At 42.2% G+C, this 144,179-nt stretch overlaps 1 protein-coding gene and 1 long non-coding RNA gene across 2 annotated transcripts in view; both read right to left on the bottom strand.

Annotated features, from left to right (window-relative positions):
- Positions 1-3,642, bottom strand: part of LOC132833776 (uncharacterized) — a 5,338-nt gene extending 1,696 nt beyond the window's left edge. Inside the window, exon 1 of the long non-coding RNA XR_009647107.1 lies at positions 3,610-3,642. This is a non-coding gene — a long non-coding RNA (uncharacterized LOC132833776). The remainder of the gene's footprint in view (positions 1-3,609) is intronic.
- A 59,900-nt stretch (positions 3,643-63,542) lies between these two features.
- Positions 63,543-119,666, bottom strand: gabrd (gamma-aminobutyric acid type A receptor subunit delta). The gene is made up of 9 exons (XM_060851829.1): positions 119,380-119,666; positions 94,533-94,645; positions 91,631-91,698; positions 86,208-86,428; positions 85,248-85,330; positions 76,676-76,813; positions 67,196-67,351; positions 65,129-65,340; positions 63,543-64,059 (listed from the first exon to the last, which is right to left on the bottom strand). The coding sequence occupies exons 1-9, from the start codon at positions 119,445-119,447 to the stop codon at positions 63,760-63,762; spliced, it is 1,359 nt and encodes a 452-aa protein (XP_060707812.1). The 5' UTR covers positions 119,448-119,666; the 3' UTR covers positions 63,543-63,759.
- Between the last annotated feature and the right edge of the window lie 24,513 nt (positions 119,667-144,179).

Raw genomic sequence — 144,179 nt, 5'->3', positions numbered from 1 at the left:
CATCAACGATTTATGAAATTTGATTCAACACAATTAAGGCATTACCCTTAGTGTAAACAACCAAAATGAAAGGGGGTCTTTAGGAATGGGAAAGGGTCATTCAGCAGAACAATTTGGTCTTGCTACAAAAAAATTAACTCCACCAACCTTCCTCCTTCTGTATCTCTCAGTTGGTTCTGTGCAAACACGTTCCTCTAACACACATTGATACTCTCCCCATCAAGTCCACAGGCAAGCTATCCTTACTGGTCAGAAATTCAATGGCCTTTTCTTAAAATTGGGGCAAGTTCTTTTCACAAGAAGCAAATGGGGTGAAGTCAATTGTCTGGTTGTTTTAACCCAAAGGTCAAAAGCCCCTGAACTCCCCATCATTTCTGTGAGCTGCCTCACTGAGTCTCTAGACACTTAATGATCATACAGGCAAAAGAGGGTCAGTAACACCCTAGTCCAGCTATTTTTCTCAATGGAGAAAACACACAAGATAGGTACTTTCAAATTAACCTGTTCAGGGATGCTATTACACACCTCTGGAGCAAATGGGACTTGAACCCATGACTCCTGGCCCAAAGGCAGAGTCATGACACCACTGCCACAAGAACTCTACAAAGACAATTTGTAGAGCCTTTGTTCAGAGAATAGTAGGGGCGTGGAACACAGTGCCTGCAACAGTAGTAGACTCGCCAACTTTAAGGGCATTTAAATAGTCATCGGATAAACATATGGATGAAAATGGAATAGTGTAGGATAGATGGGCTTCAAATTGGCCCCACAGGTGGAGCAATGTCAAGGGCCGAATGGCCTGCACTGCACTGTAATGTTCGATGTTCTATGTTTGATGAGTAAAATAAGACCCCAATCCATCACAGTTGCTCAAACGGTGCCCATTATGTCCCCATTATCCTATAGTCCTAACACCAGCAATCAGCTATATCACCAGAAAAGTAAATACTGCACATGCTGGCAACAGGAGAGACAAGGAGCCAGCAATACTCTGCAGTTCAGGCAACATCAGTGGTTAAAGTCACAGAGTTAACATCACAGGTTCTGATGAAACAACCTGTGATGTTAACTCTGTGACTTTAACCACTGATGAAACACAAATGTCCTGAAACATTAACTGTTTCTCTCTCCACTGATGATGCCAGAACTGCTGAGTTGCTCCAGCTCTTTTTGTTTTTATTTCAGTTTCTCAAATAGCTTTTTGAGAGGCTGTAACCGTCAACAAACACTTTAACAATTTAAGGAGGAGAAAAGAAAAATGGGTATTTCCCCCTGATACCTGACAGCAACAAAAAGACTAAGATAACTATTTCTAATAACTATTTGTAAGGTGATTATTTGGATGAAAATAATGTGGAAGGGGGAAAAGCAGGAGTTTTACTTGCTCATATGAAGTGCTGGTACAGATACAATGGACTGAATGTCCTCCATTACTGACCCTTCTGTGAGCCTCTGACCCTGACTCTCAACCTCACAACTTCCCTGGCCTGCCAACAGTGGGAATAAGTATCTGATTGGCATTGTTACAACATTCAACACTTTCCTTCTCAGTGAATACATTTCTCTCACAATGGGGTATTGTAAGAAACAGGGAATGGTATTATGGACAGTGTCCAAAAGCTTCTGAAAGTCAATGCAAGAGACGTGAAGGTAATACAGACAGTCCCCAGGTTGTGAACAGAGTTCTATTCTGGAGTGCATTCACAATTCAATTTGTATACAATGCAGGACAATATAAAGCAGCTGTTTGTAAGCACAGGAAATGGTTGTATGTCAGATCTTTACAATTACAGACCAGTCTAGGATCACCTTCATAGGTCAGGCATTTGCAAATCCTTTGTTAAAATGGAGAAACAGACTTTGAGGTTGTCTTTGTAGCGTATACTGTTAGCAAAATAGTTATTCATTCCATATGATTCTAAGTGGGATTTATTGTCATTTGTATTCAACAAATAAATACAGTGAAAAGTGTAGTCACCATGCACCGACACCATTTTGAGTTGCAGAAGATATTCAGGTACAGCAGGCTTCCTCCCTTCCTGTGCTCTGCTCAACATCAGGGTCAGGAAGGTGGGGATCTCCACAACAAGCTCCGTGCCCACCAATGCTCCCGTATCACGGACCATTCCAGGTGTCCTGCTCCAGGTTCACCATCCCTGCCATCGCTCCGATGTAAAGAACACCACACCACACCACCATGCCGTCGCTGATTCACCGGCGCTCTTGTTGATCCACCAGAGTACAGATTTGGGCCTACTGCATCGTCACAGCTGAAACCCAATGTCCCAACTCCTACTAGACAGCCTTCTCCGCTGACTGCAGAGGCCATGCTGCCATCACCGCCATCTTGCCGCCACCCCCTCGGGTCCTGTGTCGGGCCCACCAACATTGATGTCACCATGTTCTGGCACCATCTCTCACTCACTGCCCCAAACTCACTGCCACTGTGAACTAACTGTGAATCTGGCATCACACGTAAACCAGACCAGGCAAGGATTTGAAACGTCGATTTTCCTGCTCCTCGGATGTTGCCTGACGTGCTGTGCTTTTCCAGCAACACCCTCTTGACTCTAATATCCAGCATCTGCAGATCTCACATTTGCCTAAGGATTTCATTATGACAAGGAATCACCTGCTTAAAACTGAGATGACAAAGAATCCATGAAACTGTATCTTTGAGTATTTAAGATAGATCCGGTTTGATTCTTGACTCTGGTGGGAGGCTATTGGGGGGATGTAGGAATATGTATTGGAAGTGACAATCAGATCAGCTGTGATCCTACTGAATGTCAGAGCAACCTTGAAGAGCTGGATGGTCTCGTCCTGTTCCTTGTTTGTATATTGATACGAACTGAGCAACTTAAAACACAGCAATATTCAAGCAAAACTTGGCTTTTGATTTCTTTTTTAATTGAACGTATTTTTCTCATCAACCTGCTCAGAGATATTACAACATACCTCTGGAACAGATGGATCATGAAGCTGAGCCTCCTGCACTAGGGGTAGAGATGCTACCACCATGCCATAAGAGGAACCCCCAACTTGTATTTTGAAAAGCTGCACTCTGATTTACGAGCACCACGTCCCTGTTTCCCCCCCCCACTAATCCCAAAAGCTCATTAGGTTAAATTCCCACAGGATTTGAACAGGATGTGGTCTCATTTCTAACAGCCACAGCAGCAGGCCCAATGCATAGGTGTCAATCCGGTGGAACTCATTGCTGGCCTACTCCTTCCTCACCTCTAATATTCTCATTTTAGCTGATCCTTTCTTCTCTCGCCCCACTCTATATTTGACCAGCGTGTTAAGGTGAACAACTTGCTGATTCAGAGGATTTGTCTTGCAGTGACGTGATGAACTTCAAAAAGAAATGTAACTCCTAAATACTGTAGCTTCTTTATTTGCAGGGATGAGATTAACAAACATTTTCACACCTTTAATTTTGCACCCAGACATACACTTGCCATGTGTAAAAATTCATTTTCCATGGTTTAATCTTGTATGTCAAAACAGCGGAAATTGGGAACCATGAAAAGATTGATCCTACGTCAGACTGTTGGATAAAGATTAAAACAATATGATTGAGAAAAGTTATTACCATTAACGCACCTGCTTAAGGGCTTGTTTTGTTGCATCTTTGTTTCTTTCCTGCTTGTCCACTGTCTGAGGTTGATGGACAGTTCTTGTAAAAGCAGAAAACCTCCGCATCTTCAGGAAGGAGCTATCGGCAAACCTCTCCTTATGAAGTGCCTACAGATCCTTAACCTCACTCTGAAATATCACCACACATAAATAAAGATCTGCAGTTGTCAGATGCAGAAGCAATAAAACTGTTTATGGTACCAACAAACTGATCCAGTTGCAAAATCAGCCAATAATTGGGTGACACAATATCTGTTATTTTGTATTTCATGCTTTTTTTCACAGAGTATTGAATTTTTTTCTCTATTCATGGGATGAGGACATTACTGGCTATAGCAGCATTTATTGCCTATCCCTAATTGCCCAGAGGGTTTGAGTCACATGTAGGCCAGACCCAGTAAAGGTGGCAGTTCCTTTCCCTAAAGGGCGTAGGTGAAGGCGATGGGTTTTTCTGACAATTGGCACATGGTCATCATTAGGACACTTAATTCCAGATTTTTAAAAAAATTGAATTCAAATTTTATCACCTGTTATGTTGGGATTTGAACTCAAATCCCCAGAGCATTACCTGGGTCAATAATACCACCATCACCTTCCCCCAGGTTGTGACAACCTACTTCAAGGTAAACCCCACTTGGATCATGCAGCCTGTTCCTGTGCAATGCAATTTGCCACAAGGTGCCAACAAATCAACATTTGCCTTCAGTCTATTAACATCGAAGAAAGAACTTCCATAATCCAGTCTTACGGAAGGGGAACTCTGTTATCATTCTGGTCATTTTCTCAGGGTAAGAATTCAGTCCTCATGATTGGTTGTGAACTGTGCACCTCTGTAAAGAACCCTCCATGATCGTATTAATATCTGAGCAAGGCACAATGGAACGAGTGTAGGCAACACACACAAATGAACTGGCCGGAGGGAGATTGTTGTATCTGCCTCACCAAGGCAGAAAAACGCCCCCCCCTGGTGAAGTTAAAATATATTATCCACATGCAATAATAATGATACATTGTGGAATGGTTCATGAAGTTTAGATTAATTCTCAGCATGGAACTTCCATTAATAATATACATGACAGGACAATTTAGCAAAATGGTACAAGTCTAAACATTGCAATAAGAATTTTTGACTTTCAAAATTCAATGTGATTTTTCATTTTGAAGCCTTTCCCTGTTGTGTGGGTGCACCTGTTGTAATCTCTTGTATCTCAGGCAATGGGCTGAGTGGCCTCCTGCTGGCAGTCAGGTGGTGGCAGCGTAATGTCCTGCAGTGACTTGGGACAACTGCTTTTCAATGAGAGCCCCAGCAGGAACAGAAATGAGGGCGGAGTTATGTTGCACAGCAACCAGCAGCTGGGGCAATTCATAAATGAAATGTGTGGGTGCGGACATTACGGGAAAGTCTGTCCCCACCCCACACCATCCCTCCCCCCAACAGCTACTCCCCTCCTTGTCCCCCTCCTCCATTGCACCCATCCTTTGCCCTGCAAGGAGGGAAGGAAAAGGCACTCTCTTGGTGCTGATGATCATCTCTAAGAAGGACCAAAACAAAGCTCCCACTCAGATGCCAGTCTTTCTCTCAGACACACACACACACACACACACACACACACACACAATGCCCAGTTGCAATTGACTGACTTATAGACATTGATAGCATTCAGGATTAGTCAGTGTCTCCTTTATCTTTTGCTGAGCCACTTTTAGTGGTATCTTCATGTTTGGTTGCACCACATGTTTCATATTGTTACATAGTGGTGTGTTTGTGATGCCTTTGAAATGGCACATCTTTAGCCAGTTCCAGCTGGGTGACATTTGGATGACTCAGTACCAATCCTGCAGGAGCATCGAAACAGCTCCATTGAAAAGGAGGGAACTCAGGTCTGGAAATTCTCAGGATCACTCAAGTTCAACAGTGTGTATGTCCATGTGAGAGTGTGTCTTCATGTGTATGCAATTTATAGAGTGAATGTGTGTGTATGAGTTTGGGGGTGTCTGTGTGTCTGAGAGAGAGCATATGTATAAGAGAGGGTCTGTGTGGATGTGTGAATATGTAAGAGGGAATGTGTATGTATGAGTGTGTGTGTGTGAGAGTATATAGTGAAATGGGGTCACCTGTCATGTAACATGAACCCAATGTCCAATTGAGGCCATTCTCACGGGTGCCAAACTTGGCTATCAGCCTCTGCTCGCCCACTCTGTGTTGTTCTGTGACCTTGGAGGATGGTCACCCAAAGATCTGAGGCCAAATGTCCCAGACCACTGCAGCGTTCCCCAACTGGGAGGGAACATCCCTGTCTGGTGATTGTTCCTGGGTGTCCATTCATCTGTTGTTGTAGCCTCTGCTCGGTCTCACCAATGTACCATGCCTCAGGTCATCCTTGCCTGCAGTATATGAGATAGACAACATTGGCCAATCACATGAGTACCCGCCGCGTACATGTGCAATGGTGGTATTCATGTCAACACTCTGATGAGTCTTGCAGTGGTTGTGTGGTGTTGTAGTCAATGCTGTCCTGAAAGCTGGGCAGTTTGCTGTGACAGTGGTCTATTTAAGGTTTGGTGGTTTTTTAAAGGTAAGACATTTTGTAGAGTCCTACTTTGGAAATAGAATCAGTCTGACTCAAGATTGGAACACAGACAGACTCTAACCTCATATCTTTGATGCATTGTCTGAGCTGAGAAGTCACCTTTGTTTAATAGAACTTTAAGTTTTCACAAGAATGTGACTTGAAAGAAGTTCTGGGATTTACATATTAATGAATCGAAACCTGCAACCCATTCTAAAAGATGAAAGATTTAACAGCAATCTAGATTTGTTCAATATATCGTATCAATTGTATGACACTATGATCTTTTGCTATAAACTCTGTGTCCTTTGATCCTGCCCTACTAGTTACCTGGAAGGAGCAGCACTCCGAAAGCTAGTGCTTCCAAATAAACCTGTTGGACTCTAACCTGGCGTCATGTGATTTTTAATTTTGACTAGAAATGATCTAACTGAATATTTTCCATAATATTAAATACTTTTTTTAAAAAATGAGTGGTTTCTGTGATTGGGTTGACTTTGGAGAAGCAAAGTGAGTGGGAGGAGCTTAATGTACACCAACACAACCTCCGGTATGCACATCGGAATACGTAGTTGCAGTGTCACTAACCACACTCAAAACTGCTGTATATCAACCACAGCCCCATTAACATTCAGTTTCTTCTGCATGGCAGAGCGAATACCAAAATATTCGGAACCTTCTGTATAATTGAACCTCAAGGAATCCCCTGACTCTAAAGTTTACACACACACAGAACATTGGATTGGATCGAACTTCCACACAAATCCCCTCCTGTATAGACTCTCCCAGCCTAACAGTATATCCCTCTGATCAATGCTCTTCCGTTTCTGGCTGTTCTCTTTGGTTCCCTGCGCTGTGTCCCATTCCCTGGGTTCTCTCGATTGGATGTTGAGGAACTGAACTGATTGTGTCTTCTTCCATTTTGGACCAAGTGGGAAACGTTCACTTTGGAACTGGATTTAAAACAGCGTTTGGATTAGAATTTGAAGATCTATTTAGGGTCACATCCTGCTGTGCTATCGTCCTTTGAAAGCTGAAATTATACTGATTCCCAATGAAATACCAAGCACATGAGCTTTCCTTGGTCAGGTTATCTCACAGGGTGCGAGTTTTCTGTCGTTTCTAAGTCACCTGTAAATTCGCACCCAGGGGGGATCTGGTGACAGGTACAGCTCCCACCTGGAGAGAGTTCTAGCAGCCAAGGGTGGGAGATCCATGCAGAGCAGTCCCATGGTGCAGTTGTGGATATCAGGCAGGGATGTTCCAGAATTGGTTTGTGACGCTTTCAAACCGGCGCCGAATGGTCACAGCTTCGGAAATCAACAGCCGGGAGGGTGTGAGGGGCCAAAGTGTTAACAGTGTGAGGGCTGAGAATGGACAAGTGTGAACCCCTGGGGGTTGTCCGGGCATTCTTCCCATGTGACACTCATCATCACTGGCAGCTTTATAGAGTTCAGTAATGTGAAAGACAGCCAGCCATTCAAGATGGGTTTGCGCCTGATAGTTCTCTTGCTTGCATTGCTGAAGCATGTTTCCACTGAGTTCACAGTGCAAGGTGAGAAGCAGCAGAGTCACACCGAGTGGACGTTAGTTCAGCAACGTTTAAAACAGCAGGTAGCTCTGATCAGGAAGTTCTCCGGACTGGTGTGGAATTTGTTCAGTTGCATTTTGTCTGTGTGTGTCTATGTGTATGGGAGGGAAATTGTATTCATTTCTCAGCCTCGCTGTAATGCAAGTGCAGTTTCACTGAGCACTCACAATCTAAAGCACACACTGTTAGCTTTCGGTTACATTCAATGTTCTGGGGGGGTTTTTTAAGAGAGCAAAGAGAAATATATGTTTCTGAAAGGCCTTTACGGGTAAATACTGGGAGGATGATCCCCCTCATGGGAGGGTCTAGGACCAGAGGGGGGTGCCAGTTTAAACTGAGATAGTCACACATCATAGAAACTGACCTTTCGGTCCAACTCGACATCCCAATCTGACCTAGTCCCACTTGCCAGCACTTGGCCCATATCCCTCTAAACACTTCCCATTCATATACCCACCCAGATGCCTTTTAAATGCTCTCATTGTATCAGTCTCTACCACTTCCTCTGGCAGCTCATTCCATAAACACACAACCTTCTGCGTGGGAAAAGTTCCCCCAGCTCCCTTTTACATGTTTCCCTTCTCATCTTAAACCTGTGCCCTCTAGTTTCAGACTCCTCTGCCTGGGAACGAACACCTGGGCTATTCAATCTATCCATGCCCATCATGATTTTATAAACCCCTAAAAAGTCATCCCTCAGTCTCCAATGCTCCATTGAAAAATGCCCCAATCTATTCAGCCTTTCCCTACAGCTCAAACCCTCCAGTCCCAGCAACATCTTTGTAAATATTTTCTGAACCTTTTCAAGTCGAACAACATTTTTCATATAGTAGGGAGACCAGAATTGCACACAGTATTCCAAAAGTGGCCTCACCAATGTTCTGTACAGCTGCAACATGACCTTCCAAATCCCATACTCAGTGCACTGACCCTTCTTTCCCACCCTGTCTACCTGCGACTCCACTTTCAAGGAACTATGAACTCTTTGTTCAGCAGTACTTGTCAGGACCCTACCATTAAGTGTATAAGCCCTACCCCGATTTCCCTTACCAAAATGCAGCACCTTACATTTGTCTAAATCAAACTTCAGCAACTCCTTGGCCCATTGACCCATCTGATCAAGGTCCCATTCTACTCTGAGATATTTTCTCCACTGACCACACACCACCTATTTTGGTGGCATCTAGAAACTTACCTATATTCACCCTCCTATATTCACATCAAAATCATTTAAATAAATGACTAAAAGCAGTGGGCCCAGCACTCTTGGTCACAGGCCTACAGTCTGCAAAGCAACCTCAAACACCACCTTCTGTCTCCTACCTTCAAACCAATTTTGTATTCAATTGGCCAGGTTCCCCTGGATTAAACATTACTAATCAGTGTACCATATAGAACCGTGTAGACACTATTTCCGATGCACAAAGCCATATTGACTTTCCCTAATCCATACTTGCCTTTCCAAATGCATGTAAATTCTGTCACTCAGGATCCCCTCCAACACCTTCCCAACCACTGATGTTACACTCACCGGTCTATAGTTCCCAGGCTTCTCCTTACAGCCTTTCTTAAATAATGTCACCATGTTACCCAACTTCCAGTCTTCTGGCACCTCACCCTGGTTATTAATGACACAGATGTCTCAGCAAGGGGCCCAGCAATATCTTCCCTAGCTTCCCATAAAGTTCTGGGAAATACCTGATCAGGTCCCAGGGATGTATCTACCTTTATATGTTTTAAGACCTCCACAACCTCCTTTTCTGTGATATGAACTCTTTTCGAGACGTGGCTACTTATTTCCTCAAGTTCCCTAACTTCCACGTCCTTCTCCATGTAAATACTGACACAAAACATTCGTTTAGTATCTCACCCCTCTCCTGCAGTTTCATACATAATTGGCCACATTAATCTTTAAGGAGTGCCATTCTCTCTCTAATTACTGTTTTGTCCTTAGTGTTCTTATGAATCTCTTTGGATACTCCTTAACTCTATTTGCCACAGCTATCTCATGTCAACATTTTGCCCACCTGATTTCCCTTGAGTGTATTCCTACTGCCTTTGTACACCTCTAGGGATTCACCCGATCCAAGCTATCTATAGCTGACATATGCCTCCTTTTTCTTGATCAGAGCCTCAACTTCTCTAGTCATCCAGCATTCCTACACCTACCAGCCTTGTACTTTGCAATAACAGGAAGGTAGTGTCTCTGAACTTTCATTATCTCATTTTTAAACACCTCCCACTTCCCATTCATCCCTTTATCGGCCAATAACCTCCCCCCAATCAACTGTTGAAAGTTCCTGTTTAATACTTTTAAAATTGGCCTTATTTCAACTTAGAATTTTAACATTTTTGAGGAAGAATTTCTTCGCTCAACTTTGTGAGTCTTTGGAACACCTTGTCACAGAGAGCAGTGGGGGCAGAGTCCTTGTGTGTATTTAACACTGAGATGGTTATGTTCTTGATCATTCAGGTAGTCAAGGGTTACAGGGAAAGGGCATGAATATGGACATGATGAATATGGGATCAGCCATGTTCCTATTGAATGGTAGAGCAGGCTTGAGCCTATTTCTTATGGTCTTAGAAGAAAGGTTCTGAAAAGATTTACAAGGATGTTGCTAGGGCTGGAGGATTTGTGCTCTAGGGAGAGGCTGAACAGGCTGGGGCTGTTTTCCCTGGAGTATAGGAGGCTGAGGGGTGACCTTATAGAGGTTTATAAAATCATGAGGGGCATGGATAGGATAAATAGACAAAGTTTTTGCCCTGAGGTGGGGGAGTCCAGAATTAAAGGGCATCAGTTTAGGATGAGAGGGGAAAGATATAAAAGGGACCTAAGGGGCAATTTTTCATGCAGAGGGTGGTGCGTACGGAATCAGCTGGTGGAGGAAGCGGTAGAGGCTGGTACAATTGCAACATTTAAAAGGCATCTGCATAGGAATATGAATAAGAAGGGTTTAGAGGGATATGGGGGTCGAGTGTGTGTGGTGCTGGAAAAGCACAGCAGGTCAGGCAGCATCCGCGGAGCAGGAGAATCGACATATTGGGCAAAAGCCCTTCAATAGGAATGAGGGGATTTTGCCTTTAGAGGGATATGGGCCAAGTGCTGCCTAGTGGGACTAGATTAGGTTGGAATATTTGGTTGGCATGGACTAGTTGGTCCAAAGGGTCTGTTTCCATGCTGTACATTTCTATGGCTCTATGACTGTAACTGGTAAAAGAAGAGGGGGAGACTTTTTATATACAGCCAGCTGTTGTGATCTGGAAAGAATTTGGCTTAGAGAAGCAGATTCAACAATAACTAAGAACAAAGAAGAACAAAGAAAATTTACAGCCCAGGAACAGGCCCTTCGGCCCTCCAAGCCTGAGCTGATCCAAATGTACTGAATGAACCTGTTGGTCAATTCCTAAGCATCTGTATCCCTCTGCTCCCCACCTACTCATGCATCTGTCCAGACACATCTTAAATGAATCTACCATGCCTGCCTCTACCACCTCTGCTATCAACGCCTTCCAGAAGCCCTCCACCCTCTGTGTGAAGTACTTGCCACATGTATCCCACTTAAACTTTCCACCTCTCACCTTGAATGCGTGACCTATCTTCATGGAAATCCTTCACCCTGGAAAAAAGCTTGTCTCTATCCACCCTGCCTATACTCTTCATGATTTTGTAAACCTCAATCAGGTTCCCTCCCCCCCCCCATTTCCTTTTTTCTAATGAAAATAAACCTAACCTACTCAACCTCTCTTCATAACTAGCACCTTCCATACCAGGCAGCATCCTCAGAAACCTTCTCTGCACCCTCTCCAAAGTGTCCACATCCTTTTGGTGATGTGGCGACCAGCTCTGCACACAGTATTCCGAATGCGGCTGAACCAACATCCTGTACAATTTTAACATGACCTGCCAGCTCTTATACTCAACATCCCGTCCAATGAAGGCAAGCATATTATATGCCTTTTTGACCGCTCTATCCACCTGTGCAGCAGCCTTCAGGGTACAATGGACCTGCACTCCTAGATCTCTCTGCCCATCAACTTTTACCAAGGCTCTTCCGTTCATTGTATAATTTGCTATAGAATTAGTCTAGCCTAAATGTATCACCTCACATTTGTCTGGATTGAAATCCATCTGCCACTTTTCTGCCCAATTCTCCAGTCTATCTATAAGCTCCTATCTATATTCTTTGACAGTCCCTTATGCTTTCTGTTACTCCACTAACTATTGAAAGAAAATGCAAGAGCTACCTGTGAGGATGGCAGGTGTGAGGATCCATGCTTCCCCTGTCTGCAGAGTCTATAACAACAGGCTCAGAGCAAGGGCTTGGCCTTTTCAAACTGAGACCAGGTTCACTGGTTTCATTAATGTGTGTGGAGATTCACAGTAATTCTCAAACCCACTGGGTTGTGCTCACAGCTACTGAATATCTTCAAGAAAATGTATTGATTAATCTTTGGACATCAAGAGATTCCAGGGATACAGGATAATATGGGAAAGTGGAATTGAGCTAAAAGTGGCTGAGGGGTGACCTTATAAGAGGTTTATAAAATCATGACAGGCATGGAAAGGGTAAATAGACAAACTATTTTCCCTGGGGTGGGGAGTCCAGAACTAGAGGAAATAGGTTTAGGGTGAGAGGGAAAAGATATAAAAGAGACCTAAAGGGCGACTTGTTCATGCAGAGGGTGGTAAGTGTATGGAATGAGCTGGCAGAGGAAGTGGTGGAGACTGGTACAATTGCACCATTTAAAAGGCATCTGGATGGGTATATGAATAGGAAGGTTTTGGAGGGATATGGGCCGGGTGCTGACAGGTGGGACTAGATTGAATTGGGATATCTGGTCATCATGGATGGGTTGGACTGAAGGGTCTGTTTCTGTGCTGTACATCTCTATTACTCTATGAATCTAAAAGATCAGCCACAATCTCACTGAGTGATATAGAAGGTTTATATGACTGAATAGCCATTTCGTGTTCCTGTTTCTTATATTTTTATGAAATGCTTACAGGACTATTGGGAAAGAGTAGGCTGTGGGTCTATTTAAGTTAATCCTTCACTCAAACAGTGAAACAGATGACTCATTTGCTGTAAAATCTTATGATTCTCTGATATGGACAGGAATCCCATCGGCTCCGCCAGAAAGTTTTTTGTTTATAAAACAACTGCAGCAATGTGCATTCTCCAAAACAAAGATAGAAGCAAATATAATAGAAGCTTTTTTATCTGTCATCATCCAACAAGAGTTTTTAAAATGGGGAAGATTGTCTTTACCATGAAATAGTAAAGACCCACCCAATCCATGCCCAGTGACACAGCATTGCCTGGGTGAACATTGTACGTGTTTGCGAGTGATTGCCAGCAATGACAACAACCATGAAATAAACCCTGACCAAAAGTTCTCAATGTGTCAAATGAATAAGTATTTCTCAGTATCTGTGTAGTGAAGTCTTGTCTTTAATAAGTGTAGAAAGTAGCATGTTCTTCAAGTCCAAATCAAACCAGAAGCTGATTGACTGATGCTCATGCAAGCCTGCTTGGCACACTCTCCTCATTCCTGATGAAGGGCTTATGCCCGAAACGTCGAATTTCCTATTCCTTGGATGCTGCCTAACCTGCTGTGCTTTAACCAGCAACACATTTTCAACAATTCCAATGACAATCAACATATCATTGTTTCTTCTTAACTGCTTATTGTATCTACGTCATTGTTTTTAGTGGCTGATGTACAAGGACCCCCAGTACTCTAGAGAACTCCCATTCCTGTGTTCTGCCCCTTGTGTTGCTGCTTAACACATAGATTTACTGCACAAATATCCTTTCTTACTATTGTTTGCCTTTGTCTTTCAATAACAATGTTATCCCACCTCCTTTTCCTTTATTATCTTTCTTTCATAAAGATTGAATACCTTGGAAGCTCAGCTCCCAGTCTTGCTCACTTTGCAGTCATGTCATACCTACTTATATCTATTGTGCCCTTTATTTATCTAACTTATGGTGAATGCTGTATGTACTTATATATAATGCCTTTAGACTTGGCTTTTCTTAACATGTCACACACTTTATGTTCCAATCCAACCTTATTTTCTGCTAGCCCTAGTTTCCTCTGTGTTCCTCTTTTACTTTTTACTTTTATTTCCATTTTTGTTTCACTCACTCTTGTCTCCATACTTGAGTTTCCATTCTCCCGTCCATCCTAGTTTAACCTTCCCCACAATACTCGCTAATGTTCCTGTGAGGAGATTGGTTCTGGTCCTGCTGAGAGAACCCATTCAGGTTGTACACCAATTTTATTTTCCCCAGAATTGGCCCCAATTCCCCAAGAGTCTAAATCCTTCCCTCTGACGCAGCTCTCCAGCTAGGCATTCAACTGATCTCTCCTCCCATTCCTGATTTCACCAGCACATGGTAGTAAAACACAGAAATATAGAAAATAGGAGCAGGAGTCGGCCATTCAGCCCTTTGAGCCTGTTCCACCATTCAATATGATCACGGCTGATCATTCAACTCTGTACCCTATTCCTGCTTTTCTCTCATAATTTTTTTGATCCCTTTAGCCCTAAGAACTATATCTAACTCCTTCTTAAGAACATTCAATGTCTTGACATCCACCACCTTCTATGGCAGAGAATTCCACAGGCTCCCCACTCTCTGAGTGAAAAGAATTCTCCCCACCTCAGATCTAAATGGTTTACAGTCTGATCTGATGTAACACGATAGCTCCATTCCCATGTGACCCCGCGTTAGAAGAAAATCACATAATAGCAGCACCATTTGAACCAAAGGGACTGGAATTGTGTTATCGCCAACACAGTTAAGGAAAGTTCGCATTCTATAAATACAGAGGAACCTCAATTATCTGGCATTTGATTATCCGAATATTGGATTATCCAGTAAGATAGCAAGGTCCCAATGCTTGGCTAAACAATGTTATCCGGCATTTGATTATCTGGAATTTGATTAGCCGAATGAAATACTCCCTGCCTATGTTCCTCAAGGCTTCTCTGTAATGGTTTAAAATTTTCAATAGCGTTATAGCCAATTCCCATTGAAGAAATGCAATTATAGCAGAACCAACTGTACCCGTATCCTCAGATTGTGACCTCTGGTTCTAGAATTCTGAGAATATTACCTTTGACCTCCGGCCTCTTAATTTATTTCCTAAATCCCTATATTCTATTTGCAGAACCTTATCCCTCTTCTTACCATTTTCATTAGTGCCACATACTCTGGCTGTTGTCTTTCTTCATTCAGATGTTCTGAAGCCTCCCAATGATATCTTTGACCCTGGCATCTGGGAGACTGCATACCATCTTGATGTCACACTTGCAACCATAGAGACGTCTGTCTGCTCCCCTTATTGTGCCATCGCCTATTACCATTACACTCCCACTCATAGAGTCAGAGAGATGTACAGCATAGAAACAGACCCTTCAGTCCAACCCATCCATGCCCACCAGACATCCCAACCCAATCTAGTCCCACCTGGCAGCACCCGCCCCATATCCCTCCAAACCCTTCCTATTTATATACCCATCCAGATGCCTTTTAAGTGTTGCAATTGTACCAGCCTTCACCATTTCCTCTGGCTGTTCCTTCTTTTCCCACTGCTTTGAGGCTGAGTCACTATTGGAGCCACAGATATAGCTCTTGCTACATTTCCTAGAGAAACCACTTGTCCAGAAAATCTGTTTGAGAGGCAGCTAACCCCCTGTGGAACTCCTGCCCTATCTGCCTGGTTCATTTACTCTGTCTGGTGGTGACTCATTTCCTTTTGCCTGAGTGTCTTTAGTTGTACTGTGACCATCCCCTTTCCCCAACATGTTATCCACAAAGAGATGCAACTAATACAGATTGGAAACATAGTTTTCTAGAAATTGCAGCTGGAGACAGTTCATGTATACGTCACTCCCAACACTGGACATCCCTGATCTCCCACATTGTACAGGAGGAGTATCCCACTTGAACAACTGCTCTACCATGATTTATGCATCATTTTTTTTCTGTTTACCTTCTCTAGTTTGATGATATGCATCGGGGATCTTACCTTAGTCCTAATATTTTAAATACTTATTGTAACCAAAAGGCCACTGTTTGCTTTAAAGTCTGGACAGTAGGAATGTTCACTAGGTCCTACTTGCCAAGATCATCACTTGTTCCCCTATTGTTTTTCAGTCTGACTTGATGATCTTATGTTTTCTCTACAATATCTGTTTGCCTATTTTAAAGACTTCCCCTGTTGAACAGCTTTTTGTTCCCTGGTCTTGATGCTGAAGATACAGAAAGAAAAGGGAGAAGCGCACCCCTCCCCTCCCTTTCACTAAATTTCCCATTCACCAAACTTGCAAGGTTACCTATTTGCACCTGATTATTCTGTGACAGAATACTTAGCTGCTCTTCATTTATACTACACTCCCGATAGGCTTGTTATCCAGTTTTTTTATTTTTTTAAAAACTGCCAGAAGTGCTTTCACACACAATGAAACATTTTTTTTAACTGGTCACCGAATCACCCATGTTACTTGTTCATCTGTAATCCACCAGCTTTAAATCAGCCATGTTTCAATTAACCAACGTACCTGCAAATAGTTAACCAGCTGTTATTTTCCTTTCCGACCAGAAGTGTTATCACACACAATTGAGCAACCTTCCTTCCCACATAGTTCGTCAGTTTTATTTAACCTATTTTTCTAATCAACCTGTTCAGAGATGTTATTGCAAACCTCTGGAGCAGGTGGGACTTGAACCCAAGCCTCCTGGACCAGGGATAGGGACTTACCACTGTGCAACAGGTGGGCTCCCATAATTAACCAGTTCCTTTTTAATAAAAAATGATGTCCTGATACACCTCTGGGACAGGTGGGACTTGAACCTGGATCTCCTGCACCAGGGGGTAGAGACACTACTACTGCACCACAAGAGGACCCCCACAGTTGACCAGTGAAGCCAGTTACTTAACTGGCTGTAGCAGAGGCCTCAATTTGCATGATTAGTCCTGTCCTGGATACTTTAGATTTGTAATAGTAACTTTAAATGAAATCTAGCAGTCCTGGATTTTATACAAGATTAACTTTTAAAATATAAAACTCTTACCTGCCCTCTCACCAGTTCACACACTGTCCCACACTCTGTCCCACAGTGGCAATGGCTTTTCAGACCCAGATTAACTGAAAGAAGAGACCAGGTTTCTGCACTTAACAAGAATCATTATTTGTTACAAAAAAGTAGATTCTAGCCACAGGTAAACAATCATAAACCATCGAGATATAACTCTCCTACTTAAAACTTTAACCTGTTATAAACTCCTCCTTCCCAAACATAGATAGACAAGTGGTCCAAAAATATTGGTGTTGTGGATGGAAGGAAAACAGTGAAGAAAATGCAATGGGCCTGTGTCACAGGGTTCATTGAAATGATCCTTTTGCTTGTCAGGACTTGCTGATTTTGAATCTCTCTTCCACAGGTACTTTCCATTTCCTTGTAGGAGGCACAGAGTGACTGGTTCACAAATAATTAAGTCTCTGACTTATTAGTTAAAAACCACAGCACTTGGCGAAGGAAAAAATAGTGGCTTTCTGCAGGTTATAGGTTTTCTTTACTGCCTTTCTGGGGGGGTCCATTGGCTTCCCACCATATTGTTCACATCCATAACCTGTTGAGCTACCTGCGAGCCAATCATAGTTTCTGTCAGGCAGAAAGCCTTTCACATTAACAAGCGGTCACCACTCCATAGACCAATAAGCTACTTGTTGCTGGCCAAATCTCCTGTCATACATACTCCCCAGTTCCAGCTCATCTGCTGTAAATCCCCCACTGTTTGAACAAGTAGTTGTGTAAACAGTACTTGCAAATGAGTGTCAAATAACTTGCTTTTTAAAAAAGCAGAAAATACATTCCACAACCCTTAGTTTTTAATATAGTCCTTTTCCAATTTCAGTCCACAATCAAAAATGCAAAAAAAATTTAAAAAGCACAGTCTTCATCACATTGTCCTCAGAAAAAAAGGTAATAACTGGGAGATCCCTAAATCTCCATTGACATGCAATTACAAAATCAAATCATTACTCGCTTGTTTTGCAGATCCATTCCAAAGTGAGTGTAGTTACAGAAAAATCCAATGTCACGAGAGAGCGATTTGTCGTCTGGATTTGGTGACACAGTTATTTTACTGTCAGTGCCTGCCAGGTTACACTGGAGATGGAATTAACAACTGCCAAGGTAAGATCACACCACAGCAGGGTAATGACGTTAGTGGGAAGGATCTAGTGTTTAAAAAGAAATGAGTTGCTGGTGTAGCATTTCAGTGAGTTAACTGATCTGTGCAGAAAGAGGTGAACAATAATTAAACTCTGAACCAAGGCTGCTTCCATGTGCAAATGGAGATAAGTTTACAACAGCTTTTTCAAAATATACAATACATTCACCCAGAAGAATAACATTGCACTTATCAAATTTCATCATCATTCCCATGTCCCTCTCATTGGTTCAATTGTTAGATTTCTGAAAGCTGTGGATTGTACTGGCATCACAGACTGTCTCATTTACTTGTAATTGTATGACAATGTTACAGAATATTACAATAGGTGCTATCTTGAATGCAGTAACAATTTGCAAAGCAAACTACTGAGAGTTAATGGTCAGCAGTTGATTAAGTTTAAATATTATTGGAAAATAAAAATATTAAATTTAAATATTATTGAAATGAAATGAAAAGATGCAAGCCTAAGATACATTGCTGACTTCCAGAAAACATGAGAAGTTTAGCAGAATGGTGGGGAGAAGGAAATGGCAACAGTTCAGATTGCTTAGTTAATGTGGTGACTAAACTCCTTCAACAGCACCTTCCAAATCCACAACCACTTCCATCTAGAAGGACAAGAGTAGCAGATTCATGGGAATATCATCCCCTGCAAGTTCCGTCCAAGTAGAAGTACATTGCTGTTCCTTCCCTGTCACTGGGTCAGAATCCGGGAATTCTGTTCCTAACAGCATGGCAGGACAGCCCACAGCAGATGAACTGCAGCAGTTCAGGAAGGCAGATTCACTCCCACCTTCTCAAAGGTAGCTAGGGATGGGCAATAAATGCATGCCCAGCCAGTGATGCCCATGCCCCTGGTAAACATAATGACCTGAAACTGAAGCTTTCCTGACCCTCTGATAGTGAAGGAGTTATTTATCAGAACCTTGATCCCACAAACCTGGAGCAGATTTGGTTCAATCTAAACACTGCATCGGGGAACATGGCAATGTGTATTTTCAGATCTAATCTCAGGTTGTACACATTCCCTTTGTCTCAGACCTGATGACCTGAACGTTATGCTGGTGTGTCATACATTACAGCTACAGATATAGGGAGGCAGCAGCCTTTCAGTAATGCAATAGGACTAATAATTGCAAGGGCCATGCTAAAACTCTGGAACACAAGTTCAAATCTCACTCTGGCCGCAGGTGGAATTTAATGACAATAATATGAAGTAATTCAGAATGTAAAGCTAGCCTGAGTAATGCTGCCATGAAGCTACAATTGATTGTCAGGGAAGGAAATCTGCCATCCTCATGTGGATATGGAGTCACTTACCTGATCAGGCCTCCATGTGACTCCAAACCCACAGCAATGTGGCTGACTCTTAACTGTCCTTTGGAATGGTCATAGCAGGTCACTTAATTCAAGGGAAATTGGGCAACAACTGCTGGTCTTACCTACAATCTCCATATCCCAGGGAAGAAAAAGGGATCATTCTGCTTCTCCTGACAATCACACATGACTTTCTGGGGGTGAAAATGTATCTTCTAATGTCTCGTTTGATCTTCTCAATCCAAACCCTTCAACACAAAATATGTCAAACCAACATTCACTAGCACAAACTTAGTTATATTTGCAAATTTGGGAGGAGGTTTTACACTAAACATTATCAGGCAGTCTGAAAACATTAGATTAGATTCCCTACAGTGTAGAAACAGGCCCTTCGGCCCAACAAGTCTCCACCAATGAGTAACCTACCCATACCCTTCTGATTAACACTATGGGCAATTTAGCATGGCCAATTCACCTGGCCCACACATTTTTGGACTGTGGGAGGAAACCACACAGACAGTTGCCCAAGGCTGGAATTGAACCTAGTACTGTGAGGCAGCAGTGCTAATCACTGAGCCACTGTGCCACCCCTTATTAGCCAGGGCAACTTCCATTTCTTATATATCAATTTGGTAATATCTACTTAATCTGGACTTCACTTTTCAGTTTGGTGTTCATGAAGGTGGGGCACTATAGAATCACAGAATGCTTCATCAGCATCAGCTCAGGAGCTTGGTCATTGGTTGAAAGAAAGTCTTGCATTTACATAGTGCCTTAGGTGGCCAGTTAGGAGATGAATAACAAATGTCACCTGAGCCAGTGGTACTCAAGTCCATTGAATGAATCTTTTAAAAACTCAATGTGTTTCACAGTTATGAAGGCTTTTTGAAGTGTAGTCACTGAGACAATGCAGAGTGTAGTTCCCCTCATTCTGCTCCAACAGTGCATTTTGAGTCCAACCTCAGCAAAGTCACTGCACAGTAAAACCTTTCCATTTCGTGCCTTGTCTATTTTGCAGCCTCACTTAATTAAGTTATTGAATCCATGTGTATCAGTGTAGAAACAACAGGGATTTTAAATTCATACCATCACCATCCAAACTGAAAATATTTTCTAATCAACCTATTTAGAGATGTGATTACACATTTCTGGAGCAGGTGGGACTTGAATTCAGACCTCCCGGTTCAGAGATAGGGACACTAGTACTGTGCTTCAAGACCCCCTCACTCAAAGCTGAATGAACACTCTGCAAATGCTTCCATCCTGGGATATTGGCTGGCAGTCAGTTTCTGTCAGTCTGAACTGACCTTGAACCTACAGACCACAGGCAAAATGCCAGCAAAATAACATTCATGGTAACCTCACTATAAGAAATTTGTAACTTCAAGATGTCGATGAGTTCACTTCTTATGATTTGATTTATTTTCTTTCTGTATCTAGAACCTGATGAAATAATTACGGTTTCTGATGAGGGGATTTGCAACAGAACTGAACCTCAAACTTGTCTGATAACAAAAACAGTCGGAGGAAATGTTACGTTCAGTATTGCTGTCTCGGGTTCTGATCTTAATCAGATTGCATGGTTTAAATATTATGCTTCTCAAGGACCAGTTTTTCACAGGTATACAGGCTGCGAAGGAGCAGGTGAATAAAACACATTTACACTGAGAGATGAATAACTCGCACTTACCTTCATGTCAGGTATAGTCAGTACATACTGGGTAATGTTAAAAAAAGACCACTTGTGACAATGGGTCTTTAATTCACAAACACTCAGGTGATTTTTATGCATTTCAGGATAATTAAAAATTCTTAATCAGAAATTATTTCTCAGAGTATGAGTGTGTACTCACTATACTCAGTATTGCTTCGACTCATATGTAATGTGTTAAGACCATAAAACAATAAGAAATGGGAGCAGGAGTAGGCCATTTCACCCCTTGAGCCTTTTCTACCATTCCTCATGATAACATTCCTGCATTTTCCCAGTAGCCCTTGATTCCCTAACTAATCAGGAGTCTCTCTATCTCAGCCTTAAATGTCCACAGGGACTCTGCCCCCTATAGCTCTCTGTGACAAGGAGTTTCAAAGACTCACAACCCTCTGAGAGAAGAAATTCCTCCTCATCTCAGTCTTAAATTGGTGTGCCTTTATTCTTAGACTATTCTGTCTGGTCCTAGACCCTGCCACAGGGGTAAACAACCTCTCAACATTTACCCTGTCAAGCCCTATAAGAATTCTATATGTTTCAATGAGATCATCTTTCATTCTTCTAAATTCCAGTGAGTACAGCTCCATCCTGTTCAGCATTTGCTCCAAAGACAATCCCCCCATACTGGAATCATCCCAGTGAACCTTCTCTGAACTGACTCCAATGAAATCATATTTTTCCTTAAATAAGGAAACCAACACTGCTCACAGTGCCCCAGATATGGTCTCACTAGCTCCTTGTACAGTTTCAGGTACTAGGAAAAAGTGAGGACTGCAGATGCTGGAGATCAGAGTCGAAACATGTGGTGCTGGAAAAGCACTGATGGAGGGCTTATACCCGAAACGTCGACTCTCCTGCTCCTTGACCTGCTGTGCTTTTCTAGCACCACACTTTTTGACTTTGTACTGTTGCAGTAAGACTTCCCTAGTCTTACATTCCAACCCCTTGAAATAATGGCCAACATTCCATAAGCCTTCCTGATTACCTGCTGCACCTGTTCCCCCCTGCCCCCCCCCCCCCCCCACCCACCAAGTTCTTTGTGTTGCTGCTTTCTGCAGTTTTCTCGATTTAAATAATATTCTATTCTTTTGTTGATCCTTCCAAAATGAACAACTTTGCATTTTCTCACCTTCTATCCCATTTGCCAAATATTTTAGTCCATTATTTAACTTATCAATATCTCTCTTTAAACAATTTCTATCCCACTTGCAACTTTTCTTTCCACCTATTTTGTGTCATCTGCAAATTTGGCTGCAGTACATTTATTTCCTACCTCCAAGTCATTAATATTTATTGTAAATAATCCCAGCGCTGATCCCTGCTGGGCACAGATTGCCAATCTGAAAAGGATCCCTTTATCCCTACTTACTATTTCCTGCCCATTAAACAATTCTTTCTTCACGCCAATGTGCTACCTACAACATCTTGGGCTCTTACTTTATGACTTAACCTTTGGTGATGTACTTTGTTGATTGCCTTCTGGAATTCCAAATACAACACATCTACTGGTCCCCTCTATTCACTCTGGTTGAGACTTCCACAAAAAAAACTCTAATAAATTAGTTAGACAAGGTTTCCCTTTCATGAAGCCACTCTGACTCCATTTAGATTATCATTTTCCAAATGTTCTCCTATTATTTCCTTCATAATTAATACCTATGCTTTTCCTATAATGGATATCAGCATAATCAGCCTGGAGTTAACCTACGTTATGTCTCCCTCCCTTTTGATTAGGGGTTTCATGTGAGCAGTTTCCCAATCCTTTGTTACTTCAACAGAATCCAACCAGTTTTGGAAAATTATTACAATGCATCCATTATATCTGTAACTACCTGTTTTAGGATCCTTGGATGCAAGCCAGTAGGGGCAGGGGACTTATGTTATTATAGCTCCATTAGTTTGTCAATACTACATCTTTAGTGATAGTGATGGTACCAAATTCCTCCCCTGTATTCTTTAGTATTAAATGGGATGTTTGAAATAATTTCCACTATAAAGAGTGTGACAAAATATCTGTTTAACTCCTCTGACATTGCCTTGTCCCTCAAAAATCACCTCCCTGATTCATTTTCTAAGGGGCCTAAGTTCACTTTGTCTCCCTCTTCCTTTTTATATATTTATAGGAGCTGTTATTGTCAATTTTGACATTCTTCATTAGTTTACCATCAGTAAAGTCTTTTTAAGTCTTTCTTTTCTGGATTATGAATTCATCCCAGTCTTCAGGGCTCTCACTGGCTTTCACCTCCTTCTATGTTTTTTCTTTCAACTTAATACAGTCCTTAACTTCCTCCGTTAGCCATGGTTGGCTTACCCCTCTGTTACAATCTTTCCTCCTTACTGGGATGTATTTTTACTGAGTCATGGATTGCCACCTTAAATATCTGCCACTGCTTGCTTATTGTCATTCATGCTAATCTATCCACCCAGTTCACTTTAACTAACTCTATCATCATTTCATTGTAACTCTCTTTACCTAAGTTGAACACACTTGTTTCTGACTCATGTTTCTCACCCTCAAATTGAATATTAAGTTCTATCATGTTATGGTCACTGTTTCTGATGAGATTTTTTAAAACTCAGTTGCCATTTATTAAACTTGCCTCATTACCCATGACCAGATCTGGGACAGCCTGTATGTTGATTGGCTCCATGACATTTACTCCAGGAACTGTCCCTAATGCATTTTATGAATTTGTAATCATAGGTACCCGTTCCAATTGATTAATCCAATCAACACGATGATTAAAGTCACCATAATTTTTTTCTGTTACTTTTTCATGTTCTTATAATGTTGATCTATAGCCGTTCCTTTGGCTCCTGTTTAAGAATCTTTACACCACTCCTACTAATGTCTTCTTTCCCTTGTTGTTTTTTACTTCTGCTTAAATGAACTCTACATCATCCAAACCAAGATCATCTCTCATAGCTGTCCTCATTCCACCTCTCATTAACAGTGTTGCATCACTATCTTTTCCATCCCACTTGTCTCTTTGAAAAGGCAAATATTCCTGAGTGTTAAGTACCCAGTTTTGATTTCCTTCTAACTATGTTTCTGTAACGGCTATGAAATCATATTCATCCTTGATTTGCACTGTCAGTTCATCTATTTTATTTCAAATGCTTCTCGTATTAAAATGCAAACCCTTTAAATTAGTTCTATTTGCACATTTCCATCCATTTTCAGGGTTCTTTGGTACAGTATGACATTCACACATTCTGGCTCTCTTCCTTTTACCTTCCTTTAACTTTGATTCTATAATTTTCCATGCAACTGAATCCCCCCTTTCTAAATTTAGTTTAAAACCCTATCCATAACTGTCATTATGTGACTCACCAGCAGGATTCAGGTGGAGCCCATCCCATTGGAACAGCTCCCTCCTTCCCAGCACTGGTGCCAGTGTCACATGAATTCAAATCCATTTCTCCCACAACAATCTTTGAGCCACGCAATTACCTCTTTAATCTTGTTGATCTTGTGCCAATTTGTACACGTAGTAGTCAGGAGATTATTACATTTTTGTTTTTGCTTTTTAGTGTAATCCCTAGCTGCTCATATTCCCTCATCTGAACCTTTTATCTCTTTCTACCAATATCATCGGTAGTTACATGGACCACGACAACTGAATCTTTCCTCTCCCTCTCCAAAATCCTGTCCAGCCCAGATGAGATACCTGGAACCTAGGCACCAGGCAGGCAGCACAACCTTCCTTCCGGACTCTCAATCCTTACTACAGGGAACAGTGTCTATTCCCTTACTATGTATTCATGATAGTGGATGCATTGGTTTGAAATTTTCAATACTCCCTAAAGTCTGATAAGGTCCCATTTAGTTTGGAAAAAAGTGAATGTGACTCCTCTATTCAAGAAAGGAGGAAACTAGAGTGTGCTTAGCCTAATTTCTATTGTCGGGGAAATACTGTCATGTATTATTAAAGGGGAGAAAGCAGGGAATTTAGAAAATCCCATTGGTTTTGGACAGAGTCAACATGGCTTGTGAAAGAAAAATCATCTTTAATAATTTATTGGAATTATTTGAGGAAATAACAAACCACTGAGAAAAAGGGGACCTTTTGGATGTGCTGTAGTGAGATTCTCAGAAGGCATTTGGGAAAGTGTCACATTAAAGATTATGAGATAAAATGAGCTCATGGGTGTAGGGGATAACATATTAGCACATTTAGAGAGGATTGATTAGCTCATAGGAAGCAGAAATTGGCATAAATTTCATTTTTGTGATGAGGGGAGTGGAATGTTACAGTGATCACAGACAGGAACCCAGCTATTTATTTGTATTTAATGACTTGGATAAAGGAATTGAATATACGGTAGCTACATTTTCTATTGATACAAAGACAAAGAGGAAAGTGAGTTGTGAAGAAGACATCAAGAGTCTGAAAATGGAAATAAAGAGCTTAAGTGAGTGGGCATAGATTTGGCAGATAGACTATAATGTGGAAAATTTAAATTTGCCCATTTTGACAGGAAGAATAGACAATCAGCAAATTATTTAACCAGAAAGAGATTGCAGAGATATGAGGTAAAGAGGGAGTCCTGGCTGGTCCACGAATCACAAAAAATTGGAAACATTTTAGAAGCAGTTCAGAGAAGGTACACTCAGCAGATACGTGGAATGAGAAGGTTATCTTATGAAGAAAGATTGCACAGGTTAGCTTGCACCCATTGGAGTTTACACGAATAATCTTATTGAAACAAATGATCCTCGGGGGTTGATTGGGTGGATGCTAAAATAATGTAGAGAAGGAAGAGATGCAGTATTAAAACAATCAGAGTAAATTCCATTTAAGACAGAGAACAGGAGGAATATTTCTCTTTGAAGGGACTGTGAATCTTTGGAATCCTCCTCCTCAGAACAGTGGATGGGGGCATCACTGAATAGTTTGAAGGCTGAGGCCGATAGGGTCTTCATTATCATGGGATTAGAGACCAAAATCAGGTCATTTGTGGCCAAATTGAATGGTGCAGCAGGCACGAGCGGCCTCTGGTCTACTCTTGTTCCTAAGTTGTGTGTTTGTAATTCTACATTAAGAGGTATTTGATGCCACTTCCTAATTCGGATTAAATTTCGGTCATTTTATGTAAATTCAGATTAGCACTCTCCATTAAGAGTCATAAAGTCATAGAAGTCTACAGCACGGAAACAGGCCCTTCAGCCCAACTTGTCCATGCCACCCAGTTTTCATAATTTAAACTAGTCCCATTTGCCGGTGTTTGGTCCATATCCCTCCAGACCTATCCCATCCATATACTTGTCTAAATGTTTCTTAAATAATGAAATTGTACTTGCTTCCACCACTACCTCTGGCAGCCTGTTCCCGACACTCACCACCCTCTGTGTGAAAAAGTTGCCACTCTGAACCCTTTCTCACCTCTCACCTTCAACCTATGCCCTCTAGTTTAGACTCCCCTACCATGGGGAAAAGCTATTGGCTATTTACTTTATCTTTACCTCTCATGATTTTATAAACTTCAATAAGGTCATAAATCAGTCTCCTACGCTACAAGGAAAAACATCCCAGCCTATCCAGCCTCCCCTTATAACTTAGACCTTCCAGTCCAGATAACACCCTAGTAAATCTTTTCTGCACTCTTTCTAGTATAATTATATAATTTCTAAAATAGGGCGACCATTACTCTCCCAGCAAATATGTCTCTCTGTCTTGCTGATAACTCTCTTATTCCCCCACCTCACCAAGATCCCTTGACAAATCATCTCCCAGAACAAGTTCCTCCCCCTTGTTCCCTAGTTCTTTCCCTGGTCTCATGATTAATCTGTGTAATGTCAGCATTTTAGGACAGATCACTATGAGCCATTGCGAGTCATCCAGCTGGGGTCTTGCTCGAATGTTCAGGCGCTGTGGGAAGGGTACCATTTCCCCGGTGTGTCCCTGCTCCTAACACCAGATGCCCACAGATTGACATTTTGTCATGGTGTTATTTGGGTAGTGAGCAGGATGACCAAATGAAGCTGCTTTTAACCCTACCTCCCAATGCCAAGGTCGATTGAGGCAGGTTTGGAAATAGAAGAAAATAGAATAGAATAGAATCCTACAGTATGGAAACAGGCCCTTCAGCCCAACAAGTCCACACCGACCCTCCGAAGAGTAACCCACACAGACCCATTCCCAACATCTACCCCAGACTCATACACCTAACCAACACATCCCTGAACACTATGGGCAATTTAGCATGACCAATTTACCTAACCTGCACATCTTTGGATTGTGGGGGTTATGACCAGGGTCATAATCATGAGCGGACTAAATGAGTAGATATAGAGAAGCTCTTCCCATTTGTAAAAGGAATAAGAATGAGACAGCATAGATTTAAACCACTCTGCAAAGCAGGCAAATCTGATGTAAGAAGAATCTTTTTCTCACAGTGAGTAGTTAGGGTCTTGAATGAACTGATGGGGTCAAATACTATGACTGGAGGCAGTGAATAGACACAGAGCAGGAAATGAATCAATGACCTGTTACAATTTAAGTATCAACTCCAGACCAAGCCATCATGAGGTGTGTAATGGAATCATCGCCTTTCAGGTAATTGTTTCTATTTCATTGAATTTCAAAACTATGAGCAATTTTAGTTTTGAACTTCACATTGTAGGGAGCTGATTGACTCTCAAATAGCATTGAACTGAGTGGAAAACTAACACTCTTCATTAATCTGAGCTATTCTGTAACACTGAACAGAAAGTTGAACTTTCATTCTAATACTCTTCTGAGTCTAATTCTCCCAATGTTTTAACATCCTGTCAATGTGTGTCGGATAAGAGGTCAATATTTTGCACGGTGAAATGTTTAATAAGATTTCCTGCAGTGAGGAACATGGGAGTATAAAGGGAATGTTCTCTTCAGCTATGAGTCCTCCTCATTGGTTGCAGCAATAATGCCATTTCTGTGTTGGTGCAAATTGACCTTGTTTCTCGATTGAAGCAAACGGTGACAATGAGGCTGAGAAAACAGGCCTCAGGCTGTAGCTTTTGGTGAGAATGCAGAGCACAGTTAACAACCCCAGAGACACTGCAGCCTGCCCACTGCCAACCAGGTGAGAGCTCTGGGCTCCCCTCAGGCCCAGTATAGAAGTACAGCTCCGGGAGGCACATTATAGGAAGGATGTGAACACATGGGAGAGAGTGCAGAAGTGACTAAAAGGAAAGGTCCAGGGCTGAAGAACTTCAGTGATGAGGATAGATTGAAGAAGTTGGGACTGTTCTCCTGGGAGAGGAGATAGCTGAGAGGAGAGTTGTTGGAGATTTTCAAAATCATGAGCGGGCTAGATGAGTAAATAAAGAGAAGCTTTTCTTGCTTGTAAAAGGAATAGGAATGAGACAGCAGAGATTTGAAATGACCTGCAAAAGAAGCAAATCTGACGTAAGAAAAATCTTTTTCACACAGTGAGTAGTTAGGGTCTTGAATGAATTGCTGGGAAGTGTGGTAGAGGCAGGTTCAATTGAGACATTTAAGAGGGTTTTGGATAATTATTTGGGTAGAAATAAAGTGCAAAAATATGGGAGAAAAGGCTGGAGATTGGCACGAGGTAATGATACCAATTTAAAGAGCTGGTGCAGATCTGATGGGCTGAATGGCCTATGTGTCTATGAAGTAGGCGATCCTATGGTCCTGGCTTCTAAAAAAAGCAGGTACAGAGTCAGCCATAGACTAAGTACTCGGAACTGTATTGTGACATGTAAGGTGGATTGTATCAAAAAGCAGAAAACAAGAGTTTAAGGTCTACACTCACTGGAAATGATCAATGTGCAAGAATCACAATAACTCTGAAGTCCTAAGTGTTTAGTTTAATTTGGCCGAGAAGAATTGTTAATGTAAATGGTTGTCGCAGGAGTGAGGGAAAGGGTTGGATCATTTCTGTTTCTGAGTGGAGTTAACTGAGGGATAAAGAGTAAGTTCTCCTGTGGTTTTTATTTAACACAGTGGTTCATGATTTTCTCCATCCAGCAGAAAGAGCAAACGCATTTTTGGTTGAAAGTCTCATTTAAAACAACCAAGAAATGTAATGAGCAATGTGATTTGGAACAAAGGGGAAGAAACCCTGTAAGAAGTATACCTGAGGCGACTGTGCTGCTACAGTTAGTGGTAGAAGCAGAAGTGATTAACGAAAGGCTTAGTCAAGAGGTTGAACAGAGCAAGTCCTTGTGATCTGGACCCACTGCTTTTGCTGAGAATAAGCACCGACATGGACCTGGTGAGACCAAGCTGCCTGGTGTTTGAGTTTTGATTTTGAGCTTAATCAATGTAATTCATTTCTCCATGCAGCTACAGGAGAAGATTGACACCTTCTGCAAACCTGCTTCCCAGGGTTCTGTTGAAGAACCAGAATCTGGAAATGGAGCTGATCAACATCAGTGAAGATGATTTTTACCCAAACAGGTTCTGGGCTGAGATTGAAATGGATATTGTTAAGCACATGGAGCAGGAGATAGTGCCATATGATGATGCTCCTTTTGAATTGTTAAATCCTTCACGAATACGATATTACTTTGTTCTTGACTCCCCTCCAATTGGTAAGAAGAATTCTTTCTGTTTCCATGTTTAAAGATGAGCAAACCTAGAAAACCAAATAGTTGCTTAGCCAAATCTTCCTGTAAATGAGAGGCCCTCATGGGAAAAGTGAATGCAAACTTTTAGCTGTGACAGGAGTAAATTTACTTCTCATTTAACTAAAAGTAGTTAACCTTCAACAAACTTTAAAACACATTTATAGTTAATCTCACAGCATTTTAAAAATAAATACAACAAAATAAGGCAATTTCATTTGGATTCTGCAGAATTGACTGAAATAAAATCAGGGAGGAACGCAGCTACCAACTACCTCCCTTCCTTTGTTTCTTTATCTTTATGAGTTAAAAAGAAACTGAACAGCTGAAAAATAGTTCTGCAGCAAAACTAACGGAGTAAAAAATTTGCTATAGAACCTGCAGCACGTTGTTTTGAAAGAAAAACAGAAATTGTTGGAAAAACGCAGAAGGTCTGGCAGCATCTGTGCAAAGAAATTAAAGTTAACATTTCAGCTCCAGTGAGCATTCTTCAGAACTGTTTGAAAAGGTTAATTCTGATTTCTCTCCACAGATGCTGCCAGACTTACTAAGTTTTTCCAGCAATTTCTGCTTTGTGGTTCTGATTTCCAGCATCTGCAGATCTTTTAGATTTGCTTTTGAAACAATTTGGGAGAGAAATAAACTGGCAACTCACTGCAATTTACAAAAACTTGTTTAAACACTTTAGGTGATTCAACTATCTTATCCATTTATATGTATTTTTATCTGACTGGGCATTTAAAATTAATTATTTTTATGAAACCAGTCAACAGGTTACAACAGCAAAGAAAATCAGTCCAAAAGTTGTGACAACAGGAAGTAAATGTAAAAACCAAAACAGGAGAAGTTTGTAAAATGCACGGTTTATAACTTATTTGAGAATCACATTTTAACACCACATTATTCCAATACACTCACACTACACTGGATGTTGCAAATTCTGTAATAACTGGGAATGTACTATTCAATACTTAATTCCATTTGCATCCTTTCCCATTATGGTTTTAAGAAATTAATTTTAAATTCTTACAGCTATTTCTGTAAGGTTGTTTGGTCAATATAATATTTTTAATAGCCCCAGAAAGCAGTACAGTCATTGTCAGGGTATGTAAGACGTGGAGGTGCCGGTGTTGGACTGGGGTAGACAAAGTCAGAAGTCACACAACACCAGGTTATAGTCCAACAGGTTTATTTTGAAATCATAAAATTTTGGAGCAGCACTCCTTCATCAGATGATGGGGAGGGGAGTGTACGGGCACAGAATTTAGATAAGTAAGAGATGAGACTTATTACAATGTAACACAACGATTACAGTAGCTGTACAATCACTTATAGTCACAGACATCTCCAGCACAGAAAAAGGCCCTTCAGCCCATCATATCCACACCAGTCAATAACACCCACCTAACTATTCTAATCCAATATTCCATCACTTGGCCCCACAACTATATAATTCATCAAATTGTTACCAGAGACCAGATGGAAACACACCAACGATTCACATTATCAGATTCTGACATTACCATGTTACTGTCGTCTCTGAGTAATGTCATTACTAAATACTCTAATAACTGAATGCAGTCATCATTGAGGACTGTCAACATTGAATATAAAATTACTGAGTATTGTCATCACTGAGTACAGTCTTCAAATATTCTGTCATCATGTTATCAGCAGAGATCAAAAGTACATCATAAAATGATCAAATTGATTTTGCAAAGATCAGAAGCCAAAGCTGACACAAATAGAATGGCTAAGTAATTACTATTGGTTAATAAGAGTGATTTAAAAAGTTCCACTGAAATGTAACAGGTCACATGTTCACCACAAACTTGACAGGACTCTGATCATGTCAGTGCCAGCTGAGGAAACAGTCATCAATGGACTCAGAGTTTGAGGAAATTACATCAATGTGAATGACTCCAGTCATTTCCAACACTCTCTTCCTGGATGTGCGTCTATATTTAGGATTATGGGTAATCTTATGGTCTAAACCTTCTGGCCTCTGGGATGTTGCAAACCAGACATGGAAGGCAAGATGCATCTCTGGCCCCTACAGAGGGCTCAGTGCACTGACTCCACAGGAATTGCCGGGGTAGCTTCAACTTCCAATTGCCAATTCCCCACTGACAAACATCCTCCAAAAAATCTGATTATCTGACTTTTCCCTAAAAACTTATTTATTCATAAAATTTTGAGAAGTACATAACAGAATTTTTCAACTTGAGAATAGCAAAAATCCCAATAAAATTCAACTTGTCTCCATACAGCATGTTGCACATTTAGGTATCCCCATACAAACAAAACACTCTGTATTTGCATCTTACATGCTTGGTCAGGAATACTGCCCAAGGGCAAAATGTTTTAAGATGAAAACTACAGAATGCAAATAGAATTTAGCTTTGCACTACACAGAATGTTCTGTTCTGATGGGCTTCAATGAATCCCAATATTCTTGATACTCACCATATACATCCCTTGTCAGGCACACACTCCAAGAGGCTCCAATTGTTTCTGAAAGGTCTCAGGCTGCAAACTTTCCCCATTGCATTTCTGTAGCTCTGCCCCAGGATGCAGCGCATCCCTCAAGAACTAGTCCTGCAGCTTAGAATGTAATAATCTGCAACACCAGTCAAGAACAACTCTTTGCAATGACAGACCAATAAGTGTCATGAAAATTAACAAGCATATTTCACCAAGATAATTGTTCTCCAAGTGCAGTTGATGTTTATCTACGTTTCTTCCTCGCCACAGCCCCCTCAAGAATAATAAGTCACAGAAATGGATCTTAACCAGAATAACTTATAGAACATAAGAGCTAGGAGCAGGAGTAGGCCGTCCAGCCCTTTGACCCTGCTCCACCCCTCACTAAGATCATGGCTGATCTTTTCATGGTCTCAGCTCCACTTACTCATGTTTTCACCATATCCCTTAATTCCTTTATTTTTCAAAAATGTATCTACCTTTGTTTCAAAAGTGATTACTGAAGTAGTGTCAACTACTTCCCTGGGCAGGGAATTTCATAGATTAACAACCCTCTGGGTGAAGAAGTCCCTTCTCAGTTCAGTCCTAGACCATCTCCCTCTAATCTTGAGGCCATGCCCTCTTGTCCTAGTCTCACCCACCAGTGGAAACATCTTATCTATTTCTTTTTTATCGATTCCCTTCATAATTTTATATGTTTCTATAAGATCCCCTCATTTTCTGAATTCCAATGAGTATAATCTCAGGCAACTAAGTCTATCCTCATAAGCCAACCCCCTCCAACCAAGTGAACCTCCTCTGCACCCCCTCCAGGGCCAGTACATCCTTTCTCTAGTAAGGAGACGAAAACTGCACATAGTACTCCAGGTGTGGCCTCACTACCACCCTATACAGCTGCAACATCACCTCTCTGCTTTTAAACTCCATCCCTTTAGCAATGAAGGACAAAATTCCATTTGCCTTCCTAATTACTTGTTGTACCTGCAGACCAACCCTCTGTGATTCCTGCACAAGGACACCCAGGTCCCTCTGCATAGCAGCATGCTGCAGTGCTTTAACATTCAAGTAATAGTCCTCTTTACTGTTACTCCGAACAAAATGGATGACTTCACATTTATTAACATTGTCTTCCATCTGCCAGACCTTTGCCCACTCACCCAAAATATCTGTGTTCCTCTGCAAAGTTTCACAGTCCTCTGCACACTTTGCTTGCCATTCATCTTAATGTCATCAGCAAATTTTAACACCGTATATGTGGTGCCCAACTTCAAATCATCGATATAAATTGTCAATAATTGTCCCAGCACTGATCCCTGAGGCACTCCACTAGTCAGTGATTGCCAGCCAGAAAAGCACTGATTTATCTCCACTCTTTGCTTCCTATCAACCAGCCTCTATCCACGCTAATATTCTACCCCTAACACCATGCATCCTTATCTTATGCAGCAGACTCATATGCGGCACCTTGTCTAAGGACTTTTGGAAATCTATGTGCACCACATCTACTGGGTCCCCATTGTCCACCTTGCTTGAAAAGTCTTCATAGAATTCCAAAAGATTTGTGAAGCATGACCTGCCCTTCATGAACCCATGCTGCGTCTGTACAATGGGATAATTTCTTTCGAGATGCCCTGCTATTTCTTTCTTGACAATACATTCAAATATCTAGCCCATTACAGAGGTTATGTTCACTGGTCTATAATTCCCCATCTTTTGTCCACTTCCCTTTTTAAACAGTGGTGTCACATTTGTTATTTTCCAATCTGCTGGGACCAATCCCAAAGTCCAATGAATTTTGAAAAATTGCTGCCAGTGCACTTGCTATTTCTCCTGCCATCTCTTTTAATACCCTGGGATGCATTCCATCAGGACCAGGAGACTTGTCTATCCTTAGCTCCATTAGCTTGCCCAACACTAGCTCTTCCGTAATAATAATTGTTTCCAAGTCCTTATCTCTTCATCATTTCCTGACATGTTATTAGTGTCCTCCACTGTGAAGACTGCTGCTAATTATTCATTCAATGTCTCAGTCATTTTATCATATACCATAACTAACTGCCCTTTCTCATCCTCTAAAGGTTACTTTAGCCCCTCTTCTTTGTTTTATATATTTATAGAAACTTTTACTATCTGTTCTTATATTCTGTGGTAGTTTTTTTCTCATACTCTATCTTACTTCTCTTTATACCTCTTCTTGTGGCTTTCTGTTGGCCTTTAAATTCTTCCCAATCTTCTAGATTCCTGCTGTTTTTGGCCATTATTTACACCTTCTCTTTCACTTTGAAAGCCATCCTTACTTCCTTAGACGTGGCAGATTCCCCCTTTTCCTAGAGTCCTTCCTTCTCACCGGAATATACTTTTGCAGAGCACTTTGACATATTTCTTTGGAAGTCCTCCACTGCTGGTCAACTGTCCCACCATAAAGTCTCTGTTCCAGTCTACTTTAGCCAGGTCCTCCCTCATTCTATTGTACTCGCCCTTGTTTAAGCACAGGTCCCTGGGTATTGGATTTTACCTTCACACACTCCATTTGTATTCTAAATTCAACCATACTTTGATCACTCCTTCCAAGAGGATCCCTGACTGTGGAGGTCATTAATTATTCCTGTATCGTTACACAGGACCAGATCAAGGATAGCTTACTCCCTCAGCGGTTCCATTACATACAGTTCAAGAAAACTATCGCAGATACATTCAACAAACTCCTCCTCAAGGCTACCCTGACTGAGCAATCTACATGCACATTAAAATCCTGCATGATAATAGTCGTACCATTTTTACAGACATTAGTTATTTCCTTGTTTATTGCCCACCCCAATGTGATGTTATTATTATTTGGTGGCCTACTGACCACACCTATCAGTGACTTTTTCTCCTTGGAATTCTTAATTTCAATATCGATATATGGAACGTTTAAGTACAACACTTTTGGTTTAAAGAAAGACATACAAGTGAAAGGTTTGCTGAGAATGTAAATGAAGTCTCTGTGTGGATTTCATTACATCCTAAGAGGAATTGTGGAATGTTGCACCTGAAGAGTGTCAAGGGAAATTCTACAGCAACATTTCAAAGGGAGAGATGTCATTTAAAGAGCTGAACTGTGATCAACCATGGGTTTTCTCCCAGACTGCAACATGAGTTGAAAGATGGTTCTGGGTGAAAGATATGGTTGTGTTTTACTCTGTGAGGAACACACAAGGGAAGAGAGTTTAAAAATAACCTGCAGCCCCTAGTCTTACTGTGCTGGAGAGCTAGCACGCTCATAAACCAGCTGGTGCTTGAAGTTCCACTATGCCAAGAGGATGCTGTGAAGTGGCCAAGCTGTGAAAGTTTCATCAAACACTCTCGTGCGGGCAGGTAGAAAGAAATAAAGTCTGTCTCTCTTTCTCTGATCAATGAAAAAGAGTATTTAGCAAAGCTGCTGTTAAAGGAAAGTGGAGAGATTCCTTTCAGCTAACAGCAGAAGCAGGAATCTCCAACATCCATCAAACATCAATGTCACCACGATTCAAATCACCACCTTAACAGCTGCAATGTTTCACAATCTATTCATCACCAATAAACCACTGAACACTCTGTTTTGTACTTTTTGGTCTCATGTCTCACTTATAATCTGTGTGTATATGTGTCACATTGAATCACAGTTCAGTAACTAATAAACCTACTCTTCCTTTAAATGAAGAAAGCCTGGCTAAATGCTTTTAAAATATAAATGTTTGAGCTGGGAAAAAGTATCCTATCAGGGAGAGACTTTCATGAAGAAAGTGAGCCACTCGCCTTGAATGTTAGCATTCGGGAATATCCTGTCAGAACAACCTGGGGAGCTGAACAAGCATGTGGAAGACGGGTGAGAGGATCTGCTGGGATCAGCCTTCCTCACCATCAGCCTAGCTACAACCTTGGTGCTTGTGTGATAGTTCAGGCAAAGAGGCTAAGTTATTTCCCTGGAAGCGATCCAGGATAGAAACCTGAAGTGACTGAATAACTGAATCCCTAAGCATTCACAATGTCTTCCCCCCCCCCCCCCCCCCCCCCCCCCCCCCCACTCCCTCCTCACCCTGCTGAGTTGTCAAGTTGATATCCCATGACCTGAACATCCCTCACAACCTGCGCAGCCTCTGACCCACCTACTCATCTCAGCCACCTCACACACATGCTACACTACCCTCCTGCCTTTTTAGCCTTTGCTCCTGGCATGATGTTTCTTTGCAAGTCTTTGACTCATTTGGTTAATGTTTTGATCAAGACAAAACTGAGCTTGGACACAAAGATGTTGTCACATCATGAGACTGGTTAGAAAGATTTTTCTTTGCAAATGCAAAAAGTCAAATTGTGAAGGGTGCTGTGCAGATTAGGTGGATTTAATTAGATAATGGATGATGTAAATATACAGCAGCCTGGATATGTTGTTTGGTATTAATCAGCTCTTGATTCTTGTTTTTGTTATAGATATTGGAGAATATCTAATAGGAGATGTTATACAAATCCATATAGCACCTTATGTTTCACTCTCAAACACAGCCTACATTAAATGGTTCAAAGAGCCTTTGAATCTGTCACCGTTTGGGGAAAACACAACTATTTTAAGTGAAGGAGCTGAGGGAATTTTAATCAATGGAATAAGGTAATACCAAGAACAAGATCTGAAAAAATTTGTGGATGTGAATGAATCTTTTGCCTGACATTTATTTAATTCTTCAGTGTACAATTCGATATGAACTCTTCCATTGTTCAGCAAGATTATTGACTTAATGGCACTGTATGTTTTCTTACAGTATAGATTACTGGGAATACAATAACAAGTCAAATAAATATCAGTTGTCTATAATATATACTAATGCATAATCTATACTGATCTATAACCTATACCAATTATAGTTAAAAAGAAAAAAGGATGTCTATGCAAGGTTTAGGAAATCGAGATCAAAGAGGGCCCTTGAAGAGGATAAAGGAAGCAGAGAAGAACTTAAACAAGAAATTAGGAAAGCTACAAGTGGCAATGAAATGTCTCTAAAAAATGAGAGTAAGGAGAATCCCAAGGCATTTTATACATATATTCAGAGTAAGTGGGCATTGAGGGAAAGGATAGATCCACTCAAGGACAAAGGACAGGTTAGATTGATATTCTGGGGTACATTAAGAAAGAGACAGTTTTGGGTGTCTTGAAAAATATTAAGGGAGATAAGTTTCCAGGGCCTGATGGGATCTATCCCAGGATACTGAGGGATGGAAGGGAGGAGAGTGATGGGCCTTGACAGAGATCTTTGTATTCATTTTAGCCATAAGTGAGGTCCCCAAAGGTTAGAGAATAGTCAATGTTGTTCATTTGTTTAAGAAGGACAACAGGGATAATCCAGACTATTATGGGATTGTGAGCCTGATATCAGTGGTAGGGAATTTATTTGAGAAGATTCTTAGGGACAGGATTTACTCAAATTTGGAAAAGAATGGACTTATTAGAGATAGTAAGCATGGCTTTGTGTTAGGAAGATCTTGCCTCATAAATTTGATTGGGTTTTTAGAGGAAGTGATGAAGATGATTGAGGGTCTGACAGTGGATATTGCCTACATGGACTTCATTAAAGCATTTGGCAAGGTCCCTCATGATAGGTTGGTCCAGATGATTAAGTCACATGGGATCCATGATAAGTTCTGAAAATGTGTTGCTGGAAAAGTGCAGTAGGCCAGTCAGCATCCAAGGAGCAGGAAATTTGACGTTTCGGGCATAAGCCCTTCATCAGGATAAGTTGTCAAGTTGCATGCAAGATTGGCTTGGTCATAGAAGTTAGAGATTAGTCACGGAGGGTGTTTTTCTGACTGGAGATTTGTGATTAGTGGTGTTCTGCAAGGATCGATGATGGGACTTCTGTTGTTTGTATTATATAAAAATGATTTGGATGAAAATGTAGCTGGTCTGATAGTAAATTTGCAGACAACATGAAAATTGGTGGAGTCATGGATAGTGAGGAAGGTTGTCAAAGGAGACACAGCATATGGATTAATTGGAAAGTTGGGTGGAGAAATGGCAGATTGACTTTAATTTGGACAAATGTCAGGTGATGCATTTTGGGAGTCAAACCCAAGAGGAAAGTATACAGTAAACGGCAGAACCTTTCAGAGCACTGATATACAGAGGGATTATGGGGTGCAAGTCCATCGCTCCCTGAAAGAGGCAAAAAATGGATAAGGCAGTAAAAAAGGCATAAGGCATTGGAAAATGGTTTATAAAAGTTGGCAAGTCATGCTGCAGTTGTATAAAACTTTTGTTAGGCCTTACTTGGAGTATTGTGTGTAGTTCAGGTTACCTCCCTATGGAGGCTTTGGAGGAGGCACACGAGGTTTACCAGGATGTTGCCTTGATTGGAGAGTATAAACTATAAGGAAAGGTTGAGTTGTTTCACTGGAACATCAGAGGCTGACGGGCAACTTGAGAGAAGTATATAAAGTTACGAGAGACATGGATAGTGTGGATAGTTGGAGTCTTTTTCCCTGGCTGGAAATATCACATAGGTTTAAGGTGAAAGTGGAAGAGTTTAAAGGAAATGTATGAGGGCATTTTCTTTTTAAATCTAGAGGGTGGTAGAAGCAGATACGATAGCAATATTTAAGAGATATTTCGACAGACAGGGAAGGAATAGAGGGATATGGACTCTGTTCCAGAGGTGTTAGTGCAGGTGTTAATTTAGAATGGCATCATGGTTGATACAGGCATTGGGGGGTCAAAGGGCCTGTTCTTGTGCTGTACTGCTCTATGTATCTATGTACCAATCACTGATCTATATCAATCCATAATCTATACCAATCTATGCACCAATCATTCACTGCATGACAGCAATTATGTAGCAACATTTCATCACACTCTTATTAGACATTTGATCAATTGAAAGTCAACTTTATCACAAAGGGATGAAAAGTTATTTGAACTTCTATCAGAGAAAGGAAGTTCAAATTGGGGCAACATGAAATGACCAGTTATTTATCCAGAACTAAATAAAATCAAAGATTCCTATAACCATTGATGGTAGGGATCTCGCTGTGTGTGAGTATTGTTCATCCCTGCCTGTGCCAGAATATCTTCATGGGACAAGGCAAGGAAACAGGCCCCAAGAGCTACATCAGCTGCAGAAGGGAAAAACAGTAAAATGTGGAGGTGAAGGAAGATGCCCAAGATCATCCTGTGTACCCTCATATGGAACTTCTATTTAATTTCAAAAAAGTTATTCATTAAAAAAATCTTTAAATATATACATAGTCGCAAACACAATTTGGTTCTGTATAGTAACATATGAGGAAACAAGCAAATATTGGGTTTGACTCTGTGCAACAAACAAACCAAAGGCATCCTTACTTGTACAAGACGACATTTACAAGCAGTGAGGCACTGAGTGACTATGATAACCGAACCCTCAGATCATTACCATCATTTCCACATGTCACTGTTCTTTCTTTCATTTGAAGGAGTTCCTATTGTGGGGGTTCTCTTGTCAGTTCAAGTGCCTGACTTGCTCGGTGTATTTTACATTTCACACAGTTTCCTTGTCTTTATTCTTTTTTATCAATGCTTCCAGGGATGATGAATTTGGCCATATTCGTGCTGTTGTTTATGATTTTTCTAAAGAAATCCCAGGAAGTGCGGCTGTAGCAGAAAGACTATTTCACATCAGGAAAGGTACAGAAAATTAATTCTTTATCAATCACTCATTCATTTCCTATTCCCCTGCATTAGTTTGATTCATGCCCCTGTTCAAATTCAAGATCGATGAATAAATTGTGTACAATCAATCCGACATTACCTTTCATTTTTCGATAATCTCAGGGGAATCAAGTTTATTGAGTTCAGTTTTACTGCTTTGTACACAACATCCAAGTGACTAGAATGATGACTACACTTATCGCAGCTGTTTTCCCCCAGTGGAGGACTGTGTACATGGATGCTGCATACAGCAATCCTGTATAACCGCAGATTGCAGTGGTTCATGGACCCCCAGCCCAATTGGTTATTTTATGGAACTGTGCAGTCCTTGGGCCTTGTGTATATATATGATGTGGAGTTGCTGGTGTTGGACTGGGATAGACAAGGTCAGAAGTCACATGACACCAGGTTACAGTCATTTGAAATCATAAGCTTTCAGAGTGCTGCCCTTTCACCAGGTGAAGGGTTCACCTGCCAAAGGAGCAGGTCTGCAAAAGCTTGTGAGTTCAAATAAACCTGTTGGACAATAACCTGATGTTGTGTGACTTCTGACCACATAGATATATGGGTATGGGTGTTTGCACCCATCTTTTTGTGATTTGTAAAATCTTTTCTTGTATTATTGGTTGCACGTCAGCCCCATGCTCCTGATCTTTGACCACAAGACAGAAGGTGGATAGGTGGCACGGTGGCACAGTGGTTAGCACTGCTGCCTCACAGCACCAGAGACCCGGGTTCAATTCCCACCTCAGGCGACTGACTGTGTGGAGTTTGCACATTCTCCCCGTGTCTGTGTGGGTTTCCTCCCACAGTCACAAAGATGTGCAGCTCAGTTGAATTGGCCGTGCTAAATTGCCCATAGTGTTAGGTGAAGGGGTAAATGTAGGGGTTGTGGGTCAGTGTGGACTTGTTGGGCCAAAGGGCCTGTTTCCACACTGCAAGTAATATAAGGATCTGAATGGTTTTGACAAGGTAGATGTGGAAAACATGATTTCTCTTATAGCTGCATCCAAAATTGTGGGTACTACTTGAAAATAATGGGTTGCTGTTTTAGAACTGAGATGAGAGGGAGTTTTTCTCTCAGCAATTTGTAGTTTTGGAACTCTGTGCCTCAAAGACAGTGGAGATGGGTGTTGAAATATATCTAAGGCCGAGGTGGTTAGATTCTTGTTCAGTGGGAGTTGAGCTTTATCGGGGGTAGATGGGAATGTGGAATTCCATACACAAACAGATCAGCCATATCTTCTGAAAGGCAGACCAGGCTCGAGGGGCTGAACGACCTTCTGTCCCTATTTTAGATGTTTGTATGTCAGGCAGTTCACCAACACCAATGTATGGGGAGGCAATGGTCTAGTGGTATTATCACTGAACTATTAATCCAGAAACCCAGGTTATGTTCTGGGGACGGAGTTTGAATCACACTGTAGCATGGTGGAATTTGATTTCAATAACAATCTGGATTTAAGAATTAATGATGACCATGAAACCATTGCTTATTGTCAGGAAAAGCCCAACTGAGGCATTAATGTTCTTTGGAGAAGGAAATTTGCCATCCTTACCTGATCTGGCCTAAAGATGACTCCAGAGCAACGTGTGTAACTTGTAACTGCCCTCTGGGTGACTGGGGATGGACAATAAATACCGGCCTAGCCAGTAACACCCTCAGTCTATGAATGAATGTTTTAAAACTGGTTCGGAGAGGGGTGGGCAGATCGGAGGAGCTCAGGATAACAAAATAGGGTCATTAATGGGTGCACTGAATTTTCGATGGTGATGGTGAAACAGCGAAAAAAAAACAACAGCTTCCAGGCAGAGGATCATTTGCGAAGAGGACTTGTGCTTTTTTTAAGCACACATAGGGGAGGAAATGGGAAGCCACCTCATCTATTCTTGTCCCTCGACATATTGCACATCTTATCAGTAACTATCAGCACCCTTTCTCCCCCAGCACTCCACCCCCATGCTATTGCATAAATACTGCCCCCTCCACACTTCACATGAGCTCTGATGAAAAGTCAGCTCGACTTGAAATGTTAGATTGCTCTCTCCCCACAGATGCAGTCTTACCCGTTATGGTCTCCAGCATTTTCTGTACAGATTACAGCATCTGCAGTATTTTTTTTCTCCGAGGGAAGTGCAGGGACTGCAGAGAGTGAAGGAATTACCCTGGGGTAAACCACCACCACAACATTTCACATCACCATTTAATAGAAAAGTTTTGTTTTGAAAACATTTTCCGTGCAAAAATAATGTTGATTGACTTTCATTTTGCTTCTTGGAAATGAATGATAGTGTTTATAAAACAGACTGCTGCTGGTGGTATCTGATCTTGTGATGCTTTGCAGATATAACCAAGACCTGCGCTGGGAGCGTGAGGAGCTCTCACAGTTGTAAATGTAACGTTGGATTTGAAGGGAATGGTGTACACTGCATTGGTGAGTGTGCTGAAAGATTTGTTATAGAATAGAATCACCCAATGATGCAGCACAGAAGGTGGCCTTTTAGGTTATTAAGCCTATTCTGGGTCTTCGATTTTCCCTCCAAATATATTTCCAATTCCCTTTGGAAAGTTATTTTTGAATCTGTTGTTCAGGCAACAAATTCCAGGCACTTAAAAAAGGATTTTGTATGACACATCTGGTTCTCAGGAATGATACATTGGCCTTGCTGTTAAATCTGTGCCCCCTGGTCACAAGACATTCTGGAAACAGTTTAAATAGACCTTATCAAAATTATTCATGATCTTGAACATCTCTTTGAAATCACCTCAGTCAGCGATGATCAAAGGAATGCACTTTCCCCCATCCCAGTCAAGGACATGCCAAAATATTGTGGAGTTTATTAAAGTCCTTGGATCAGGTACAAACTTATATTTCCATGATACTAAGATGTAGCTCTGAAGATGTTGCTGTTATTGGTTAGCAGGATATACCAACTGACTGCTGAAGATCATAACATAAGGACGAAGTGCAGGAGGAGGCCATTCAGCCCTTCTAGTCTGCGCTGCTATTTGATATGACCACAGCTGATCTCATCTCAGCCTCAACTCCACTTTCTTGCCTGCTCTCCCTGTCCCTTTAACCCGTTACTAATTAAATGTCTGTCTATCTCCACCTTAAATTTGCTCAATATCTCCTCTAAGGGAGTGAATTCCACAGATTCATGACCATTTGCGAGAAGTAGTTCCTCCTCATCTCTGTTGTAAACCTTAAAGGATAGAGAAGGTTTGATGATAAATCCACTAAATTGGAAAAGCAGATGTCAATGATTTACAGAAACCAATTCAAATAAAACAGAGAAGGAAACCTGCTGGATGAAATGCTACATAAAGGACTTAGATTTCAAGATGGACTAGAAATATTCCCACAGGAAGATAGGTGAGTCAGCAAACCACTGGGATATCTTGGCTTTATCAGGTCTTTATCAGGTCTTGCCACCCTAAGATTTGTCATAAGACTCTCTATGAGTCACAGCTTAATACTTCTACTCATCCAAGATATCCCAGTGGTTTGCCGACTCACCTATCTTCCTTTGGGAATATTTCTAGTCCATCTTGAAATCTAAGTCCTTTATGTAGCATTTCATCCAGCAGTTTTCCTTCTCTGTTTTATTTGAATTGGTTTCTGTAAATCATTGACATCTGCTTTTCCAATTTAGTGGATTTATCATCAAACCTTCTCTATCCTTTAAAATGTTCATACTCAGCTGAATGACTGGATGCCATTCTGCCCCAATAGCCTGTTCTACCATCATGTTCTCTTTCTAGGAAGAAAGATTTCCTGAAATCCCACCTCAGCTCTAACCTTAGAGTTCTGCTCCCTTGTTTCAGAGGAAGACCCTATCAATTCCTTTAATCACTCAAAACACCTTGATTGGCTCATTGCTGGATCATTAATATTAAGGAGAATATTCTTTTCAACCTACCCACATCATTTAATCCCCGTGTTAATCTGGTCAATCTCCTGCATTGACTGTTGCCTTTTCCAAAGCCAAAGTATAATTCCTGATTTACAGGAAGCAAAGAGTGGGGGATAAATGAGTGCTATTCTGACTGGCAATCAGTGACGAGTGGTGTGCCTTAGGGATCGGTGGTGGGACCGCAATTATTTACAATTTATGTAGATAATTTGGGGACTAGGTGTAAAGTGTCAAAATTTGCTGAAGACACTAAGATGAGTGGCAGAGTGAAGTGTGCAGAGGACTGTGAAACTTTGCAGAGGAACATAGATACTTTGGGCAAGTGGGCAAAGGTCTGGCAGATGGAAGACAATGTTAGCAAATGTGAAGTCATCCATTTTGTTCGGAGTAACAATAAAGAGGACTATTACTTGAATGTTAAAGCACTGCAGTATGCTGCTGTGCAGAGGGACCTGGGTGTCCTTGTGCAGGAATCACAGAGGGTTGGTCTGCAGGTACAACAAATAATTAGGAAGGCAAATGGAATTTTGTCCTTCATTGCTAAAGGGATTGAGTTTAAAAGCAGGGAGGTTATGTTTCAGCTGTATAGGGTGGTAGTGAGGCCACACCTGGAGTCGTGCTCGCAGTTTTGGTCTCCTTACTTGAGAAAGGACCATACTGGCACTGGAGGGGGTGCAGAGGAGGTTCACTCAGCTGATTCTGGAGTTGAGAGGGTTGGCATACGAGGAGAGTCTTAGTAGACTGAAATTATATTCATTGGAATTCAGAAGAATGAGGGGGGATCTTATAGAATTATGAAGGGAATCGATAGAATAGAAATAGATAGGATGTTTCCACTGGTGGGTGAGACTAGGACAAGAGGGCATGGCCTCAAGATTAGAGGGAGATGGCTTAGGACTGAACTGAGAAGGGACTTCTTCACCCAGAGGGTTGTTAATCTATGAAATTCCCTGCCCAGGGAAGTAGCTGACACTACTTCAGTAATTGCTTGTAAAACAAAGGTAGATACATTTTTACAAAATAATGGAATTAAGGGATATGGTGCAAACAGTAAGTGGAGCTGAGGCCATGAAAAGATCAGCCATGATCTTAGTGAGGGGTGGGCCAGGGTCAAAGGGCTGGACAGCCTACTCCTGCTCCCAGCTCTTATGCTCTTATGTGCTTACAGTGACCAGAGCAGAATTTGAGTACTCGTAGTAGAGGCTGGTCCATTGGATTATATTCCGAGTAGTTGACTTTGTTTGTCACTGAAGGCAGCTTCTGCTCATGACAGAGGAACTGCTAAAGTTGGAACTGCCGCTCCTGATTTTACTTTACCGCCTGCCCACCTTCAGACAACAATGTGGCACCGGCAATCCGGCAATGGAGCTGGTCCTTTGTGACATTTGACTTGTGGAGATGTTCCCCTGTGAGGACCTCCCTCATGTGCCCGAATAATTTTCCGTTACAGCTCATTGGGCCAAGCTGGGCAGCTTACTTCATAACAATGACCCAACTTATAAAAATGGGACGCTATACAAAAAATAGCCACTAGATGGAGGAAACGTACCAATCATGTTTTCCACAGTCACCTGTAAATGTAATAACGTTCCAGCACAGAAGTGAGCCATTCGGCCCAACTGATCTGTTCTGATATTTATGATTAACATGACCATCCTCCCATTGTAATGCATCTGATGCAACTCCTGCATTTCCTCTCCTCATTTCTCTCTCATGTCGTTGAAAACTCTTGAAGTGTGAGAATGTCAGATTCTTATGTCTCTGGATAGATTGTCAATCAGCTGTGAAAGGTACAACACACATGATGCCAAGACCAGCAACCAATGTTTTCCCAAAGTAATTTGTTATGCTGAAGCACTTTAGAGGTTTTAGACAATGCTGTCACTTGCAAGACAGCATTCTTTGTCCATGAAGTGATTTTGTTTTGAAGATTGCACAGTATTTCTGACCGTGTGCTGTCGATAAATTTGATACATAAACATTTTGCTGAGTCTTGGATTTAGTGGTGGCGTTTCCTGCCTCTGGGTCAAATGGATGGGATTTCAAATCCAATCCGGAGTGACCTTGTGAGTGAAGTTGTGGTTTGGAATTCTGAGCTGCAATCTAGTGGGACTTTTTATCCGAAGGGTATGGGTCCTCCCTTCTCTATTGTGTGACTTGTGGGAGCACATGTGTTGGAATAAATAGGATGTTAGCTGCAGTAATAGGGACAGTCGCACAGAGGAGAGTTATGGAAGCTCTGTGATATTCTCAGGGAGTTAAGCTGCAGTGCAAACTCTCCTGTGTGACCACCCATGTGCTTGGTCAAATCTCAGGTTCTCCCTCTTGTCGTCTCTAACAGGGTGTGGGTGAAAAGCCAGTGTTGCCTTCAGAACCGTGACCTCAAACTTTCTCTTCTGAAGCACATTGGGAAATATGAGCAGAGGGCAGGTGGTGAGTGGCGAGATCCTGAGTAAGGGGCCCCAGGTCTTTGTAATGAATGAGCCTGGGGGATCAGTGCCTGTGAACCAGCTGGTCTTGATTCAGGGTTGGGGCTGAGAAATCACAGAATCCAAGTTCAGTGGCTAACAAGGGAGGCAAATGGAATATTGTCCTTTATTTCAAGGAGAATGAAGTTTATAAGTAGGGAGGATTTACTAAAGCTATAGAACACTGAACAGAGAACGATACAGCACAGAACGGGGCCTTCGATACTTGATGTTGCACCAACCTGTGAAACCAATCTGAAGCCCAACTAACGCTATTCCATTTTCATCCATATGTTTATCCAATGACCATTTAAATGCCCTTAAAGTTGGCGAGTCTACTCCTGTTGCAGGCAGTGCGTTTCACATCCCTGCTACCCTGAGTAAAGAAACTACCTCTGACATCTGTCCTATATCTATCACCCCTCAATTTAAAGCCATGTTCCCTGTGCTAGCCATCACCATCCAAGGAAAAAGGCTCTCACTGTCTACCCTATCTAACCCTCTGATTATCTTATATGTCACCTCTCAACCTTCTTCTCTCTAATGAAAATAGTCTCAAGTCCCTCAGTCTTTCCTCATAAGACCTTCCCTCCATACCAGGCATCATCCTAGTAAATTTCCTCTGCACCCTTTCCAAAGCTTCCACATCCTCCTTATAATGCGGTGACCAGAACTGTACACAATACTCCAGATGTGGCTGCACCAGAGTTTTGTACAGCTGCAGCATGACCTCGTGGCTCCGAAACTCAATCCCTCTATCAATAAAAGCTAACACACCGTATTCCTTCTTAACAACCCTGTCAATCTGGGTGGCAACTTTCAGGGATTAATGTACATGGACACTGAGATCTCTCTGCTTATCTACGCTCCCAAGAATCTTACCATTATCCCAGTGCTCTTTATTCCTGTTGCTCCTTCCAAAGTGAATCACCTCACACTTTTCCACATTAAACTTCATTTGCTACGTCTCAGCCAAGCTCTGGAGATTATCTCCGTCCCTCGGTAACCTACAACATCCGTCAGCACTATCCACAACTCCACCGACCTTGGTGACATCCACAAACTTACCAACCCATCCTTCTACACCCTCATCTTGGTCATTAACAAGGCACTAGTCAGACCACAGCTGGAATACTGTAAATAGTTTGGGCTCCTTATCTCAGATAATAAATATTGACATTGGAGGCTGTCCAAAGAAGGTTTTCTCACCTGATTCCAGATATGCAGGGACGATCTTAAGAGGAGAGGTTAAACAGGTGGGGCCTGTACTCATTGGAATGTAGAAAAATGAGAGGTGACCTTATTGAAACATACAAGGCTGTAAGGGGACTTGGTTGAGTAGATGTGGAGAGGTTGTTTCCTGTTCTTGGAGAGTCTTGGAGCAGCAGGGCATAATTTCAGAATACAGGGTCACCCGTTGAAGACAGAGATAAGGAGGAATTCTTCTCCCAGAGGCTAGTGAATCTGTGAAGTTGCTTATCACAGAGGGCTCTGAAGGCTGGGTTGTTAAGTATATTCAAAGCTGAGGTAGACGGGTTTCTAATCAGTAAAGGAATCAAGGGTTATGGGGAAAGGCAGAAAGGTGGAGTTAAGGATTATCAGATCAGCCACGATCCCACTGAATGGCAGAGCAGACTTGATGGGCTGAATGGCCTACATCTGCTCACATGCCTGTGAGTGTTTTTTGATGCACACCACTGGTATTTACAATTGTAATTATAATCACATGGAAAGGCAAAAAGAGAGAAAGGGCCCTCAGTTCTGGCTGTGCCATTGACAGTAAACACCACTGACATGCGGGACACCTGAGCAAATGCAGGCTTGCTGATTGGCCGTGAGAAGGGAATAGAAGGGACCACTCTGAGTGAAACTGTCGTTTTTCTCTATGTGTCTGACAGTGAACCTGGAGTGCAGGCCTGATGTCACAATTGGATGGTTTCCAGTGACAGACTGAAGGAAACTCTCAGTATCAGGTTCAGAACCTCAGTGGGGTTTCACTGAGTGTGCAACTCATTCCCAGATATTGATTGACCAACCAGTGTACATCCTCTCCCATAAATTGTGACTCATTCAAAACAGGAGACAACAGATGATGGTTTGATTTCTTAACGTTACCTTTCGCATCTACATTTTAGATATTGATGAATGTACACAAGGAATGCCTTATCACTGCCTCCCGAAAGCATCATGTGTTAACACACACGGTTCCTACAAATGTCAATGTGTTGATGGATACGATGGAGATGGCATATATTCCTGTATAGGTAAATCAAATAACAGACAGTATGAAATATTTGATGTGTTGATGACACTGGAGAACAGTGTTTATATGGATCAATGCAAACTTCTCACCCTTTAGACCAGAGCTGAACATTAAAGGAGTGAATCAGGACAAGCCCCAAGGTACCATTCACTGATTGGCAGAGAGTTGGCTGCAGCAGGAACATTGCAGCCAGAAAAGATGAATAACTCTGGCACATATTTTAAAATACCACCATGTAACAGGGGATAAATTCCAATGGGTTAGAAATTATATCACGCAGGAGCCTCTTTTCATGTTATAAAAGCAAATGAGAAGTACGTCCTGCCAGACATGGGTGCATTGCATATTAGCGAAGGACAGAGAAGTGGTCTCCCTAACTGTGTCAGAAACAGCCATTACATTCCAAATCTGATCCACTTGCCTCACCAAGGTGGGTTTGTTGGGAATTAGCTGCAGACTGAGAAGCCAAACCCCTGACCACCCACAACAATGATGGAACAGCAAGGCCCTGCTATTGCTGACTCTGCCCTGCCCACTTCCTCTATTGTCTCTCAATGTTTTGGTCACCCATGTTCCTGACAGTCCCCATTCCTGACCTCCTGATTTCCAATCTTCCTTTCTTCCCAGTCTTTGTGGCCTCTTCAGCCTCCTCCCCTCTCCAGTCCAAGTAACTCAAAGATTCCTGACCCTGGGACCTGTCTAGCCATATGCCACTCCTTCCCCAACCTGCTCACATTGCTTTCCATCTGCACCGACCCTGATATAACGTCCAGACCCACTTACTGAGGGTGCAGTGGCCTGATTTGTCTGTAATACCTTCGCCAGGTCAGTACAGCACCTTTACAATGATCACCAATATCAGGGGCACAGGGTGATGCTGGAGATTAGAGTTAGGATTAGAGTGGTGCGTGAAAAGCACAGTAGGTCAGGCAGCATCCGAGGAGCAGGAAAATCAACATTTCGAGCAGGAGCCCTTCATCAGGAATCTGATGCTGCCTGACCTGCTGTGCTTTTTCAGCATCACTCTAATCTTGACCCCAATATCAGGGGCACCTCAGACTTCATCATGGTGGAATCAATCCCTGATCTCCTCATGTGTTTGAATATCTATGGCATTTTCTTGCTTAAATTGTATCTCCTTCACTTTGTCTGCAGCCTGTTTGTTCAATACGCTTTTTCTCTAGATGTTGATGAATGTGTCCAAAATCGAGACGTCTGTAATGAGGATGCACTCTGCGTGAATACTCTGGGATCATACCTTTGTGTTTGTCAAAGTGGCTATTTTGGTGATGGGAATCAGTGCATAGGTAAGGAATGTGCGATCATTTCATCTTGTTGATTAAATACTGCGTTAATTACTGGATGAAAAACTTTGATATTGAGGCAGGTTAAAGGGACTAGACACTAGATGAATAGCATATCCTTTATTGTCACAGGTATTCTGTTGTAGGAGCACAGTGAAAAGCTTTTACAATGTCTGCCCCTCATGGCCACCTTAGGTACAGGTACCTGGGGACAAATCTTAGATACAAATGAGGAATAAAAAGTAGTTGCATTACTTTACAGAGTTTAAATAATAAGTTAGGAATAATACATCATTAAAAGATTGACCTTACAGCCAGGTAAAAAACAATTGAAATAAGCATTATGTGACAGCAGCTCAGCACAGGGTCTCTGCATGTGTTCGAACCGCCCACGGCAGACACCAGTCCACCAGCCATCCCTGCTCTACACCAAGCCTCCAGACCACTCTGTATTGGCACTCAGCTGCCCCAAGGTAACTTCCAGGATTTGCACCCCAACGTGAGTCTTTATGCAGGACTCACTCCCCCCACACTGCCATGGGACTCACTTTCCCCCCCCCCCCCCCCAATACTGCTCTGGGACTCACTCCCCACCCACACTGCTCTGGGACTCACTCCCCCAACACTGCTCTGGGACTCACTGCCCCCACACTGTCATGGGACTCACTTCCCCCCCCCACAATACTGCCATGGGACTCACTCCCCCCCCCCCAATACTGCTCTGGGACTCACTCCCCACCCACACTGCTCTGGGACTCACTCCCCCAACACTGCTCTGGGACTCACTGCCCCCACACTGCCATGGGACTCACTTCCCCCCCCCCCCAATACTGCTCTGGGACTCACTCCCACCCACACTGCTCTGGGACTCACTCCCCCAACACTGCTCTGGGACTCACTGCCCCCACACTGTCATGGGACTCACTTCCCCCCCCCACAATACTGCTCTGGGACTCACTCCCCCCACACCGCTCTGGGACTCACTCCCCCCACACTGCTCTGGGAGTCACTTCCCTCACACTGCTCTGGGACTCACTCCCCCCACACTGCTCTGGGACTCACTCCCCCCACACTGCTCTGGGACTCACTCCCCCCACACTGCTCTGGGACTCACTCCCCCCACACTGCTCTGGGACTCACTCCCCCCACACTGCTCTGGGACTCACTGCCCCCACACTGCTCTGGGACTCACTCCCCCCACACTGCTCTGGGACTCACTCCCCCCACACTGCTCTGGGAGTCACTTCCCTCACACTGCTCTGGGAGTCACTTCCCTCACATTGCTGTGGGACTCACTCCGCTCCCCCCCCCCCCCCCCCCACCGGTCTCTGGCCAGTACTCACTGCCCCCATGCCAGTCTCTGCCAGGGACATGCTCCCCCCACCCCTGTCACAGCTCCAGGATTCGCTTCCGGGGTTAAGGTGAAAGAAAGAGCAAAAGAAAAAGAGAAAAAAAGAAAAAGAACAGATGAAGCAGAGGAGTTCCAGTGGGAGCATGTTATCCTGCCGCCATCTTGCTCATCGATGTATCAGGTTCAGCCATTGCTCTCTCCTCAGTTGAAACTGGTTGTTTAAGACCACCTTTCCTTGATGATCAGGCAAGAAATGTTGAAACTAACCTTGGCATTCTCTTAGTTGAATTGATGTTTCAAAATCAAACAATTCAACATTAATCACATCCTCTTTGAGAGGCAAACTGGACAGGTGATGGGGTCACCCTTGGCTGATGCTCATTGGAGGTTGTGGGTTCATGTTGGAGCAGACAAAAGCAGAGTTTTTCCATCCTGTACCTGCCACTGGGCCAGGGTGATAATGTTAAACATTTTATCGAAGGAATTTAGGAATGGACATTAAATGCTGACCTTGTCCATGATGCCCACATCCCATAAATGAATAAAATCTCCCGTTTCCAGCACTAACATTTCATAATTTGAAATAGAGAGTTCATCTTTCCCTGGGCTATTGCCACTGTCCAGATCACAATGTGGTTACTGTTGTTTTCAGGCTTAGCTATTTGTCTGAAAACTAGTGCAAAAGAAACTCCGTCCCTTCCTTTAAAACACTTCTCTTCACCATGATCTCATTGGCTAAGATCACAGGCAAAATACTGTCAATCTCTAACATTGCAGCCTAACCAGAGGAGTGATTTGGAGATGCTGGTGTTGGACCGGGGTGTACAAAGTTAAAAATCACACAACACCAGGTTAGAGTTCAACAGGTTTCATTGGAAGCACACACAGACACACAGACAGACAAAGACCCACGTGCACACATATATTGTGTGGGGTGAATTTGTACTTGCAGAGTTACATTGCACTTTGCTGAAAAACTGCATACATTCATGTAGAACTCTGAGCTCAAAAACTGCATGAATTTATGTAAAACTCTGTTATCTCACTTTTTAGATTAGAATCAATCTAAACATCAGGTCATAGACAGAGAACACAGGGGGCTAACACCTTCAACATATTGTCGAGCTATCACCATTGTTAGCAGCTAACCCGAGAATGCAACTTTTAAAAAAAAGGGTTTTGTGATTTTCACATGAAAGAAGTGAAACTATCGCTGTATTCTAACAGATGAAAGGCTTAACAGACAATCAATTTTTCAATGTATAATTTCAGTTACATTACACTGTAAATTTTTGCTATAAATTCTGTGTTACGATTGAGCCCTCCACTATCACCCGATGAAGGAGCGTCGCTCCGAAAGCTAGTGTGCTTCCAATTAAACCTGTTGGACTATAACCTGGTGTTGTGTGATTTTTAACCGGAGGAGGGTATTGTCAAAGAGCGTTGAGATTCATTCGGCCTGTGTCCTCTGGTTCAGCACCTTGGTCAGCAGCAAGGCAGAACCCCGCCAAGTCAGTGCAGGACAGGACGGATTGGCAGCTGTGCCCGACCACCTCACGGTGCTGCTTCTGACCCTGGGTACCATCACGGGGCGTTAACACGTTCAGCTGTTCATCTACTTATACCCTTCCCTGTCTGTAACAACAATACACCCCTGCACTTGTGTAATATCTAGTAAAAACATTCCCAAGTTGCTTTATAGAATCTGACGCTGATTCACAGATATTAGATCAGAAACCTGGATGAAGAGGAGGGTTTGACGGAGCATTTTAAAGGAGAAAAGGAATAGCAGAAATTGAACAAGGGAATTCTAGAACTGGAGAAACAGGAGGTTAGAGGGGGAAAATTGAAATGTAAGCACTTTCATTAAACTCGTTCTCATAATCATACAATAACTAACAAAACTAAATACTGGCAGAAATACCCTACATCAAATATTCATTAATTTCAATCTAACCCACAGGGAATTTAATCTCAGATATTCTTTCTTATTTGTTCATGGAGTGTGGGCATTGGCAGAAGCTCAGCATTTATTGCCCAGAGGGCAGTTAAGAGTCAACCACATTGCTGTGGTTCCGGAGCCACATGTAGGCCAGACCAGGTGAGGATGGCAGATTTCCTTCCCTCAAGAACATTAGTGAACCAGATTTTTTCTGCTACAATTCTGAATGGTTACCAGTAGGCCAACTGTTTAATTAGAGTTGTTTTTAATTGAATTCAAGTCTCACCAAATTCAAACGCATATCCCAGAAACACGACCCCAGGGCCTCTGTGATGTCTGACCAGCTGTGCTTTTCCAACACCACTCTAATCTTGCCTCTGGATCTCTCGTCCAGTGGCATTACCACTGCACCATCACCTCCTGCTAACCAATGGGGTGGCATTTGTTGCTTTGAGTCTTTCAGCTTGCGATATGCTCTGATGGACGATTCCTAATGGAATGAACTAAGGGAGTGGTGCAGCCTCTTTTCCTGTTAATGTATTTCATTCAAATGATTCAGTTACATTTCCCAGGAAGGTGGATTGATGTGTGCAGAGATTTTCTTTCTCCTTGTTGCAGCTGCCAGTATTTGGAGCCCCTGGTCCCCATGGTCAATCTGTTCTGCTACATGTGGGAGTCAGAACCAAATGCGGATTCGGATGTGCACCCACCCTGAGAGTGGAATGCGCTGTGAGGGCCCCTCTGCAGAACTGCAGCCCTGTGAGGAGAGTGAACCTTGCCCAGGTAGGCTAACTGCAAACAAACATGGAAAAGAACCCACATTTTAATCCCGGTCCTGGACACTGGATTAAAGTGATTTGTGAAAGAAGTAAAATTGATGTGAGAGAAAATGGTTTGGGTCTTTACCCTGCCTGGAAGAGTAGGGCAAGGAAGGTTCAGTCAAGGCTATTAGATAATTAGAAACAGCTTATGAGGAAACCAGGTCTTTTCCCTGGGGTGGAGGAGTCCAGAACTAGAGGACATAGATTTAGGCTGAGAGGGGAAAGATTTAAGAGGGTCCTAAGAGGTAACATTTTCACACAGCGGGTGGTGCGCGTATGGAATGAGCTGCCAGAGGAATATTTAAAAGGCATTTGAATGGGTATATGAATAGGAATGGTTTAAAGGGATATGGGCCAAGTTCTGGCAAATGGGACTGGATTAATTTAGGATATCTGGTCAGCATGGACGAGTTAGACTGAAGCATCTGTTTCCGTGCGGTACATCTCTATGCGTCTATGACTCTATGAACGGCACTAAGTCAAGATGCTCACTCAGAGAGTCGGTGCTGACGCTGTGGACTTCTACTTCTACTCCAGTTCTATGATTCTGCAATGAGTTTACAGAAACTATTGCACTGTCACTAAGCTAAAACAACCAATCAAACCTCAATCCCTGGGTTTCCATGGGAGCCTTTATCAATCACGTGTAACTTCAGAAATTCTAAAGGAATCTGAAAATTGTTCTCCCATTTTTCTTCTCTCTTTCTAATTCTAACTTCTTTTGAGCTCCAAAGACATCCTCGTGAAAAGCACATTCCCTTTACATTTGCGTGAACTGTTTGCAGAAGGAAGGAGGCCACATCACAGTCGATGGCCGAATCAAAATAAAAAGTGGGATAGACCAGGGAAGCTTGGACTCTTCTCCTTGGAAAGATAGAGGGTGAGAGGAAATCTGATAGAGGGTTTTCAAAATCATGAGGGGTTGGGCAGAAGAGATAGGGATAATCAGAACAAGAGGTCACAAATGTAAGGGAATTTGCAAAAAAAGTAAATGTTAGCTGAGAAAAATTATTTTTCACTCAATGCATAGTTAGGGAGAGGAATGCACTGCCTGGAAATATGGTAGAGGCAAGTTCAGTAGAGGTGTACAAAAGGCCATTAGATGATTATTTGGATAGAAACAATATACAGAGTTATGGGAAAAAACAAGGGAATGTCACTAAGTGATAACATTCAGAGAGGTGGTACACACACGATGGGCCAAATGGCCTCCTTCTGCACTATAATAATTCTGTGATTCTGAATCTAAGAAAATTAGGTAAAGTTTAGCCTGTAAGATGAAACTACATTTCTCGATATAGTGAATAAAGTGATATTGGAGTTCAATGTGAGGTCAGGGAGGATAATGTGGTCAGATCTTTAAGGTGCTGAGGAATCACCATTAAAACTTTACTGGGTTTGTAACAGTATTAGTCTGAAAGAAGGAAACTATGTTGTGGTGATTCAATGTCAGAAATATTCTGAATTGTGGAACCGAGACCATTGAGAGACAGTTTTCAATTGAACATTTTTCACTTTAAAATAGAGGAATACAATATCTATTTCTGTTGACATTTACCTGAATAAAAGTAGGCTTCTGCCCCACAACGTTATCCACTGAACTTTGAGTGAACTTACCCAGTGTTTTTACTGAACATCATTCAGAATTTGTAGAACCCCAGAACGATCCAGCTTCACTTCAGCTGTGCTCTGAATACAGTAATGCTGTAATATTCTCTTTCTTATCTTGTCTGAGTGTCACTCAATAAAATACTTCCGTCTATCTCAGTCAATGGACAGTGGTCAGAATGGTCTCCCTGGTCGGTCTGTTCTGCTTCCTGTTTTGGGATCAAGACAAGAGTCCGTATATGTGACAAGCCTCCTCCAGCCTATGGTGGATTAGCATGCAGTGGACCTACAGAACAAGGCACAACCTGTGGGAGTGGTGACTGTCCAGGTAAGATGATGACAATATAATGTCTAACCTCAATGGGCCCGTTGACTAGCATGACATGACTGCATTTTCCAAGTGTGAGACCCTGGGGAGGTGATGGTGTAGTGGCAATGTCCCTGAGTTAACAACATAGTAGCCCAGGCTAATATTCCAGGGAATGTGGACTCAAACCTCAGCATGGCAGATTGTTCTTTCTCAATTCAAGAAGGCAGCTCACCACCACCTTCTCAATGGGTAACTAGAGACAGGCAATATACGCTGACACAGCCAGTGATACTCATGTCCCATAAGTGAACTTTCTTTAAACAATCATTCACAGAATGTGGGTGTCCCTGCCTGGCCATCAGTTATTGCCCATCCAAAACTGAGAAGGTGAGTTGCCAAGTTGGTGGAACTTACATGTCAATTGAAGGAAGTCTGTAATATAAAGCTAGTCTCTGTAATGGTGACTATAAAATTAGATTCCATACAGTGTAGAAACAGGCCTGTCTTTCTGCATTGCAAACCAGCTATCTTAGCTAACTGACCCCCACTTGGCATCATGGTTTGTGGGCTTCTAGTTGGAATCACAGCTGGATGAACTGTGTTTGGATACCCTTTCACCCCAGGAGGTTTGTGATCATCTGTGCCTCAGTGAAGATCCATCAAACAGCTACAGCGATGGCCTAGTGATATTACCACTGCGCTGTTAATCTAGAGATCCAGGTAATGTTCTAAGGGCCCAGGTTCAAATCTTGCCAATGCAAATGGTGGAATTTGAATTCAATATAAAAAATCTGGAATTGGGTCTAATGATGACCATGAATCCATTGCCAATTGTCAGGAAAATCCCATCTGGTTCATTAATGCCATATAGGGAAGGAAACTGCCATTGTTACCTGGTCTGGCTGACATGTGACGTCAGACCCATAGCAACATGATTGACACTTAAGTGCCCTCTGGCCAATTAGGAATGGGCAACATTTGCTGCATGGCCAGCAATGCCCTTATCCTGTGAATGAATAAAGAAGACAAGAGACCTCAAGAGGGGCTCTACAATTAATCCTTTCTGTCCTGGCACTAAGGAAGGGATGGGTAAAATCCACTAAGCTTTGTGCTCCAAACTGCTGTAAAATTATGCTAACACATGGATGACGGAGGGATTATGGAATCACAGAATCACACAGTACAGAAAAGGTTCTTCAGCCCATTGAGTTTGGAAACCAAAGTTACACTAGTTCCACTTTCCAGCTTTTTTTGATAGACTTTAACTTTATGATCTAATTATGCAGAAAGAATGGGTCTACTCAGTCTCCGATTTGAGTCATAGAGGTTACCTGATCTATTGTGACACTGTCAAGTGTGTAATAGTGACTCAGTTGTTTTACATCTCTGTTTGTCACATGGTCAAAACTGTTCATCAGGAGGTTCTCAGGAGAAATGGAGGGGAAATGTGGTGAGTTATTTTCCAGATTTTACTCTTTGCTTCTTTTCTCTTTTTGTTTGATTCCAGTCATTGGGATTTGGTCTTCATGGACAGCATGGACACCCTGCCCCATCACGTGTGGCATGGGCCTGGTAAAACGCTCCCGAGTTTGCAAAGAGGTCTTCCCTGGCCATCGTGTGGCTGATTGTGTTGGCAGTAATCAGCAGGAGAGATCCTGTGGCTTTCCGGTGAGAATGTCATTATTTTAATGTTCCACTTGTTCATTCCCAGAGCAAATTCTACCAAATGCGCCCATCATGAGGTTGAGATGGGCATTAGACTGTATTTAGGTGATGCCAATGGTAACAGGCAGAAGAGAATGCAGGCATGCTACTGAGCTGCAAGAATTTAATCTATTCTTGGTAATTCTGGTCAGTTTTAAAACATCTTTTCTCTTTCTAATTTCTACATGATCTTCCTCGGTATGATGCATATTCTAGTTCTGAAGGTGACAATTCATAATGGGAGGCAGTCTTTAGCTGCTTTTCCATCACCTCTTTGACATAAGAACCTATTTCTAATTGCAGTCTGAGAACCATCAGCCAAATGATACAGTTCTTGATTGAGACTTGCACCACCTCCCAGCACAAGTTACCAATCAGAAACTGGAGTTTCAAACTCAATGCCTGTGAATCAAGAGATGAATTACAGTGCCCCATCTTCCTCTCCCTCTCTCCCACCTCCCTCCTCCCTATCCCCATTATAATCTCCGTCCTCTCTTGTCCTTCCTAATCTTCTCTCCCGGTACCCTGCACCTCCAACTCCCCTCCCCTCCACCCTTCCACCAACCCCTCCTCACTACTTTGCTTCTCTACTCTGCACCTCCCCTTTTCCCTCCCTCCTTCAACATGACTTCCCCCTTTCCAGCTACATTCCCTCACGTTCCCTCCCCTCTACCCTTCCACCAACCCCTCCTCACTACCTTCCTTCTCTCCTCACTTTTCCTCTTCCCTCCCTCCTCCATTGCCCTCTCCTCCCTGATACTCCCCCTGCCCTCATTTTCCCTCTTCAATCCCATCCACCCCTTTCCTCTCCCATCTCCTGTCTCTCCCCCCTCACCTACTCCCACCTCCCCCTCAGTGCAGTTTGATGGGTATTTCAGTTCATGTACAGACACTAAAACAAGTATTAACTTCTGATTGGCTGAAACATCAGTTTAGGAATTTTCATTTCAGCCAATTGAAAGACAGGATCTAATTATCACAATTTAACTTTCCACTGAAGTCAATGTTGGAAGGGGCATCAAAAATAGGTCCTAAAACTTTCTCAATGCAACAAAATCATCAATATTTTTAATCAACATTTTACAACACACATCTCAACTCAGACCTCCTGGCCCACAGATAGGGACATTATCACCACAGGATCCTCCAGGCAGCAAGATAATAAGCATCCTGGTTTCCCAGTCCACCATTATGTACAGCATGTTTTATAGGAAAATTATTTTTCAATGGACTTTAATCAAGATGTTATGCCTTTTAACAGATCTTCTTAAATTATTGTTTGACATTATTACTTTCAGATTATTTTAAGATTATTATGATGAACCAGACTTCCTTTACATGAACATTGCAAGCTTTTCATTAATAATTGAGAATGATGAGCCTTCTCTATTGAGAGACACAGGATGAATTCCCTTTTGCTGGGGAGTCATTGCAAGTAAGGCATTAATGTTTCAGAAAGCAATCCTTTCAAGTAAAAACAAAGTAACACTTATAAACAGCAAAATCTGTAAGAATGCTATATTTAGGATTCTGCTATATTAAAATCCACAGAACACAAGAGTTACACAGGCTGCCTGACAACTCTGAGAGTTTTTGCTCAGATTTGTAAACATTGCAGCATCTTCCTTTCCATTACTGAAGCCATTGATGCCAATGAGATAGTATTAGAGGTGGTAAAAGTTCCTGCCATTCCTGTTTCCCTGGATCTGAACACCCACCTGGTGAGGCTAGATGTCACGTGCCATTGTGCAGAGCATGTTACATCAACAAGGAGTCCCAGGTGAGAGAAGAGACCCCGAAAGGTTAAAGGAAAAGCAAATGCCAGTCTCTTTACACGGGGTAGAGAGGGAATTGGATGAGACTTTGAAGGAGCTTGTGATCTGCAATGTGCTGAGGACTTTGCTTCCAGGTGGGCATTTGTACTGGTTGTGGCAATGTTTAAATTAGTTCCCACAAATTAAGTACTGGATATGGGTAACGTAGAATTGAAAGATGCAACAGATATTTGCAGTTCCTGACATGCACAATAATTACAGTCACTGGCACTTCAGTACCTGGGCTAGAATTGAAAAGTTGCAAACAGTAGCAAATTTCTATCAGCAAGTCATGCTTCCTTCTTCGGCCCTAATTAAGTTGGAATTTGTGATCTTTATACTCTCAGGCCACATTCCTCCATATGATGATGGAATCTTAAGCATGTCTGTTAAAGGTACACTGACAGCCTGATCATGATACATAACTCTACATCACAGGGTGCTGATGGACAGGCAGTGTACATTCTGGGTGTAGGTATGGGCACTGTACCATCAATAATTTTGTGTGCCCACCAGCTCCAAATGGTACAGGCACCGATCCACTGCCTTCACCAACTTGGGCAGGTCAGCCCTGGAGAGCATGAGTGACGTGACTCTGATGTGAATGTCCTGGTTACTCTTTGTGGATGGTTAGGGCTCATGGTCTTCCTTTGTCATTATGTGGAGATTAATGTTTGCTCATTTGTTTCTTTTCATGCAGGTTGATTACTGCAAATATCTACCTCAACCTCCAGACTCTATCATGACAGGAAGGTGGATCTAATAGTGTGAGCCACATTGAGGTGTTCTTCCCCCAGTATTTCACATACCTCAAATATGCAACACTGTGCTGGCATCAGTACACACCCACTGGGCTGGCCTTTTTGTATATGCTTGTATTCTTGTTTATATGTTAAATGCTCTCATTTTAAACTGATATTGTACCTTGAAGCATACAGACGTCTGTATACATATTCTGTTTCTCATGATCATTGAATAAAGAAGTGAAGAGTGGAAACAATGTCTTTCTGGTAACTCGGAAATAGGGATCAACCCAAGGGCACACATGAGCAAAATGTAGACTCCTGCCTCCCTGAGGAGACTGGTTTTGCCTCTTACTCTGTAACATTGACATAAAAGCTAATATTACAGAAGTGAAATATCAACCACTGCCATCATCTTTATGATTTATCTCAAACTTTGAAGCCACGTTTTCTTGATAAAATCTGTGCTTGTTCTGTTGATCATCTTTCATTCTGTCTTCCTTACATTTTAGTCTCTCCTACCTATTCCAGCACTTTTTATTTTCTGGTCATTTTAAATGTTGTAATCATTTTGTTTACCTTTCTCTCCCTGCCTCCTGCCCTGCTTGTTTTGAGCCAATTTAAAAGGAGCTTTAGCCATTGACAGAACATCAGCCTTGACTGGGAAGTATTGCCACAGATTTTTCCTGCTATTGAGTGAGAGTGAACTCATTGAAACATACGATTCTTAGAAAATTCAGAAGGGTGGATGAGGAAAGGTGTTTTTCTTGGCTCGCACATCTAGAACATGGGGTCACAGGGTCAGGATAAAGGGTCTTCCATTTGGGAGTGAATTGAAGAAAAATATCATTGTTTAGTTCTAAAGCAGAGTCACTGGATCCAAAACGTTAACTCAGCTTTCTCTCCATAGATGCTGACAGACCTGCTGAGTTTTCTTAGCAATTTCTGTTTTTGTTTCTGATTTCCAACAGTTCTTTGTTTTTTTTCTTTTTGTTTAGAGAGCTGTGCATCTTTGAATTTTCACCAAGGGTTGTGAATGTCCAGTCATTGTGTAAATTCAAGACAGAGATTGATAATTGTTTAGAAATAAAGGACATCGAAGGGATGTGAGAATTGGGTAAAAAGCAGATTTGAGATTTCAAAAATCAGCTATGACACTGAAGACAAAGTGTTCAGATTTTTGAACAGTAAAGGAATGAAGGGTCACAGTGAACAGATGGGTACCGTGGAGCTGAGTCCATGAAGAAGTCAGCCATGATCTTATTGAATGGGGGAGCAGGCTTGAAAGGCCAGTTGGCCTCCTCCTGCTCCGAGCTCTTATACATTAATGGCAGCCTGGAAACAGGTAAAAACATAAATATTGAGGATAATACTGATTCTGAGTATCTCTGGAAATATCATTGAACTTAACATATTCAGGGTTTTGTACAGGAAAAGCTGCAGCTCATTCCGTCTTTGCTACTGGATGGTAATTGCCTGAGGAGCTGTACCATACTGAAATGTAGGATTGGGGGATAGTGTTTCCAATGAAGTCACATTCTCGACAATTAAACCTTTCACGCAATGTTTCAGGCAGCTGGTACTTCTTCCTCATAAGTTTTCACCTCCCTCAGTTGGTGATGAATGTAATTCACATTGTGGTGTATACTCAGAATAACCTTCCAATAAAATCTTTGCCTTACTGAGGACTCCCTGCTTCAATAAGCATTGATTATTGGGTGCTCTCCAGTCCTGTCTTGTACTGTAACCTACTCTGCGCTGTCCTCATCCTTCATAGATGGCATCTTTAGCTTCTTACATCCGAATGTTATGGTGGGGGGTAATGAATCAGCATGATTTACAAATCAAGTAATACATTCTGAGTTTGATATGACTTCTTCAGAACTGGAAGAGATCAGAAAATGATATTTTTAATGCTGTTGACAGAGGGGAAGGAGGAGTGAGTGGAACACATTGTGAGGAATAATTCTGTTTCTCTCTCTCCACAGATATCGTCAGATCTACAGAGTTTCTCAAGCACCGTGTTTATTTCACATTTCCAACAGCTGCAGTATTTTGCTTTTATTCACGGTAGTACTGTCTGCATTCTCTGAACAGGGTCAATAGAAAGGGACTGTTTCACTTAATCAAACGGTCAAGAAAAAGGGGCACATTTTTAAAGTGAAAGGCAAGAGGTTTAGAGGGAATGGAGGACAAATGATTCACTCAAAGGCTGGTGGGGTCTGGAATGCATGGCCTGGGAGAGTTTAGGCAGGTAATATCACAATCTTGAAAATTTACTTAGATAAGCAGTTGAAGTCTCATAACATTCAAGGCTGTGGTCCTGATGTGTGAAAGTGGGACTAGTGAAGACGATAGTGTATTTTCAGACTCGATAGGCTGAAGGACCTGTTCTGTACTGTATGATTCTATGAACTAAATACAATTGACTTACAGTCTCTGCAATTGGTGCAAACAATCTTTGTGCACATCAACACATGGAATACACTTCTTGCTGTAGAATTCAGTCATCAAGAAAAATATTGCATTGTAATCCTTACCTTGCTATCTCAGCTCCCCATTCCTCTTGTTTTATGCTTTTTTTATAATCTAGAAAGTATTCTAATTAGGAAAAGTCCTACAGTATGGAAGCAGGCCATTTGGCCCATCAAGTCCAAATGACCCTCCAAAGAGGATCCCACCCAGACCCTATCACTAAAATCCCACCTTTCCCAAGGCCAATCCACCTAACCTGTATATTCCTGTACACTACAGGGCAATTTAGCATGGTCAATCCACTTAACCTGCATATCTTTGGAGGAGGCTCATGCAGACACAGGGAGAATGTGCAAACTCTACCCAGACAATTACTCGAAGCTGGAAAAGAACCCAGGTCCCTGGCGCTGCGAGGCAGCAGTGCTAACCACTGAGCCACTGTGCCGCCCAATATTCTGTAAAACCGCAACATGTCCCAACTTCTACACTTAAGGGATATAGGGTTAATGTGGGAATGTAATGCTGAGATAAATGATTAGCTATGGTGGAGAATGGTGACGGATCAAGAGTTGAATAGCCTATCACTGCTCCTATTCTGATACATTGTATCAAACTTGGGAGTGCTCACAATTACAACTTTATGAAGAACAAAATTCTTCACTATGACATTTTCAAACATTAACAATAAAGAGATAAAAAATGGATTAAAAAATATTATTTGCCAGTGCCTTGATTCGACATGAAAAATAATGCAGAGATTACACTAGATTAGAGACCATTTGAACCTAACACATGATTGTCTCAAAATGGAGAAAATAATTGATAAAATTCTAGATAATTATAAGGATGTAGAAAAAATATATAAAAACGGTCCAACACTGTTAAATTAAATGAACTTTATCATTTCCGAAGTACAGGTTATTGCATCTTCAAATTAATGATTTGCTGACTTAATTCATTCTTAAAATGTTGAGATTACCAGGGCAAAAGACTGATAAACGAGGGATAATGGCAGACAGAAATCTCATCATGTCACAGTAATCACATTTCATTATTTACTACTTATATACATTTATCAAATGCTTCCTTGACATGTCAAAGGATTCAGATCAAAGGCTCTGGATACTTGGCATCATGCGTATGTTCTATGTTCATGTACATGTAACTGCTTCCTGTACAATATGATGCTGGGGCCAGTTTACATGGTGTATGCGACCCAGTAAATAACATTGACAGCCGCAAAAGCAGCTGGAAAAACGGCCCTTGCATAAATGTCAATGGTGTCAGAATCAATAGGTTTGAATACAGACTTCAGAGTAAGTTTATTGCTGGACTTTGAGTTGTGTTTATTTGCCCTTGTCTTTCCATTTTTAATTTCATCTCCATGAAGAATCCTATGAGCCCGGTGCAGTCTGTTGGACATGAGCAATTCCTTGTTCACCCCAGCCGCTGATAAGGAGAACAGAACTATCGCATCCTTTCCATTTCTCTTAATTGCCTGGAATAAAGACAAAATCAGGAGGTATAAATACGACAAGCTGGAATTCGGCCAATACACAAAGATAATAATTTTATCAAACATATCAGCAACCTCTGTTATAGGAAGGATACTATTAAGCTAGAGAGGGTTCAGCAAATATTTATCAGGATGTTGCCAGGACTGGAGGGTTTCAATGATAAAGACAGACTGGATAGGCTGGGGCTTTTTCACTGGAGAATAGGAGTGATTTTATAGGGATTTATAAAATCATGAGGGATACAGATAAGGCATCTTTCCACCAGGGTGGAAGAAGTTCAAGACTAGGGGCATAATTTTTAAGGTAAGAGGAGAAAAATTTAAAAAAAGACAAGGACTAAATTTTTTACAGAGTGGTTTGTTTATGGAATCAACTTCCACAGGATGCGGTACAGTTACAATGTTTAAAGGACATTTGGATAAGTACACAAATAAGAAATGTTTGGAGGGATATGGGCCAGGAGCAGGCAGGTGGGACTAGTTTAGTTTGGGAACATGATCAGTACAGACTGGTTGGACCAAAGGGTCTGTTTCCATGCTGTATGACTACACGACTATGACTGTATAAATGGTCAAGCCTCCCGGTGACACAGACATTGTTCAGTGCCTTATGTAACCTGAATCACAACAACAGCTTTCTTTCCTATTGCTTATAAGAATGGCCTGTGCTTTTTGAGGATTGTAACAACTTTGTTCAACAACCCCAATATAAACAAGGAAAATTCAGCAAGGGTTTCTACTCTGGAACACTCTGCCACATCCTCTCCATTAATGTTCTGTGTGAGAACATCGGGTGATGATGTGACCAAGTCTGGCTGTGATACCTCCCAGTCCTCACAAAGACCAGTCAACTGAGGAAAGCCAGGTGTGGCGAGGTAATATGAGGCTTCAGGGTAAAAAGAGAGAAACAATATACTTTATCTAACTCAAGGTTTAATTTCAGACTCCAACCAATTAAAATTGATCCATACCCATGTATATTCATCATGATCTCAGCCTAAAATACATATTTCCTCTTTAAATTAATTGAGTGCTGTGTTACACGACTCACCTCCACACATGATTTATTGGCCTTAATTTTTGCACGTTGCTTTCTCATGTAGTCTGCATTAAAATGTGCAAAGGCATATTCAACAAGAGCAGCAAAAACAAAGACATAACAGATCCAGAAATATACATCCAGTGCTTTAATTGCAGATGCTCTGGGGAGAGATTTCCTTGCACTGATCATCAATGTTGTCATGGTCAACACTGTTGTAATACCTAGAACAAATATGTTAAAATAAATCAGCCTTTTGAATTAATGGGATATGCTTCTGATTCATGGTTCTTGAACTTACTAGAACTCAATCTATGATTTTTCATTTCGGTGGTGACAGCTTTTCAATGTTTGTGCATTGTGGGTGCCAGATTCACCCCATACAATCACGTTTTTATCAACAACTCACACCATCACCATCTCCCAATCAGTCATAGGAGAAAATATCTGTAAATTTTTTTCTCCTCAATCCAAAAGATAAACTGAGCAGATCTCCAGAGTGCCCATGCTACAATTTCCATTTAACTGTAACTTGGATGATAAGTAACATTCCGACCTCATAACTTTGCTAAACTGGTGAGTGATGGGAATGTCGGGCTCTCAGTCCCTCTTCAGGATTTGTAGCTCAGTCCAGTGATTAAGCATACTCTATGTCAAATCCCTGACACTTTAGAGCCCTTTGTGCAAGGAATGCTTGAGCATATTCCTATGCATAAAATATATAGAAACATTATATTCCATATGGAAATGGTCTACCCCCTGGCTTCCTTAGAATGATTTTTCCATGCAGGCAATTCAGGAACCACCATGTTGAATATAGTTCTTTAAATTATTCTGCCTTTCAGTTTGACTTAACATCCCATTCAAGAAGACATTCCACCTTTTTGTTTAAATTGGTTTTAATTGGCACAGCGTTAACTACTTTAATGCTCACAGAAACCTGACAGTGTGGAAACAGGCCATATTCAGCACGATGAAGGAAATTAAATCCCTTCTAATCTTAAATCTCAATTGCCTCAATTTAAATCAAAATTACTTCATAAAATGAGAGTCAGTGCAAAAATTCAGCTTTCAATTTTCTTCTACCATCAAAATACAATGGTGCAGGTGATATTATTTGATCTTGTAGAGAGATTCCCCACACAGTTGTACCCCGCTTAACACAAACTAGTTTGATGACATTTTGTACATCCACACACTCACTGCTTTCAAGGTAAATAAATTCAACTGATGATTTGACTGAAGGTCGGATCTTCTTGTGATTTGGGAGCAGGCTCAAAGACCCAAACATCCTCTTCCTGTTCCCATTTCTTATTTCTTAAGCTGAATAAGATTTTGCATTACCATCTTAGTTCTTAGCGATGTGACTTTTTTTTAGGAAATGCAGTCTATGAACTTTGAGACTGTTGGGCTGCTCCTGTGATGGAGCACTTGCAACAAGGAACAGCCCTTAGAAGGAGCACACGCAAAAGATAAAGAAAGAACGCATTTAAAACAGCATGTTTCATGAACCCAAGATCTCTTTGCTTTTAAAGTGTAATTGCTATGGCAACAAAAGGCAAAATGGAAGTCAACAGCACACAATGGGCTCCCTTAAACATGACATGAATGTCAAGTTTCTTTTGTCACCTATTAAGGGAACGCACTGCTCTGTATCACAAAGGATCATTGAATTTTAAATGTTCCTAGAAAGGGAAGATTCAGGTTTGGTTCAAACAGCTTGTAAAGAAGGTACCTCCAGAAGTGCTGCATTGTCTCAGTGCTGTACTATTGCATTAGAAAAGGATTATTCCTAATATTATTGTACAAGTATTATTGTGCTTTTCAAAGACTTACATAGACCTTTTGGATTGAAACAGTTTGCAGGGATAGCGGGAAAATACAGGAGGTAATAGAACCCGTACAGGCATGACGGGGTGAATGGCCCCCTTTTGTACCATAACAATCTCTGATTCAGTGATATGTACAAACATGATTCAAACAACAAAGAAATTAACATAAGAGAATAAGACTAAAAGTGAACTATTAGCTGTTTTGGAAGCCAAAGCAAAGCTGATGCATATTCACCAGTATATTTACCTAAGGAAACACGTGCAGGTACTGCAGACTGACTGATCCAGAACGATACCCAAGACATTGCCACCAACAAGATCGAAGGCATGTACGATTGAATGATATAAACCCCCCTATTCCTCCGTAACTGGAAATGAAGACTTAACCGTGGAAATTGACCTGCTGGAAGAACAACAAAGATTAATCTTAGAAAAGTGGAGAAAGATTTATTGTACATAGTCTGCAAAAGCTTGTTATTGAAACAGACACAACCCAGCTACTTGGTGTCCACTTTCTTGTCTCCTTTTGGGAAGGTGTTGGTTCCTTCTCCAGGCCAGCTCCACGGGCATTGAGCAACTTCAAGTGTCACATCTGATTAACATTGCTTTGTGCTTAAATGTCATAAATATGATTAAAGGTTTAGGGCAGCATGGTGGGTTAGCAGTGCTGCCTCACACTGCCAGGAACCTGGGTTCAATTCCCACCTCGTCTATGTGGAGTTTGCACATTCTCCCCGTGTCTGATGGGCTTCCTCTGGGTGCTCCAGTTTCCTCCCACAATCCAAAGATGTGCAGGTCAGGTGAATTAGTCATTGCTAAATTGCCCATAGTGATAGGTGCATTGGTCAAAGCTAAATATAGGGTAGGGGAATGGGTCTGGGTGGGTTACTCTTCAGAGGGTTGGTGTGGACTTGTTGGGCTGAAGGGCCTGTTTCCATACTGTAGGGAATCTAATCTGATTTGTGATTTAAATATACAAATTTATTTTTTGAGTTTGAATTTCAAACTAGTGGCATATATATATATGTTGATTTGTTTTTGTAAAGGGAATTAAAATTAATTAGGTCAGTCTTTCTGGAACTGTGACTTAAAACCAGAAAGTCTTAGACAGCAGATGACTGCAAGGCCTCCTGCAGTGTTAATGGAAATTTGTTTAGATGGTAGGGTTTTAGGACTGGAGAGTGCAAACATTAAGCCATTAGCTGTAATAGGATCTAGGATAAACAAGCTTTATTTTTCCCAAATTTAGTTCAAAAACTTTAGGGGTTCAATTGAAAGGAGACCTGACTAAACTAGAAAGCAAACTACTATCTTTCTTAGAAAAGAAAAAAATTTAGATTAGTTAAGGCAATAAGCTATCTCCAAGAACCCATTTTTGGAAACTTCCTGATCAGGATTGGTTGATTAGAAAACTGCATTGGTTGTTCAAAGCAGAGAAAGTATATACTCTCAGTTGTAAGCTTATTCATTAAAAACACATCATTTCTTACAGGTCAGGAATTGAGAAGAAGCAGTTAAATTAAACTAACAGATTTAATCGGGAACAAGAATTTCTCAGGATTTTGTTTAACTGTAAAGTGATGATGTGGCAGGTTGTGAGATTTTGTCTTGCCATGTGTTTTGAATCTTTCAAACTAAGTATGTAGATATCTTGTTTTTTTGCATGTGATAAGCTTCTGTTTTATTGTTAAAAGGGGTATGCATCAGTTTGAGGTTATATCTCAGGGGAAGATCACTACATAAACAAACCAAAAAAGAAAATCCAAGCTAGATTGAATCACTGTTTGACTTGTTCAGTAGTAACATCACTCGGGATCATACCACGAGTATCACTGAAAAATTCACCTGGGTAGGAGGAGCAGAGGAATTAAATCCAAAGTGGATTTGAGCACAGGCATGTTCCAACACAGGCTGATGCATAATGATTTGGAATAGCAACTAATTTGCCTGGAAGCTCATGGACACTGGAGCTAACTGTGGGGTCACCACCAGCTAAAACTGGTATGAACCAGAAATGTGTGACTCAATGCCAAATAATACTGAAACACACTGTAGATTTGACAGTCAAGTCATGTTTAGAAAGCTTACCTGGATCAGAACATTATTTTAATGTTATTAATAGAAATAAGAAAAACAGAATGTTTAATTCATTCATGGGATATGGGCACTGCTTGCAAATATTGTCTAGCCTGTCCAACTGAGTGGCTTACCCCAGGGCCAATTCAGAGGGAAGTTAAGTGACAACCGCATTGCGTAGGTCTGCAGTTACATGTAGGTAAGGACAGCAGATTTCCTTCTCTAAAAGCCATTTAGTTAATTTTATATTACTGTTGGTATTATTAAATAGTTATTCTTATCAATTTATTTTTCTTCCCTTATCTCATCCTATTTAAAACTGTTTCTTTTCAATTATTTATTTATGTCTTTTTTTAAAAACTGTAATGGTTTATACTTTGAGCACTAGTTCTGAAACAGAATCTAGGGAGACTTTTAAAAGCTGTCCACAGTATGCAGTGATTCAATTGTTAAAAGCAACACTGAGTACTCCCTTGGGAAGGCTGTAGCCTTGGTTCTCACAAAGCAATGAATCAGCTGAGCTTTACAAGCACATGGATGTTAGAAAGCTGTGGAATCTTCCTGCTATGGCCGTTGCTTATTGAGCCTGTGGGGAAGAATGTGCACATTGGAATGCTGATTGTGGACTGGAGCAGACTTGGCTGTGAGGCTCCATCTGGTCCAGTAATCTGCTGTCTGCAAGTATTAGGTGAGGTGTGAGGGACAGCAAAATTGATCAGAGTTTTCTGCTGCAATATCTTACTGGTGGTGATCAGGAGGTAGATGGATGGGCAGCTGAATGATGGTTGAAAAAGAACAAAAAAAGAAGAAATTGTAAAAGTGACTTAAACTGTTTGACCTGATTAATAACACATAAATACTATTTTCCTGTTTGCTATTGATTAATTAAATCCCACTGTATGAGCCAGATGCTTAATGGATTAGAGGGTTTGGATGAACTGGATCACCTATGTGTTTGGCAAAATTCAAACAAAAGATTAAGGATAAAGATTGTTTTATTTGTGTTTGTACCTTCAGCCTGACTGTTCCTATTTTAACCCTATACTTGCTCTGGTTGGGCTGTCTGTGTTTTATGAAACCAAGATTAATATTACAATGACACTGGCCTTCTGCCTTTTGTCTTAATCGAAGAAATATTTAAATGAAAACCTCCACAGCAGCTAAATGATTCAGTGTGGTGAAGATATACATTGTATATTTGCTTGTAAGTTGGATGTTTTATAAATCCGATTTACCTCAGAGTACTCAGAAAAGACACTAGTTTCTCTGTGTGGCAAGGTGCATTAACTGTGCTTCAAAATATCTTTGCATTCACAAAATATCTTGATTTAGGTTTACAGCCCAGCTTCCAGGAGCTTCTCTGTTTACACATGCTGTCTCCATCACATCTATCTCCATCAATCAAGCACCATTAGTGGAGATGGGTTCCACCTTCTCAGCCTCACCCCTCACTTGAGGTGTGGTGACCCTCAGGTTAAACGACCACCAGTCATCTCTCTCTAACATGAGAGCAGCCCTATTGTCAAGTGGTTTTAGAACTATTGAATACACTCTGATTCTCCATTTGGTAACATTGTACATTCGACAGAAATCATGCTCATGTTAAAATCCACACTTGAGAGCCAAAGGAGTTCAGGAAAATTTGGAATGTTTCAGCTGCCCACAGAGATTGTAAAGTGTTGGGAAGCCAAGTTTGATTTTGCTGTTTACAAATGTGTATATGTTCATCTTGGGTAAAACCTGTATGGTTTTTTTGCTACTGTGTTCCTGACAATTGGCTGAACAATGGTTCTGTTAAAGTAAGGGCTAAAAGATCACAGAACAGTCTTGCTCAACAAGCTATTTGGAAGCTGGGATGTCTGTGATGAGGGGAATTAAAAACTATGCTATTGAATTGAAGCTAGGAAGTAAAAGTACAAATTCACTAATCCCCTTCACCTGGCAATCTAGAAACATCCTTATTGGAAAACTAGTTAAAGAACCAAAATTAATTTAGCTCCTCACTAACCTCTTTGCTCAATTTTTAACCCTTTGAGCATTATCAAGGAATTTCATGTTGGTACCAATCATGTTCTGGTTTTGTTGTGAGCTTTTTTTAAAATTCATTTTTGTGGATTTGGGCATCGCTGGCTAGGCCAGCATTTATTGCCCATCCCTAATTGCCCCTGAGAAAGTGATGGTGAACTGCCTTCTTGAACCCCTATAATCCATCTGCCGTGGGTTGACTCACAATGCCATTAGGGAGGGAATTTCAGGATTTTGACCCAGCGATAGTGAGGGAACAGTGTTATATTTCCAATTCAGGATGATGAGGGGCTTGCAGGTGAACTTGAAGATGGCGGTGTTCCCATGTAGCTGCTGCCCTTGTCCTAGATGGAACTGGTCGTGGGTTTGGACGGTGCTGTCTGAGGATCATTGGTCAATTTCCGCAGTGCATCTTATAGATAGTGTACACTGTTGTTACTGAGTGTTGGTGGTGGAGGGAGTGAAATGTGGTGCCAATCAATCAGGCTGGATGGTGTTGAGCTTCTTGAGTGTTGTTGGAGCTGCATCATTCCAAGCAAGTGGGGAGTATTCCATCATACTCCTGACTTGTGCCTTGTAGGTGATAGACAGGCTTTGGGAGGGTGTCATGAGGTGGGTTACTCACTGCAGTATTCCTAGCCTCTGACCTGCTTTTACAGACACTGTTTTTGTGGTGAATCCAGTTGAACTTCTGGTCAAGGTGTGATGATTAGATTGTCTCTTATTGGTGATTGTCATAGCCTGGCATTTGTACGGCATGAATGTTACTTCCCACTTGTCAGCCCAAGTCTGGATATTATCCAGATCTTGTTGCATTTGAACGTGGACTACTTCAATATCTGAGTCATCGCGAATGGTGTTGAACATTGTGCAATCATTGGTGAACATCCTCACTTCTGATTTTATGATGGAGGGAAGGTCATGGATAAAACAGCTGATGATGGTTGGATCATGAAATTAAAGGTGACTCACCACATCTATGGCAAACACTTTATTGCTTCTATCATTAAAGTAAATGGGGGGGGGGGGGGGGGGAGCAGATAGATGGAAAATTAAATGTAAGTTAAACATTTTATTCTTCACAATTAGGTACATAGTGATACACAGACTATGTCAGTCAGAATGGATAAGGAGGTATAGAATCAGTTTTAAAAAAACAGGACTGTGGAGAGAAATATTTAAGAATAAGGAGAAAAAAGATAAATTGCATTAAAGCAGTAATTTATGATTGACATTAATACTAAAAATATTCCTGATGATGATTTAGTATTTTTACAACTGGGTTTGGAGTATCAGGATAGAAAAGTCTGACTGTAACTGTCCAAGGAGCTGGTGAGACCACATCTGGAGCACTGTGAGCAGTTTTGGTCACTTATTTAAGGAAAGGTATCATTTCTTTGGAGGCAGTATAGAGAAGATTCACTTGGATGATCCCTGGTATGGAGACATCATCTTATGAGTAAAGGTTAAGACTCTTCTCACAGGAGTTTAGAAGAATGAGTGATGTTTCAATGAAAGATATTGGATTCTTAAGGGGCTTGGCAGGGTAGAAGCTGAGAAGATGTTTCCCCTCATGGGAGAGTCTAGGACGTGAGCACAGCAATTTAAGACTGAGATGAGGATGAATTTCTTCTCTTAGCGGGTTGACAGTCTTTAGAACTCTTTGCCACAAAAAGCTGTGGGGGCAGAGTCTTTGTGTATACTTAAGGCTGAGATAGATTCTTGATCAGGATGGGAATTAAGGGTTAAGCAGAAAATGCTGGAAAGTTATGATGAAGAATGTTGGATTAGCTGTGATCCTATTGAATGGTGGAGCAGACTCATTCATGCTGAATTTCCTGCTCCTGTTCCTTTTTTTTTATAGTTTTATCGTCATAGAGTTGGATTTTAACTTACATTAACTACCATGGATGGTACATTTAAAATGATGTTAGTCACCTTACTGTCCCAACAGGCTTGATAACACAACAGGCAACAATGTAAATGGGACCTGCCACAGGACATCTAGAACACCTGCCTGTTTTATGCAATAGATCCAATTCAGTAAATATTGTCATCAAGTCATACAACGTGGAAATAGACACTTCAGTCCAATCAGTCTATGCCAAACATTATCCCAAACTTGGTCATTTTGTTTTACAGAACTTAAGCATTGCTAAGAAAAAACACATTTTTATCAAAGGTTTTTATCTTGCACTCATCAGAACAATTCACAAGAATATCAATTCAGGCGGAAAATCTCATTTATTACACGAGAGGAGAGTGATGATTGGTTTGGCAAGTGGACTCTGATTGACGAGGTGTGGTTATGCAGAATGTACCCATTAATGCTGATTGACAATTAGCAGCCAAGCTTTGTTTTAATCTTAAACAAGGTAGTTTGACTGATTGGTCAGGAGGTTACCCTGAGAAATGACTGTTAACTGATTTGTAGAGTTGTTTCAGATGTTGTGCATTTTTAAATCATGTTTTTATCTATGATCTGGCTCATAACTGTCAATCAACATTAATGGGTGTATTCTTCACAGTAATGTCTCTCCAAATCAAACATCTCTCGCCAACCAATCAGCATTGTGAATCTGATCCTAGAAGCCTAATTTAAGTTGGAATTGCTAGGATGTGTAAGTGTGACACAGGTAATGGAGACTGCAGAAAAGTAATGTTGGGAATTAAATATGTCAGGTCAGAGAAGCATCCAAGTGATCCTGATGAGAAGTGCTTGTGTTTAGGTATCAGGGTTGTCTATTGGGCTGGAATGACAGGCCAGAATGGTAGCTTGTTTCTTTGCAGAAAGGTTTTCTTGATCCTAGCCAGCTGAGTCTCCCTTTATTGATAAGGTTAAATACCCTCTCCCTTTGCCCCCCTGACTTTTTAAAGACTGCCTCTCCCCTTTACCTTCTTTCTACATCAAACCTATTTGAAGCCCTTTCTTGTCACTTGCAGTCCGTTTATTCTCTCTATGCCTTGCAGCCTCTTTCTTCACTTGCAGCCTTTTACTTCCCTTGACAACAGTTTTGCTCACCTCCTTTCCTTTTCTCCCTAGTCTGCTCACTGCTCCTCCAATCACAAGCTGATTCTCTCCTGTATTTACTGCTGATAGGTTGAGTAGTGAACTGAACAGCAACAAATGTGAAAGAGAACTAGCCTGTGATTATTTGGAGACGCCGGTGTTGGACTGGGGTGTAGAAAGTTAAAAATCACACAACACCAAGTTATAGTCCAACAAGTTTAATTGGAAGCACACTAGCTTTCAGAGTAACGCTCCTTCATCAGGTGATAGTGGAGGGCTAAATCCTAACACAAAATTTATAGCAAAAATTTACAGTGTGATGTAACTGAAATTATACATTGAAAAATTGATTGTCTGTTAAGCCTTTCATCTGTTAGAATAATGTGATAGTTTAACTTCTTTCATGTGTAAATCACAAAACCTTTTTTTTAAAAAGTTGCATTCTCGGGTTAGCTATTAACAATGGTGATAGCTCGACAATATGTTGAAGGTGTTGGCCCCCTGTGTTCTCTGTCTATGACCTGATGTTTAGATTGATTCTAATGAATAATGTGAGATAATGGAGTTTTACATAAATTCATGCAGCTTTTGAGCAAAGTACAATTGTAAACCTGCAAGTACAAATTCACCCCACAAAATGTGTGTGTGTGTGTATAGTGCAATGGTGATCACCTGTAATGTGACATGAACCCAAGGTCCTGATTGAGCCCCTCCCTATGGGTACCGAACTTTGCTATCAGCCTCTGCTCGGCCGCTTTTCTCTGCTGCCTGTCCCGAAGTCCACCTTGGAGGATGGTCACCCGAAGGTCTGAGACTGAATGTTCTGGACCACTGAAGTGTTCCCCAACTGGGAGGGAACCCTCCTGTCTGTTGATTGTTGTGCGGTGCCTATTCATTCGTTGTCGTTGCCTTTGCTCAGTTTTCCCAGTGTACCATGCCTCCGGGCATCCTTGCCTGCAACATATAAGATAGACAATGTTGCCTGAGTCACATGGGTACCTGCCACGTACAAGGTGGGAGGTATCTCCATACAACCCTGTCACTGTACGTACTGCAAGATGTGTCAGAGTGTGGACATAGATACCATCATTACGTGTGGGGACACCTCCCACCTTGCACATGGCAGGTACCCATGTGACTCAGCCAATGTTGTCTGTCTTATACGTTGCAGGCAAGGATGCTTGGAGGCATGGTACATTGGGGAAACCGAGCAAAGGCTATGACAACGAATGAATAGGCACCGCACAACAATCAAAAGACAGGAGGGTTCCCTCCCAGTTGGGGAACACTTCAGTGGTCCAGGACATTCAGCCTCGGACCTTCGGGTGACCATCCTCCAAGGTGGACTTCGGGACAGGCAGCAGAGAAAAACTGCCCATAGGGAGAGCCTCAACCAGGACATTGGGTTCATGTCACATTACAGGTGATCACCATCGCACTATACATATACACACACACACACACATTTTGTGGGGTGAATTTGTACTTGCAGGTTTACAATTGTACTTTGCTCAAAAACTGCATGAATTTATGTAAAACTCCGCTATCTCACATTTTTCATTAGAATCAATCTAAACATCATGGCATAGACAGAGAACACAGGGGGCCAACACCTTCAACATATTGTCTCGCTATCACCATTGTTAACAGCTAACCTGAGAATGCAACTTTTTTAAAAAAGGTTTTGTGATTTACACATGAAAGAAGTGAAACTATCACTGTATTCTAACAGATGAAAGGCTTACAGACAATCAATTTTTCAATGTATAATTTCAGTTACATCACACTGTAAATTTTTGCTATAAATTCTGTGTTAGGATTGAGCCCTCCACTATCACCTGATGAAGGAGCGTCACTCCGAAAGCTAGTGTGCTTCCAATTAAACCTGTTGGACTATAACCTGGTGTTGTGTGATTTTTAGCCCGTGATTAGATAAGCATTTATTCAGAGATTCCCTCCATTCTGCTATGGGGATGACTTTCTTCTGATTGCCTGTGTGATTGACTTTTACTGGATGTTTTAGGAATTTCAGAGGCAAATTCACCTGCTGCCCTGGTGTACGATGAGCCATGTTACTGTGCTTTTCAAGCAATCCCAAAAGACATAAAGACTTGCTCAGATACTAGTCACTGGTATAGAGATGGTGCATCCTCACAGGATGCAAGGACAGCAGCGTTTCAAGAAGACAGCTCACCACCATCTTCTCAAGGGCAACTTGAGGGCGGCACGGTGGCACAGTGGTTAGCACTGCTGCCTCACAGCGCCTGAGACCCGGGTTCAATTCCCGATTCAGGCGACTGACTGTGTGGAGTTTGCACGTTCTCCCCGTGTCTGCGTGGGTTTCCTCCGGGTGCTCCGGTTTCCTCCCACAGCCATGCTAAATTGCCCATAGTGTTAGGTAAGGGGTAAATGTAGGGGTATGGGTGGGTTGCGCTTCGGCGGGTCGGTGTGGACTTGTAGGGCCGAAGGGCCTGTTTCCACACTGTAAGTAATCTAAACTAGAGAGACAATAAATGTTGGCCTAGCTAGCAACATACATCCCATGAATAAAAAAAAATGTTCAGTATTGTCTTCACTAGGTAGTTAATCATCACTCCCATCAAAATTGGTGTTTACCTGATTTGAAATTTGTCATTTCTGTGACAAAGTAATAGTTGGTTATTGTAAACTGAGCCAGCTGAATTTGGTCCAGTCCATGGATCTGGTCCTGATTGTCTGACCAATTATAGACAATGTCATCTGCTGAATAGCCATCTGAAAGAAAGAATCAGATCTGTCAGAATAAAACAGCTTGTGGCAATGTCACGACCAAGTCTCTGATTTGCTTGTGTGAGTCTGAATACTCCGTTTACCTATGTAAATCATATTTGACCAACAGAATCTGTGTATCATTTCAACTCCTCAGTGTCAGCCTTTTCATCAGACCAGGGTTTAAACGAGTATGGCGGGGGGGGGAACCTGAGCTGTATACCGGAGGTGAGAGTTGATGCAGATGAGGCAATAGCAAGAGGTAGACCAGCTAGGGGGAAGGATTTTCCTGGGAAGGAACCAAGGGATCAGTTAAAGTGTGTTTGCTTTAACGCAAGGAGTATCAGGAATAAAAGTGACGAACTTAGAGCATGGATCAGTACCTGGTGCTATGATGTTGTGGCCATAACAGGGACATGGGTTTCTCAGGGGCAGGAATGGTTGCTGGATGTTCCAGGGTTTACAGCATTTAAAAAGAATAGGGAGAGGGGAAAAAGAGGAGGGGGTGTAGCACTACTAATCAGAGAGGGTATCACAGCTACAGAAGCTTCCATTGTTGATGAAGATCTGCCTATCGAGTCAGTATGGGTGGAAATTAGGAACAGCAAGGGAGCAGTCACCTCTTTAGGGGTTTACTACAGGCCCCCCCAATAGCAGCAGGGAGATGGAAGAAAGCATAGATCGGCAGATTTTGGAAAAGTGTGGACGTAGTAGGGTTGTTGTAATGGGTGACTTTAACTTTCCTAATATTGATTGGAACCTCCTTCGAGCAGAAGATTTGAATGGAGCTGTTTTTGTAAGGTGTGTTCAGGAGGGTTTCCTAACTCAGTACGTTGACAGGCCGACGAGGGGAGAGGCCATTCTAGACATTGTGCTCGGAAACGAGCCGAGGCAGGTATCAGATCTTGTGGTGGAGAGCATTTTAGTGATAGTGTCCACAACTGCCTCACATTCTACATAGCTATGGAGAAGGAGAGGATTAGGCAAAATGGGAGGATATTTAATTGGGGAAGAGGAAATTATGATGCGATTAGACATGAGTTAGGAAGCATGGATTGGGAGCAATTGTTCCATGGTAAAGGCACTATAGACATATGGAGACTGTTTAAGGAACAGTTGTTGCAAGTGATGAATAAATATGTCCCTCTGAGACAGGCAAGAAGTGGTGAGATAAAGGAACCTTGGATGACGAGAGCAGTGGAGCTTCTCGTCAAAAGGACAAAGGTAGCTTACATCAGGTGGAGGAAGCTAGGGTCAAGCTCAGTTCTACAGGATTACAGGCAGGTGAGGAAGGAACTTAAAAATGGTCTGAGGAGAGCCAGGAGGGGGCACGAGAAAGGCTTGGCAGAACGGATTAGGGAGAACACAAAGGCATTTTACACTTATGTGAGGAATAAGAGAATGATCAAAGAAAGAGTAGGGTCGATCAGGGATAGCATAGGGAACTTGTGTGTGGAGTCTGAGGAGGTAGGGGAAGCCCTAAATGAGTTTTTTACTTCTGTCTTTACGAAAGAAACAAACTTTGTAGAGAATGAAACCTTTGAAGAGCAGGTGTGCATGCTGGAATGGATAGAAATAGAGGAAGCTGATATGCTGAAAATTTTGTCAAACATTAAGATTGACAAGTCGCCAGGCCCAGACCAGATTTGTCCTCGGCTGCTTTGGGAAACAAGAAATGTAATTGCTTCGCCACTTGTGAAGATCTTTTCATCCTCGCTCTCCACTGGAGTCGTACCTGAGGACTGGAGAGAGGCAAATGTAATTCCTCTCTTCAAGAAAGGAAATAGGGAAATCCCCGGCAATTACAGACCAGTAAGTCTCACGTCTGTCGTCTGCAAGGTATTAGAAAGGATTCTGAGGGATAGGATTTATGACCATCTGGAAGAGTATGGCTTGATTAAATGCAGTCAACGCGGCTTTGTGAGGGGCAGGTCATGCCTCACAAACCTTATCGAGTTCTTTGAGGATGTGACTAGAAAAGTTGAAGAGGGTCGAGCTGTGGATGTGGTGTATATGGACTTCAGCAAGGCATTTGATAAGGTTCCTCATGGTAGGCTCATTCAGAAGGTCAGGAGGAATGGGATACAGGGGAACTTAGCTGTCTGGATACAGAATTGGCTGGCCAACAGAAGACAGCGAGTGGTAGTAGAAGGAAAATATTCTGCCTGGAAGTCAGTGGTGAGTGGTGTTCCACAGGACTCTGTCCTTTGGCCTCTGTTGTTTGTAGTTTTTACTAATGACTTGGATAAGGGGATTGAAGGATGGGTCGGCAAGTTTGCAGATGACACAAAGATTGGAGGTGTCGTTGACAGTATAGAGGGCTGTTGTAGGCTGCAGTGGGACATTGACAGGATGTAGAGATAGGCTGAGGGGTGGCAGATGGAGGTCAACCTGGATAAATGCGAGGTGATGCATTTTGGAAGGTCGAATTTGAAAGCTGAGTACAGGATTAAGGATAGGATTCTTGGCAGTGTGGACGAACAGAGGGATTTTGGGTTGCAGATACATAGATCCTTTAAAATGGCCACCCAAGTGGACAGGGTTATTAAGAAAGCATATGGTGTTTTGGCTTTCATTAACAGGGTGATTGAGTTTAAGAGTCATGATATCTTGTTGCACCTCTATAAAACTTTGATTAGACCGCACTTGGAATACTGTGTCCAGTTCTGGTCGCCCTATCATAGGAAAGATGTGGATGCTTTGGAGAGGGTTCGGAGGAGGTTTACCAGGATGCTGCCTGGACTGGAGGGCTTATCTTACGAAGAGAGGTTGACTGAGCTAGAACTTTTTTCATTGGAGAAAAGGAGGAGAAGAGGGGACCGAGTCGAGGTATACAGGATAATGAGAGGCATACATAGATTCGATAGCCAGAGACTATTTCCCAGGGCAGAAATGGCTAACATGAGGGGTCATAGTTTTAAGTTGGTTGGAGGAAAGTATAGAGGGGATGTCAGAGGCGGGTTCTTTACACAGAGAGTTGTGAGAGCATGGAATGCGTTGCCAGCAGCAGTTGTGGAGGCAAGGTCATTGGGGACATTTAAGAGACTGCTGGACATGCATATGGTCACAGAAATTTGAGGGGGCATACATGAGGATCAGTGGTTGGCACAACATCGTGGGCTGAAGGGCCTGTTCGGTGCTGTACTGTTCTATGTTCTATGTTCTGTTTACAAAGTATCACTACAACCATCTCACCATAGGAACAGGAGTCGGCCATTCAACCCCTCCTGCCTGCCTTATTATTCAATACGATCATGGATGATTGAATGCTTCAAAGCCTTTTTTCCATCCCATCCTTGTAAATGTGTACACCACTAGTAATTAGAAAACTACTAATCTCTAAAAGAATCAAAGTCTGAGCTTCCACAATCCCCTGTGATGCAGCATTCCAAGAGTTCACAACCCTCAGGGTAAAGAAATTGCTCCTCATCTCAGTCTGAAGTGGCATCCCCTTATTTTTACATTGTGCCCCATAGTTCTAGTCTCCACAAAAACAGGGAAACATTTTAATTCCATCTACCTGTCTGTCCCTTCAGGTATCTTGTCAGTTACAATAAAACCTAATTCCAATTCTAACTGAGATCACCTCTCATTCTTCAAAACTCTAGAGAATACAGCTGCAAATGTGTTGCTGGTCAAAGCACAGCAGGCCAGGCAGCATCTCAGGAATAGAGAATTCGACGTTTCGAGCATAAGCCCTATGCTCGAAACCTCGAATTACTATTCCTGAGATGCTGCCTGGCCTGCTGTGCTTTGACCAGCAACACATTTGCAGCTGTGATCTCCAGCATCTGCAGACCTCATTTTTTACTCTAGAGAATACAGGTCCAGTTTGCACAATCTCTCTTCACAGAACACTCCCACCATCCAGGGGAACAAGGCTGGTGAGGGTTCACTGGCCTCCCTCTATGGCAATAATATCTTGCCTGAGATAAGGAGAGAATCCTGTCAACTGACATCAAGAGTTACTTTAAATAGACTCCATTTATCTCACTTCTTCTTAGAATGGAAAGGGTGGCACAAAGCATATTCTTGAGTTGTCCCTTGTTTACAGGTTGCTCAGCCACTTCTGGGACAACAACGAAGATATAGCTGGGCTACAGTTAAGCAACAGAAGTATGTGAGGTATTTGTAATAAAATTGTACTATTCTCAAACAATACAATGCTTTTAAACTACAAATCCAATAAAACTAATTGCTAACTAGCTGTCTGAAATGATTCGTCTGTTGGATAGATTGTCTCAGTTGTAATAGGGATAAACTCTTGGGCCCTTGTTTATACTTCCTCTGTGTACTAATCAGAAGTATGATAATGCAACCAGGTAGCTTCTCCTGCATTCATAACTTCTAGTGCACCCCTTAATAAGGTAAGCACATAAGATACAGGAGCAGAATTAGGACATTCGGCCCATCAAGTCTGGTCCGCCATTTGATCATAGCTGATATGTTTCTCAACTCTGTTCTTCTGCCTTCACCTAATAACCATTGATCCCCTTAATAACCAAGAACCTATCCATCACTTTCTTAATTATAATCAATGATTTGGCCTCTATGGCTCTCTGTGGCAATGAGATCCACAGATTCACTACCCTCTGGCTGAAGAAATTCCTCCTTATCTCAGTTATAAAGGGCTATATCAGAACCAACTGTATAAGGTCACTCTTCAGCCTCCAATGCTCCAGAGAAAATAGCCCCAGCCTTTACTCTGAGGCATGCCCTCAGGTCCTAGCCTCTCTTACTAGTGGAAACATCTTCTCCACGTCCACTCAATCCAGGGTTCTCAGTATTCTGTAAGTTTCAATGAAATCCCCCATCATCCTTCCAAACTCAATTGAGTTCAGACCCAAGTCCTCAACTGCTCCTCATATGACAAGCTCTTCATCCCCAGGATCTGGACCTCTCAAACACCAGTACAACATTCATTGAGTGATCGAGTTATACAGCATGGGAACAGACCCTTCGGTCCAACTTGTCCATGCCAATCAGATATCCTAAACTGATCTAGTCACATTTGCCAGCATTTGGCCCATATCCTTCTAAACCCTTTCTATTCATATACCCATCCAGATGCCTTTTAAATGTTGTTATTGTACCAGCCTCTACCACTTCCTCTGGGCAGCTTATTCCATATATGCACCACCTCTGTGTAAAAAAGTTGCCCCTCAGGTTCCTTTTAAATCTTTCCCCTCTCACTTTAAACCTATACCTTTTGGTTTTGGACTCCCTTACTCTTAGCTATTTATCCCATCCTTGCCCCTCATGATTTTATAGACCTCTACAGACGATTCTGCTATAACATGTGTTCCATCAACACAAATTGGCTTTAATGTGATTGAAGAACTTAGACTGTTATTTGCAGAATATTAACTTTTCCTGCCTGTATTGGTTATAATGCAATTCTGGTTCCATCTATTAGTTTAAATGGTGTGGCTATAGCACGATTTTCCTATAAAGTGAGATTGCACGAGAATTGAACTATTGTGTTATATCAGAACCGACTGTATAAGGTTACCCTTCAGCCTCCAATGCTCCAGAGAAAACAGCCCCAGCCTGTTCAGCCTCTCCCTATAGCTTAAACCCCTCCAACACCAGCAACATCTTGTTTATCTTTTTTGAACTGTTTCAAGATTAACAACATCTTTTCTATAGAAGGAAGACCACAAATGAATGCAGTATTACAAAGAAATGGCCTCACCAATGTCCTGTACAGCAGCAACATGACGTCCAAACTTTGTGTTTTAGATTTCTGAAGCCTTTTTCCATTTAGAAAATAGTCCACGCCTCTGTTCTTCCTAGCAAAATATATAACCTCACACTTCCTCACATTGTATTCCATCTGCCACTTCTTTGTTCACTCTCCTAGTCTGTCGAAGTCCTTCTGCAACTCCCCACTCCCCCCTCACTACCTGTCCCTCCACGTATCTTTATTTCATCTGTAAACTTAGCACCAATGCTGTCATCAACCTCTTAGTTACATTTGGCTTCACCACACTCCCCACCCCTCACACACATAAGGACACCCTTCATTTGACCCTTTGACTGCTACACGTTAAGGGCTTGATTTTTGTGGAATTGAACCTTTAAAAATGGCAGATGAGTTCCTGGATGTGGAGGTTCTAACCTTTGACACATCCAACTTTTGCCAGTAGGGAGAAGAGGGCAGGGGTAGAAGGGAAACCTGAAGTCTGCAGGGCCTTTCAAACTTAGTGTTGAGTTCAAACAGATCTCAGTTTGGCTGTTGCAAGGGTCTGAACTGTAAATTTATTCAGTAATTGTATAATATAGTTAATACCTTTTGAAGGGCAGATAAGGTCTGCTTAACTTTCATAATGTAAAGTTTTTAAAACTGTTACAAAATGCAGATGGATTACAGTGATAAGTGATTGTGGAAAAGAAGATGGATCATTGCTGGGTTACTTTGAGTGGCAGGGCTGCTCATAGAAATCTGTTCTCAATAGTTTCAGTAGATATATCACACAAGGCTCTGGTGGTGCAGTGGTAGTGCTCTTCTCTCTGAGCCAGGAGGCTCATGCTCAAGTCCCATCTGCTCCAGAGGGGTGTAATAACATCTCTGAACAGGCTGATTGGAAAAAATAGGTTAATGAAAAAGATTTTCAATAGTGTTGTTAGATGGGGTTCTTGTGTTGCAGTGGTAGTATCCAGTTTACAGCCAGGAAGCCTGAGTTCAAAGCCCATTCTGCTCCAGAGATGTGTCATAATGTCTCTGAACACATTGATTAAAAACATTATCAATAGATTTATTTGTTAACTCTTCCCTAGGAGCTGCTCATTGTGAATGAATTTCAAAACCTAAGGTGGTCTCTGCAGGTGATCTAGAATCACTGTTAATAATTTAAGAAATTATTGAAGGGTTAGGGGTAGAAACAGAAGCTTGTTTTTATAAGAAAATAACCACTTGAACAGTTTTGAAAACCTAAGGAAGTGATGGTGGTACTGGCGGTGGTGGGGGAGAGGGTGGTGGGGAAGAGGGTGGTGGTGGTAGAGGGGTGATGGTGGGGGAGAGGGTGGTGGGGGAGAGGGTGGTGGTGGTAGAGGGGTGGTGGTGGGGGAGAGGATGGTGGGGAGAGGGTGGTGGTGGTAGAGGGGTGGTGGTGGGAGAGAGAGGGGTGGTGGTGGGGGTAGGTGGTGGGAGAGGTGGTGGTGGTGGGGGAGGGGGAGAGGGTGGAGGTGGTGAGGGAGGAGGTGGAGGTGGTGGAGGGAAGTGGGGGAGGGGTGGTGGGAGGGGTGGTGGTGGGGGAGTGGGGGGTGGTGGTGGCGGAGGGGGTGGTGGTGGGGGAGGGTGGCGGGAGAGGGTGGTGGGGGAGGGTGGCGGGAGAGGGTGGTGGTGGTGGGGGGGGAGAGGGGGTGGTGGGGGGGAGAGGGGGTGGTGGTGGGGGAGGGGTGGTGGTGGTGGGGGGGGGGGGTGTGATGTGGTGGTGTTGGAGAAGAGGTGGTGGTGGTGGGGGAGAGGGTGAAGATGGTGAGGGGGGTGGAGGTGGGGGAAGAGTGGTGGGGGAGGGGATGATGGTGGTATTGGGGGGGGAGGGTGGTGGGAGGGGGGGTGTGGTGTGGTGGTGTTGGGGGAGAAGATGGTGGTGTTGAAGGAGGGGTGGTTGGTAATTGAGCCCTGAGGAGTGTGAGCCCAGGATAGCCAGGCACTTCTGGGCTGTGGGATTGACTGTTAACAGTGTTTCTTTGCTTTTCTAGTTTTTAGTAAGAAAGACTGTGAAGATTAACTTGTTCCTTTATTTTTCCACTTTGTAGCTAAGAATCTGTACCTAGGTACCTTTGCACCTGAGGAGACACTGTAATTGGTGAGTTGTAAACTGTTCACTGCACTCACGTGAGCATATGTGACAATAAACCTAATTCTAATTCTAACTTACATGAACTAGGGTTTTTCACATTAAATCTGTACTTCGAGAGATGTGTTAGATTTTTAAAAGTTTATTCTATTTCATCCATCTCCCCATGGTTCCTGAGGTCTGCCCATGGTAAGTACTGGGTGAGTAGCTACAGTGTTGGCATGGCACATATAAGAGGCCTTGGAGGGAGTGGGGCAAGTATTGGGGCATACAAGTTACGAGGAACCATGGAATGGGTTGGTGTACAGAGACATGAGGGTGGAGGACACAAAGGGTTAACATCTTTTATAATTACTAAAACAAAGTTCCAGAGAACTGAGGTGAGCTTCTAACTGACCCACCTTAGAATCGTACCGCCCCATGGTCCCCTATGTTCTCCTTCCAGAATTAGTGGGCTCAACTGTTGCCTAAATCTATTCATTACTTCCAAATCCACTCAACTTAAATGTTCCAACATATTCCTTATTAATCCTCTGGAACACTTTTCAGTGCACCTCTCACTAACCCTCGCACAGTCCCTCAATACTGCACAGTGCCTGAGATTAACTAAGAAGCGGGGAATAAAATAAACTCACAACTTTCCAGATCCAGCATGCATTCCTGCTCATCCATTGGGTACTTGGTGAGATCCATATCACAAGAAATTGTGGAAGTAATTCTGGCAAAAGGAAAACAGTTAAGGATTATGCTGTTGATTCTAATCCATGATTCATCATGAATATTTCCGTGAGACATCTGTTTATAAAATGTGAGTCCACCACACTTTAGAATTCTCGCTTCAACTGTTATATTGCAAAGTGTTAAAACAGAAGGTCAAGTCATGCTGCTTTTTTCTGACCCAAAACTGAAAATCTGCAAGCAATTGTAAATTTACTCCCTTCCCACACTAGTGGTAATTAATTTACAATTGTACTGGAAATGCTTTGTCTCGATAATAGTTAGATGAGATGGACAGGACATCTCAAATACAACTGCACCTTAGCAGCAGAATAACACTTTATGCATAACACTGCAAAAGGTTCCTGTGTTTTATAAAACGCTAACTTATCCAACTTGCCCTGACAATGCCTAAGGAAATGTCTGAATTGTTTATAAATTTCTGTTGGTTGCAGTCATGTATCTAGATGTATCTTGACAGATACATGAATGTGCGGGCAGAAAAGGGAAACAGATCCTTGGAAAATGGACAGCAGGGTTAGATAGAGGATCTGGATCGGTGCAGGCTTGGAAGGTCAAAAGGCCTGTTCTTGTCCTGTAATTTTCTTTGTTCTTTGTCCCACAAACAGAACACTGGCTACAAGTTCCATACAATGAAATGGTCAGGACTGCCAGTTGGGATCCTGTCTAATAGCAATTCATATCCAAAGTTCAGGCATAGGCAAGACACATTAATAATCAGGGAATTGGACACAAACTACAAGCAGCAGAGATTCAGAAGTTATCAATGTAATGGTCAGATTATTGAAACAGATTTCTAAAGGTTTACTCATCTCGATTTGGTCGTCCTAACTTCTGAAAGATAAACTGAATCTAACCTGATGCTGTATAATATGACTCCATTTGGTTGAAGCCTGATGAGTTTGTTTTCTACTGTAACATCATGAAACCAGGCTGACTTTGCGTTCACGATGTATGTATCTGGTAACCACAGTTTATCCACAAAGCGGCTGTCCAAGCCCAGGGTCTTGTTGGTGTGGTTATATGACAGCCGCTCGTCTTTCCAGATCTGACGGAGGAAAACTGTCATTGTGTACTCCTGACAAAAGGAACACAGGAAATAGCTCAAATAAGAGTATGATACCAGATTTACCAGCAATATGTGCACTTAAAATTTTATAGAGGTTTGAGGTCTGTAGGGATTAAATAATTAACATTCACATCAACAAATTCTCCTTTTGCTTAGTGTGAGATATTAATTTCATCTCATTTTTTTACAAATTCTTTATTGAGAAAATATGTTCGCAAAAGACAAAAAAAGCTAAACAAATTAAATAGTAGCTAACCTCACTCACTATATTATATAAATATAAACATTTTATACTTTCTACTGTTTCACTGAGACGCTCCTTTTCAACCACAAGTGGTTTCAGAAACTTGAAAATAAGATGATCACTCTTCAATATGTGTCTGATTTTGTCTGATCCGTAGAGGGGTCATTTTATCCAGGCTGGGTAAAAAAATCTGCATTTTCCAAAACTGTGCAAGGAGTGCAGTAGTGAGGAGTGACTATTCTGTGGTGTGAGTTGTTGAATTTTTGGAAGGCCGATGCAGACCTTAGTTATGCTGAATGCTAGTAACACTAACATGACTTCAACTCCAATGGTAAAGTGGAAGTATTGCCAGTCAAATGCAACATATGAGGTAACAGCAGTGGCTCAGTGGGTTGCATTCTCATTTTTGAGTCAGAAGGTTTGGGTTCAAGTTTCACGCCAGGGTGTGTGCAGAAAAATCCAAGCTGGCACTCCACAGCAACAGTGACAGAGTGCTACACAGTTTGAAGTATTGTCTTTTCGAGGAGACATTAAGCCAAGGCCCCATCTGCCTATTTAGGTGGACTTTGATCCCATGGCCCTATTTTTAAGAAGAGCAGGGGGAGTTATCCCTACGTCCTAGGCCATATTTATCTGTGAAGCCACGTCACAAAAACAGATGAGCCAATCATTACCACATTATTATCTGTAGAAGCTTGCTGTGTGCAAATTAACCGCTGCATTTCCTACACTGCCACAGTGACTGTATTGCAAAAGCATTTAATTGGCTGTAAAATGCTTTGTGATGCCTCATGGCTGTGACTAGCAACATATAAATGCAAATTCTTTCCCTTTTATACGATTATCACTTCATTATTAGACAGCTTACTTGTTTCTGTCTTCTTCTTTTGGGTGGCTACTTCCAAAGCCCAGTTGAATGGACACCAAAAGATTATTCATTTTCTAAGAATGAAGACTCAATGGGACAGTTTCCACCACATTTTCCACCTGTGCCCATTTGAGTTGTGGCAAAAAAACTGATGCAATTTGAAAAAGGTTCTCCCTGTGCAATATAATGACTGTCCCTGTCTCAAAGGGTTTTTGAAACATCTCTGAATCCACGGGAAACCGTTGGTATTGTTTACTCAGTCAAACTTGCTTTGAGTGGAAGCTTCCAACAATGCCACAATGCCAGCTACCTTACCGCCCTGATTTCAGAAAATGCGGTAAACACACAGCAGGTCAGGCAATGCCTGTGCACAGATGAGTTTGTTCTTAGATTGACAATGTCTGTATTTTACTTTCATAACTGTCCCCATTCACCATAGAGAATTTTATAAACAGTGTTTCAATCAGTTCTCAGTTTGTTGCTTATTGAATAATCACAGGATCACAGTGTTTTCTAATGAGAGTTTGGTCACTTTGCATATAGCTGCTATGAGGAGGACAAACCCAGATTTTTCCACAATGTTTGGAAAGTGGAAGAGTCAGACCAGTTTGATTTAGTGTTTGGTTCTCTGTTTAGCATGAAAACCAACGTCATAATTCATTTTCTTAGATTTAATATGCATTGCCATATCACGAAAATCTGAAGGATTTCTTAATCTAGTGACAGGCATTGGCAAACACCATGCACAATAGCAAACTGACGTGAAGAAATATGTATTTCCAATTATTATCTTGAATTATTTACACAGTATTGCCTCTACATATTAAAGTGGTCAGCATTGGCATTAGATTCTGCCTGAAGTCAACCAGTGTCCCAGCTGGAACCCTCCTGAAAGGTGGTGCAGATGACTCATCAAACTGAAAATCTCACAGCACTGGGGGTACCATATGCTTAACAGCAAAGTTCAGAGTTGGGGTTGGGGTTTGGGGTGGGGGTAGAGAAGAGACCGTGGCTTGTGTTTTAAAGTTTACTTTTTATTGATAAATCTAAATTGAAAACCTTCTTAATCAATGTCCCCACACCATATCCAGAAGTAACTCAAACAAGTTAACTTGTGTGTGAGGTAAAAAGCTTTCAATGTTCAGTTTAGTTTAGAGTTCAGAAATTTCTCGACAGTGCTCGAGTGCCTGGTCCAAAATGTTGCTTGTATATCAGCCATGGATCAGTGAGTGGCTTTGGGTTCTGGGGTCAAGTCCTACATCAGAATAAGAATATTCTGCCACTCAATCTTGCATTTATAACCAAGCAACTTCTTAAAGCCCAACTCCATGACCAATCCTTTGATCATCCAAACATTTCCTTATGTGGTTCTGTGTCGAAGATTGGTCTGCAATGTTCCTGTGAAGTGCCTTGGGATGTTGCATTATGTTAAAAATACTATGCAAATGTAATTTTTTAATTAAATGAGCACATGGAAAAGTTATGAAGAAGCTAGATAACCAGGTAAAAATAAAGCACGGTGTAGGAATGGAGTTGCTATTGTAGGGTCACGGAACAGGCAGATATTCTGATGCTTTTCAGTTGAGGACTGAGTAAAATTCAACACTGGAATCCGTCTGCCAACGTATACTGACTCAGTCCCATTGATGATCTTTGCAGTATGTTGCATGTTATAGTTAGCTAATATAAGAATTGTTGGGCAAGACTGTCGGAGTGCTTATGTTTACATACATTGGATTGCACACAGCACAGACAAAGGCAATTCAGCCCAACCAGCCTGTGCTGGTTGTTACATTACACATAAGTCTTCTTCCATCTTTCCTTAGCTAAATTTACCAACCCTTCATTCCCTTCTCCCTCACCTGCTTGTCGAACTTCCCTTTAAATATAGCGATACTATTCATTTCAACCACACACCACATTTCATAATCTATAGGTAAAGGCGTTTGTTTCTGATTTCCAGCCTGGATTTCTTGGTAATGACTTTATGTTGATAGGTGCTAGTATTGCTCTTCCCTACAAGAGGAAATATTCTCACGTATAAAACCTTTTAATCATTTTAAAATCCACTAGTAAGTCATCCCTCATATCATCAAAGTTAACATAACACAAGTCACTAATTTTCCCTACTGAGATATAGACTTCTATAATTAAATTGTGCTGATCAGGAACTTCACAACGGTGTTCTTGAAAAGCCCTTTCACTGGTTGTAACCTGTAAATCAAGAGACTAAGGTCAGGATCACATTAACATTCAACTATTCTGATCTATTAATCACAACAAGCTGAGGCATATACTTCCTTTTACATAAAGGAAACTTGCCACTAGGAATCATCCTGAGTGACTTTATAACCATACATTTAAATGATCAGACTATCATACATTGGTCAGGTTTGAATCACAGATAGAAGATGCTGGCAGGTAGGAGCACCAAGTTAGGTATTCTATTCTTGAAAATAGAAAAGAACAACAAAGCTTGACCACGTTGGCAAAGGTAATAAAGGGTTGAAAATATTTTTAGGCCACCTTCCAAATCAATACATTGCAGTTTGACATTACATACAAATTTAATGCACATCATAGCTTCTAAATCTGCTAATTAAAAGTGATCTCTATTTGAAATAGTTTGATCTTCTTCTGCTTATCTTAATTCCTGAAAACCATAGTGTGTGACCAATTCCCTGGGCCTTAATGCCTCAGATTTCACTGTTTTTATGTTCAAAGACAAGATTATTAAATAATAAGTGCAAGCAGAGTTCATAACATTAGGCAACTCATTCCTTTGGCAAAGATTTTCACAGCGCAGCGTGATTCCAAATGTGTTCTTTATGAATTGGTACACAGTCCACATATAATTAGTGCACAGAGTAAATCCTACCATTCACAAGGAAGCTACCAGTGATGAGAGATTTTAGAAGGCAGTCGCAATATGGAGATTACAAGTGTATAGAATTTCTACCATAAAGCATATTAACCATATTATCAATGCATTGATTCAGGGACATGGTCTTTGAGCACTCATGGTTCATGTAAGTACAGTACCCAAACAGGCCAATGGCCTCATGCACCACACAATAAAGAAGGAGAATCCAGTCTACTCAAAACTGCATCAGATTGCCAATATAGACAAAACAATATCACACAAAACAGATGAGATAAATGGCCTGATAATTTGTTCTGGTGCTTTGGTGGATAAAATATTGGCCAGAACACCACATACACTGTCATCCACTTCTCAATGGAAAAGACACAATGAAGTTTCTTTGTTGTACATTCAGAGGTGCCATGGTATCTCATTCTGAGTAATGCCCTCATCATTTACCAGGACACAGCTGTTTCACCAGACTGCCTTATTATATCATCATTCCACACCAGATAATTTATGGTGAAAAACGTTACCCCAGATGTGGTAGGCCAAGTTCTATCAATTATTCATTAAAAGCTGAGAATTTAAATGGAGCTCAATGGGTTCCCAGTCCTGTCTCAGGAGGGTAAAGAATTCTCTGCCACTCATTGTCTTAAAGAACTGAAAACATTTTGTCATATGTATTCATAAGTCAAATCCAACAAAAATACATGAGACTGTGTATAGCTTAATTTAGAAGCTTCATAGGGAAGCACATTATGGTGACAGACTTGTTACAAAGTAAACATTTATATGGCTTCCTCATTCATAATGAGACCTTTAACAACACACCATGTCAAGGGTTGGGGCAGAGTAGAGAAAATTTGAGACTATTTACTTTCATTACCTGGCACTCCTGTTAGAAAATACTAATGGCTCCCTTAGTTGTTCCATTATCTTTTCTATTTTTGTGTGAGTGCAGTTATTAGCGTACATTCACTTGATTCAGACGCAGCTTAGGTATAAAACATCAATCTGCTCACCAGGCAGAGCCATAATATTACTGCATCATTTGGGAAACTTTTGTTTCTCACACAGGATTGCCACTTTGCTAACAAAGGTTTTGTTTCAATCTCATGGGGACTTCTACTTATTCAGAGCACTATTTTACTGTAGACACTAGTTTATTTTGTTATGTTGTGAATAACACAGTGTCACATACACCTTTTTAAACAAGGAAAGAGCAAACATTACCATATTAGCTTCTGATATATGGTCAATGCTGGCAACTTCTATAGCCAAAGCTACGTTCAAAGGAGGACCTGGATAATCAAAAATGAAAATCAGTAAACAAGGGGCTTGTACGAAAATATTCATGAATAATGAAATTTGACTTAAATTGATATTAAACTGCATAAAATACTATTTGTCTTTTGTCATCATTTAGCCATACTGTGGTCACTTGGAGGTAGGTGAATATTCTGCATAACTAAATGGAGCAAAGAATAGAAGAATATGGACAAGAAAAATTTCTAGGTGAACTTCAGCAATTAGGTTGGTTTGTTCATTAACAGTTATGGTTTGACACTATCATAATGTCCTTCTCTGAATGAATTCAAAGTTAATATGCTGCTAGCTCACAATTGCTTTCCAGTTTCTTTCACAGGCTGTTAATAATCCTATGTTCCCTTTCTGTTTATTTTATTGCATTTCATTTTCTCATTGCACTTCATTTGTGATGGTCCCAGTATAAGTGGGGCTCCATAGCAATGCATCGTCCCAAGTGGGTCGTGATAGTCCAGAGCATAGTAAAGAATGAACGTCAGGGCAGCGACAGGGCTCTGGCTCTCTTCACAGGTTGGAACTCCAATCTCATATTTATCTCACATTAACACATGATTTATTGAGGTCTAAGTTACAAGTCATAATCAGGGTTCACTGTTATCCACGTTGCAGAGTTGAGTTATTGATTTGAGTGTTAGTCCTATATGTTGTCTTAAATTAACAGGAAAAGTCCTTTCTTTAATTTCAGTCTCCGCTTCAGAGGAGAGGATACATGCAAAGCCACCCTGTAGCTTAAGTCAACTCAGTCAATCGTTTTATAACAAGTGGTCTACGTTACTCTGTCTGAAACTAAACACCTGCTAAATAATATTACAATAACTGAAAGATGATTGAAAAGCTTCATCCAAAGCAAGTGAATAATTTCCCATTTCACTAGAGGTAGAAAATTGAAGTATTGACTGGGTGTATTGTAAACCTAAAACCAGCAGCATGAGTTGGCTGGGTGGAATAAATATTCATTGAATCATAGAGTACAGAAGAGTCCTTCTGTCCAATCAAATCTGTGTCCCCAAAGCTACACTAATTCTTAATCAATCTGTTTGGATACATCTCTGGGGCTGGTGGGATGTGAACCTGGACTCTCTAGCCCAGAAGTAGAGACACTGCACCAGAACAGCCATGAACACCAAACTTGATTTGCCTTATTATAGTATTAACCAGAAAGAAAAGCTATGTGGGCTGTATCACCTATGTTCAATTGAACACCATGCAATTTTCATGATTTTGCAACTTAAACTGTCCCCTTGTTTCTGCTACAAAAAACAAGGCATCTACATTTCTTTTGTCGGGTCATTCTATTATAAATGTATTCCTTATTTTTAGTCAATTTCTTCATCCACTGAAATGGACCTCCATGTAACAGCCTCTGTTTTCCATTTCTGATGAAGGGCTTTTGCCCGAAACGTCAATTTTCCTGCTCCTCGGATGCTGCCTGACTTCCTGTGCTTTTCCAGCACCACTCTAATCTTGACTCTGGTCTCCAGCATCTGCAGTCCTCACTATCGCTCTGTTTTCCTGATGTCTATTCCCACATCTCTTTGGTAAGATTGTGCTAATCTGCTATATCATCTTTTCAGAGAACTTTCTAATTCTCCAAGAGTAAAAATCCAGTATTGGCAGGAGCAAACACAAAGCAGCAACAGATTTTATACCTGTCAGAAAATCAAGTGAGTATTTAACAGCTGGCTAATCTATATCTTTTCATTGGTACAGTTCAAGATTTTTTTACAAGACCATAATCATTTCCTATCATCTGTTATAAATGAACCAATATAACTTCCCAAATAACTGAATTAATAAATATGCTGGCCAGTATGCCATTGTGCTTTACCTGGCCAAGAGGCTCTAGATTTAATCTTTCATCAGTGTTGAGTTGTTTAAACATATTTGGCGATATTATAATTGGTCAAAGAAAGGCACAATCCAACCAGAGTTATAGATTCATGGAGTCATAGAGTCATACAGCATGGAAAAAGACCTTTCAGTCCAACCAGTCCATGCCAACCATGTTTCCAAACTAAACTAGCCCCATCTACCTCTGCCTGGCCAATTGAACTCTATCTGCCACTCCTCAGTTGCTACTCCTGAATGCTATCCAGTGACTTCCAACGCAATTGTGAATGCCTTCCTGTTGGATGAGGAAATAGTTGGAGATGCTGTGATGTGCTGTCACGTTAGCAACTTCAGGCGGAGAGGAGAGAAAATAAATAAGCAGCTGGATTCATTTAAGGCTCCCAGTTCAAATGTGTTAAAATTTTGCAATTGTGTATAATTATTGGTGAAATAGTCCAAGTGACTTGTAATGTTCTCAAATGTTTTGGATTTATTTCCTTGTTTATTTTATTAAATTGTCTATGAAGAGTCAAATCTGAGAACTACACTGTGTGGGGTAACTCTATTAATGAGTACAACTAGTGGAACACTTCTCCATGGGCAGCATATCAGAAATCCATAAGACCATAAGATATAGGAGTGGAAGCAAGGCCATTCGGTTCATCGAGCCCACTCCGCCATTCAATCATGGTTGATGGGCATTTCAACGGCACTTACCCGCATTTTCCCCGTAGCCCTTAATTCCTTGTGAGATCAAGAATTTATCAATCTCTGCACTTTGCCCATGATTTGCTGATTATTATCAGTCAGGAAATTATCATCCATGTAAGGTCAAACTGACAAAAAATGGAAGGTTTCTGTCAGCACAGAGCTCACTAAATACCATATTTTGAGTGTCTGAATATAAATTTTCAGTATTTTGGTCTTCATGAGCGAACAGGTACTATTATTTTATTTGTCTTAGTCTTTTTGGGCTTACCTCCTATTCCTGGTCGAAAGTTCCGAGCATATCCTTTCATTAAATCATCCAGGTTAGGTAACCAGGAAATTTCTATATCAGTTGTTATATAATCCCCAAGGTCAGTAATTGCCCTGTTTTAAAAGAAAGATTTATTTAATGTAACAAAGTAAGTTCAACTTTAAAGCAAAGACATACTAAGATGTAACAACATACCACTGATCTGATAAGACAGCATGTAGCTAAGTCATACAGGCCAGTAAAGTCTTAAACTCTGAAGTCTACCGAGTTACCTATTTTTGGCAAGATAGAGGTGCGACTGTCAGTTTCTGTGCGTCTGAGATACAGAAAGTGAATTTAGTCGGATTCCCCATTCCAGTTTTCAACTTTACTGTTAGTGCATAGGCAGGCCAGCTGCCACCATGCCATATACTTTGAAAATGTTACTGTTGAGATGAAATGTAGAATCACAGAATGATTACAGCATAAAAGGAGGCAATTCAGCCTGCTGGGTTCATGTTGGCCCTGCCAAAGAGCAGCCAGTATCATTTCCCCTCCCCTTTCCCCATGTCCTTCCAAGTTTTCCCTTCAGGTGCATAGTTGTGAGAGTGGTGCTGGAAAAGCACAGCCGGTCAGGCAGCATCCGAGGAGCAGGACAATCGGTGTTTTGGGCATAAGCCCATTCCTGATGAAAGGCTTTTGCCCAAAACGTTGATTCTGCTGCTCCTTGGATGCTGCCTGACCGGTTGTGCTTTTCCAGCACCAAGCTCTCGACTCTGATCTCCAGCATCTGCAGTCCTCACTTTCTCCACTTTCATGTGCATACCCAATTATCAATTTCCCTTTGAAAGCAGAATTGAATCTGCCTCCAACACAGTCTGAGGTAGTGTATGTAGCTTTTGGAAGGCTTTGTAAATAACTCTGGGACTTAAAAGGAGCAAGCCTACCTACAAAACCAAGGGTTGATACAGCAAAAGTCCTGCCCACTCTGCTCTTCCCATGTGAGGTTAGGGCAGGAATCAGCATTACTCGAAGCATTTCATTGCAGTTACCTGCAGAGGCTTCTGAAGATCAGATGAAAGGCCAAAATTCCAGACACTGAGGCACTTATCAAGCCAGTTCACCAAGAGTCTATACCAAATTGAGGTAGTCAAACTGGGTTAGGATGGTCCTATAGGCAGACTGCCTGACGCTGACTCATCAAAGTGAATCTTCAATGGAGAGCTTGGTCTGGGGTCTGTTTCATGGTAATCAAAGGAAGCATGAAATGAAAGCTGAGAGCTTGAATTGAGTGTTTCTAATATCAACTTTTAATAACAATTATATCAACTCCATAAATATTCATTCTCCCATCACCAACATTCAACAGCAGGGGTACAAGATGTGCTGCATAAATTTAACTAAAACTCCTTCAACTACACCTTCTAAACCCACAACCTCTACCATCAAGAAGGACAAAGGCAGCAGTTACATGGGAACACTATTATCTGCAAGTTCCCCTCCAAGCCACTCACCATCCTGACTTGGAAATATATCACCATTCCTTCAGTGTAATTGGGTCAGAACCCTGGAACTTCCTCCCTCAGGGCATTGTGTGTCTATCTGAACCAAATAGAATGCAGCAGTTCAAGAAGGAAGTTCACCACCAATTTTTCAAATACAACTAGGGCTGGACATTACCCAAGAAGAGTGATGGTGTTGTCTGGGACATTGTATTTAAGGTATGATTCCAAGAGTATGACTACATCAAGATGTTACTTGACTAGTTTGTAAGGCAGCTCTTCCAATTTTGGTACACACTCTAGATGCTGGCAAGGAGGATTTTAAGGGTTGGCAGGGCTGTGTTTGTCATTGGTGTTTCCAGTACCTAGGTCGATGCTAGGAAGTCCATTCATTATGTACATTAATTAAACACTGCATGAGCAACATAGATGAGGCATTGGATTGACATTCAGACCTATTCCCAATACTGCTTTAAAAATCCTGTTAGGTAACTATTTCGTTTTTCACAAATACTGCTTAGTCTGCCAAGTGCAGGTGCTCACTAATTGTCTATTTCTACTGTTGTGTGAACATACTTAAAGATTATATTATACCGACTAAAAATATTTAGGCTGGTAGCCCAGAAGTGTGGATGTGTCGATTGTAATTGATATCTTTATAGTTTACAATGATGTTCTGTAGCAGATACATTAATTTCTGTAAGAAACACAATTTTGTCTGCCTTATTTTGCTGTGAAATATCATACTGAGTATATTATTTCACAGCTCTGTATAGCCAAAGCACCATCTCCAAAATGGCCATAACATTAATGTCAGTCATTTTAACAGTGGAGATGCTGCATATAAAAATTGGAACTGTACAACTGCAGGAATTATTTTGTTATTTGCGGAATTTATTTCTATATTTTATTTCTTCACTAAGGGTCTGCATTAAGTCTATTTGAAAGTTTCTGGATGTCTGTCATTTTAATTCTCTGCCCACTCCCTGTTATCAGCTTCCTGGATTGTTCCAATGAAGCCAACATGGCACAGTGTAAGCTTTAGGGACAGTACCTCATCTGCTGATTTGACATTTTACAGGCTTCTGCATTCAACACCAAGTTCAACGATTCCTGATCATGAGCACTGCTCCCATTTCTTCAGACAGCAGCTGCTGCTAATGATTGTGCTTTTCCAATTTCCACCTTCTCTGCTTCATTCTTTGTTCTTTTGCTTGGCACATCACCACCTCCTCAGGCCTTTCACTGACATCCCACTTGTCAGTTCATCTCTCCTGCTTTCTCTCACACCTTCCCTTTCATTCTTTTCTCCACCTCTCCAACTTTCTTGAAATTTGTTATTGATGGTATCTCCACCACCACCCGCAAGTTCCCCTCTAAGTCACTTACCATCCTGACTTGGAAATATATCACTGTTCCTTCACTGTCACTGGGTCAAAAGCCTGGAATTCCCTGCCTAAGGGCATTGTGGGTCAACATACAGCACATGGATTGCAATGGTTCAAAAAAGCAGCTTACTTTGGTGACAATTCTATGGCTTTAAGAGGTGTATTTTATCCTTTTTTTGAAGAGAGGTTTTAAGACATAGGCGCCGATCTGTCTACTTGAATCCAATATAGTAAATAGCATGTGCACCTTTGGGGTTTTTTCAAAAGTTGGAACAGAAGCAGCCACAATGGATGGAGTCATGCTCCCCCAGAACCAGGATTTTTAGTTTAGATTTTCAGTTGCAGTTGCTGGGGTTTGGAAGACACAGTACATCTCTCCCTGCTACTCTCTCTCTTAGCTTCCTCTTGGTGTTCTTTCCTCCTGAACTGGAGAGTTGCGTGTAAGACAACCTATTTTACTGAACTTGCCTTTGCCAAGGATGTGAAAAATGTGTTGCTGGAAAAGCGCAGCAGCATCCAAGGAGCAGAAGAATCGACATTTTGGGCATATGCCCTTCTTCAGGAATGAGGAGGGTGTGCAAAGCAGGCTAAGATAAAAGATAGGGAGGAGGGACTTGGAGGAGGGGCGTTGGGAATGCGATAGGTGGAAAGAGGTTAAGGTGAGGGTGATAGGCCGGAGAGGGGGTGGGGGCGGAGAGGTTGGGAAAAAGATTGCAGACCAAGAAGGCGGTGCTGAGTCCGAGGGTTGGGACTGAGACAAGGTGGGGGGAGGGGAAATGAGGAAGCTGGAGAAATCTGCATTCATCCCTTGTGGTTGGAGGGTTCCTAGACGGAAGATGAGGCGCTCCTCCTCCAGGCGTTGTGTTGCCATGGTCTGGCGATAGAGGAGGCCAAGGACCTGCATGTCCTTGGCAGAGTGGGAAGGAGAGTTAAAGTGTTCAGCCACGGGGCGGTTGGGTTGGTTGGTCCGGGCGTCCCAGAGGTGTTCCCTGAAACGTTCCGCAGAGGTGGCCTGTCTCCCCAATGTAGAGGAGACCACATCGGGTGCAGCGGATGCAGTAAATGATGTGTGTGGAGGTGCAGATGAATTTGTGACGGATAAGGAAGGATCCCTTGGGGCCTTGGAGGGAAGTGAGGGGGGAGGTGTGGGCGCAAGTTTTGCATTTCTTGCAGTTGCAGGGGAAGGTGCCGGGAGTGGAGGTTGGGTTGGTGGGGGATGTGGACCTGACGAGGGAGTCGCGGAGGGAGTGGTCTTTCTGGAACACTGATAGGGGAGGGCAGGGAAATATATCTCACCTACACCTCCACACACATCATTTACTGCATCTGCTGCACCCGATGTGGCCTCCTCTACATTGGGGAGACAGGCCGCCTACTTGCGGAACATTTCAGAGAACACCTCTGGGACACCCGCACCAACCAACCCAATCGCCCCGTGGCTGAACACTTTAACTCCCTCTCCCACTCTGCCAAGGACATGCAGGTCCTTGGCCTCCTCCATCACCAGACCATGGCAACATGACGCCTGGAGGAAGAGCGACTCATCTTCCACCTAGGAACCCTCCAGCCACAAGGGATGAATGCAGATTTCTCCAGCTTCCTCATTTCCCCTCCCCCCACCTTATCTCAGTCCCAACACTCAGACTCAGCATCGCCTTCTTGACCTGCAAACTTCTTCCCGACCTCTCCGCCCCCACCCCCTCTCTGGCCTATCACCCTCACCTTAACCTCCTTCCATCTATCGTATTCCCAATGCCCCTCCCCCAAGTCCCTCCTCCCTACCTTTTATCTTAGCCTGCTTGGCACACCCTCCTCATTCCTGAAGAAGGGCTTATGCCCGAAACGTCGATTCTCCTGTTCCTTTGATGCTGCCTGACCTGCTGCCCTTTTCCAACTACACATGTTTCAGCTCTGATCTCCAGCATCTGCAGCCCTCACATTCTCCTTTGCAAAGGATGTGTTTATTTAATGTTACTATATTGGAACAGTTACTGTTTAGTCGTTAAATAATCTATTATTCTGTTAAGTTTTCCGATAGAATTAATTATTCGAATGTCTTCTTTTTGTTGTATTTTAACTATAGTGAATGCATAAAGTGTATTTTACTTGAAATCTGAAAGTAAATCAATTTGCAGCCAGAACCCACTTGCCTTTAAAATAAGAAAAGGTTTGGGTCTAGGCAATCTTCCTAACATACTTTGGGGGTTTGGTCTGATCCATAACACCACCACTTTCTCAACGGGAAATTTAGGGATGGTCAATGCTGGCCCAGACAATGACACACACATCCCTTGACAGAATGTTTTAAAACTTGGACATTTTTGCAGTTCTGATGAAAGGTGACAGACCTGAAACTCCTGTTAACTCCAATGGCAATTTTACTGGTCTGTCATGTATCCTGCTACTGGAACCAAATGAGGATTCTGAAATTCCATGGGAAAACAGTGGGAGAACAGAATGGAATTTATCCATGGCACTCAACTATGAAGTAACAGCTGGCACTATGTACCTTTAATGAACAGAGGCCAACCTTTCTGAGCTGCTGGTTCAATCATATCTTTGCAGGCCAGGCAGTGAACACCAGTAGAGGTGGATGCTGTTGAGGTTTCTGGAGAGGGGTGAGGGAGCCTCCCTATGACGTGTCACCCCTTAAAGAGCAGCTCAACATTATTTTAAAAATATGTGCTCAGGTCAGGAAGGCAAATCTGTTGGGTGGCTATTTCCAATGTGAGATGGAATTGCTAGGAAGGAGGCTGCTGGGTATACTAACTTGGTGCCTAGGGTAATCTCCTCAAATAAGACAGGCCCATTTTCATGCTTCCCATTTCCATTTTACCAGCCCTTCTGCCACTCAGCTCATTCCCAGAGGGCTGGTTAGATGGTGTCTGATTGTTTCCAACATTTCCTAGATTTATTTGTAACCAAAACAAGCTGTTTCAAAGAAATAAAACAGGTGATCTAGTTTTTCACCAGTTCAGTGTCATGTAAACAGACAGTTCGGAATTATTGTCATTTATTTAAAAACTACAATTAGTCTTTATTTCCAGGATTAAGTTAGAACTCTGAGTTTTAACTGTTGTATGTAAATGTGTTTCTTGGTAAAATATTATTTATATCAGAACTCATGTATATATTTTCTCACGAAGTTCATTTGATATTCTGCACTGTCTTGTATTTTGAATGTACAATATTCTCCCTTGCAGAATGTATCCATGATAAATAAACTTTTATTTGTCTTGGGATATTTGACTCATCAATATTTTACCAGACAAGCAACTTTAAAGAGATCTGATATCTTTAAAACCCACTTTTGAAAATCCGTTACTTTCTATAACACAGTTATATTTCAGTGTCCCAGTTTTCTTGTTCAGGAATGATATTTTTAAGAGATGTTTGGCAGTGCTTAACACCCCAAGAAAAGGGTCTGTAGAAAATGTTGACTTCTTCCATCACAGATATTGACTGACCTTGAGCATGTTTCCGTGATTATACCTTATTCATATTATAAATCGTGCAAAAGTTGATTTCCTTACTAAAGTGCAACTGTGAAAAGAAACTAAAATAGCTATTGATTTGCAGGTTGGGTATATTCATATATTGAAAGAAAGACGCACATTTATATAGTGCATTTTAAGAACGTTTGAACATTCCAAAGCATTCTACAACCAGTAAAGTAGCTGTGAACATGTGACGTGCAGTCAGGGCTATAACAATTTGTACATAGCAAGGTACCACAGGCTACACTGATATGTTAATCAATTATATTTTCCAGATGCTTTCAGAGGAATAAATAATTTGCTGGAAAAGACAAATTCAGTGCAACCTTTTCTTGTACTCACTAGAACAATTCACAAACAATACCAATTTAAGGACTAAGCCAACATTCATACTGTATGAGAGAAGTGTGCTAATTGATTGTCAAGTGTACCCTTCCCATGATCACCATCTGCCCCAAGTATAACAGAGCCTGTGGAATCCACGTCAGTCTGTGCAGCCACCTATGGTCTCACCAGAGTATAGAAGGAAGTCATCCTCATCTGAGAGGGAACGCCGATAATGAACGAACGAATGAATGAATGATTGGTCAAGTTATTGCATTGGAGAATGCACAATTTAGTGATGACAGACAGTTGGCTGTCGGAGAAAAACAAATCAACCAAATTTGACATTTTTCAGCAACACTTAAGTTCTGTACTACAACGACTGTTTGGAGAAACATATATTGAGCAAGACAACAGGAAGAACTCATCTTGCACTAGTACCACAGGGTATTTTCATGTCAACCTGCAAGGGTAGATAGATACTTGGATTAATGCCTCACCTGAAATTTAGCAGGTCTATCAATATATCGTATCCTCCATATTAGACTGTAGAGTTGGCCTGGAATTTGTGCTGATACTTCTCAAGTGGGGTCAGCACTGGAAGCCATGTTTTTCACAATTTATATTAACAATTTGAACTTTAGAATCCCAATCACATTGCAGATGTGGGGTTGGAGATATTGATACTGAAGAAGACTGCTACAATTGACTGAAGAACATTCATTAACTTGCAGAATGGGCAAATAAGTGGCAACTGAAGTTTAACTGTCTTATGGTCTTAACACAGAAAAATGTGAGTTTGTGCATATAGGTAGGAAGAATAGGAAGGTAATTTATTTATTGGAAGGTGCTCATCCAGGTGAAGTTGGATGACAAAGGGATTCTAAATTACAATTACATCAAATATGCAAAGAATCATCAGAGGTCAGTGAAATAACTCAACCAAGCCAGAGTGCCATCAACAAGTCACCTTCTATTTACATGTGGAGAGTCCTTGACACTGATCCAGCTCCCTCAGAGCTAGCTCTGAGTGAACAGAACCTCTCACACTCCTCTTTATATCTGTCAGTCAGGGCCCCCTGATTGGGCTATTGTTCTGGTCCAATCAGGGAACTCATATTCTGAGATCCACCTGGCTGACCTCAATGCAATCATCCCTCTCCCTCTGAGTCCAAGGACCATGGCCAGTCCTTTTTGTTTTCCTGCTCCTGCTGGGGCATTTTATCACTGGGTCACATTCCTCCAAAAGTGCTTCTAATACAGTTGGCGTGTAACCCACAGTTGCTCGCTCCTTACACCGGAGCATATCAGAAGAAATTCCTTCTCCTCTTCAGGCAGCAAAGGCATCAAGACAGTGACATCCACCAAGTCCATCTTAGATTCCGAGATACGTTCCAAGTTTGACATAGAGTGAGAATCCATGGGTTCTGGAACAGTCAGAGAGGTTGTTGAGGAGGCGGCACATTTTGCTCCTCCGTTTGTGAGTTTGCAGCTTCCATATGGTCCCCGCGCTTGTTCAGGGCCATCACACTGACCTGAACTTTATACGTCACTGGACCTGACTTCATGCCTCTTACCCATGCAGGACCATTCCTGTGGTTCCTACACTAACTCTGTCCCCTGAAGTAAACTGCCTTTCTCGATTAGTAGAGCCTTGTGTCTGGCATTGGCTTTCATGATGCCGTTTCACCCTACCCTGCCCAAGGTCTGGGAAGATCAGAATTAACTTGGTGCAGAGCCTATGCCCATCAGCAAATTCTGTTGGAGCTATCCTTGTCATTGCATGAGGGGTGGTCCTATAATAAAATAAGAACCGGGACAGTTTGATATCTAGTGAAGCTATAGACAATTTGTTTAAGCCTGCCTTCAAACTTTGGACTGTTCTTTCTGCCAGACGACTGGATATGGATGGTATAGAGCTGTGTTGAAGTGACAAGTATCATTCAACTTTAGGAAATTCTGAAATTCCCTGCCAGTAAACGATGGCCCATTATCTGTCACCCATACTTCTGGGAGTTGTTTATTGGAAAAGATGAGCACAGTTGTTCTACTGTCATCTTCTGTTAGTATCTGGTCCTTCAGGGAAAGGTAGGTTCCTAAGAACCAAAAAGCATGCAGGTCCACAGACTGTCAGGAGAATTACTCACTACTTCTCATCTGCCTGAATGTCATTTGCCTGGAACAAATAAGGCATTCTTTCCAAGTATTGGCCCCAGACTTCAACGGCAGGGTCAAATGAGTCAAACTTCCCAAACAACAGCATGATGCCAGAAATGCTTTCTCAAACTCAAAGATGACTATTGCGAGTAAATTTCTTCAGCAGCATGTTTTTTTCTCATCGTCGCTGAAATAACTCCACAGAGACCAGTGTCCCATCAACAAGTCACCCTTTATTTACATGGAGAGTACTTGACACTGATCCAGTTCCCTCAGAGCCAGCTCTGTGAACAGAACCTCTGATACTCCTGTTTTCTTATGGACTGGCTTCCAGTACTGAGTGAAAGGAATCCTTTCCCAATACTGCAGGGGATAGTTCTTTGGTTATCTTCACAGCACACTAGCACACACAGACCAGGGTTGAATCCTGGACAATGGTAACACATCCTACAAAAATCTTACCAAAACTAATTTTAACTGTTTAATTTTGCTCATGGTAGAATATCAGCTGATACTAGAAGTATATAAAATTCAGGTTCTAAAAATGTTTAAAGGTTCATTTACACTCTTGCTGGAGAACTTCTGTGATGGTTCTTGACACAAAAATGAAGCTGCAGGAGGATATTGCTTTACTCTGCTTCACTTAGGAATTAGTCAGTTCTTGGTGCTCAGAGGACTCTCCATGTTTGATGTTGATCCCAAGTGATTTTGGCTTTACACCATTACAAAAGATGTGGCTAATGAATTTTAAACCAGACTGATTAGCAAGGTTAGATCTCATGGAATAAAGGGAGAACTAGCCGTTCGGATACAGAACTGGGGCGGCACGGTGGCACAGTGGTTAGCACTGCTGCCTCACAGCGCCAGGGACCTGGGTTCAATTCCCGCCTCAGGCGACTGACTGTGTGGAGTTTGCACGTTCTCCCCGTGTCTGCGTGGGTTTCCTCCGGGTGCTCCGGTTTCCTCCCACAGTCCAAAGATGTGCGGATCAGGTGAATTGGCCATGCTAAATTGCCCGTAGTGTTAGGTAAGGGGTAAATGTAGGGGTATGGGTGGGTTGCGCTTCGGCGGGTCGGTGTGGACTTGTTGGGCCGAAGGGCCTGTTTCCACACTGTAAGTAATCTAATCTAATCTAAACTGGCTCAAAGGTAGAAGGTGGTGAAGGGTTGTTTTTCAGACTGTAGGCCTGTGACCAGTGGAGTGCCACAAGGATCGGTGCTGGGCCCTCTACTTTTTGTCATTTACATAAATGATTTGGATCGAGCATAAGAGGTACAGTTAGTAAGTTTGCAGATGACACCAAAATTGGAGGTGTAGTGGACAGAGAAGAGGGTTACCTCAGATTACACTAGGATCTGGACCAGATGGGCCAATGGGCTCAGAAGTGGCAGATGGAGTTTAATTCAGATAAATGTGAGGTGCTGCATTTTGGGAAAGCAAATCTTAGCAGAATCTATACACATAATGTTAAGGTCCTAGGAAGTGTTGCTGAACAAAGAGACCTTGGACTGCAGGTTCATAGCTCCTTGAAAGTAGAGTCGCAGGTAGATAGGATAGTGAAAAAGGAGTTTGGTATGCTTTCCTTTATTGGTCAGAGTATTAAGTACAGGAGTTGGGAGGTCATGTTGCGGCTGTACAGGACATTGGTTAGGCCATTGTTGGAATATTGCATGCAATTCTGGTCTCCTTCCTATCGGAAAGATGTTGTGAAACTTGAAAGGATTCAGAAAAGATTTACAAGGGTGTTGCCAGGGTTGGAGGATGTGAGCTATAGGGAGATGCTGAACAGGCTGGGGCTGTTTTCCCTGGAGTGTTGGAGGCTGAGGGGTGACCTTATAGAGGTTTACAAAATTATGAGGGGAATGAATAGGATAAATAGACAAAGTCTTTTCCCCGGGGTTGGGGAGTCCAGAACTAGAAGGCATAGGTTGAGGGTGAGAGGGGAAAGATATAAAAGAGACCTAAGGGGCAACTTTTCACACAGAGGGTGGTACGTGAATGGAATGTGCTACCAGAGGAAGTGGTGGAGGCTGGTACAATTGCCACATTTAAGAGGCATTTGGATGGGTATATGAATAGGACGGGTTTGGAGGGATATGGGCTGGGTGCTGGCAGGTGGGACTATATTGGATTGGGATATCTGGTCGGCATGGACGGGTTGGACTGAAGGGTCTGTTTCTATGCTTTACATCTCTATGACTTTCATATATTTCATTTATAAAAAGCTTTAACAATCATAAAAGATTGACAGATTCTACATAGAGTATTAATAAAACACATTAATATTCACAATTAAAGGCTCTCTGGTATTGTTAATACTTTAGGTAGCAAAAGCTCAATTTTAAAATTTACCTCCTTCTTTACACATACCTACATGACCCCAGCCCTCTCTTTCAAATCTCTACAGAGCCTCAGCCCATCCTAACATTGTGATTTTCTCCAACCCCACAACACTCTGAGAAATTGACACTTCTCCACCTCTGGCTTCTTGAATATCCCTGATTTTGATCCCTCTACATTGGTGTGGCTGCCTTCACCTACCAAAGCTCTCAGCTCTAGAATTCCTCCAGTGTCTCACGAGCTGTCTTTCTTCCTTTATGACATTCCATATACCTAATCTCTTCGGCCATTCCTTTTAGTCATCTGCCACAATACCTCCTCATGTCGACTGGTGCCAAAGTTTGGTTTTATAATTCCTCTTTGAGGTGCATTGGGGAGAGTTATTAAGGTAAATACACTGTATAAATGTAGAGTCCTTGATGCTTGGCTAAGTCTATTCTTCCAGTAATTGTATCAGCTCTACATTGTTAAAGTACCGATTGTTTCTTACCACCAGAAAACCCAGGAATCTTTTACTATTTTACTTTATCTATTTAAAGTTATATCATGTCATGTTTACAGTAATGAGAAAATGAATGGTGGACAGTGTCACAGAGGAGGTCATTCGCATTGCACACAATCATTCTACTGTAGTTTCCACAGCTGTCAAATGTCAGAAAGATTAGAACCCCAGCAGTGAATTAGCAAGCTACTGTGAAATGTCCTAAGGCTGGAAACAAAATGTGCAGATATGTGAACCAAAACTGTATAAAAACTGGCTTCAACTGCAGCTTTAGGTACCTGTTATTGTCCTGATGTACCATTTCTGCACTAATCAGAAGATAGGGGTTTATCACGCTCCCCTATCTGTTTATTAACTTTCATTATTTCTCCTGTCTCATATCCAAATTTTCATACGATATTTTATGTTCCGATAATCTTTGTCTAATGGATCGAATCTGGCAAGTACTGTATATTAGTGGCTTATTATAACTGAGAGGAAATTAAAGCAAAAGAAGTTGATCAGGATGGGCCAGGAGCAGGCAGGTGAAACTAGTTTCATTTGGGATTCATTTTGGGCATGGACTGGTTGGACTGAAGAGTCTGTTTCTGTGCTGTATGACTCTAAGACTCTATTACTTGAATAGTAAAGGAGATAATGACCATATGATTTTATTATTGTAAAAATCAGCACAAAAATAATAACGGCATCCATGGGCTATCGCCCAGAGTACTATGAATCAGAGATCCTTCTTTACCCTGTCAAAATTGTACATAATTTTGAACACCTCAATAAGGTCACATTTTTATCTTCTCTGTTCCAAGGAGAATAAGTCCAGTTCCTCTCATCTTTCCTTGTATGTAATATTCCTCATTCTTGGCAAAATTCGAATAAATCTCCTTTGCACTCTCTCCAAAGTTTTAACATTCTTCCTTAAATAAGGTTGAAAAGTGTGGCACTGAAAAAGCACAGCCAGTCAGGCAGCATGCGAGGGGCAGGAGAATTAACGTTTTGGGCATAAGCTTTTCATCAGGAATATGGGGGGGAGAAGGGGGCAGGCCCCACCACCAGTGATATATTTCCCTCCCCATTCCTCTCAGCATTTCTCAGAGACTATTCTTTCTGCAACTCCCTCATTAAGTTCATGCCCCCCACAAACCCATCCTCCACTCCCGCCACCTTCCCTTGCCGCCACAAGAGGTGCAAAACCTATGCCCACACTTCCCCCGTCACCTCCATCCAAGGCTCCAAAGGATCCTTCCACATCCAGCAGAGATTTTCCTGCACATTCAAATACCTCAATTACTGTGTCTGTTGCTGTCGATGTGGTCTCCTCTACATTGGGGAGACAGGACACCAACTTGTGGAATGTTTCAGAGAACATCTCTATGATACATGCACCAAACAATCCCACCACCCGGTGGCCAACCACTTCAACACCCCCTCCCACTCTGCCAAGGACATGCCAATCCTGGGCCTCCTCCACTGTTATATCCAAGTTACCCAACGCCCCATCTTCTGCCTTGGGATTCTCCAACCACACAGCATAACATCTATTTCACTAGTTTCCTCATCTCCCCTCCTCCACCTCATCCCTGATCCAACCTCCAACTTTTGAACTGTCCTACCTGTCCATCTTTCTTCCCACCTATCCGCTCCACCCTCCCGGCACGATATCACAATCATCCCCTCCCCCATATCTATCTATCACATTCCCAGCTACCTTCCCCCGAGCCACACCCCATTCTCCTATTTATCTCTTAGCCCCCTTCTCGCTCCCCCCCCACATTCCTGGTGAAGGGCTTGTGCCAGAAACATCGACTTTCCTGCTCTTCGAATACTGCCTGACATGCTGTGCTTTGCCAGCAGCACACTTTTCATCTCTGATCTCCAGCATCTGCAAGTGCTCACTTTCTCTTACTTAAGTAAAGGTGCTCAGTACACAACACACTCCTCCAAACGTGGTCTGACCATTGACTTATAGAGATATAGTATTATTTCATTGCTTTTATACTCAATGCCCCTACTTATAAAAACAAGGATGCAAATGTGTTGCTGGTCAAAGCACAGCAGGTTAGGCAGCATCTCAGGAATAGAGAATTCGACGTTTCGAGCATAAGCTCTTCATCAGGAATAAGAGAGAGAGAGCCAAGCCGGCTGAGATAAAAGGTAGGGAGGAGGGACTAGGGGGAGGGGCGATGGAGGTGGGATAGGTGGAAGGAGGTCAAGGTGAGGGTGATAGGCCGGAGTGGGGTGGGGGCGGAGAGGTCAGGAAGAGGATTGCAGGTTAGGAGGGCGGTGCTGAGTTGAGGGAACCGACTGAGACAAGGTGGGGGGAGGGGAAATGAGGAAGCTGGAGAAATCTGAATTCATACCTTGTGGTTGGAGGGTTCCCAGGCGGAAGATGAGGCGCTCCTCCTCCAGCCGTCGTGTAGTTGTGTTCTGCCGGTGGAGGAGTCCAAGGACCTGCATGTCCTCGGTGGAGTGGGAGGGGGAGTTAAAGTGTTGAGCCACGGGGTGATTGGGTTGGTTGGTTCGGGCGGCCCAGAGGTGTTCTCTGAAGCGTTCCGCAAGTAAGCGGCCTGTCTCACCAATATAGAGGAGGCCACATCGGGTGCAGCGGATGCAATAGATGATGTGTGTGGAGGTACAGGTGAACTTGTGGCGGATATGGAAGGATCCCTTGGGGCCTTGGAGGGAAGTGAGTGTGGAGGTGTGGGCGCAAGTTTTACATTTCCTGCGGTTGCAGGGGAAGGTGCCGGGGGTGGAGGTTGGGTTGGTGGGGGGTGTGGATCTGACAAGGGAGTCACGAAGGGAGTGGTCCTTGCGGAACGCTGATAGGGGAGGGGAGGGAAATATATCCTTGGTGGTGGGAAATGTAACCTTCCCCTGCAACCGCAGGAAATGTAACCTTCCCCTGCAACCGCAGGAAATGTAACCTTCCCCTGCAACCGCAGGAAATGTAAAACTTGCGCCCACACCTCCACACTCACTTCCCTCCAAGGCCCCAAGGGATCCTTCCATATCCGCCACAAGTTCACCTGTACCTCCACACACATCATCTATTGCATCCGCTGCACCCGATGTGGCCTCCTCTATATTGGTGAGACAGGCCGCTTACTTGCGGAACGCTTCAGAGAACACCTCTGGGCCGCCCGAACCAACCAACCCAATCACCCCGTGGCTCAACACTTTAACTCCCCCTCCCACTCCACCGAGGACATGCAGGTCCTTGGACTCCTCCACCGGCAGAACACAACTACACGACGGCTGGAGGAGGAGCGCCTCATCTTCCGCCTGGGAACCCTCCAACCACAAGGTATGAATTCAGATTTCTCCAGCTTCCTCATTTCCCCTCCCCCCACCTTGTCTCAGTCGGTTCCCTCAACTCAGCACCGCCCTCCTAACCTGCAATCCTCTTCCTGACCTCTCCGCCCCCACCCCACTCCGGCCTATCACCCTCACCTTGACCTCCTTCCACCTATCCCACCTCCATCGCCCCTCCCCCTAGTCCCTCCTCCCTACCTTTTATCTCAGCCGGCTTGGCTCTCTCTCTCTTATTCCTGATGAAGGGCTTATGCTCGAAACGTCGAATTCTCTATTCCTGAGATGCTGCCTAACCTGCTGTGCTTTGACCAGCAACACATTTGCAGCTGTGATCTCCAGCATCTGCAGACCTCATTTTTTACTATAAAAACAAGGAGTCTATAAATCCTCTAAACTATTTTGACTTGCCTGGTACTTTCAGAGTATTACGCATGTGAACCCTCTGTTCCATTTGATGAAAGTTTCCAATTTCTTTTTAAATGAGGAAACAAAGTTAGAACTGATTTTACAGAAAATGTGTCAAGAGAATTATTAAAAGAACACAAGGACATGACAACATAAATTAAACTGATTCATTGGGCAGAGTCTTTACCAGAACACTGCAGATATTGTTGTTAATCAAGAAATGATAGGGAGGGAGTAACTCAAGAAAATTACCATCACCAGAGAAGTGGTACTGAGCAAATTGTTGGCTCTACAGACTAACCACCCTCTGCATTATGACTGAGTTTGTCCCCAGCTTTTAAAAGAATTGCCTAGTGTTGGTTGATTGATGTGTGATTTTTAATTTTCCAAGGAAGGAGACAGACAGCAAGGAACTACAGACCAGTCAGCTTAACATCTGTCATGGGAAAGCTTTTAGAAACTATTATTAAAGACATTGAAGGCACTTGAAAATTTCAAGGTAATCAGGGTTTTGGGAAAGAGAAATTATTTTTAACCATGTTATCAGAGTGAGAGTCATAGAGTCATAGAGATGGACAGCATGGAAACAGATACTTTGGTCCAACCCATCCATGCCAACCAGATATCCCAACTTTGAATAATGGGGAACATTATTGCATTTAAATTTCCAGGAAGCATTTGACAATGTGCATATCAAAGATTATTGCAGAAAATAAAGCTCCTGGTGGATAGAGTAATGCATTGACAAGGATTGAAAACTGACTAGCTAACAGGAAAAGAGAGGAGGCAAGTTTTGTGTCATAGGATCAGTACTGAAGCATCAGCATTTTTACAATTTATACAAATGCCTTGGATGAAAGGATCAAAGCTAACTTTACTGTTGACACAAAAATAGTTAGGAAAATAAGTTGTGAAGAGGACATAAGGAAGCTACAAAGATACATAGATAGGTTACATGAGTGGGCAAAGATCTGGCAAATGCAGTATAAAGTAGAAAAATGTGAAATTTCAATTATTTCAGGCACAGTAAAGAAGAAGCAAATGATCTAAATAGTGACAAGATTACAGAGAAGGACCTGGGTGGGTGAATTGCAAAATGTTAGCATGCAGGTACAGCAAGTATTAAAATGCTGTTGATTGCAAGAACTGAATCAAAAGTGAGGAAATTATGTGTTTCAGTTATATAGTATATTGGAGCATTGGGACACAAGAGCAGAAAAAAGGCCATTTGAATGAGCACACCACTGCTATTCACTGAGATTTCTGCTGTCACCCAGACATTGCAGCAATGGTGAATTGTAGTACAAGGTATTTTAAAGTATCACTATTGTGTGTGGATCATTGTAAAGGATTATCATATTTATTAGTGACTGTGGCAGTTAATGAAAAACAGCACATCATTCTGAAGCCTCAGACTGAATTGCCATTCTGTCCACCAGTCTTTTCTCCTGTACTTATTTCCATGTATGGGACCATGGACTTCTATTGGATTGATCCATGCTCATAAGTACAGCAGTGGTTTGCTATTGTCTTCCGTAGGATGGCTGGCCCAGAAACTCTTCCACTCTTATCACCTGCCATCAAGTAATTAAAAGCATCAATCAACCTATTCATCCATGTTATGTATGTGGATACAACCTCTACAGCTTGGTACCAGAATTCAGGGCTTCTGGACCAGAGATAGGGGTACTAACATAATTCTGCAAGACTTCCTGAAATTCCATTATTCGGTCCAAAAGATGACATGTGCAAAAGGTACATTTGCTGTAATATGTACGTCAGAGATAGTTCAACAGATGAATTCAAGATAGCACTGAAGCCAAACCAGGCCACTCTTTAAAAGCTCTCGACAGCAGATCTTATTCTCACATTTCTTATTACCGTTCCCCACTTTTAAACCTAAATTCTAAGTCTGTCTTTGTGCACCTCCGGTGCCGCCATAACCTTGTCTGCCTCATTCTGTCTAAGCACTCTATCATTTGTATGTCCTTGTTTACTATGATCTGCCTGTACTGCTTGCAAAACAAAGCTTTTCACTGTACTTAGGGGCATGTGACAACAGTAAATCAAATCAAATCAAACATTTTCCTTTGTTTTTAATATCACAGGGAATGAGGAGATGTTCTTTTCCAGTAGGTGGGGGAACCCTTACCTTTTTTAGTGGATGCTCCAAAAACAGAAGAAACAGAGAGTTGTAAGTATCTGTGCAGCATTCTGGCGAATGTGAGTTCCACAATGACATTACGAAAGTAGAAGATGTAAAATTTTGATAGGAATTGGTATAAACTAGATGCGGCAATTTTAAAGGACATGCAAAAACTAGATGAAATCTGCTATTCTCATACATAACTGAAGATAGAAGAACTGGTGGATAATGTTATTAAATAAAAATAAAAACTTATATTTTAAAAGTACAAGCAAAGAGGACAGAAGTTAGAAAGTTATGGTGAACCTTTATAATTTGTGGAATTGGCTTCATTTAGCATATTGTATCAATTCTGGGCACTATACCTCAAGTATGATGCCAACACCTTGGGGCAGGTACAATGGAGGTTTACCAGACAGTGTCAGGCTGGAGGACTAATTAAACAGAAAGAAGATAAAGCTGGAACTGCTCTTCTTTGAGCAGAATGACTGAAAGGAGATTTTATGGAATGTTCAAGATTCTGATGGGTTTTCATAGAGCGGCTAGAGAAAAACTATCCCCAGGTGGTGATAGTTTCTGTGATACCGTCATGGCCTTCACTGGTGATGTGCAGCATTCTCACAGACACCTGGGAATCACTGGCCCAAGACCAAGGATCATGGCCAAGAGTGGCGAAGCATCCGGAAAGGCATCAAGCACCTCAAGACTTGTCGTCAGGAAAATGTGGAAGCTGGATTAAAACAGAAAAAGGAACGCACTGCCACACCAATACCCACCCATTCCTTCCCGTGACCACCTTCTGCCCCAAGTGTAACAGAGCCTGCAGTAGCTACATTGGTCTGTACAACTCCTTACAGACTCACCCTGAGAGAGTCATCCTCATCACAAGGATGATGAGAGAAAATTGCTTCCACATGCAGGCAAGAGAGAAACTTGACCTCACAGATTTATAACAATTTCCCAAAAATCCAGGGAGATGAAATATGGTGGGTCAGGAGTTTAAAAGAAATGGTTTTAATACAATAAGTTTTTATGATCTGGAGCACTTTGTCCAAAAGAGTGGTAGAAGTTGAATAAACAATACCTTTCAAAAGAGAATTGTTTAAAAAGGAAAAGCTTTCAGTACTACAGGGAGAACAGGAGCATGAGGCTAATTGAACAGATTTTGCAAAGAGTCAGCATGTACTTAAAGCACTGACTGCTTTGTTACTGTGTATTTTGAATTCACAACCTAAGTTACAAGATGTATAACAGTTGTAGGGGAATGATTAATTAACAAGACGTGGTGAATATGTTTGACAAATGCTTTCCTAATTGTGTTGTGGTGATGGTGTAAATCATTAAATAGAGCTATCACATCCTTCACACATACACACGCACTAAATATGTCTTTTCTTTCTACTTCCTTCCATTAAAATATTACCCAAATTCCATTTTGGTGAAGACAGTATTCATGTGGGACTGAATTCTGTAAAGATTAGAATTTTTTGGGGGAGTGGGAACAAATAAATCTGATCCTAAAAGTTTCATTTCACCATGAAGAGGTGAGTTTGAAGTTATGTTTTAGCCGGACTGCGAATGTTAACTGACTGAAAATATCTATACAGTAATTAAATATAAACTGCACTCTCGACATTGGATATAGAGACTCTGAGCACACCTTGCTGAAAACCACTGCTGTATGTCGAAAATAATTCACTGATGTTGCAACTTCAAAATCCATACAGCCTTGTGGTGTCTTTTTTTCTAGAAAAATCAATGTTCCCAGGAGATGGGATTGACTGGGTTGCTCTGCAGAGAACATCATACTGGTGCTCCATACCACCATATCAAAATCCCATCATTAAGGGTGGATTAGACCGTAACATGTGGAGCAGAATTAGGCCATTCAGCCTATCGAATCTACTCCACCATTTAATCATAGTGGACAAAATTGTCAACATCATCCTTCTGTTTTGTCTCCATAGCCCTTAATCCCCTTACCAACTGCATGGTGGGTCAGTGGCCAGCGCTGTTGCCAGCCTTGGGTGGGGTTTACACTTTCTCCCCATGTCTGCATGTGTTTTCGCCAGATGCTCCGGTTTCCTCCCACAGTCCAAAGATGTGCAGGTTAGGTGGATTGGCAATGCTAAATTGCCCATAATGTCTAGGGATGTGCATGCTAGGTATATTAGTCAGGGTGAATGCAAGGTTATGGGGATGGGATTGGGTCTGGGTAGGATGCTCTTCGGAGGGTCAGTACTGACATGTTGGGTCAAATGGCCTCTTTCCACACTATAGGTATTCAAATATTCAATCCAGAACCTACCTATTTCTTTCTTAAAGAGAATTAATGACTTGGCCTGTACAGCCCTCTTCAGCAATGAGTTCCACAGATTAACAACCCTCTAACTGAAGAAATTCCTGCTCATTTCAGTTCTAATGAGTTGCCCCTTCACTATGAGGCACTGCCCTCAGGTCCTAGTCTCACCTACTAGTGGAAACATCTTCTCCACATCCATTCTATCTGTCCCTCTCAGAATTCTATCAGTTTTAATGAGGCCCCCCTCATTCTTCCAAATTTCATCAAGTACAGTGCCAGAGTCCTCAACCATTCCACATATGATAACCCCATAGTTTCCTGTCTTCTGCCTCCCTCCCTTTTTAAATAGGGGTGTTACATTAGTTATTTTCCAGTCAACTGGCACCCTCCCTGACTCCAGTGACTCCTGAAAGATCACGCCAATGCATCTACAATCTCCTCAGCTATCTCCTTCAGAATCTGTGTAGTCCATCTTGTCTGGGTGAATTATCAATCTTCAAACCTTTCAGCTTCCCCAGCACCTTCTCCTTAGTGACAGTTATTGCACTCACTTCTGCCCTCTGACTCTGTTGATGTTCTGGTATGTCCCTGTGTCGTCCAGTGTGAAAACTGATGTAAAGAACCTATTCAATTCTTCCGTCATTTCTTCGCTCTCCATTATTATTTCCCCAGTCTGATTCTCCAGTGGTCCAATTTCCACTCTTGCCTCTCTCTTAACTTTCAGCTATCTAAAAAAAAGTATGTTATTTTCCTTTGTCTTACTAGCTAGCTTATTCTCATATTTCATCTCCTCCTCCCTTATTGCTTTTTTACTTACTCCCTGCTGGCTTTTAAAAACTTCCCAATCCTCTGGTTTCCCACTGATTTCACCACATTGAATGCTTTTCCTTTTGCTTTTAAAATGTCCCTGACTCCCCTTGTCAGCAGCGGTTGTCTTGTCCTCTCCTTAGTATGATTCTTCTTCCTTGGGATGAATTTCTGCTGAGCCTCACAAATTATCTTCAGAAACCCCACAATTGCTACTCTACCTCTTCCCTATAAGACCCCTTTCCAATCAACTCTGACCAGCTCCTCCCCCATGTCTTTTTAATTACCTTCACTCAATTCTAATACTGTTAGATCTGATGTCAGCTTCTCCCTCTCAAACTGCAGAGTGAATTCTATCATATTATGGTCACTGCCTCCTAGGGGTTCCTTCACCTTAAGCTCCCGAATAAAAGTTGCCTCGTTTCACATGACCAAATCTAAAATTGTCTCTTCCCTAGTGGGCTCTACCACAAGCTTCTTGAAAAAAATCTTGCAGACAATCACAAACTCCTTTTCTTGAGATCTGTTACCAACCTGATATGTCCAGTCCACTTGCTTATTGAAGCCCCCTCCCCCCATGATTATTTCTAATGTGTCTTTTTTATCTCCTGATTAATTTTCTTCCCCACATCCTATCAACTACTCGGAGGCCTGTACACTACTCCCACAAAGGGCCTGTTTTCCTTTGTGGTTTCTTAGCTCTACCCTTGCAGCTTCTACCCTCTCCAACTCTATACCACTTCGGGCTTTCGATTTAATTTCATTTCTTATTAACAAGGCAACCCTGCCCCCTCTGCCTTATGCCTGTGTTTTTGATAGGATGTGTATCCTTGGCTATTTAGTCCCAGCTCTTGCACTCACATCTCTGTGATACCCACACACACCGTACATGCTAATTTCAATCTGCACTACCAACTCACTTATCTTGTTGCATATACTGCATGCATTTTAGTACGACACTCTCAGTTGACTACACCGCACCTCCCCCCTCCTCTTCTCATTGTCGTACCCTTATCTGCTGTGCCTGAAGTTAGATCCTGACCAATTCCACACTCTCAGCCCTATCATTTGCTCAGGAAACTATAATAGCCTTCGCTGAGCCCTGTAAATTTTTCCATGCAACAGAACCTACCCATCCCCAATGAATTAGTTTGAAGCCCTATCCACAGCTCTAGTTATGTGATTTACCAGGATTCTAGTCCCAGCATGATTCAAATTGAGCCTGTCCCATCAGAGCAGATTTCTTCTTCCCCAGCATCTGTGCCAAAGTCCGATGAATTCGAACCAGCTTCTCCTACACCAGTCTCTGAGAATATTGCAAATATATGATGCCAGTTTAATAATAGTAACTGCTCATGCAAAACATCATTTTTTCTGGCAACATATTTAAGAAATCAGCAATAGAATTTCCTTCTCTTAAAAGGATGTAATGAAAGTTGTCGCTCCAGCAAACAGACCTCAAACTACACTGATTTAATGGGAAAATCTATGTGCCTGACATAATATAATACACTGTGAAAGTTTCTTGTAAAAGGCATTGACGATTATCATCACTATCACTTCCTTAGAACTAATGAAAGCTCAAGATGATAGGCTATTCTGCCCTTTCATTTGCATTCCTAAAGCAGGCAAACTCCCCCATTTATTTTGTGCATTGTATTTTGAAATATTCAATATTTCCAGATTGAGATACCATTGAGCAATATTTTCAGTTATATTTTAATATTTAATGCTCTATTTCAACAACAATTTCTATTTATATCGTGTATTTAATGGGACACCCCAGGAGCTGCTTAGGAATGATACAAAAAAAACCCGTTTTATATTGAGCCACATGAGGACACATTGGGACAGATCATCAAAAGCCTGTTCAAAGAGGCATCTTAACAGAGAAAAGGGAGGAAGAGTATCTGAAAGATTTGGAGAAGGTATTCAAGAGGTTAAGACCTTGGCAGCTGCCAATCGTTGCGTGATTAAAATCGGGGATGCTATCGATATCGGAAGCAGCACAGAGACCCCTAAGACAGTAGAGCTGGACAAGATGACAGGGAGACAGATTTCAACATTACTGAACCAGTAACCAATGTAGGTCAGTGAGCTCAAAGCTGATGGGTAAACAGGCATTGTTAAAATTTCGGACATTCACAGAAGAATTACGATGCCCTCAGGTGCACAGGAGGTAGACAGGGAATGTCAGTCCTTAGTGTGTTGGGTCTTATTTCTTTCAACTGTAAAGATGTACATCTTTTGTTCAGGTTGTACTTGGAGCTAACCTGAATATACAAACCCACCTTCAACTTTCCAAACGGGACACATTTTTAATGAAACTTTGATAAGAATATAATGCTTTCAACAAATATCAACTTGTTAAGCAATTCATATACAAATGATCCCGGTTCTATTACATCACCAATAACATCAAAATATTTTTGCACTCATATGGTTTTTCTCATATAGAAAAACAGCCAAAGGTGTTTCAGAGGTGAATTCAAAGATCAAAGACTCAAAAGATTTACATCGAAGTTAAACTCAGGAGATTTGAAAATTAGTTTGTAACTTACTACCCACCTGAATTGAGATAACCAAAGTTTGGTTAAACAAAACTCATTGAAGAAAGACCTTAAAATAACAGGAGGTGAGATGTGAAATCACAACATAACGTGCTGGAGAAATCTGTGGATAAAGTTAAAAATCACACAACACCAGGTTAGTGTCCAACAGGTTTATTTGGAAGCATTAACTGTTGAACTATAACCTGGTGTTGTGCGATTTTTTACTTTGTCCACCCAACACCGGCACCTCCACCTCCACATCATAGTATCTGTGGAGACAGAGAGAGCTCGTCTTAAGGTTTCCCTTCCTCATGACTCTTCAGAAGTTGCGATACCATCAGACCTGCTGAGTGTCGCCAGCTCCCGTCTGTATTTATTTCAGATTTCCTGCATCTGCAATATTTTGCGTATTTCCTGCTTTTTAAAATCAATTTGTTAAAGGTAGAAACTTTCCTCTTTCACTTGCAGTGTTGAGGTTTGCCCCTGCCCACTGTACCTGCTCTTCCCTGTTCAGTTACTGATAAGATGAGCAATATACATGAGTACATGAGATGGTTTCCCATCACCTTCCTCAAGTGTCTTCAAAAGAAGCACAAGTGCTCTTCCCACAACCTCCTCTGCCTGGAAGCTGTTTGCTGGGTTTTTATTTGCTGTTCCACCATCACTGTTGAAAATTCGCTGCATCTGTTAATGGCTATGTCCTGTAACCCTCAGGGTGACCCTTACCTTGGCCTGGGGCAAATCACACACCGAGCTCTCAAATGATGTTGCTGCTCTTCCCTTTAACCTGGAGTGATGATCAATTAGAAGGGCTGACAGCGGTTGGTGTGAACACACAATGAACCACTTCCCTTAAAAAGCTCGAAAACGCACAAATAACTTCACCAGACAGAAAGACAAACATGAATAAATGTTCCATTAAACCAGAAGGCGCAGTGAGTTGCAGTTAGCAATGTCTGAACTATTAAAGATGATTAATATGACCATCTTTCAGAGAGAGTTGTGAAATCACAGCGCAATGCCGCCGGCCAATGTTCTGTTCTCCGCTAAACGAAATTACAAGACTGTCCAAAATCTAAACCTAGCACATAAAATATTGAAAGGGCTGGGGTGGAATTCTGGCCGGCAGGTTGGTGTGTATTATCCTTGCTCTTTCTCATCTAAAGTCTTTTACAATAATCTTAGCAAACATTTGCAGAGAAATAAGGAAGTGATTGAAGCAAAAGCACAGGATATTTAGTAAATGGAAACTAGGTCGGCGTAATGGAATAGAATCCCGCAGAAAGAGGTTCCTCCGTGAAGCCAGACTCTCCCAAACGCTCGGTTACCAGTTAAAGCCACGCAGAATAATGATCGCAAAGTGAACGCACATCTATATCTAGAGTATAACGTGATACGGATGAATAGGTAAAGACATATATTTAATGATGCATGTGTAAGGTGCAACTCGAATTTACCTGAGAACAGATACCTCTGTCCGACAGCAGCAGAAGGAAAAGCGAGCAGTTTGAACACTGCCTGCCCTCCCTCTCTCACTGAGAGAAGCTGCAAGATCCGCGCGGGGAACAAAAAGTTACCAGCTCTCCAGAAAACCACTCGAAAGAGACGGAATCCGATTGTCAAGAACTATCATTCCTTACCGTATAAACTTCTGGTGCTGCGCGCACAGTAACAGCAGAGCTGTGAATTTTAACGTGATCAATTCCATTTTATTTCCCTAAACTTAGGGACTGCAGGGATGTCGCTTCATTTAAGGGGAGACCTGTCCGTGCTGCAGGGCTGTCGGTGCAGAGCTGAGAGCTTGGCTCCTAGCCATGTTGGAGGTGGTTGATGTGGAAGCCTGAGCTTCTCTTCTGGGCTCTCGACAGATCGCGGAATGTAACGGTGTTATCACCAAAGGCAATTAGAAGCTAGTCTCCTTTCCTCTTGAATACCCAACAATCTCTGCCCACATCCACAATCTGCGATCAGTTAAAGAGATAGCGCCAACTCCATCCCTCTCGGTGCAACACTTAAAGGGGCATTTCCCCATATTGGAAAAACAGCGATTCCCACATAAACACTGTGCAACTGAAAAAGTATGGTACCATGGAAGCAAGTATTTATTACAATATTACTGAATGTCTTGGTAAGTTCTTAACAATTTGGTGAGTTTTATGCTTTATTATATTGTCAATACTTTTGTACCAATTTAGTCAATATTCATGTTGAAGTACCTACATTTCAGCATGAAAGAAAGAAAGTAATAAAATAAGGAGTTTAATGTACCAGTAAATTACTGCAGATGCTGCAATCTGGACTGAAAATGAAAAGTGCTGGAGATCACAGCGGCTCAGGCAGCTTTCACGGAGTGATAGCAAGCTCAAGTTTCCAATCCAGGTGGCTCTTCATCAGACCTAGTGGTGTGCAGGGGACAGTATTTATGCTATAGTTTGGGGTGAGGGAGTGGGAGTGGAGTGCTGGGGGAGAAAGAGTGCTAATAGTGCATCAGATGTTTAATATCCTCATTTGGTCAGCCCTTAATGATGGGGTACTGAGTGAACATATGAACAAAGATGGACCGGTAAGGACCTCTGGTCCATTAGTCACTAACTATAACTGCCTACGCGCAATGTGCAGTCTGTCCAGGCTACCGAGAAGCCAGTAATCATCCGCCAAATGTTAAAAATAAATTTAAACCGCAAGAGGAGAAAAATGGTAAATACTCCTCCAGGACCCTGGGGTAATTCAACTCCAGAAGACCTCTCTGACTCTGAGTAACATCAGTATCAACTTCCTTTTATTCTTTTATGGGAAGCCAGCATTACTGGCTGGGCCAGGTTTCAATGCCCAGTCCCTACTTCCCCAGTGAAAGTTGTGATGAGCTGCCTTCTTAAACTGCTGCGCTCCATGTGGTGTAGGCAGACCCACAGAGCTATTCGGGAGGGAGTTCCGGGATTTTGATGCAGCAACAGGGAGGGAATGGATGTGTAGATCCACATATTCATAAAAATGGAGTTCCAAGTAAGATTGGTGTGCAACGTGAAGGGGATCTTGCGAATATTTCTAATCAAACTTTTCAGATCTGTTAAAGCACATCCGAAGCAGGTGGGATTTGCACCCAGACCTTGTTGTGTAGAGGTAAGGATACCAACATCATGCCACAAGAATCCTGGAAGGGAACTTGCGCATTGACAGTGGAAATGAGTTCAGCTCTCACTTGAAGAAATTCAGTCAATTAGTACATAATAGTCAAACTGACAACTCGTAATCGTATTAGCTTTAACATGCAAATGTTGTATTATGGCAGTGAGCTCTTACTGTGTGTGCAGAGAGTTTTGAGAAACATGGGTTGTTCTCCTTAAGGCACAGGAGGTTAAGGGGAGAGGTGGGATAAAGTACATAGAAAGAAACTCCTTTCACTAGCAGGTGGATCATTAATCCAAAAGCATAGATTTTAAGATGATTGACAAAAGAACCAGAGAGATGAGGAGAATTATTTTATGCATTAAGCTGATCAATTTTGGAATTTGCTGCCTAAAAAGTGACAAAATATTTAATAGTGCTTCTCAAAAAAGGAGTTGGGTGAGAATTTGAAAAGGAGAACTTTGCAGGACTATGTGAAAGAGGAGTCCCACTCCTTGGAGTGCTGGCTCCGCACAGGCATGCTGTATAATTCTGTGATTCTTGTCATTGCTGATCCTTAAGAATTGATTGGAAATTCAGGCCAGGATCCTGCTCCTGATCTCTGCTGGAAGTGCAGGTGTGAATTGAATGAGGATAGGTTCAGGTCCTGGCAATGTTGATCTTTCAGAAAACTTGGCAATGATACAGTGAGACAAATGGACCCCTTCTGTTCTGGAAAATTTATGAGTGTCAAATATTTGTTTGTTTATCTACTTCAACAGAAATTGCTGTGGATGAAAGCTGCCCTCAGAATAAAACTACAAGTTTGGTTGCTACATTTTCTTTCTGACAAAGACATCAGGCTCCATGAAGTAGTAGAAGTAATTTACACCCATTCTCAGCCTCCTTTCTCAAACACTTCACTTAATGGTTGAACTAATCCAAAGAAATATAACATTCTGAGCAAATTTCTAAAGGAGGGTTTATTAACCCCTTGCAGACTAATTTCAACTTTGAAATGGAAGATCTTTTTTGTATCTTTTTGAATTAATTTATTACTTAATCTGAACATAAATGTAAAGAGGTAGTTTAGTTGCAGCCTAAGTGAAAACCAAAAGAACTGTGGATGCTGTAAATAGAAACAAAAAACGGAAGTTACTAGAAAAACTCAGCAGGTCTGGCAACATCTGTGAAGAAACATCAGAGTTAATGCTTTGGGTCTGGTGATCCTTCCTCAGAACTGATGGTAGCTAAGAAACTTTAGGGTGTAGGTTTGCTCGCTGAGCTGTAGGTTTGATATCCAGATGTTTCATTACCTGGGACAGGCTAAGCAAAGACATGCCAGAGAATTCCTAGAGGCCTGGCACTCCAACCACAACGCCATAAACAAGCACACAGATCTAGATGCCATCTATCAACTCCTCAGAAAACGAACAGGAAATGACATCACCCAGGAACCCCATCCAGGACAAACATATAAATAGAAAGCAGGAGACAACAGCTTCGCTTCACGTGGAGGTCGCCACTGATGATGTTACCGAGCCAGGTAATGAAACGTCTGGATATCAAACCCACAGCTCAGTGAGCAAACCTACACCCTAAACCTCAACCTGAGCTACAAACCTTCACAAACCTTGCAGCTAAGAAAATGTTGGTCTATATGCATTTATATCATCTGCATATAAACTGACATTTTCCTAACTACCATCAGTTCTGAGGAAAGGTCACTGGGCCTGAAACGTTAATTCTGATTTCTCTTCACAGATGCTGCCAAACGTGCAGATTTTTCCAGCAATTTCCATTTTTGTTTCTAGTTTAGTTGCAGAACATATCATAGACGATGGATCTGAAATGTTATGTCTGTTTCTCTCTCCACAAATGCTGCCAGACTTGTTGAGTATTGTACTTCCAGTGTTTCTGTTTTCAATGCACCTATCCTGACAGATAATAAAGCTACACATTTCAATTCATAATGAATTCGATCTATTTGTGGAACTGGTTGCTGGCCAAACCTGGCCAAAGGACAGCAGGTGCATGAGTAAGTTATCATCTGCAAGTTGCCCTCTGAGTCACACAGCACAGGTCAACTTTCTGCTACTCCTTACATAATAGTACTGTGGGTGTATCAACACCATATGGAGTGCAGTAGTTCATGAAAGCAACTCATTATGTTCTTAAGGGAAATTAAGGATGACCAATAAATGTCATCCACAACTGAGACTGGAACCACAAGGCCAGACGGATCAGAAGCTTTCCAGTCTCTCGCAAGCCCGACGACCCAGACCTCGCAGAAACCCAGAACCGAAGCCTGACCAGCCCAGGAACAAGATTAGAGTGGTGCTGGAAAAACATAGCAGGTCAGGCAGCATCCGAGGAGCAGGAAAATTGACTTTTCGGGCAAAAGCCCTTCTTCAGGAATCAGGCTTTTACCCGAAACGCGATTTTCCTGCTCCTCAGATGCTGCCTGATCTGCTGTGCTTTTCCAGCACCACTTTAATCTTGACTCTAATCTCCAGCATCTGCAGTACCCACTTCTGCACAACCCAGGAACAAAACCTGACCCCACAGTGACCCAAACTCAAGAAAGCCTGACTGAATCAACCGCAAGATCCATGGAAAGCAACCAAAGTAATCAAAGAGCCTTCCCACCCCGGTTACACATGGATGAACAGATTCAACAACTGCTTCTTTCCCGCTGTTGTCAGACTTTTGAACGGATCTCTCAAATATTACTTTCGATCTCTATATTTTCATCTTCTCCATGGCTGTAACACTGTATTCTGCACTCCGCTCTGCTACCCTGATGCAGTTTTTATGGTATAATCTGACTAAGTAGCACACAAAACTGCACTTTTCACTGTATCTTGGTACATGTGACAATAAATCAACTCAAACCCATAAATGAATTAGAAAAAGAACAGATATTGAAAAATTGAAGTCATGGCCTTTTATTCCAAGACTTCTATAAAACAAAGTAGAATTTAGATTGGAATTAGACCTATATCTGAGTAGCCAGCAAGGAATGTAACAACTCATAAAAACTAATTCCAAAATCATTGAATATATATAGGACATCTGGTAATGGTCACTTTTTCAAAATTAAAAGACAAATTGAGAGGGTGATAAGTGTCATTTGGAAGAGCAGTTATGCAAAAAATGGGAAAGAAATAAAATTTTACATCATTGTCTATGAATTTCTCTCTGTTATCCAGCAATTCCTGTGAAAAGATGTATGTGGACACTGAATAATTATGGAAATAGACTTAACCATAACAAGTACATATTGCCGAGCCAGGATGACATATAGCATATGATATATGTTTTTTCAGATGGTATTTCAAAAGTAAGGAGGTCACGCTTTAGTTATAAAGTCCATCACCAAGGCTCAAATGGAATACCACATTCAGTTTAGGCGTCAGGAATCATCTATTGCTTTGGAAGGGGGTATTGTACAAATTCACTGACAAAACCAAGCTTTAAAGGGATGATATATCAGAAAGATTGCATAAACATGGCTTGCATGCACTCAGTTTAGATGTTTTTTCAATAAGATCTAATCAACATGCAGTATTTAATTTGATAGGAAGGTGATTGCCTCAAGATGGAAAAGTTCTCTCCTCCAGTGAAGAAAATTTGACAAGGTGTATAACCTGGGATAAAGTGGGGGGAGGGGAGATGATGAAATTGGCTTCCTCATCTCCCAACCCCCCTCCCCCACCTTATCCCAGATCCAAACCCCCAACTCGGCACCACCCTCTTAAATTGTCTGACCTGTCCATCTTCCTTCCCACCTATCTGCTTTACCCTCTGCTCCGACCCATTATCACCACCCTTCATCTACCTATCGCATTCCCCGTTACCTTCCACCCAGCCCCACCCCACTCCCATTTATCTCTTAGCCCCCATTGGGGACCCCACCACCACCACCACCCACATTCCTGATGAAGAGCTTATGCTTGAAACATTGACTCTCCTGCTCCTCGGATACTGCCTGATTGGTTGTGCTTTTCCAGTGCTGCACTTTTTGACTCTGATCTCCAGCATCTGCAGTCCTCAATTTCTCCAAGGTCTATGACCTCAAAGTTAAAGGTAGAAAATGGATGGTACAAAGAATGGAAGCAAAGGCTATCTCCCCAAAAACAGAAGTTTCAACATTAAAAGGGTTAGATTTTTGTTAGTCTAACTAAATAGATTTGATATACAGATTTGATTGAATACAATGAGATTGTTAGGCTGAATGGCATAATACTGCTCTTATGTTCCTAACAAATGGAAGTTTCTCTTTTGAAAACAGATTCACAAGTGTTCGAGCAAAACTCCTACAAAATCAACGCTGATGGACTAACAGTGTGTCTGGATGACCAAAAACTGCTGCCCCTCCAGCTTTTATTCTCTCAGCTCTCAAATGACTATTGTTCCAGAGGAGGACAAAGAGAACACTTCAAAGAGACTGTGAAGCTCTCCTTGAGGCATACAAAATTAAAAATCACACACCAGGTTATGGTCCAACAGGTTTATTTGGAAGCACTAGCTTTCAGAGCGCTGCTCCTTCATCAGATGGTTGTCCACCAGATGGAGCAGCAGCGCTCCCAAAGTTACTGCTTCCAAATAAACCTGTTGGAGGGTGCTGTGTGATTTTTAACTTTGTACACCCCAGTCCAACGCTTGCACCTCCAAATCCTTGAGGCATGCCAGCATTGACACTAATGACTAGAAGGGACTCGTTACCAATTGTTCAAATGGCTACAACTTCTCCAGCAAGCTGCATTACACTTTGAGTCCAAATGCCTTAAAGGTGAAGCAGAGCAGCAGAGAAAAGTGAAGAAAGGAACGCAGGTTCTGCCCTCCAGATCCCACTATCTCAAGGGGCACCTTTCGCTAAATACTCAAAGATATGCAGGTTGAGAATGGCTCTATTCAGAAGGGAGAAAATTGTGAACTTGGGTTCATACTATTCCCAAATTGAGGGACAGCAGATGGCAGATCTATCACATCCAACTCAACAAGTAAGGCAATATAACACGTCCAACAACGTAGCTTGGCGTACTGAAGACAATAGCAACAATTTGCTGCATGTTGCCTTGAATGTTAAGAAGATTCTAACATCTTTCACAAAGATGTGAGCAAAGAGGAAGAATTGGAATGAGTGACTAAGACTTTGATCAGAGATGGTTTTATGCAGAGTTTTAAAATAGACAAGAGGATTTGAGATCTTGAAGCCCAAAAATTTGAAAACATTGCTGTCAAGGAGACTTACGTTAGAGGATAGGAGAGTGCAGGAAATTCAGGAAGTGTTAAATATGAGATAACTCTTGCCACTTGTGGGGATGTGCCAAAAAAAGGGCAGTGTTAGAAAGGTGGGGTGGGGAGATGAAATTGGAGGGAGGTTTTTGAAAGAAGAGATTAGTTAACCTTTTCAGATCATGCACAGGTGCAAATTTTAGTCGACTTTTATAACGATGGCATTAACCGGTTTCTGAAGGGCTCCATTTTCTGATGACAATTATAATCACAAAAGCCGCATTAGTTTAGGTAGTTTATTTACAGCCCATGTGAATAAGAAATTGATGGAGGAAGATGACAAACCCAGATTCTAAGAACAACACTATTGAGGTTTTCTCCAGGGAAGGGATTTATTTCAGTCTTTTTATGAACTGCATAATAGTATCCATTGTTCAATTGGAAAATAGCAAAAATGCATCTAAATTATAGGCAGTTAGCTGGTTTCAAAGTACTCATACTGCCTACCTATCAGTAATGTTACTGATATCAAAATAATAAATGTGCTTCACTATCTTTATGGATGTCGGCACTACTGGGTTACAGTTCCCTTCTACCCTGAAGCAAAATGCAATCACCTTGCTAACAGCATTTACATTTATAGGTAAATGAATTTGATTGTAACAAATTTGTATTTCTTTTGAATTCTTACTAAAAATAATATTTGTCTTAGCCAGTTCGATTATAATTCTTGGCTGCATATTCATTAGATAGTTTAAAAAGCTCATTAAAAATTAACATATGGAACATTAACTCCTGGTGTATATCTGCACTGATCGGAAGAAAAATCACAGAAGTTGCAGGCGATTTTGTGGTCACCTGATCTGCTGGCAGCATTCAGATTTTGCAGCATGTGCTATAACAAGAGACAAACCTCCAGCCTGAGCATGCTCAGCATTTAAGAGTTGAGATTGACACCATTCTATTTTGAGAAATACAATGAAAATCACATTTAGAAGGGGTAGGATTCAGGGATACCTTATGGAAATGTGACTTTCAAAACATACATACTCTGCCTCTTTCCATGCAGATGGAATCCTGAACCCATTCTAGACCCCAGTGATGTTGCAAATCCAATCTCACCATTTCTGGTTAAAGTCTGTAGTAAAATTATCATAGCCTTACTGGACCATAGAGCTACTTACTCATTAGAGAGAGACAACTGGTGGTGGTTTAGCCTGAGGGGTACTAGACTTGAATGAGTGAATGATTTATTTATTGTCATACATAGATTGAAGATACAGTAAAAAGTATTTTGTCACCACAATCCAGCATCATTGGAATGAGGTTGAGAAGCAGAGTCCTTCATGGTAACCTCTGCAGGAATTACACTGCATTGCTACCCAGCCAACAGAGCTAAGGTATAAAAGCCAAATCTTAATCCTAACAAGCAATTTACCAAAATCTTAGAAAAGTAATTTGTTGAGTTGAACCCATTGAAGAATGCAATAATGTAATTCTGTTATATTTTCCTCAGCTGAAATCAACTAATGCTGTTGCCATTCTGAAAGTTAGGTTTACTCATATGTTTAATACTTGAACTTTATTGATAAATATGAGATATCATAGAACATAGAACATAACAGCGCAGTACTGGCCCTTCAGACCTTGAAGTTGTGCCGACCTGTGAAAGTGATCTGAAGCTCTTCTATCTCACACTATTCCATTATCACTCATCTATCCATTCAACGATCATTTAAATGCCCTGAAAGTTGGTGAGTCTCCTACTGCTGCAGGCAGGGCAATCCATGCCCCTACTACTCTCTGAGTAAAGAACCTACCTCTAACATCTGTCCTATATCTATCACCCCTCAGTTTAAAGCATCACCATCCGAGGAAAAGGTGTCTCACTGTCCACCCTATCCAATCCTCTGATCATCTTGTATGTCTCTATTAAGTCACCTCTTAACCTTCTTTTCTCTAATGAAAACAGCTTCAAGTCCCTCAGCCTTTCCCCATAAAATCTTCCCTCCATACGAGGCAACATCATAGTAAATCCCCTCTGCACCCTTTCCAATGCTTCCACTTCCTTCCTATAATGGGACAACCAGAACTGCGTGTATCAGCCACATTTTCTAACTTGTGCCATCGCAGTTTTGAATTCAGAGTTACTACTAGTTGTAATATGGTATAGATAGTTGAATGAAACAAATATTAGGAGTATATTCTATTAGATCATGTTGAACTTTCACATGGCGGTGTGTGAGCTGAAAGTGGAATGATATTTTAGCCAATGTTGTAGCACATTACCACTGACCAAGCTGTGACTGGGCCTTTACACGGTGAATCAAGAGCCAGATTAGGCAACATTACCAGAACTCAAACATAATTCAACTTCTGCATACAACCAATAACAAAGCAACAAAATGTTATTGCACAAGGAATGAGATATCTGAAACTTCCAAAAAGCTGCTGAGTCTGAGGTTCAATTGAAATATTTGAAACTGAGGTTGACAAATTTTTGTTGGGGAAGATATTACCAATTGTGGAATTGAGGCTGGTAACTGGAATTAAAATACAGACAATCATAATTTAACTGAATGATGGAACAGGTTCAAGTGGCTGAATGGCCTTCCTCTTATCTTAGGTTGCTATATATGGTATTTTCAAACATTTGTAATTACCTACTGCCTTTGAGATGATATTTTTGGCACAGGTGGAATTGTGACAGCTTTTACATTTTTAGACTTTGAAGATAAATTTCCCTTGCCTATCTGGGTTAGAAAGTGCCCTTGCTACCAATGTCAATGACTCTGGATAAAGATGTGTAATCTCTTAGAGTCATAGATTCTCCATTTTTATCATCAAGGCTGCTGTTCTATCAGTGCCTCTGGTCCAAATTTTACTGATTCCATTCTTTCCTCATGATATTCCCCTCCCTGCAATGATTTTGTTATAATATTCACACAGTTCCTAAGATTTTGAATAAATCTGTTTTTCTATTATCTTTCAGGACTGGAATGTGCTCATATGTAACAATAGCTTACATAGTTTGTTGTTATAATGTGTACCTCTGTTAATCACTAAATAGCTGAGAGACATTGCTAATGATCTCTGCTCAAATGATGTATGGAGATGTGACTACAATGGCAACGTTGTTTTGCACAGAATTGTTTCAAATATAAGAGGTTTTCTACAGATGTGGATGTGAGGCTTTAGAGCTATGAAATCTACCTTATTTACATTGTGGGTCTGAATATCAACACATTATAATACAATCATCAGATTTCAATAACAGCCAAATAAACTCAATATAGCCTGAGCTGTAGCCCTAACTCTGTCCTGTACTGGTAGGTAACAATCTCATATAAGGTCAAGATTAGAGTGGTGCTGGAAAAGCACAGCAGGTCAGGCAGCATATGAGGAGCAGGAAAATTAACGTTTCAGAAAAAAACCTTCATCAGGAATGATGAAGGGCTTTTGCCCGAAACATCGATTTTCCTGCTCGTCGGATGCTACCTGACCTACAGTGCTTTTCTAGCACCACTCTAATCTTGATTCTGATCTCCAGCATCTGCAGTCCTCACTTTTGAACAGTTTCATACAGCCTGTACTCTGGAAGCAAAATCTGTACAGCTATTATATTCCTGCACATGGAGTCATAGAGCACATCTTTCTGACTTAGATGATCTAAAGAAAAAAAATGAGATCAAGCACCCTTTTACCAGGCGCACACTCCTGCCAACATTGGTAAAATTGCTTGAGGCAAATGTGGCATAAGTCTACAAATCAGGAATTGTGGAAGTGACATAATTGCAGTGAGATTCCAGAATCCTTATTCTTTGTACATCAGAATCCAAAAGTGGTAGAATGAGGCCTCAGCACGTTTAATCTCAGGGCCTTATTAGGAAGCTGCCAGTAACTACTTCACCTGGTCAGCAAGTAGCTAGTGGAATGTGAAAACCGGGCAGCTAAGGGTCCATATGATGCTCTGGTAAGTATACCAACTGGGATGGATGAAGTAAGCCTGAATCTCATGACTCCATAGACGAAAGTAAAGAGAAACTTACCAAAAGAACCTCCTATATTAGCGAGTTTTGAGATTTGTAGCTCAAATTGAAGTTCTGGATGTAAGTTTGAGCTGGCAGGTTTATTTTCAGACATTTTGTCACCATACTAGGTTACATCATCAGTGAGCCTCCGATGAAGCACTGGTGGTATGACCTGCTTTTTATTTATGTACTTAGGTTTGTTTGGGTTGATGATGTCATTTCCTGCAGTGATGTCTTTCCTGTTCTTTTTCTCAGTGGGTGGTAAATGAGATCCAGCTCAATGTGTTTGTTGATAGAGTTCCAGTTGGAATGCCATGCTTCTAGGGATACTCATGCGTGTCTCTGTTTGGCTTGTCCTAAGATGGATGTGTTGTCCCAGTCAAAGTGGTGCCCTTCCTCATCTGCATGTAAGGATACTAGTGAGAGAGGGTCATGTCATTTTGTGGCTAGTTGATGTTCATGTATCCTGGTGGTTAGTTTTCTGCCTGTTTGTCCAACGTAGTGTTTGTTACAGTTCTTGCACGGTATTTTGTAAATGACATTAGTTTTGCTTGTTCCCTGTATAGGGTCTTTCAAGTTCATTAGCTGCTGTTTTAGTGTGTCAGTGGGCTTGTGGGCTACCATGATGCCAAGGTAGCATCTTCAGTGGGCCTCCGGACGAAGTTGATGATTCCTGCTTTCTATTTGTATGTTTGGGTTTCTTTGGGTTGGTGATGTCATTTCTTGTGGCGGTGTCATTTCCTGTGATGATGTCATTTCCTGCTGTTTTTCTCAGGGGGTGGTAGATGAGTCTAACTTGATGTGCTTGTTGATAGGGTTCCAGTTGGAATGCCATACTTCTAGGAATTCTCGTGTGTGTCTCTGTTTGGCTTGTTGGTAGGTTTGTGGGCTACAATGATGCCAAGAGGGCTGAGTAGTCTGGCAGTCATTTCCAAGATGTCTTTGATGTAGGGAAGAGTGGCTAGGGTTTCTGGACACATTTTGCTGCTTGTTTAGGTTCGTTGCTAAGAAATCGGTGGACTGTGTTCATTGGGTACTCATTCTTTTTGAATACACTGTATCGGTGATTTTCCTCTGCTCTTTGTAGTTCCAAACAGAGACACACGTGAGAATTCCTAGAAGCATGGCACTCTAACCGAAACTCTATCAACAAATACATTGACTTGGATTCCATTTACCACCCCAAGAAAAGGAACAGAAAATGACATCACCACAGGAAATGACATTACCAACCCTAAGAAACCTAAACACATAAATAAAAAGAGGGCCATAACACCAGTGCTTCACCAGAGGCTCACCGATGATGTTACACTTAGTATGGTGAAGAAACGTCTGAAAACGAACTTGCCAGCTCAGCGAGCAAACGTACATCCAGGACCTCTTATATTTCAGATGCTTTACTCAGTTGACTTTATCTGGTGAAAAAGTTGCTGTAGCTTCTCCACTCACACTGGAGTTAAAATGTCAATCACACCCAGTGACTTAATTGCATGATGATTTGAATGCTTAAAAAGGATCTCACCAGTATCGTTTGAGTCCCTTTGCTATTATCCATATTGGAGGATAGAATAGATTGTGTTTGCAGTTGATTGGATCGGGTGAGAAATCAGCAGGTAAATCACTCAATTAATTAAAGGGAGATGGTAGTGTAGCGGTAATCCAGAGGCTCATCTATTATTCAGCTCAAATCCTATCATGTTAGAAATTGACAAAATATGGAATTTAAAACTAGTTTCAATAATTGTGACCATGGAATTCTCACTGTTTGCTGTAAAAACGCATTTAACTCTTCAATGTCCCTAAGGAAGAAAATCTGCCTTCCGTACCTGGCCTCCAGAACCACAGCAATGTGGTTGATTCTTAATTGGACTATCAATTAAGTTTAAGGGCAATTAGGAATGGGCAATAAATACTGTGTGTGCCAGAGGAATCCTATGCAAGAGTAAATGCAACCTACCTTTCCAGTAGGAAAGGTTAAAACTTAGTTCATGATTCATGTCTGAGCTCTCTATGCATTCACTGCTATGTTCCATAAGACACAAACAGGAAATGAAAATGTCAGTTTTGGAGATAGAGTCATAGACGTAAAAACAAGGACCATAGATGCTGGAAACCAGAGTCTATATTAGAGTGTTGCTGGAAAAGCACAGCAGGTCAGGCAGCATCCGAGGAGCAGGAGAATCGATGTTTTGGGCAGAGGCCCTTCATCAGGGATAGAGGCAGGGTGCCTGCAGAGTGGAGAGATAAATGAGAGGGGGGTGTGTGGGTGGGGAGAAAGTAGCATAGAGTACAATAGGTGAATGGGGGTGGGGATGGAGGTGATAGGTCAGAGAGGAGGGTGGGGGAAGGTAGCAAAGAGTACAATGGGTGAATGGGGGTGGGGATGAAGGTGATAGGTCAGAGAGGAGGATGGAGTGGATACGTGGAAAGGAAGATAGACAGGTAGGAGTCTGTTTCAGGACATGTTTGAAGAGCTTCAGGGCAGAGGGGATGACCTGGGGGTTGCAGTGAGAGAGAGACTCACTGAGATTCTTGTAGAGAGAGGAGGAAAACTTCTTAGAGATGTATGGTACGGAAACAGACCTTTCAGTCCAACTCGTCCATGCCGACCAGATATCCTAACCACATCTAGTCCCACTTGCCAGCACCCGGCCCATATACTCCAAACCCTTCCTATTCATATACCCATCCAGATATGTTTTAAATGTTGCAATTGTATTAGCCTTCAACAGACCTTCTGGCAGCTCATTCCATACGCTTACTGGTGATGTGAAATGAAACAAATCTCTAGGTGTATTATAAGTTTTATTTGTACAACTTTGTGTCATGGATAGAGTTGAGAAGCAGGAGCTATTCTCCTTAGAAAAGACAAAATTGAGGGAAGATTTGTACAGATCTCCAAAATCATGGGGAATTTGAACAGAGTAGATAAGGAGGTTTATTTTCCATTGGCAAGAAGTTTGAGAACCAAGATGCTGACTTAAGCAGAATAGCAAAAGAGCCAAAAATGATCTGAGGAAAGTCTCTTTTTTTATAAGCACAGCATGTGGTTAAGTGCTGGAATTCACTGCAAGTGGGTGGTACAGGCAATTCAATCAGACTTTCCAAAGAGAATTACTTAATTATCTGTCGGTGTATAGGGAAATGGTGAGGAATTGGTACAAGCTGAGTTACCATTCTATGAACTGATGTGTATGTTTGAGGAACAGGCTTACGTATCACAAAACAATAAAAGACAGCCACTAATATTGAGCCAGCCTCCTTCCAAAATGTAGCAAGACTAAAACAGAATCTTAACAGTTGAATGTCGACGCTCAGTCAAGCATTAACACCCTTAATAGAACTAACATACTGTAGCTATTTCACATAATCAGATGCCATCATATTTTTAAAATTTCTTTCTAAATTTTAGATTTATTCCTAACTCAATACTCCTACATTCTCAACTTTGTGAATTGATTTTCTTTTCACATTAGATTACTTACACTGTGGAAACAGGCCCTACGGCCCTACCCACCACCCACCCAGACCCATTCCCCTACATTTACCCCTTCTACTAACACTATGGGCAATTTAGCATGGCCAATTCACGTAACCTGCACATTTTTGGACTATGGGAGGAAACCGGATGAAACCCACGCAGACATGGGGAGAATGTGCAAACTCCACACAGTCAGTTGCCTGAGGTGGGAATTGAACCCCGGTCTCAACCACTGCTAACCACTGTGCCACCCACATCTATAGATGCTGAAAATTAGTTAGTGTATAAAATGTGGATTTGGACTCGAATAAAGTAAAACAAAGAAATGCGGATGGTGGATATATAAAACATAAACAGAAAGTTAAAAATCACACAACACCAGGTTATAGTCCAACAGGTTTAATTGGAAGCACACTAGCTTTCAGAGCGATGCTCCTTCATCAGGTGATAGTGGAGGGCTCGATCGTAACACAGAATTTGCCCCTAGACAAACACACACACACACAGACAGACAAAGACCCACATGCACACATATATTTTGTGTGGTAAATTTGTACTTGCAGAGTTACATTGCACTTTGCTGAAAAACTGCATACATTCATGTAGAACTCTGAGCTCAAAAACTGCATGAATTTATGTAAAACTCTGTTATCTCACTTTTTAGATTAGAATCAATCTAAACATCAGGTCGTAGACAGAGAACACAGGGGGCTAACACCTTCAACATATTGTCTGGCTATCACCATTGTTAACAGCTAACCCGAGAATGCAACTTTTAAAAAAGGGTTTTGTGATTTACACATGAAAGAAGTGAAACTATCGCTGTATTCTAACAGATGAAAGGCTTAACAGACAATCAATTTTTCAATGTATAATTTCAGTTACATCACACTGTAAATTTTTGCTATAAATTCTGTGTTACGATCGAGCCCTCCACTATCACCTGATGAAGGAGCGTCTGTTGGACTATAACTGGTGTTGTGTGATTTTTAACTTTGTACACCCCAGTCCAACACCGGCATCTCCAAATCAGAAACAGAAAGTGCTAGTGAAACTCAACAGACCTGGCAACATCTAGAGTTAACATTTCAAATCCTGTAACTCTTCAAACAGAACTGTTAGTAGCAGAAAGAATTAGTTTTTAGGCTGAATCTGAAGTGGAGTTGAGCAGGGGGCGAGGTGAGTGGATAAGTGGAGATGGAGCCCAGAGAAATTGAAGATAATGGATTGGGGGCCAAGAAAGAAGAAAAGCTGAATAAGTGATAATAAGAGCTAAGAGTGAGAAAATTATTATTTGTGCTGAATGCAACCCAGCTAACATGATAATAGGCCATGGAATACATGGGAATGGGTGATTGTGCTAAAAGCAACCCATGTCATAACAGGACCAGATATAGAGTACTTAAAAAACATGGAAGGGTGGAATCAGGATCAATCAATGTTGAGTCCAAGAGGCTGCAGGGTCTCCAAGCAGATAATGAGCAGTTGTTCTTTAAGCCTGTGCTGAATGCTCATTGGAACACTGCAGCAGGCCTGCGGCAGAAACATTAGCATGGAATCAGGATGGTGTTGAAGTGGTGGGCAACTGGAAGCTCAGGGTCATTTTTGTGGACAGAATGTAGGTGTTTTGTAAAGCAATCAGCCAGCCTGTGTTTCATCTCCCCAGTGTAGAGTGAATGGCGAATACAGAAGACTAGATTGAAAGAAGTGCAGATTAATCACTACTTTACCTGGGTGGTATGTCTGGGGCTTTGGATGGTGAGGAAGGAGGAGATAAGTGGGCAGGTATTACACCTCCAATTGCATGGGAAGGTGCCATGGATGTGTGAGGAGATGCTGTGGAATGGAGGTGGAGTGGAGCAGAGTGTCACGGAGGAAATTGTCCCTGCAAATGCTGACAAGGGAGTGCAGGGGAATATGTGTTTGGTTCTAGCATCTCGTTGGAGATGATGGAAATGGCAGTTTACAAGCTTCGGGATACAGAGGCTGGCGGGATGGTAAGTGAGGACCAGAGAGACCATATCATTGTGGAAGGCAATGGAAAGGGTGAGGGCAAATGTATGGGAGATGGGTTGAACACTGTTGAGGCCCTGTTGACTATAGTAGCAGGGAATCCTCAGATGAAGAAAATGGTTGACAAGGGAGAATGGGATGTAGTCCTTACAAGAAGCAGGGTGTGAGAATGCACAGTCCATTTAACTGTGAGAGTGAGTCTGTAGTACATGAGTGGCCAGAAATGGAAAGCGAGTTGTCAAGGAAGGGAAAGGAGGAGTCGGAGAAAGACCAGGTAAAGGTGAGGGCAGGGTGGAAATTGGAAGGGTAATTGGTAAATTTTTCCAATTTAGAATGAGAGAGAGAAACAGCACCTGATTATGTAATTGATGTACTGGAGAAAAGTTGTGGGAGAGACCAGAGTAGGACTGGAGAAAGGAATGTTCCAGCTATCCCACAAAGAGACAGGCAAAACTGGGGCCCATGCAGTTATCCACTGCCATACCTATGACCTGAAGAAGGTGAGAATAGGTAAAGGAGAAATTATTCAAAGTGAGGACGAGCTCCGCCAGCTGGAGGCGGGTGATGGTAGAAGGGCATGGTTGAGGCCTTTTTTTCCCCCAGGAAGAAGTGGAGATCCATCCTGATGGGGGATGGACAAGTAAAGGGATTACAATTCTATGGTGAAGAGTCAGTTGCTGCCGTGAACTGCAAATTTTGAAACTGATGTAAAGTGTCAGAAGAATCACATTTGTAAGTGGGGAGAGACTCGATAAGGCAAAAAAAAAGAGCCAAGTTAAGAAGAAATAGGTTCCATGAAGTGGGAACACGCAGAAACAATTGGTCTACCTGGGCAGGCTTGTTTCTGGATTTTGGGGAGAAAGTAGGGGGCTGTATGGGGTTGAGGGACTATGAGCTGGGAGACTGTTGTTGGGATACTCCCAGACCAGATGAGATTTGTGACAGTCGTGGATGTAATATCCTGATGCTCGATGGTGGGGACATGGTCCTGGGGGAGATAGGAAGTGTTTGAGTGCTGGCACTTAGCCTGCAATGTCGAGGTCAGTATGCCAGACAACAATAGCACCAACCTTGTCAGCAGGTTTGATATCAAAGTCGGGATTGGATCAAAAGCATGGAGTGCAATCAGTTCAGGGGAGATTGGTTCGAATGGCTAAGGGGGCCGGCAGAAAAATTAAGGCAACCAATGTCATATTGACAGTTCTCAATGAGCAGGTTGAGTGCAGGAAATAGGCCAGAAGGCGGAGTCCAAGTGAGGCAGAGTGATGGAAGCGGGGGATGGGGGATGGTGTCTGCGGAACACAGAGAGGACTCCTGTCCAAAGAACTGGGCACGGGGGCAATAGAAGAAGAGTTCAACATCATGTCATGCCTGACATTCAGAGGGATAAAACTAAGACTTTTGCTGAACGCAGAACTTGTAACTTCAGAGAGCGGAAGGTCAGAAGGGATGGTAAATACCCAACAAGTGCTGAGATCAGGAGAAAGGATGGAGTCAGAGGGAAGAGGAGGAGCTTAACATTCCGGCGGGGGGGGGGGGGGGGGGGGGCATGGGTATTTCTGAGTTGTTCCAGCTTGTGTTACTTAATGCCTGAAAGGAAAATAAAAAGTTTCTTGTTAGAATGTCGAATGAACTGGAGAATGCAGTGAAACAACTATCAGGGCAGCTCTGAGACAGCACGACACAGTGTTGATGGAGAGAGAGGATGAGAGTGTGCATATAGGAGCATATAGCACGGAATGTGGTATGGACAGCTGTCTGAGAAGCATTATCGATCATGGAGGTACCTGTCATCCTGAATGGATTCAAAACACAAAGGACAAAACTTCAGCCAGAATCCATGTAGGATGTGTCAGAGTTGGAAGCAGTCACTGTGAAATGAGATGTGGCTGTGAAAGCCACTTTTGGCAAAGTAAGAAAGCAAAAGTAACGATACAGAACAAGAAGAAAGGTTAGAACACAAATCTGAAATCTAGATCTGAACTCATCTTAACTTGGTCACCAAGTCATTGAAAATTAACTATTGAACTTAAAAGCACATAAAAACAAAATATTAAGATGATTCGGGGTATGAAGGAAAGGCAATTAAAGTTGAACAATCCAATCCTTTTGAAATAAAGAGGTGACCAGCAAGATGATAAGTACTGAACACTTAATTCAAAATTAAGTGAATGTGTTGTAGTTGCCAGCCTCTTCAATTGGCGTTGCCATGCCAATATTTTTGTCTCAGGCCTGCTGCAATGCTCAAGGAAGTTTTGGTGCAAGTTGGAGAAACAACACCTCATTTTCTGCTTAAGTACCCTACAGCCTTCAGGACTCAACATGAAGTTTAACAAGGTAAAAACAATGACTGCAGATGGTGGAAACCCAATTCAGGATTAGTGGTGCTGGAAGAGGACAGCAGTTCAGGCAGCATCCAAGGAGCAGCGAAACGGGCACCTCCTTCCCAAGATCCGCAAGCCTGACCACCCTGGCTGACCCATTGTCTCAGCATGCTCTTGCCCCACTGAACTCATCTCTACCTACCTCGACACTGTCCTACCCCCCCTAGTCCAGGAACTCCCCACATATGTTCGAGACACCACCCACGCCCTCCACCTCCTCCAAGACTTCTGTTTCCCCGGCCCCCAATGCCTCATCTTCACCATGGATATCCAATCCCTCTACACCTCCATCCGCCATGACCAGCGCCTCCAAGCCCTCCGTTTGTTCCTCTCCAGACAGCCCCAGCAGTACCCTTCCACCGACACGCTCATTCATTTGGCCAAACTGATCCTCACCCTTAACAATTTCTCCTTTGAATCCTCCCACTACCTCCAGACCAAAGGGGTAGCCATGGGCACACGTATGGGCCCCAGCTATGACTGTCTCTTTGTTGGCTACATAGACCAGTTGATCTTCTGTAATTACACCGGCACCACTCCCCACCTCTTCCTCCGCTACATTGATGACTGCATTGGCGCCACCCCATGCTCCCGCAAGGAGGTTGAGCAATTCATCAACTTCGCCAACACATTCCACCCTGATCTTAAATTTACCTGGACCATCTCTGACACATCCCTCCCCTTTCTGGATCTCTCCATCTCCATTAATGAGGACTGACTTGAAACTGACAGTTTTTACAAACCGACCGACTCTCACAGTTACCTGGATTACACCTCTTCCCACCCTACCTTTTGCAAAAATGCCATCCCATATTCCCAAATGCTCCGCCTCCGCCATATCTGCTCCCACCATAGAACACACCAGATGGCCTCCTTCTTTAGAGACTGCAATTTCCCTTCCCACGTGGTTGAAGATGCCCTCCAACACATCTCGTCCACATCCCGCACCTCCGCCCTCAGACCCCACCCCTCCAATCGTAACAAGGACAGAATGCCCCTGGTGCTCACCTTCCACCCTACAAACCTTCGCATTAACCAAACCATCTGCCGACATTTCCGCCACCTCCAAAAAGGCCTCGCCACCAGGGATATATTTCCCTCCCCACCCCTTTCTGCCTTCCGCAAAGACGGTTCCCTCCGTGACTACCTGGTCAGGTCCACGGCCCCCTACAACCCACCCTCCCATCCTGGCACTTTCCCCTGCCAACACAGGAACTGTAAAACCTGCGCCCACACCTCCTCCCTCATCTCTATCCAAGGATCTAAAGGAGCCTTCTACATCCATCAAAGTTTTACCTGCACATCCACTAATATCATTTATTGTATCCGTTGCTCCCAATGCGGTCTCCTCTACATTGGGGAGACTGGGTGCCTCCTAGCAGAGTGCTTTCGGGAACATCTCTGGTACACCCGCACCAATCAACCACATCGCCCCGAAGCCCAACATTTCAACTCCCCCTCCCACTCTGCCGAGGACATGGAGATCCTGGGCCTCCTTCACCGCTGCCCCCTCAAGAAACGAGGCCTCTTACACGGCCTCGATCTGTTTATAGCCAACTGCCGCCTCAACATTAACCGACTCAACCTGTCCATCCCTCTCACCCACTCCAACCTCTCACCCTCAGAACGTGCAGCCCTCCACTCCCTCCGCTCCAACCCCAACCTCAACATCAAACCCGCAGACAAGGGAGGCGCAGTGGTAGTTTGGCGCACCGACCTTTATACCGCTGAGGCCAAACGCCAGCTCGCGGACGCCTCTTCCTATTGCCCCCTTGACCATGACCCCACCTCCCACCACCAAACCATCATCTCCCAGACCATCCATAACCTCATCACCTCAGGGGATCTCTCATCCACCGCCTCCAACCTCATAGTCCCACAACCCCACACCGCCCGTTTCTACCTCCTGCCCAAAATCCACAAACCTTACTGCCCCGGCCAACCCATTGTCTCAGCCTGCTCCTGCCCCACCGAACTCATCTCTGCGTACCTCGATATGGTTCTGTCCCCTTTAGTCCAAGAACTCCCCACCTACGTTCGGGACACCACCCACGCCCTCCACCTCCTCCAGGATTTTCGCTTCCCCGGTCCCCAACGCCTTATCTTCACCATGGACATCCAGTCCCTGTACACCTCCATCCCCCATCACGAAGGACTCAAAGCCCTCCGCTTCTTCCTTTCCCGCCGCACCAACCAGTACCCTTCCACTGACACCCTCCTTTGACTGACTGAACTGGTCCTCACCCTGAATAACTTCTCTTTCCAATCCTCCCACTTCCTCCAAACTAAAGGAGTTGCCATGGGCACCTGCATGGGCCCCAGCTATGCCTGTCTCTTCGTAGGATATGTGGAACAGTCCATCTTCCGCAACTACACTGGCACCACCCCCCACCTTTTCCTCCGCTACATCGATGACTGTATCGGCGCTGCCTCGTGCTCCCACGAGGAGGTTGAACAGTTCATCAACTTTACCAACACCTTCCATCCCGATCTCAAATTCACCTGGACTGTCTCAGACTCCTCCCTCCCCCTTCCTAGACCTTTCCATTTCTATCTCGGGCGACCGAATCAACACAGACATCTACTATAAACCGACTGACTCCCACAGCTACCTGGACTACACCTCCTCCCACCCTGCCCCCTGTAAAAACGCCATCCCATATTCCCAATTCCTTCGTCTCCGCCGCATCTGCTCCCAGGAGAACCAGTTCCAATACCGTACAGCCCAGATGGCCTCCTTCTTCAAGGACCGCAGATTCCCCCCAGACGTGATCGACGATGCCCTCCACCGCATCTCCTCCACTTCCCGCTCCTCCGCCCTTGAGCCCCGCCCCTCCAACCGCCACCAAGACAGAACCCCACTGGTTCTCACATACCACCCCACCAACCTCCGTATACAGCGTATCATCCGCCGTCATTTCTGCCACCTCCAAACGGACCCCACCACCAGGGATATATTTCCCTCCCCTCCCCTATCAGCGTTCCGCAAAGACCACTCCCTTCGTGACTCCCTCGTCAGGTCCACACCCCCCACCAACCCAACCTCCACTCCCGGCACCTTCCCCTGCAACCGCAGGAAATGCAAAACTTGCGCCCACACCTCCTCCCTTACTTCTCTCCAAGGCCCCAAGGGATCCTTCCATATCCGCCACAAATTCACCCGCACCTCCACACACATCATCTATTGAATCCGCTGCACCCGATGTGGCCTCCTCTATATTGGGGAGACGGGCCGCCTACTTGCGGAATGCTTCAAGGAACATCTCTGGGACACCCGGACCAACCAACCCAACCACCCCGTGGCTCAACACTTTAACTCTCCCTCCCACTCCACCGAGGACATGCAGGTCCTTGGACTCCTCCATCGTCAGAACATAACAACACGACGGTTGGAGGAAGAGTGCCTCATCTTTCGCCTGGGAACCCTCCAACCACAAGGGATGAACTCAGATTTCTCCAGTTTCCTCATTTCCCCTCCCCCCACCTTGTCTCAGTCGATTCCCTCGAACTCAGCACCGCCCTCCTAACTTGCAATCTTCTTCCTGACCTCTCCGCCCCCACTCCATTCCGGCCTATCACCCTCACCTTGACCTCCTTCCACCTATCACATATCCATCGTCCCTCCCCCAAGTCCCTCCTCCCTACCTTTTATCTTAGCCTGCCTGGAACACTCTCCTCATTCCTGATGAAGGGCTCTGGCCCGAAACGTCGAATTTCCTGCTCCTTGGGTGCTGCCTGACCTGCTGTGCTTTAACCAGCAACACATTTTCAGCACCAATTTTAAAGATGTCAAATTAAGAAAATGGTTAAAAAGACACACTGGTCTTTATAATTATAAGCATAGAGTACAAAAGACAAAAAAATGATAAACATGCATAAAATGTTAATTCAGTTTCAACTGCAATACTGTGTCTAGTTCTGTATTATACTAAATTTTAAGAAGAATGTGAAGGCACTGCAGAGCGCAGAAAAGAGTTATGAAAATAGTTCCAAGGAATAGAGATTTCAGTTATGTGGATAACATAGAACATAGAAAATACAGCGCAGTACAGGCCCTTCGGCCCTCGATGTTGCGCCGACCGAAGCCCACCTAACCTACACTAGCCCAATAACCTCCATATGCTTATCCAATGCCCACTTAAATGACCATAAAGAGGGAGAGTCCACCACTGCTACTGGCAGGGCATTCCATGAACTCACAACCCGCTGAGTAAAGAATCTACCCCTAACATCTGTCCTATACCTACCACCCCTTAATTTAAAGCTGTGTCCCCTAGTAACAGCTGACTCCATTAGCGGAAAAACCCAATCTAAACCACTAATCATCTTGTACACCTCTATCAAATCTCCCCTAAACCTTCTTTTCTCCAATGAGAACAGCCCCAAGTGCCTCAGCCTTTCCTCCGCAGGGGTTATTTTCTTAACTGAAGAGAAAACTGAAAGGAGAATTGTTAAAGGTGTTTAAAATCATAAGGGAATGGATAGAGAAAAGCATGTTCCTACTGATGGAAAGGTTGAGATGCTGAAAACGCTGAAAAAAGGTGAGTGGTGGAAGAAGGAATGGCGACACAATGGAACCTATTCCACACAGCAAATGATCAGAATCTGAATGCACTGCCTGACAGGGCGGTGTAATAAAGTTCAATTGGCATATTTGTGTAAGCAGGTTGGACAGTCACTTTCAGAGTCTGATCACATGACTTGATGATGATGATGTCATCAGCCAGTTTGGAGAAAAACAATTCAGTCTAGCGTGTTGCCTTGTAATTGTGAACATCTCCTTAATAAAAGCTCTTGCTGTTATAAACACTGCGGCTCCTAGTTCTTCTCAAAATGTAACAAAAGGGATAGCAACTTTGGGCCAAAATGTTCCTTTCTTTCATTATGTCAACAAGAGATTGTACAGAGTTTGCACTGGATCTCTTTCTTTGAAGTGCTTTTCTGAAATTCCTTAAAACTTGTCAAAGTGCAACATTCTATGTCTTTCTCTCACTACAAGTAATTCACACAGAAATTTTCCAGGAACTGAATTGTATTCTCAGTTATCTCTGGCTTGTAAATCCTATTTTTAAGAACAAAACAACTATTTTAAGTAAAAGGTCGTTACGTAAGTAATTTATTTGTATCCAAAAGATCCTTTTACCATCTCATCAGAATGAGAAAACATTGAAACCTCTCCTGTATCTCTTCTTTAATTTGTCCTCAGTAGCATAGTCTAAATAGTGGAAGGTAGGTTTTTGAATTTATTAAAGGCTGAGTTAGATAGATTTTGAAAGATAAGGCAGTCATGGATTACTGATCATCAGTTAGCCAAGTGCAGTTGAGACCACAACCAAACTATCCTTGAATGTTGGAGCAAACCCAAGAGCCAAATGGCCTCTCCCTACGTCCTGAAGTTATTTGTAGTCAACCTGTTCAAATGTGACTTACTCACCTCTGCAGCAGGTGGAATTTGAACAGGTAGAGACAGTTTCACTGCTCCACAAAAGCCTCTTCCTAAGTTCTAAAGCCATTATAGTCTCACTGGACCATAGGGCTGCTCTGTCATGACAGAAATGGTGGGTGGTGGTTTAACCTGAGGGTCACCACGCCTCAGGCAAGGGGTGAGGTTGAGAAGGTAGGACCTTCATGGTGACCTCAGTCAGAGTGGGAATTGAACCTACACTACTGGCATCACTCTAAATCACAAACCAGCCATCCAGCCAACTAGGTTAGCCAACCGTCCAGTACTCCTATTAGGAATGCTTTTCAATTCACTTTGTGTTGGTAAGACCTTTGTTGTACTGATAACAATTTTCTGGATCAGTGGTGCTGGAAGAGCACAGCAGTTCAGGCGGCATCCAACGAGCAGTGAAATCGACGTTTCAGGCAAAAGCCCTTCATCAGGAATAAAGGCAGAGAGACTGAAGCATGGAGAGATAAGCTAGGGAAGGGTGAGGGTGGGGAAAGAGTAGCATAGAGTACAATGGGTGAGTGGGGGAGGAGATGAAGGTGATAGGTCAGGGAGGAAAGAGTGGAGTGGATAGGTGGAAAAGGAGCTTGGCAGATCGGACAAGTCTGGACAAGTCATGGGGACAGTGCTGAGCTGGAAGTTTGAAACTAAGATGAGATGGGGGAAGGGGAAATGAGTAAACTGTTGAAGTCCACATTGATGCCCTGGGGTTGAAGTGTTCCGAGGCGGAAGA

This window comes from Hemiscyllium ocellatum, chromosome 37 (genome assembly GCF_020745735.1).
Source record: "Hemiscyllium ocellatum isolate sHemOce1 chromosome 37, sHemOce1.pat.X.cur, whole genome shotgun sequence".
In the NCBI taxonomy this organism is placed as follows: Eukaryota; Metazoa; Chordata; class Chondrichthyes; order Orectolobiformes; family Hemiscylliidae; genus Hemiscyllium; species Hemiscyllium ocellatum.
This window is presented reverse-complemented; position numbering and strand designations above follow the sequence as displayed.

Bases quoted from the DNA above. Each gene is read 5' to 3' on its own strand.
- gabrd (XM_060851829.1), bottom strand. From the start codon at position 119,447: ATGGAATTGATCACGTTAAAATTCACAGCTCTGCTGTTACTGTGCGCG. The intron at 76,814-85,247 runs GTGAGTTTATTT...TCTTTCTTTCAG, and splicing joins CATGCTGGATCTGGAAAGTT to ATGGCTATTCAGCAGATGAC. The intron at 65,341-67,195 runs GTAAATATACTG...TATTTGTTCTAG, and splicing joins ACCTGCACGTGTTTCCTTAG to GTATTACAACAGTGTTGACC.